This window comes from Mus musculus, chromosome 19, assembly GCF_000001635.26.
Source record: "Mus musculus strain C57BL/6J chromosome 19, GRCm38.p6 C57BL/6J".
Lineage (NCBI taxonomy): Eukaryota > Metazoa > Chordata > Mammalia > Rodentia > Muridae > Mus > Mus musculus.
This window is the reverse complement of record NC_000085.6, coordinates 8,978,961-9,122,746: the sequence shown is the minus strand read 5'-3', so window position 1 is coordinate 9,122,746 and position 143,786 is coordinate 8,978,961. Positions and strand designations below refer to the sequence as shown.

Below are 143,786 nucleotides of genomic sequence, written 5' to 3'. Positions count from 1 at the left end.
ACTGTCCAACCACATTTTGATGTAAGGGGTTTAGCAAGGGAGTTTCCATCAATCAGGATAGGAGTAGGTTCCGGAGCCTGGGAACATGAACTTAGTTTGACTCTGCCAAGCAAGATGGAGAAGTTGTCCCTGAGATGTCTGGATTCAGACAACTATTTCCTCATAATAGAAGATGTTCAGATATGGGGAAGTCCCCAGCTTCCCCAGGGCCTGGGACCTTGAATTTAGTTTTTCCCTCTGTTAAGTAGAGTCTGAAAATGAAATGGTAATACTTAGAATACTTTTTTTCTGTTTGTTCCAAATGTGGCTGTATTTGCCTATGTTTTCACTCTCTGGAGCTGGGTCTCCCATCCTGGTTGTGCAGGATTCCTCTTGTTGCTGCCTCTCTGCTTCATTGCCTCTCTTAGCCTTTCTACTGAGTTCCGTCCTCTGGCAGCAGATTCTGTTTTCCTCCATCTGTACTAAGCCTCAATGTTTGTACCCATGTTTGTGTCCCTACAAAATTCTAATGCTGAACCCAGGATTCCCCACTGTGCCAGTGTCTGGAGATGGAGCCACTAAGGAAACTGTTCACATTGGGTGAGGGCATGGCACAAAGGTCTGCTCTAATTGGATTGGTATTCTTACAAAAAGAATCAAAGGGACTAAAGAGATTGCTCAATAAGTAGAGCACTGGCTCTCTTCCAGAGGACCTGAGTTTGAGTCTTAGCACCCACATGGCCCTTCACAACTGTCTACAGACACTCCAGATTCAGGGGGTCTCGCAACCTCTTCTGTCTTTCAAGGCCACCAGGCACATAATCGGTACACAGACATACATGCAGAAAAACACCCACACACATGAAATAATTTTTTTTAAAGCTGGGGATGGCTCCTCTAATACAGTGCTCAATTGTGAGAACCTAAATTTGGATCCCTAGAACCTACACTAATCCACAATAGACCATATCTGTAATATCAGAACTCCTATAATACAATGGGAGGTGGAGACAGGAGAATCAGCAGATGCTCATAGGCCAAAGAGCCTGGTGTGCACAGTGGTAAACACTTGACTTGTCTAAAACAAGATGGAAGGTGAGAACAGACACCCAAAGTGGTCCCCTGGCCTCCACAGCTGTACACAATGCCAGCACTCATAAGAACACACACACACACACACACACACACACACACACAGCCGGGGTTGGTGGCGCACGCCTTTAATCCCAACACTGGGGAGGCAGAGGCAGGTGGATTTCTGAGTTCAAGGCCAGCCTGGTCTACAAAGTGAGTTCCAGGACAGCCAGGGCTATAGAGAAACCCTATCTCAAAAAACCAAAAAAAAAAAAAAAAAAAAAAGAACACACACAAAGTCATTAATTGACTAGAGTTTCCCTTACCCATGTGACACAAGGAGAGACCACTAGAATGCATGGTGAAATGGTAACTCCATACCTACAAGCCAAACTCAGAAAAATGTCAACCTTTTAGGCACTTCAACTTTGAGCTTTTCAGTCTACAGATTGAGAAACAACTTTTTGTTGCGTAAACAACCCAGTCTGGGTTGTCTTGTTGTAGCAGCCCAAACAGACTAGTATGGTCTAGACTTCATAAGCATATATGAACGGTATTTTGTTAGACATAGAATTCTGATTTGATAGTTCTTTTCTTTCAGCCCTTGGAAAATGCTGTACCTCTTTCTGGCCTCCATGGTTTCTGCTGAGAAATCCTTTGTCATTATAATTGGTTTTCCCCCATAGGTAAGGTGTCATTTCTTTCTTGCTACTTTCAAGACTGTTTTTCCAGTGCTTGGGATTGAACCCTTGCAAAGCACTCTACTATCCCTGGCCCCTCAAGACGTTTTTATATTGATTATGAAGTCTTACTGTGAATTTCTTTGTATTTACTAGTATTAGGAGTTTGCTCAGCCTCTTGAATATGTAGATTTAGACCGGTTGTCAAATGTGGACAATTTTCAGCCATCGTTTCCTTAAATGCTTTTTAGCCCTAGGCTTTCCCTCCCTCCCTCCCTCTAGGGCTCCAGTAGATTAGGTGTTAGATCTTTTGTTAGGTGTCAGTGGTTCTGTAGGCCATCCTCACCTAGCTTATCCCTGTCTACTTTGTACCACTTGTTCAGTTTGGACAATATCTTTATTCTTTCTCTTAACTGTTCTTTCTTATTAATTCATACCAATTGCAGATTAAGGAAGTTTTCTATGTCATTTGCTTATGAAACAATACTACTGATTTTTGTATATTGATTTAATCTCTTTGGTTGCTGTGAAAAGAAGCAAAGATGAGGTTACTTTTATAACAAATTTATTTTTATTATATATGAGAGAGTCCTGGGTGACTGTGTATGTGTATGCTTGCATGCATGAATGCATATGTGTGTGTGTGTGTGAGAGAGAGACAGAGACAGAGACAGAGACAGAGAGAGAGGAGAATGATACACATGTACCATGGCATGTGAGTACAAGTCAGAGGACAGTTTTCAGGGTCAGTTCTTCCACTGTGGGTTCTAGAAATAGGAATGGACCTTGGCACCTGTGGCTTACATGGGAAATGGTTTCACCAATGAGTCATCCTGCCTTGCCCTGGATTGCTTTTAAACTGAAATTTTGGGTTGTTTGTTTTTTAAGCTTTTATTAGCAGATGGTAATTAAGCATAATAACATGTTGCATTTTGACATTTTCATGCCTGTTTATATATTTTAATCATTTACTCCCATTACCTTCTCTCTTCCCTCTCCAACTTCCCCCAATCCTCCTCCTTCCCACCCCCTGCCCCTGCCTCCTGCCCTCTGTTTTTATATCCTTTTGTCTTCATACTTTGTTCTCTTTGTGGGGACAAACTCTCACTGTGCAGCTCAAGCTGGTCTGGAACTCATTGTGCAACCCAGGTTGGCTTCTAGCGTGTAGTCCTCCTGTGTCAGCCTCATAGGCGCCAAGGTTACATGAGGTTACACATATCTGCCAACACATCAGCCCATAGTGTATCCAATATAATGTAGAGACTAGGCCATTCAATGGTATGACTCAGTAGGAGTATTGAGAGCAAGCATCCTTGTTGGTTGCTAGCGACAGAGATGCACTAGGGCTCTCACCATAAAGTATGTTATTGCCTGTAGGATTTTATAAATGACCTTTATTGGATTAAGAAAAATCTATTCATATAAGACATTCATATGCATGAAGGTGGAGCACTCTGATCCACCTATTAGGCCCACCTCTTAAAGGTTCCCCTACAATAATGTTACAGTCCTGGGGACCTGTAGGAGAAACCATATACAAACCAATAGGTACCAAGTCAGATGTGTTTGTTCGATGTTCCTCTACAGTAGAACAGAAGGCGTGTTGAAAGAGGTAAGTTGGTAGAAAATCTGGAGTCTTTTATAAATTTTTCACTCTTGCTTTTCAACTTCTTCTTGGACTAGGTTATGGGTCTGTCCTGAATGTAAACGGTGATATTGAGATGGATGCTAGTATCATGGATGGGAAGGACCTGTCTGCAGGTGCAGTGTCTGCCGTGCGCTGTATCGCAAATCCCGTTAAACTTGCACGGCTTGTTATGGAAAAGGTACGTGTGCCGGAAGCAGTGCTTCCTGAGAAACTGCCACTGCTAGACTTCTGAGTGAACAGGCCAGACTGTGAACAGTGCTGGAGATCGCTGTTCTAAACACAAACGTAATGCCACTGGAGTCAACCATGGCTTTGGTCCTGTTAAGACTAGCTGGGTGACACATGCTGACTTTGTTATCTCCTGGCCTTCTTAGACAGGCTGGGGACACAGCTCAGTGACAGATCACCTACCTAGGGCTCACCAAGTCTCTGAGGTTGACCACCAACACGGAGAAAAAAAAGGGGGAGGATCCAGTTCAATTTTCACTTTGGGGCCCTTCCTTTTAACACTAGAAATATAATAGCTATTTCCACTCCATAGAACAGGTATATATGTATTTTTTAAGTAAAAAGAAATGCAAATATATATTATATACGTGTGTGTGTGTGTGTGTGTGTGTGTGTGTGTGTGTGTTAAAAAAAAATGCAACCTTTTCTGTCCCTTCCTACCCTGGCTTAGACACCTCATTGCTTTCTGACTGGCCATGGTGCAGAGAAATTTGCAGAAGACATGGGGATTCCACAGGTCCCTGTAGAAAAACTGATAACTGAGAGAACCAAGAAGCACCTGGAGAAAGAGAAGCTTGAGAAGGGAGCACAGAATGCTGACTGCCCTAAGTAAGTTCCAGACGACACCCAGACTTTTGCAGTTAGAACAGCTGGACAGCTTGGCAGTGTCCCCTCACCTGTATTCCCTAAGGAACTGAAACTCTGTGGGAGGAGGGCAACTCTTCTTAACCTTAACTTTGCCCTGACTTAGACCTCCTATATGGATAAGAGGTCAGTCTGACAGGGCTCCTCTCTGGCACAATTCAGCAGAATATTGCTAGACAGGCTTGGAGGCGCACACACACACACATGATTTCAGCCATGAGGAGGCAGAGAGAGAGAGAGAGGGAGGAGAGAGAGAGAGAGCAGGTTTCAAGACAGCCTGAACTGTAGAGTGAGACCCTAGCTCAAAAACATAATAATAATTCAGTAGGGTACAGGAGCTCACAATGGCATAGAATTCAGTCTTGTAATACTACTGAGTCCCTAATTTACCAGACACCAATGTTCAAATAACCTAGGTAGAGTATATATATATATATATATATATATATTCAGATAAATATACATACATACACACACATATGCATTATATACATATATTTATGTATATACACACACACATACGTGTGTGTGTGTGTGTGTGTGTGTGTGTGTGTGTGTGTGTGTGTTTCCCTTTCCTAGAGAATCAGTTTTGCTGGGTCTGAGGAAAAGAGGCCAGGCAGGTATAATACGAAAGTCTCTGAGATAATAATCTGATGCCTTTCCAGATTATGAGATTGGAGATAGTAACACACTATTATTCTTCTACTTGCTCTGAAATAGGATTTTGCTATATACCCAGGCTAAGCCTGGAATTTGCCTGGAATTTTCCTCCTCCTCAGTTTCCCAGATCCTAGGACTTAAGGCTTTTATTTCTGTAGACTGCAGTCAGGGAGTGAGGCTGCTGGATCAGCGCCTTGTGCTTATTTTTAAAGCTGGTTCCTATTGCTTTCTAAAGTTGTGTATGAGCTGGGGGTTCAGTGGTAGAGTGCATGCTTAGTGCGTGCATAAAGCCCTGGGCCCGATGCCCAGCACTAAACAAAAGACGCCTCTAATCATACAGCGGCACCAGCCAGTACTGCTCTTAGGTGTAAATAAGTGGCTTTCCCTGGATCCTGCAACTTAGAGAGGTCAGGAAAGTTAATTATAGAATGCATGGGTCACCTTTGGCACTCAGAATTGGCTCAGCATGACTGATAACCCTGGCCTCTGTTCCTCTCACTAACACTGTGCAGTCTCCAGAAAGAAAAGGCTTTTTTGCCTCTCTCAGCCCAAAGACTGGCTGTGCACCTGACACCATCAGAAATGAATACTTTTGGGTAATGTGGAAAGATACAAACAGCAGGACTTAGGTAAGGGGGGGCGGGGGTTACATAAAAAGTAACTTTTAGAATACTTAGACCATGAAGCACTTACATCATGTTCCCTTGAAGTGGCAACAGTCCACTTCTTTGCCTCCACCTTATAAAAGTAGCCAGTGAATTAGGGCCATCTCTGAAAGGGTTAAATTTGCCCATGTGTCCATCTCAATAAGAAGCACTTAAGCTGTTTAATTTTTTCTGGTAGCTACAACAAACGTAAAAGAAACATTTAAAATGAGTAAATTTTTGTGATAGGGTCTCACTGTGTAGCCTTAACTAGCTTGGAACTCATTCTGTATACCAAGCCAACCTCAGACTCAGAGATCCACCTGCCTCTGCCTCTGCCTCTGCCTCTGCCTCTGCCTCTCCCTCCTGACAGCTGGGAAGGATGTATTCTTTAAGGTAGAAATGTAAAGAGCCATGTAGAAATCTGCCTGCTAGTGACATGTAAAGTAAGAAACATTGTTTTCTTGAGTCCAGAATCTTAACATATAATATGGTACATAAGGGACAGTGTTGCTTAGGGGCTGTTTCTCATCTTCATTACCTTCCCTTTTCTGCTTATTTTTGACAGAAACTCAGGAACTGTGGGTGCTGTTGCCTTGGACTGCAGAGGAAACTTGGCTTACGCAACCTCTACTGGGGGGATTGTCAATAAAATGGTTGGCCGAGTTGGAGACTCGCCTTGCATAGGTAGGACTAAGAGGTAGATCATGCTCCTCCCTTGCCCTTCATGTCATCAGATTCACACCCTTTCCTGTGTCACTTCCTCTGCCCTCGTGGTGACAGCTTCTAGGAGTGGCATTTGGGTTGGAAGAGGGTTGTTGGGGACCACTGCTCTGAGGTATTGACTTCTAATAGGCACATCAGTTTCCCATGGATTACATTTTGGGGACATCTTGGGAGAGGAAGTGAAAGAGAGGATGCTAAAGTTGTCCCAGGCTGCTGCAGCCATACCTGTCTTCTCTGTAGCCTCAGCTTCAGGGTCCTCAGACTCACTTGCAGAGCCTAAATATAAATACATAGTGCCTCTCCCCAGACATGGCTCACATTAACAATGTAAAAACAAACAACTGAAAACTTGGGCTAGAGTGATGACTTGGGGGAAATATTTGCTGTGCACATATATGGCCCTGAGTTCGGATCCCCAGCACCCATGTAAACGCCTCGTGCAGCACTGGGCATCTGTAACCCAACCCTGGGAGAGGCAGAAATGAGTGGACCATCATAGCTTGCTAGCCAGCTAGTGTAGCTAAACAAGCCAACTCCAGGCTCAGTGAAAGACCATCTCTCCAAAAACTAAAGATGCTGGAAATATATCTTTCCTCTCCACATGCACCCTGCACACACACACACACACACACACACACACACACACACACACACAGAGAGACACACAGAGGGAGGTGGAGCTGAGAATATTTACAGGTACTACATATGAGTAACACACTCCTACAGACTGATATGGCCCTCATATCAACATCAAGCACAAAGCAAGAAGCAGCATGCAGTAGGAGTGCATCTTTTGCTCTGTAGATTTGCACTTTCTTGTAGGACTTCCCACAGACCCCTTCAGCTGAATGACATTTCAAGAAAAGCTAACTTGTCCATCTGCCCAAAGGAAAAGCTTATACTTTTAGCAGAAAACTTGACTTTTTATATATGTTGTGCTACTCTTAGTGATAATTTACACTCTTGGCAACTCTTTGTACCCTGTACAGTAATGGTCTTGAAGAAAATTCTTGGAGCCTCTTTAAAAATCAGAGACCTGCCTGTTGAGGTGGTGTGGCACTCGGAGGCAGAGGTCTGACTCTTATGAAACACTCACCTTTTTTCTCCTTAGCAAAATCCCTGCCAAAATATGGCTGCTCAGTAGTACAGCCTACACCCAGCTGGGATCTGACCAGGCCCCAGAGCCAGGTGGGGTCAGAGCCTAGGAATTAGGTTCAGGCTTTGTGAGTTCTCATGGTACAGTATTGAGAAGAGAAAAAAAATCTATGGCCTGAATTCCCAGAAGCCCCTACATTGATTGTGGGTACCAAATGTGCTTATCTTGACCTTTCTGATAAGCATTCCCCAGGAAAGGTCACCTGTCCTAGTGCGTTCCATAGGTGACACTAGGTACACAGTAACATCTCCTCTGCAGTGCAGTTACCACCCTGAAAAATGGGGGTGCCCACCCCAGGAAGCATGGGTCACCCAGGCCTTTCATTACTCTAACGGAACTGCAAAGAAAATGAAGTCCTGGCTGCTTCCAAATAGTAGGGCCTTATTGATGCTAGTTCACCACAGAGCAACAGCTTGAAGGGTAAAGCCACCTTCTATTTAAGACTTTGTAATCCTTACCTAGCCTCAATTCTCCCAAAATCAGAACAATGGAGTTACCTGCTTTCAAACAGCCTGCGAAACAATAACACTCAGCTGAGAGCTGCCCTTCTAAGACCTTCCCCCAATACCCAGCATTGTTAAATAAGGCAAATGTCAATATGATGCTTCTACACCAATTAGAACAGGGTAAAGGTGAAGCCTGCCAGGCTGTGGGACTCAGACTGGTGGCTCTGTGTGAACAGATCAGGAATGATGGAGAGATGACTGTAGGATTGCTTAGTCTAAGACTACAGGAGAAATATCAAAGTCACTTTGGCACCAGATCCTGTTATATGGATATATATGTTATATGGATAGACCAGAACTTCAACAGATAGAATTGCTTTTAAGTCACCATGGTGTTCATAGAGGTTTGTTTACAGGTATGCTTTTGTACACTTGTGCATCACCAGATCATGAATATGGCTCTGATCTGTCCAGACCTCTAAGATATAATATTGTGAAACATAAGCCTTGTGTTTCACTTTTTGACTGTTGTTGCTCAGTTATAACCAATCACCTTTTTTGAGCAGGAGCTGGAGGTTACGCAGATAATAACCTTGGAGCCGTTTCAACCACAGGACATGGGGAAAGTATCCTGAAGGTGAATCTGGCCAGACTTGCCCTCTTCCATGTAGAGCAAGGTATGTAGGCTATGAAACAAGTGCATAGCTAGTGAAGACAAGTAGATAGATGGTATTTGACCGCTGCCAGGGTAGGGTATGGAAACGCACTTGTCACAGACACTGCCCCAAGGTTGTTCACATTCCTAACACCTGGTAGGTTCTGGACTCAACCTTTAAAATGCTGTTCTGGAATACTGTTCTCTGAGCTCAGGAAATGTCTCTGTATGTAAGAGTACTTGCTGAACAATCATGAGTTCAAACCCCAAGGACATATTAAAAAGTATAGCTGTGCGGGTGCCTATAGCTACCTCAGCACTGTGGAGGTAGAGACAGGAGGATCACCTGGATTTGCTGGGTGACAGTATGTGGGGAAGGGGTGGGAGGAGCAGCAAGTTCCAGGTTCAGTGAGAAACCCTGTCTCGAGGGCTGAAAGCAGAACAGGATGGGGTGGGGCATGTGGTGTCCTGGCTTTATGCATGTGTGTGAGCATACACATGAGCACATACCCAATTCCTGTCTGCTGTTCTCTTTCACATCATAGAAGACAAAGCCATAGAGACCATGGTCAATCCTTGACCATGGATGTAAGAGGGAAGATGCCTCTGTCCCAGTAAGGAGCTGAAGCATGCAAATTGTATTGCTTTGCTGGTCAGTGTGAACAGATACCTGTCAAGAAGCCCCTTAAGGAGGTTAGTTTGGTCCACAGTGTGAGGGAGTATGGTCCTTCATGATGGAGAAGGCACAGTGGCGGGCAGCTTCATGGCAGGGGAATGCACAGGAGTTACTTGCTCATATCTCAGTGGACCAGGAAACAGACAGTACAGGGGGCAGGGCTGGTCCCTACCCACTTCCCCAGAAGCCCTGTTTCTCCAGTGAAGCCCATTCATATCTCACAGTGTCCCAAAGCAGTGGCATAGCTGGGTCCAGGTATCCAAACATGGGAGCCTCTGAAAATTATCAGGGCTGTTTTTCAATCTCTCCTTTTCTTCTCAGGAAAGACCGTAGAGGAGGCTGCTCAGTTGGCATTGGATTACATGAAGTCAAAACTCAAAGGTCTAGGTGGCCTCATCTTGGTCAACAAAACAGGAGACTGGGTGGCAAAGTGGACCTCTGCCTCCATGCCCTGGGCAGCGGTGAAGAATGGCAAGCTGCAGGCCGGCATTGACCTCTGTGAGACCAGGACAAGGGACCTACCTTGCTAGCCTGGACGTGAAGCTGAGCTACCTGGTGTGAAGACCTAACTTAATCAATTAGATGTAGACATGGAAAACTTACGCAGTCTGTCCCTCCTTTTGTTGCCTTGATCAGTAAATCAATGAATGCTTGGTTGAGGGTCGGGTTCTGAAGCGATGAGAGATGCCTGCCTGTATTAAGACCAGGGAAAATGGAAGCCTTGAGGAGCCTACATCTCCATCATGTAAGGCTAGAAAGGAGGTGTTAGATTTTGACCCACGGAACTGCCTCTGAGCTATAGAAGTGCCATTTGGATTGGGAGAATGGCACTTTGCAGAGGCTAGGCTAGGGGAGTGTGGGAAGAAGGACTGAAAAAAAAAAGTGTAAGAAAGACCCAGGTCCAGGTGAAGCTCAAAATGTTACAGAGTTCATTCTTAGTCACAGGAACACTGGACAAGATGTTCAAGAAGGTTCTCTTTGTCTGTGAGGGGGGAGTGGATCTTTATCCAAAAAGCTCAAACTTCTCCAACACATATCTGGGCACTTGAAGAGTCTCCCTTGCTGCCCGAGCTGTAGACTATTGGAGTTTCTTAATGTCTGGGATTTTTCTTGGCTCCCAAAAGCCAGCCCCACCTGAACCAGCCCCAGTTGTCCTCATTGGGGCTTGATAGGGCACATGACATTTCCAGCCTCTCCAACAGCGGGGGTGGCAGATGGCTGGAGAGATGACACCGTGAGTCACTAAGGAGTAGCTGCCAGCGCTTTAGGACAGTCCCAAGCGCAGTGAATCAAATGTTCAGGGTGGTGAGCATGACGCAGAAAGCAGTCTCCTCGGTGGAGAGCACTCTGTGCACCTGTCAGCACTCAGGAAATGGCATGTCTGCCGTGATGTGTCTGCTCAGCTTCTTAGTCTAGCAGGGATCCCCTTCTCTCTGGGAAGAAACTGATTACCTTTAACGTGCCACTAATAAAATTTATTTTTTGAAAGAAAAGAGTGTGGTTAGGTGTCACTTTGACCAAGACCAGAACAGATACAAGCTCCCTTCTTGGTCCTTTAGCGCAGGCAGATATAATAGTTGAGAGGACCTTTTGCAGAAATGTAAGTGTGGCAGTATATCCTGCCTCGTGGAGTTTAGTAGGGAGTGTTTTAGAGCATTGAACTTTCTCTGAGTGTGTTAAGGCATTTCCAAGTCTCAGCCAGACTCATGGCTGTCTCCCAACACGTTGCTCAAGTTCATAGTGTGTCCTGACCCCAGACCCTCTTGTGAGCCTGTATCTGCCCTGCATTAAAGAGAGTGCTGAGGAGTCTGAGAACTGAGCTTGAAGCTGCCTCTCCTCACTTCCCAGAGGATCCTGGGAACATTAGCTTTGGAGAATTTCTCATCTATGAAAACCCTCTAGAACTCTGAAGATTAAATGAAAGTGAAGAAAAACTTAGGGTATCATAAGGATCCTCTGGACAAATTCAAAAATGATAACCAGTCCCCAGTGTGAGAACAATTATGCATTTAGAAACTTGAAAGCCTCGTATGCCGCAGCTGCTGATTCTCGGAAAGCATATTGTTAAGAGGTGTGTTTGTTTGTTTGTTTGCTTGCTTGCTTGCTTGCTTGCTTGCTTGCTTGCTTGCTAGCGCTGCCCCAGTAAGATGCTTCAGGCTGGGTGACTTAATTTTCAGAAATATGTTCTCTCAGTTCTAGACACTGGAAATCCAACATCAACAAATGGGGGTTTTGCTTGTTTCTGGTTCTTTGACTGGTTTGTTGGTTGGTTGGTTGGTTGGTTGGTTGGTTGGTTGGTTGGTTGGTGGGGGCTTTGGAGAATATTGTTGCTTTGTTAGGGTTTTTGTTTTTTGTTTTGTTTTGTTTGTAATGGAATCTTTCTGTATAGCACAATCTGACCTTTAACTTCTCAATCCTTCAGCCTCAGCCTCCTAAGTGCTGAGATTGTAGGCCTATAGACATGCACCATCCTGCCTGGTGAGAGGTTTTTAGAACACAAAGAGCCCTCCTCTTGTACTCACATGAATTTGGATTTCCCCAGCCCCACGGCATCCTTATTTTAAGTTCATTCCTCCTTTGGTGATCCTGTCCCCAAATGTAGTCATATTCTGAGTTACTGAGGAAGAGGCTTGAGATCTGCCCTGTGAACCAGAGAAGGTAAGAGTAGACGAAGCAGCAGCCATGGTAGGGCTGAAGAGAGAAGAGACCCTTTGGAGAAAATAACAGTCCCTAGATATTCGGAGGGAAAGGGGATGGGAGCAGAGAAGCAAGTGGAAGGTCTTATCTTGAAGTTGTCCATTTTACCATGCACAAGAGAGGTAGCCCTGGTTAGCAGACCTGTAGGTACTCTGCTCTGACTTCTTGGACTGAGCAGCGTGGTCCTGGGGTACCTGATGGTCCACCCCTTTGTAAAATCCCAGTGTGTGTTTTCTAGTGAAATCCATAAGTATTTCACTAGAAATGGAAGACCACCATTGAGACCACAAATAGTTCTCGTTATTATCTCATGTGTTACTAACTAGCAAATAACTGTCCAAGAAAAAATGACCACCAGTTGTATGAGCACCTCTACACCACAAGAGGGCAGCAAACTACAATATATAGGCAGCTTATAGGCACCCAAGAGGAGTCTGGCCTATACAGCATCTGAAACTGACAGGGTTCCTCATCACAACCCTCCTTTCCACCCAACACTACAATTTATTTTAAAGCAGAGCTGTACAATACCCAGGCCTGCTACTGGTCATCAGGGTTCAAGGGTCAAACTGTCCTGGCCCCTGCCTTTAGTCATATCTTTCAGCTACAAAGACAGGTAAATTGCCATTTGGTCACTACAAGCCAAAATGGTAGGATAATTAGAACCAAAAGACGAGAACCTAGGCAACTGTACAACAAGAGACATGGAAGCCAGCCCTCTCCCAGGTAAGAGAGGGCCTCTACCTTGTAGCTGCTGCTCAGAAAATGGTTTAATTTGTGTTTTCAAATAAGCTCTCTGCACTTGGGAGGCAGAGGCAGGTGAATTTCTGGGTTCAAGGCCAGCCTGGTCTACAGAGTGAGTTCCAGGACAGCCAGGACTGCACAGAGAAACCCTGTCTCGGGAAAACAAAAAACAAAACAAAACAAAACAAAAAATAAATAAATAAATAAATAAATAAACTCTCTGACTTGCTCCTTGTCACAGCGGGGAAAGTGGGGTATGCATCCCTGTCATCAGAGATGGAGGGTGAGGGAGGCTGGATGGGGTTACCCCTCCCAGACCTCCCGTCTGTCAACATTGCACAAAATCCTCACAGTGTTTAGATTCTGTAGCTATTCTGGGGCAACAGGGAGCTACCCCCACAAACCACAGGTGTCCTGCTCCCTGAGAGGAGTGAGGGCCAGCAGAAATCAGAGGCAACCCAGGTCAGGAATGGAGCAGGGAGGATGTTTGGGCCATCAACAGGACTGGGACAGGTGGGTGTGGTTTATGGGTGTCATTTGTGTGACTCCTTCCACAGCTTAAATGCCACATTCAGACATCCAGGGAGAGTTGAGCCATAGTGAGTTCTGTGTCCCAAGGAGTCAGAAATGTGAAAAGAAAACTCAGGCATCCAGACCTTTGGCAGGGGTGGGAGTGTGGAGCTAAAGAGAGTCCCTCGGGGCATGTTAAATGTGTTTATGTCAACTTCCCCATTCACAAGTCCTGTGGCCCCCAGCCAGATGTCATCCAGATCTAGGGGCAGCCCAAAAGCATTCTGGGTCAGAGGTTGGGAAAACCAACATATCCTAATAACTTTATCCTTCAAATTCTGCTTTTCATCAACCCAATATTAAAATGAAATTGGGTTTTCAGAACCAAAGCTCCTGACTTCTGTACAGAGTCTAGAAAGTAACATGATTAGATTGATAAATAAAACAAGTGTGGATGAGAACTTAACATCATCTCAGATTTAACATCTACTATGCTCTTACCGGCACTTTGTAGATTCTATACAGAACTCAGGAACTTGGGTTCTGAGGTTATAATTTGGTGCCAAGAAGAAAAGAGGTTGGAGGCAGGTACAATGACACACAGCTATATTCCCAGCACTTGGTAAAGCAGGAGGCTCTGGAGTTTCAGGGGTGACCTCAGCCATATAAGGAGTTTGAGGCCAGCCTGGGCTATATGAGACCCTGTCAAATAAAAACAATAGTTTGAGTCTTCTCATCCTAGAAGGCTCAATAGTCACCACTTAGTACCTAGGGCAGGTCCCCAATGCTTTTTTTTTATGCAGGGTGATCTGTCTGCCTGCATATCTACATGCCAGAAGAGGGCATCGGCTCCCTTTATAGATGGTCATAGGCCACCACTATCTGGTTGCTGAGAATTGAACTCAGGACCTCTGGAAGGATTTTTAATTATTTTTCTTTTAATATAAGGAGTGCTCTGTCTGCATGTATACCTACATGCCAGAAGGGGACAGGTCCTGGATTCTCAAAGGTCAGCAGTCTTTCATTAAGTATTTTTAAGAGAAAAATGACCTGCAACAAAGTAGCTGCTTGAAAAATGGCTCAGAGGGGAAAAGCTTGATGTTCAAGCAAGAAGTCCTGAGTTCTTATCTCTCCGGCACCTGTGTAAAAAAAATCCATGGGTTGTGTTACAGACATGTAATGCCAAACCTGGGAAGCAGAAACAAAAAAGGTCCCAAGGGCCTCTGGCAACCAGTCTAGCCAAAATGTCAATCTCTGTGTTCAATGAGAGACCCTGCCTCAAAAATCAAGATGGAAAGTAATAGGGAAGGGTCCTCAGCATCGACCTACACACTTATCCTACAGTTCTCCCAAAATGAGACCAGACATGCTAAAGTGTGTGTGTGTGTGTGTGTGTGTGTGTGTGTAACTTTTTAAAACTTGTATGTGTTTGAATGGTTTGCAAGTGTGTATGTATTCACATCACATGTGCCTGCTGCCCACATGAGTCAGAAAAGAATTTTAGTTACACCATTTTGGAGGGGCCCTGGAAACTGAACCCAGATTTTCTGCAAGAGAAGCCTGTGCTCTTAACCACTGAGCCATCTTTCCAGCCCCATGAAACTCTCTTAGTCAATATTCTCTACCTTTCCATGTCAGTAAACTGTCATATAATATTCTGTCCTCATTCAACTATGCCCATCTTTCCTTACAATGGGGCTATCTATTTTCACCACCTTTCTTTTCTAGGGTGACAGACGTGTATAGAATCCTGTGCCCGTGGTGTGATACTTTCTCCACTGGTCAGGTTCCTCAGATGGTTGGGAGAGATTCGTGACTGAAGACCACAGCCCAGGGATACTTGCTGGCTGTGTGCCAAGTAGACTATTGCCAATAGACATGCCAGCTCCTGAGCATTTCTGGACCGTGACCTAAACCTGAGCAACACTGGGCCATGACATGGGCCCTAGGCAGAAGACTGGACAGGGAACTATGGGCTGTGCCAAAGCACAGGCCCCACCCAGAGTTTGGCTAGGGTGAGAAGAGCAGGTGAGACTAGGTTCACCCTGTGCTGCTCACAGGAAAGGGCTTGCCCACCCCCTTCCTGCCCAGGTCACTTCCCCTCCTACAAAGGGTCTGTTTGTTGTTCTTCCTAACTCCTCTTACCTCCAACCTTTCCCAGGGCCCCCCTCTTCCCAACACAATAGCCAGGCCACCCCAGTGTATCAAAGTCAAAGGGCATTTTCAGAAGTGTTTACAAACCAGTGCAGCTGTACACCTCTCACTGCAAACCCAAGAGTATTTACCTTGGGCTAAGGATCTGTGGTTCTGCTGACCTTCCAGTACAGCCTAGCACTCCCTGCCCCATGCAGATCCCCAGGGACTGGAACTTCTGAACCCCCGGCCTTCCAGTCAGAAACCAAGTATTTAATCTTAAAAGCAAGAAAGAAGAGGGCCAAGTTTTCCTTCCTCCGGGCTTGTCCAGGCCCCTCCTCTGCACCCACTGAGTGAGGTGTGGGCCCCACATACCTTTGGGCTGACTTCATCCTGATCCAGCCTGTCTGTCCTGAGCCTCCCCAGTCCTGGCCATTTCATCTTTATCTCTAACATAGATCATGCAGATATCACACCACAGATGCCTCATGACTAAAACGTGTGCTACTTTCCCAAGCCCTTTCCCACCCTGTCCCTGTGGTAGTACAAATTCCAACATATTTGCTGTCTGCTCTCAACATATTTGTTGTTCTACCCAGAAAGGGTCGGGACCTTGGGTGGGGCACTGTCACTTGGGTAAAGCCACCTCTTCCTGCCCCCATCTCTGCCTCCAGGTTCCCAACAGAGTTGGAACTTGAAAATGTGCTGCAGAAACTGGCTGCTTGGCCTGTGGGGGCAGTTCCTCTGCTTTCAAACTTGCAGAGGAATAGACCCATGTCCTGACCAACTTTTCAGTGGACCCCTGGCAAGGGCTTCACTGTGTTTGACAAAAGTGATGTCAGCCCTGGTTCCTATCTATAACCACCATGGCTATTGCTCTACCACCTCCCCACATGGCCAGCCCCAGCCCCAGCCCCAGCCTCCACAGGGACGTCCATGCCAGGGAAGGGGCCAGTGCAAAACAACCCAGCCGCTCTAACACTCAGCAGACATCCTGCGCCTCACCAGGGCAATTCTCAGAACACTGTGCAGTCAGCCTCAGGAGAGCTGCCTAGCTCAGAGGCCTGGCACACACGGGACCAGACCTTCAGACCCTTTAGTGCTGTTAGGGCTCTGAGGCTGCACCACACACAAGCCAGCTTCTGAGTCCACCTCTGTTTCAAGGCTTCCTGGGAGTCACATGGGAGGCAGCTGTGTCCAAGCCTCAGAGAAGCAGCCTGAGGAATGAGGAAACCCCACCTTCTTTCTTGGAATCTGTGCTTCTCAGCCGGTCTGTCACTAGACCTCCCAGGATCCTCACTCTGAAAGACCGAAGACTGGTAGTACCCTCTCCAGTGCTGTAATGGCCAATTACTTACTGCATGGGAAATCCCTAGATACCACGCAGCATGTGTTAGTCATTATTATATATTATCATCCCAAACCACACCAACCAGACCACCCTTTGTTTTCCAATCCCCTTCCATGCTTCAAGGTTATCAGCCTGCATCTTTACCATGGGCCGCTGGCTGTGTAGTGTGGTCCAGAACTCAGAAGGCTGAGGCAGGGAGGCTCAGGCCATCCTCAAGTACAGAGTAAGAATCGCGTCTATATAGACAAACAAATAACTAAATAAGCCACTGCTCTGTGGCCTCAGAAGTTAACATGGACTATTTTGACCCTTCCCTTAAGCTGGCAGGGACTCTGCTGTTCCCTGCATGGGTGTCCACACAAAGGAGAATATCGGATTCATATTCTATGGTTTAGGGAACATTTTCACTTCTGGTTCTACAATATGGAGTAGACAGGGCATTAACCATCACTCTTTAGTTCTAAATGAGCCCTACCAGGCAGAGCACAGTTGAAGTCAGGGATAGAGACCTAGCATCTAACACACAGGATAACTGCACAGTGGAGACTTGCACCCCAGCTCTGCCTGATTCTAATCCCCATTTGTTTAAATTTTTTCCCCTCAGCAACAAGCTTGGTCACAATCACTTAAGTGTATCCTCCTTCAAAAAAGAAGTTCAGATGTCAGAAGAATTAGAGACAGTCACACAATGAAAAGCAGATGTCCTGCCCCTTGTCCCTGGAGCAGCTCCCAGGAAAGGGAGGAAAACTGGCTGATGGGTGGCCCCTGCAGCCACCCCACCCATGAGCTCAGCTCCTGGCACGTAGTTCTTCTTCATGAAGAAGTGGGCCTCCTGGGCCCAGAAGAGACAGACACACGAAGAGCTGGGGCCAGACCACAAGGCTGCTCACTCTGGGGGTCAGAATAAGGAGTGTCCAAGGCCGGCCAGCCATATTTTCACTAACTCTATCCTTAACTACCCTGGAAGGCAGATGCTATGCCTGTTTTTCACATGAGAAGTCTTTCTTTGGTTCTTTTCTGAGGTAGGGCCTCACTGGGTAGCCCTGGCTTACATGGAACTCACTATTATGTAGACCAGGGTGGCCTCCAATTCACAATGGTCTCTCTGCCCCGTCCCTGCCCCTGCCTCGGCTGCTACCTCCCAAGGGCTAGGATTACAGGTACACACCACCACACCCAGCTATGTGGCTTTCCAAACTAACAATCAGGAATACAAGAATATGAACATGGCCTGTCGGACTCCACAGTCGGGCCAACCTACAAATGTGATCTCCACTTTGTGACTTTTACCTCTGGTACTCTGGTCAAACCAGAATGAAGCTGTTTTCAGAGCAGAAGCTACACATTCCTTGCTGTAGCTGAGTGTCCAACTCACAGGGGCAGGATTCCCTTACTCATCCGGGTCTTTAGGGACCCAACCACTATAAAGGCTCTAAGATAGAATTACCAGAAAGGCCAGGGCCTTGGGGAGGAAGACAGAGCAAGCAAGGCTCATTAGGATGGTAGTTGGGTAGCAAGAAGGTAAAGGCAAAATAGGGAGCAGGCACAAGACATGACTGAGGGCCCTGTTTCAGGGCCCCAGGTAAGCAAGACCCCTCTGGAGGGCTGTTTCTGTAACTGACATGACCACCTCCATGACAGGGAAGGCCTGGGGTTTTTAGTTCAGAGCAACCCAAGCAAGGGAGGCAGAGGCTGAACCCAAGCCTATGTCTCCTGGTGGTGTGTAGGATCTAAGTTCCTAAACTCCAGGAGAGGCACTGCTCTCATTTAACAAACCACAGCCACAGCCACCAAGCAGGAACAGTGCAATCGAACTCCACCCAAGCCAACCCTCCCTCCATCTGGTGCCCAGAGCACAGCACAAGTTTCTAAAAGACTCGGGGAGCTGAGCAGCACAAGTGCCTGGCTTTGCCTTCACACCCAGAACCACCCTAATGTCCCCAGGAGCCACTGTGGTTTCTCTTGTGTGTCCTGCCCACCGAACTGTAAACCCTCATCCTTTTACCCATGATGCTGCTCTCTACCCAACAGTACACGTTGACCCAACAGACTTTGTCTAACAACTTGAGTCTCCTTCCTGGAAATCACTCCATTATCATTAGCATCTGACCCCAGCAGCAATACCAAACTTGATACTTGTCTCCATCTTAACAATCATACAGTGAATAAAGGAACAGTAGAGAGATGGAGATGCAGCTCTGTTAGTAGAGTGCTGGCTTAGCGTGGGTGGATGAGGCCCTGGGTACAATCTCTATCACCAAATAACCCAGAGCTAGTAATGCACATCTATAATACCAGCAATTTGAGAGGTGGGGACAGAAAAGTCAGCATTCAACGTCATCCTCAAGTTCAAGGCTTGGGATACCTGAGGCTATGTGGAGGTGGGAAGGGTATGCCCTGCAAGATGGCTGAAGACAAGGATGGTGCTTTCTGTGCCAGCATGGTAAGCTGGGATAGATCTCTGGAACCCCTAAATAATGTGGAAGGAGAGAATAGACTCCACAAAATTGTCCTCCAACTTTCACATGCAGGGGGTGGGGGAAGAGAAGAGAGGGAGGCAGGCAGGGAGGGAGGAAAGAAGGAAGGAAGAGCAGCAGAGACCTCTTCCAGCTCAGCCATTTCTTCCTTCTTGGCAAAGTCTGTCCTAGCCCCACGAGACCCAGCTCAAAGGCACGCGAAGACTTTCACATCAACTCGGAAGTCACAATTTCATCCTCTGAGAAATTCTTTTCTTTCTTTTTTTTTATTCTATTTATTTACTTACCTATTTATTTTGAGACAGGGTCTCTCTACACAGCCCTGGTTGTCCTGGAATTCACTACACAGACCAGCTCGCCTTGAACTCACAGAGGTCGTCCTACCTCTGCCTTCAGAGTACTTGGATTAAAAGCTTGTGCCATCCGGCCCAGCACACGCTGAGCAATTTTAAAGAAAGTACTCATGATCCATCTATCTCCCACACTACCATGAGATCCTTGAGGTAGCACCACGCTGCTGGGCCCAACAGTCCCCATCACAGAAAGCTTTGGACTCCCTGTTCCTTAATGGAGTCTGACAGTCCTCTAAAATAAGGACCCTGACACTGAGAATCCATAGTAGAAGGAGAAAACTGACTCAGTTGTCCTCTGAACTCCACATCATGGCACATCCAGAGTAAATAATAATACTAATTTAATTTTAAGATGTCTACCTGTTCAGTACAGACACAGATTCTCCTTTTGAACGGCTTTCTCCTCTGAGAACTGGAGGAGAATCGAACTGGCACTGGGCAGACAGTGAGGGGAAGAGCCTCAGAGTTACCCTACTCAAGACTACAGAACTTTTCACACAAAGCCAGACCTTTGAAGGAAAAGAAGAAAAAGAGGGTTTAATTACCTCTGCCAGGAGTGAACTGTAAAAGGCCTTCTTCAGCAGCTTGGACTATAGAAGAGGTGATCACACAAGAGGTTAAGGTGACATTTTGCAGTAACTGCTTTCTGTTTCCCAAAGTTCTAGCACTCCCTTCCAGAACAAATTCTTCTCCTTCAAAATTCTGTGAAACCAAGCTCTGCTGGCAAAGAAAGACAAAGAAATAAAGTATGACTTCTCAGCTGCATGTGGTGGCTTGCACCTGTAATCTAAAGATCAGAGTATTGGGGCAGGACGAGTTCCACCTTAAGGCTAGCATGGGCTACATAGTGAATTCCAGCCAGCCTGAGCTATAGAGTGAGACACTGCCTCAAAGACGGGAGGACAACAGAGATGGCTATGCTGGCTGGTTTTATGTCAACTTGAGACAAGCTAGCTTCATCAGAGAGGAAGGGTCCTCAGTTTAAGAAAATGCCTCCATGAGACCAGACTACAAACAAGCCTGTAGGGCATTTTCTTAATTAGTGATTGATGTGGGAGGGCCCAGCCATTGTGGATGGTGCCATCCCTGGGCTGATGGTCCTGGGTTCTATAAGAAAGCAGGCTGAGCAAGCCATGGGGAGCAAGCCAATAAGTAGCACTACTTCATGGCCTCTGCGTCAGCTCCTGCCTCCAGGTTCCTGCCCTGTTTGAGTTCCTGTCCTGACTTCTTTCAGTGATGAACAGTGATATGGAAGCACGAGCCAAATAAACCCTTTCCTCCCAAGTTGCTTTGGTCATGATGTTTCATTACAGCAATAGTAACCTGAATTAAGACGGTAGCTCAGTGTCTGAGGGCGCCTGCCATCAAGCCAAACAATCTGAGTTCTACTTCCAGGACCTATTTGATGGAGGGAGAAAACAGAATCCCACAAGTTATCTTCTGATTTCCATTGTGTGCCCTGGCACACAGATATGCACAAACACACACACACAGCACTTAAGTGCCATTTTAAAACAAATTTATTAATTAAATAAAACATAAAACAAAACATGTTTGTTTGTATGGAAGGAGTTTGGCTCCTTCCATTACCACATCCAGAAAGAGGACCACAAAGGCAATTACTTGGGATAGGGACAGGGCCAGCATTCAACTCAATTCCAGTCAGCAACAGCTACTGAGCACCTACTGTGGGGAGCTCTGGAAGCCTCAGGATGAGGACAATTGACAGGCAGGACCTCTACTCACCCCAGGCCAGGCAGACAACAGGGACCTGGTGCTGCAAGGGGAGGAAGCAAGACTGCCAGTAGCTAGAATCAACAATGAGGCACAGACTATGGGTTGGGGGCCAGCCTCCTGCACTGAAATCCCAGTTGCCCTACTTGGTGAGTATAAGGCTTTGAGCGGCTTTCTGTGTGCTGATCTCTCATCTTTGAGACACGACCTCAATAATTCTTACAGCACTGTTGTAAGGATTAACTAGGATTTAGCCCATTTAGCTCAATGCCTGGCAGAAGGTAGGTGTTAGTTATTGCTATTGATATGGTGACTAATGACACCCTAAGAGAAAGGGAGGGAACCCTGTAGAAGTTGCCTTTGGCTGAGTCTTGAAGATAGAAAGGATTCCAGCAGGTGGTGACAGATGGAAAATGGGTGTGCACAGAGGTGTAGAAGCAAGCCAGCTGAGATGGAGAAACTCCTGGCCTTGGGAGTGGCACTGGGAACAATCACCAGACTGCAAACACTGAGGGTTTCACATATGCCAGACGCTGCCCATAGTGCTGGACACATCCCCCAGCCCCCACTAATGCTCACAGGCTCCTGGAAATGAGGCTGAGGGAAAAGCCTCCCAGGCCTCTTCATTCAGTCATTCAATAAATGCTGAGTAAGCATCTGCTGTGTCCGGGCCCTTAGAGCAAGAAGGGGAACTAGAGCGCAGGCCTGGGTACACATACAAAGAAGTCCACTTCACTCAGCGATGAAGCCGCATCCTTAGGAACCGGGGGAGTGACTCGGGATGCCCAGGAGAAGATGTCTACATGGGCGGTGGGGGTGGAGGGTGGATGGATGACTTCGATGGCCAGAAAGGAAGAAATAATCCTGAGGATGCTGTGCTGAGGGAAGGCAAGAGAAAGGACAAGCGCTCCTCACAGGAAGGCACACAGTCCTGTGGAGCTTTGAGTCAAATCCTAAGTGTTGCAGGAAGCCGAGGGGTTTCGGAATGACTAAGGTCGTGCCACTCTGTTCTGGCCCCATTTTGTGTCTGTTTAGACAGTTCTCAGGCCTCTACCCGACTCCCTCCAACAGTCGCATCTGCCTTGGCAACACATTCGCAATTTCTGTGGCCTTGACTGTGGTCCAGATGTATTAACCAAAATAATTGGCAGGTTGTGTCTAAAATAACTACTATGCTCTGCCAGGGATGAACGTTTCAAGGTTACTCTGACCCTCTTCTCACTTTGATGTATCTTTATGGGTTTTGCCATTAAAAACTCTGTATCCCTGAGCTTGGGGAACCAAGAGACTTTTCCGAGGCTCAAGCCTGCTCTTGGTCTGACCATCGATAAAAAGGATTTAAAACTCCTAATTAGTCAGCATGGTTGTCAGTAACTGTCTCGTGTGGATCAGTACAGTTTTACGCAGAGGTGGCATACATAAGCTGGTATACGCGGTCTGAAACAGCCATGCTGGATCTGGGAAGGAAGCTCAGCTGGTGGAGTGACTGCCTGCTATCTTAGTTACTTTCCCATTGCTGTGCCAAAACACCAGGACCAAAAGCCACCAAAGAAAGAATTTTACCTTGTGCCAGACTCCAGCATGGTGGAGAGGCATAGCAGCAGTGACAGGCACAGAGACAGGTGCCGGAAGCTGAGCGCTCACCTCTTCAAATGTCAGCACACAACGGAGAGTAAACAGGAATTAGGATGAGGTAAGTCTCTCAGAGCCCACTAGCATGGCACACATCCTCCAAAAGGGCTGTACCACTCAAACACTTCCCCCTGGGGACCAACGCAGAGACCCATGGAGGTCAGACCTTATCAAATCACCATACCAAACATAGAGCAGGCCCCGAGACAGTACCACATACACTAGGTGTGGTACTGTATACCTAGTACCCCAGCACTTGGAAGGTAGAGGCAGAAGGGATTGAAGATCATCCTAGTAAGTCTAAGGCCAGCTGGAGCTACGTAAGACCGCCCCCCCCCCACTCAAAAAAAATCACTCCAGTTACTGTAGAGAAAGCAGGATCCAAGGCAACACTAGCACTGGATTTGAACCCCATCCTGAACTAAAGCCCCAAGAAGGCAGACCCTGTACGTCCCATCACCTCCAGACCAGGTCTAGATCTGGCACTGGCCTGTCCTGAGCAGCTGTGACACAAGCTGCTGACAAATTGTCTCTTGCCTGGCTAGGGCAGCTCTCTCTGTTTCCAGCCTCTGTGACTGAAGAATGCTTGCTCCCCTGTTATCATTTTTCCTGGCACTCTGGGTCCACCCAGAGAAAGACCCATCAGTAACTCAGGGAAAGTAAATTACAGCCAGTTCTGGTTGTTTTTCTGAGTTTTTACAAGGCTCTGAAATTCCATTAAGCTCAGAACATAAGTGCCTTGAACTATGTTTGCTCATATGACATTGAGTGCATTTAGGGGGAGGGGGAGGGAGGGAAGGAGGGGGGAGGGGGGAGGGAGGGAGGGAGGGAGGGAGGGAGGGAGGGAGAAACAGAGAGACCCTCAGCCCCACAGAAAGAATCCTGACTGAGTAGCCAGGCCTGCTTCTTCCCCTAATTCAGGATGCATCTTCTGACAGATGTGTTCTCCAGAATCCACAGAGTAGGGTAAATGTTCCCCATAGCCTTCCAGACCAAAGACTCTGTGAAGAGTTCTTAGGAGCTCAGACTTGAGGTAAATCAGAAGCAGCTATTAAGAATTGCCAGACCTAGCCAGGCATGGTGGCGCACGCCTTTAATCCCAGCACTCGGGAGGCAGAGGCAGGTGGATTTCTGAGTTTGAGGCCAGCCTGGTCTTTAGAGTGAGTTCCAGGACAGCCAGGGCTTCACAGAGAAACCCTGTCTCGAAACAAAAAACAACAACAAAAAACAAACAAACAAACAAAAAACCAAAAAACAAAGCAAAAAAATTGCCAGACCTTTAATCCCTTGGGAGGCAGAGGCAGGGGGATCTCTGTGAGGTCAAGACCAGCCAGCCTGTTTTATATAGTGAGGTTTCAAGCCAGCTAAGACTGCATAGAGAGACACTGTCTCAAGAAGGGCTGGGGAGGAGGTTCTGAGCAGAGGAACAGTCTAGAAGCATTAATCCATCTGTATTTCCCTTTTACTTTCCTTTCTTTTCTTAGCTCTCCCCTGATTCAGGCAGCCGAGGGGGCCCCAGGGAAGGATCGTGAAAGAACAAGGCAGTGAAAGGAGAAAGGTTTTCCTGGCTTTTACAGTTCAGATGCAGGTTCTCGGGGGCATAGAAACACCTCCAGGTGCCAGCTGTGTGTAAGAGGCAGGCCTCAGGGCACCACCTCATGCCAACTGATTCTCTCGATGGAGGGCAGGGCAGGGAGTGAAAAGTGAGTGTTGCTAGGTGCTGGTGGTCCCCACTGACACCCACAAGTACAGGCAGAAAAGGGAATTTAAGACAATGCAGAGAAGGGGTTCACTGGAAGTGAGAGTAAAGAAAAAAAAGAGGACAGCTGACTGCAATTATGACCAAAATATGAACGTGTATTGCTGCCCCCGGCAGCTCACTCCTTTCATCTTAATACTCAGGAGGCAGAGGCAGGTGGATCTCTACAAATTTGAGGTCAGCCTGGTCTACATAGAGAGTTCCAGACCAGCACATTAGATCCTAACTCAAAAAAAATTAAAATTAATTTTAAAAGTTAAAAAAATAAAAATGCATGCACATGTATTTTTAAATTTTTAACTGTTTATTTACTTACTTACTTACTTGGGTGAGAACATATGTCATGTGTACCTGCACACACATGAATGCCACAGCACACCTATGGAGACCAGGGGACTGGGGATCTGGTCTCTCCTTCCACCGTTCAGTTCCCAGGGATTGAACTCAGGCCATCGGACCTGACAGCAAGCGCCTTTGCCATCTTGGCACCTCGCCAGCTTCTCAAGCTGTTGTTGTGCTCACCAGGCGGCAGCGGGCCTCAACGGTGTACGGAGCAAAACGCCTCGGCTGAAGTACAGAAAGCAGTGCATTTGTTGTTGTCGTTGGGTTTAATAAATATTTTTTAAATAAGCGTCTTTTACATGGAAACTATTTCTAAGAATTCTCAATCATGTCGAGCAGTGGTGGCACACACCTTTAATCCCAGCACTTGGGAGGCAGAGGCAGGCGGATTTCTGAGTTCGAGGCCAGCCTGGTCTACAAAGTGAGTTCCAGGACAGCCAGGGCTACACAGAGAAACCCTGTCTCGAAGAAGAAAAAATTCTCAATCATGTAGATGATCCCTAAAATGTTCACTTTTATTGTTTACCCACCTGCTTAGCTGACAAGTGTTAATTGTGTATGTTTATAGGGGTACATTCTCTCATGATGATATATACACACATAGAAGAAAGATTAAACTGAACCAATTAGCCTGTCTGTAATCTCATTGTATTGCCCAACAGATTCGAATCAATAAGGGCATGAAAGTCTGATGTCCTGGAAGCTTGCTTTGGTCTACTTCTTGTGTGCAGTTTTCACTGGTTGCTGCCTCTCCACACATTCAGTCAGACTCTGGAAAGGTAGCCAAAGCATAGTAACTATGAAGACTGAAACAAGAGACGCTTTAAAGATGTTTTCAGTCAAGGATGGCAGATCACATCTGTAATCACATCTCTCAGGAGACTGAGGCAGGAGATTTATGAATTTGATGCTACACAGAGCAACTTGCCTTTGGCGGCTTCTATATAGGACAGGGAAAGACACCATGAAGTGAAATCTCAACAATATGGCTTCCTAAAACAAGACCTGAGCAATGGCGACACCAGTTGGCATGCCAATGTGAATAGGGAAAATCTCAAAGGGTCCCACCCCAGATGAAGAGCTGCAGGCAGTTAATGACTACAGAAAGAAAGAATTCGTCTCCCCCAGGGATGAGGCCCCTGACTGGTCAAGGCTAACCTAGTGGTCAGACTTAAAAATGTATACAAACATGCAGCACTAAGTGAACTCAGCAGGTTGTATGTATACATTTATTTGTTTATATATGTATATGTAAAATAAAAGGAAGCCATGAAGAGGGGGGTAGTAGGACATGGAAGGGGCTTAAGGAAGAGATTGGAGAAAGGAAATTATATAACTACAGTCCACCAACATGAAACTAAAAATAATAAATTTAATTTAATTTTAAAAATCTTTTTAAATCCTCCTCTCTTCCCATCTTTCCTCCCCTCCAGCCTCTATGAGGGTGCTCATCCACCCACCCACCCACCTACCCACTCCCACCTCGCCATATTAGCATCCCTCTACACTGGATCATCAAGCCTCCACAAAACCAAGAGCCTCCCTTCCCATTGATGCCAGATGAGGCCATCCTCTGCTACATATGCAGCTGGAACCATGAGTCCCTCCATGTGTGCTCTTTGGTTGATGGTTTAGTGCCTAGGAGCTCTGCAGGGGTTGATTGGTTGATATTGTTGTTCTTCCTCTGGGGTTGCAAACCCCTTCAGCTCCTTCAGTCCTTCCCCTAACTCCTCTATTGGAGTCCCTGTGCTCAGTCCAATGGTTGGCTGCAAGCATCCACATCTGTATTGGTCCAGCTGTGGCACAGCCTCTCAAAGGACAGCTATACCAGGTTCCTGTCAGCAAACACTTCTTGGCATCCACAATAGTGTCTGGGTTTGGTATCTGCATATGGGATGGATCCCCAGGTGGGGCAGTCTCTGAATGGCCTTTCCTTCAGTCTCTGCTCCACTCTTACTTTTAAGTGAGCAAGGTTGAATATTTTCATCTGTTAAGTTAATGTTGTAGGTCACCTGGGAGATAATTTATTGAATTTTTGTATCTTCAGAGCTAAGATATATTCTTTTTTGATTGTTATTTGATTTAGAATAAATCAGGAGCTGGGGATGTGGCTCAGTTAGTAGAGTACTTGCCTAATAAACATAAAACTATGAATTTAACCCTTCAACAACACATAAATTAGGAGTACTAGGGGAAGCTCAAGGTCACCATTGGCTACCTAATAAGTTCAAAGACAGCCAAGGTACATGAGATTCTATCTCAAAAGTGAAAATTAAATTAAGTCTAAAACAGTACAATTTAATAATTAGCAAAAAACCAAAAGTGACTTTTGCAGTATTTTTGATTTCGAGCAACTTTGTTTATTGATTTGCTAGCTGTTTATGTAATACTTAGTATATCTGACTAAAACCAAAAAAAACCAAAGGTCAATTAGATAAATATGCAGGCCATTGAATAAACAGTTGAGATTTCATGCATATTCGTGTGAGTTCTGACTTTTGTTTGTTTTCATTGGCATGGTTGATAGACACTTAGTTCCTGGGCCCCGACACCACATAGGAGCAGCCAGACTGCCGAGCACCCAGGCTAGACAAAGAGCTGTGAGGACTGCAGAAAGTAACCTTATTCCTGAGTTACACACTCAGGAGCGGTCTGCTTAGCCCATGACCAATGTCAAGGGATGTTCTGGTGTGGGGTAACATCAAACACCAGATGCAACATAAAGAAAGCTAAGCACCACCCCAGGACTCACCCCCCCCAAGATGATTATGATCAAATTTATATCCCCCTACCTATGGAAAACTTCAGAATGAAATAATCTTTTGGGGCTGGTGACATGGCTCAGAATTTAAAGGCACTTACCTCCAGGCCTGAGAACCTGAGTTTAATCCCCAGAACCCATATGGTGACACCCATAAGTTGTTCTCTGACCTCCACACAAATGCCATGGTCAGTGCATGTGTGCACACACACACACACACTAAAATTTTTAAACTTTAATTATATTTATTTTAGTTAGCAGTATAATAAGCTGGCTATAAGTTTTCTATAATGTGTTATATATTGTGTGATATACAATGCCTGTATGCCATATATATGTTATATGTAATATATATAAACATAAGAGCATAACTATATTAGTTAGAAAATATAAAATATAGGTGATAGATAATAGATTGGATTGGATTAGATTAGATTAGATTAGATTAGATTAGATAGAAAAAGGAAAGTGCTACTTCATATAATAAGCCCCTCTTTGGGAACCCTGAATCACCCTGTACATGATGATGTACTAAAATTGATTGACAAGATAAGATGTCTGGGTAGGAAAGCATCAGTCTGTTGGCTAGGGGAGCAGCTTTAGAGCCTCACCAGATGCCTCTGGATGAGACAACTGGTCCTCAGACTCTTGTCACTTAAAGAATCCATGATCCCCACCCTACTACCCCTTTTCCATAGCTAGAACCCTGCTAGGCCACTCCACCAATCAACAACAGAACTTGGTGATGATCTACCTCTGCCACCCCGTCAGCTTGTCTTCCATGTGGTGGTCAGCTAAGAGCAGAGCTAGGTAACCCACAGCCCCTGGGGATAGGGGAACCTCGGCAGTAACTAGCCAAATACATGAGTGGCTCCACACTCGGAGCAGGGAAGGTGGCAGAGGGTGTACAGGCACAGAGGGCAGAACCCAAGTGACTCACTGCAGAAGAAAGAACCTGCAGAGTAAGCAACGGTGAGTGGGCGAGCGAGTGAGCGAGCGAGCATCCTGGGAAAGGCCAGCAAGTGAATTGAGTTGTTCTGTTAACCTCCAAATCCCCACAGCAAGCCTGTAGAAGGGAAAGGAACCGGTTTCCTCCCTGCAGAACAGAGACTCTCAGCAGCTTCACCATCCACACCCTCAAAGGGAGCTTAGTCCCAAGTGAAAAACCTGCTGGTTCTTCTGGAACACCCTTGCAAGGCACATCCCCAGCTCTCACTCTCTGGCCCACCTTTCCACCCCCAAACTTCATTCAGTTCAGTCACATCTTCATGGAGACAGTGCCTGCCTAGCTGGGGAGTCAAGAAAGCACACAGATTTGTTATATACCAAAGCCTACCTCCACCATCCCCAAAGCCCTTGGGCTCTAGAAACAGAGACAGCCGAGTCGTTTCATGCCTGAGTATAGTTGGCAGCTGGAGGGTAGTATTTAACCACAACATGCCACTGTGTGGCCTTGAAGGGCACATATGTGCTGAGTTGATGCTTGTGGGCTGAGTGACAAACTAAAAAAATGGCCAAGACCTTCTGAAGGTCAGAACAGACACCTCAGTCTGTGACGAGATCTTCCCTTTTCTTCCCAGGTTTCCAGCCTTGACCATCCTCTCCAACACACCTTTTGTGGTTGGAATAGATGGAGTTCCAAGCTTGAGAGAGCCAACACCAGTAAGGGCCTATCTTAACCCAGGCATGTCCCCTACAGAAAGATTCAGCGGGACAAAAGGTAAACATGGTGTGGCTTGTTAGGGCAGAAAAACTAGAAAGTATTGTCCATCAACAAGGTACTGGAAAATTAAATCACAGCAGAGCCGTATAGCCTGACACTCTGCAGCGTGAAAGAAGATCAAATGCATTTATAAGCAGCAAGATTTCAGTGGGCCAAATGCTTGTTGTGTATTCAATAGTGAAGAACTGAGTTCAGTTCCTTAGCCAGGCAGCATTAAAGCCAGGCAGCATTAAAGCCAGGCATAGCAGCACACAATGGGAACCCAAGCATTGGGCAGGAGGCGACAAGGTGATTCACAACTCATGATTCAGCAACTCTAGACAAAATGATGAGTTCCAGGTTCAGCGAGAGACCCTGTCTCAAAAATAAAGTGTAGCCTGGTTTGATACCACACACCTTTAATCTGAGCACTAAGTAGATGGAGTTCTGTGACTTCAAGTACAGCCTAGTCTACATAGTGAGTTTCGTGCCAGAATTACATAGAGACCCTGTCTCAAAAACCAAGATGGAGAGAGACAGTAGAAAACAGTAGATGTCAATCTCTGGGCTCTACACACGCACACGCACACGCACACGCACACGCACACACACACACACACACACACACATGTGATAGCACAAGACATAACATTAAATGGGGGAGTCCAAGTCCAGCCTCAGTTATGTAGCAAGTTCCAGGCCAACTTGGGTTGCCTGAGACCCTGTCTTTAAAAAAAAAAAAAAAAAAAAAAAAAACAGATGAGCAGCAGTCAGGTAAGCAAAAGGTTCAGCAAACAAGGATAACTTGCTGTATACGCCTGGCAACCTGAGTTCATTTAAACATCCCTGGAACCATGTAAAGACAGAGGGGGAGTACCAACTCCACAAAGACGTCTCCTGATCTCTACATATAGGCCATGTAGTGGATGCACATACAATAAAGATAAGTAAAAAGTCAGAAAAAATTAAACAAGCAAAAAAGAAATGCACAGTCCTCACAGTAAGGTAAGTTGGCCATAAACTTTTTGAAGGAGATTGCATTGGGTTGGCTCTCATCCTAGGTAGAGACTGTGCACTTTAACATTTTAAACTTGAAACTGCACCACATCTTCATGCAACTGTGTCATAGCTGTACTGAGCTAAGGCTAACTAACTACTTGAATTCTGTTATCTAGATAAGCATTCACCAATTATAGTTTAGAGATCCCCTTTCAGCATTTTAGAGTCAGTAGGCTAGATACATGACTGTGGTGGTTTGAATAGTAATGACCCCCATATATTCCTGTGTTTGAATTTTGACCCATAGGGAGTGGCACTTTTAGGACTGTGGCCTTGTTGGAGGAAGTGTGAGGGTAATTTGAAAGGTCTGGAGCTCAAGTCAGTTCTCTTCCTGCTGCCTGCTGATCTGGGTGTAGACTCCCTGCTACTTCTACAGTGCCATGTCTGTCTGCACGAGCCACCATGCTTTCATCCATGACAGTAATGGACTAAACCTCTGAAGCCAGCCCCAGTTAAATGTTTTCCTTTATAAGAGTTACCATGGGCTGGGCAGTCGGTTGGCCAGTAGTGGCATACACCTTTAATCCCAGCACTGAGAAGGCAGAGGCAGGCTGATCTCTGTGAGTTCAAGGCCAGCCCAGTCTTCAAAGTGAGATCCAGGACAGCTATGGCTATTACACAGAGAAGCCCTGCCTCTAAAAAGCTAAAAAGAAGGGAAAAAAAAAGTTGCCATGGTCATAGTGTCTCTTCACAGCAATAAAACACTAAAGACAATGACCATTATTGTGGGTCCTCAAAACAAAACTAAGTGGGGAGGGTGCTGGAGAGAGAGACGAGTCAGTGGTGAAGAACACTGGACACTCTTCCTGAGGACCCAGGTCCGGTTCCTTGCACCCAACATGGCAGCTTACAACTGACTGTAACTCCAGTTTTAGAGGATCCCAGGCAAGCACACGGGACAAACATTATGTAAAAGCAGAGCACCCACACACATAAATTTTTTTTAAAAATTTAAATTATAAAAAGAAAAGTTGGAAGGATCTAGGCATCATCCCTGCTAAGCAAAACAACCAAGTGCTGAGAAGGCGCCAGGCCCTTCCTAGGAGGGCTCTAGGTCAATGCCGGAGTCAGCCTTGGGTTCCTAGGAGGGCTCTAGGTCAATGCAGGAGTCAGCCTTGGGGCAGAAGAAAGTGAACCAAACTCATGACGGACAATCTTCTGTTTGGCAGCTATTTCTTGAGAGCATGCTCAGAGCTGGCCACTGGGGGAGGACACAGAGACTGGCCTCTACAGTTTGCCTCACAGTTGACCTTGTGAGCTGGCCCCAACCTGTCGTCTGACCAGTCCTTCTGTGGCCCAGCAAGATCACTAGGCTCAGAATGACCCACCCAGAGCCTCCAACCTGCTTTCTGGGCCGTGCTGGGACTTGTTTACCAGCTTCTGCCTTTTGGGATAGGCTAAGCACTGAAGCCAGGGGATAAACATCTGGTCTTAGGCAATAGCTCCTGGGTGTACCTGGTGGAGGCCACTAGAGGCTTCACCCCTCCCTCCTGTCATTGCCACTAGATTCATGAGAGAACAAGGAAAGGGCTCACTAGGAGACAATGAACATGGCCCAACAACCTGGCACCCACATGCATAATCACGTTATTCACACACACACAGGCACACACACGCACACACACGCACACACACACTGTGTGGTGTTGGGGAGGGTCCTGCTGACCTAAGGACTTAGGAATCTAAATACCAGGTGAAATGTCCAGGCAGTCAATTCCCCTCAGGCTGTGAGTGAGACTCTTCCTGACCTTGTCTGAAACCAAGCCTGAAGTTATTTATATCACTTCAGAAGACTCCTAGCCCAGACCTCAAAGTCTCCATCAACCTAGGAATCAGGACTCTTCAAAACCAGTCACAGCAGATTGCAGGGAGTAAGGAGGGTCATGGGACTAGTACGTGATGTGCCAATTCAATACTCGTGACACCATAGTGCTAGCAATCAAGTGGCTTCCTTTTCCCACTTGGAGTCTGTCTTTACTATATACCTGCCCCAGTGCAGCCAGAGAGAGCAGTCCATAGCCCCCCCGCAGGTGCTAAGCAAGCTTAGGGGTCTATCCTGGACGTCAAAGTGTAGGGTGGGGGGGTGCTTTAGGGAAGACTGCTTAGGGAAGAATTCAAGGCACATCTAGCTTTTTTTTTTTTTTTTTTTTTTTTTTTTTTATGGATGCTTGAAAGCCAAATTCAGTACCTCATACTTATCCAATAGGCACGGTATACCCACTGAGCCACATCCCCAGATTCATTCATTCATTCATTCATTCATTCATTCATTCATTTAGGTTTGGCTTGGTTTGGTTTTAGTTTTGTTTGTTTGTTTGTTTTGTTTTGTTTTAAAGACAGGGTTTCTCTCTGTAGCCCTGGCTATCCTAAAACTTTCTTCCTTCCTTCCTTCCTTCCTTCCTTCCTTCCTTCCTTCCTTCCTTCCTCCCTCCCTCCCTCCCTTCCTTCCTTCCTTTCTTTAAGTTTGGTTTTTTGGTTGTTTTTTTTTTTTCAAGATAGGGTTTCTCTATGTAGCCCTGGCTGTCCTGAAACTTTCTTCCATCTTTCCTTCCTTCCTTCCTTCCTTCCTTCCTTCCTTCCTTCCTTTAAGTTTGGTTTGGGGTTTTGGTGGTTTTTTTTTCATGGCAGGGTTTCTCTGTGTAGACCTGGCTGCCCTGGAACTCATTCTATAGCCAGGTTGGCCTTGAACTCAGAAATCTGCCTGCCTCTGCCTCCTGAGTGCTAGAATTAAAGGCGTGTGCCACCACAGCTGGCACTACATTCATTTTAAAGGCTCTTGTCTTTAAAATGACACTCATACTATTCTGTACACAGCCACTGGGCTGTATCACTAAGTGGCCATGACACAGGTCCAGGAAGGTTTCACTATTTAAAAGTTGGTTTGGAATTTGGAAATGGGAAAATATGTAAGGACAATCTCACTCTAGGACTCAAAGACAGAGATAAAATGTTCCTTACAAACCTATTCTGGGGGAACAACAGCATCAGAACTCTTTCTATATCAGCCTCTGCACTAGGGTCAGGCCAGAGACACAGAAATGAGCTAAGCCTACAATGAGAACGGAGGAACCATGGGAATGTGCATCCTTAGGGCCCAGGGCCACTAGGAAAAGGCAACCCAAATGCCAGGACTTTAAATCCCCTTCCTGTTGTGTCATTAGATGCAAACAGCCCTGGAAAGGATGTGACCATAAGCAAGGCAAGGTTCTGTAGCGGGGGCAGATCCTGAAGTTACTAGAAGCTGAACGTTCTAGGCTGACCATGCTTCTCACAGTCACTAGATAGGATGCTCATGAAATGAACTCTTGAAATGCCTCTCCAGGTCTTCCCCAATTTCCAGTCCCACCAGCACCATAGTAGGGACTGGGCATCTATTGTCTGGGTGGATGGATGAACATTTGAGACAACCTGGAAGTTTGAATAGGATTTGTGGAAATGGAGAAGGTGTTGGTCCTAAGACACAAGAGCACTGAAGAAGTAAGAGTTAACACTAAACATGGCCAAGAGAAGCAAGGAGACTAAGGTAAGGCCTGGGAATGGCTAACACTTGAGAACTGTCAACATCGTGAAAGAATAAGAAAGAATGACCAAGGAAAGAAAACAGGAAAGAGCTAAGCGTGGGAGAGTCCTGGAGAGAATGGAGCAAGAAGGGGGAGGTTATAGGGTAAAGGCCAGGGAGAGGTCAGGTCAGATGAAGACTGATGGTGCTTTCAATTGGCAGGACTCAAGGGCTGCTCTGCGTAGGAACAGGCCAAGCCTGCCTGATCTAGGCCCTGGGTCTCTGATGTGTACTATGGAGAAGTCTTTCTATGTTCACGTCTACTGTATGTAGGATCGAGCCTGTCTAACAATGCCCAAGAATCGAGTGACCTTGTGGCTTGAAGTCTAGCCACGTTCGTTGGAGGGAGGCAATAGAAGGAGTCTAGTGACATCTCAGAGTCCTGTGTCTTTGTCCTTCCCTGTGATTCCTGAAGGGTCTCCGGCCTCTGGTTCTCCAGGGTTGGCAAGTCTACAGTTGCTTCCTGGAACCTGGAGTGCTCAGTGCTTGACTTCCAAGAGAGGACACAGTTGTCTTCTACAGTTCCACGACCTCTGACTTGGGTCCTCCACTGCCTGAATACTCCACAAGTGGCCTATTGTGTGAGTGAGCTCAGTTTCAATGGGAACAGAAACTGGGTTTATGAAAAGAGATTATTTGCTTATTCCACGGAGAAGATGACCAAGTAAATAATGCAATCTCCTAAGTGGAGCGCAATCACTGCCCTCTACCTCTTGTGGGCTGCAAGGAACATATAAAAAGCCACACACCCACACATACCCACACATTACAACATCACCCCACATCTACAGACACCAAAGCCTCCAACCTCTACCATGAAGATCGCCATCACAATCACTGTGGTCATGCTGTCCATCTGCTGCAGCTCAGGTGAGTGCCCAGGGTCTCTTTCCCAAGGTCAGGAGGAAGTGGCCAGTCCCTCTGTGGCTGCCTGGAAGGCCTGAATATGCTGACTCTCAGAAGCATTGCGTCTGATAATCGACGTTATTTTGTGATCTTGTGGAAAGCCTTGAACTTCTGCACTCCAGAGACTAGGGAAGCCTTGTGGGGACGCTGGAGAGAGCCCATCTAGACCAGCACATCTGTCCAAAACTGGACTAGGAATAAGGAGCCCTTTGAAGCCTGGACTAGGACTGGATTAAGATGCTAAGAGATTTTGATACAGTCACCAGGTTGAGGGGTGGTGGATTCCCACCCAACTCTGACATTTAGTCTGGCAGAAGAAGTACAGAGACTCATGTCCTCAAACCCAAGGCAGGGTCTCTTGTTTTGGTAGGAGAGAAATATTCCAGAAAAAGATCTTCCCTTTGGAAAACTGCCAACTTTGGGTGTAGTTTTCTAAACATTCTGTCCTCTGGAAAAAGAATTAAAGGTCTCTGGATAGTTGTTGCTATCACTGTGCAGAAAGGAATGGGAAATGAGAGAGAGGGAGGGAAGGATGGGTGGACAGAGAGAGGGAGGGAAGGATGGATGGACAGAGAGAGGGAGGGAAGGATGGATGGACAGAGAGAGGGAAGGAAAGATGGATGGACAGAGAGAGGGAGGGGAGGATAGATGGACAGAGAGAGGGAGGGAAGGATGGATGGACAGAGAGAGGGAGGGAAGGATAGATGGACAGAGAAAGGAAGGGGAGGATGGATGGACAGAGAGAGGGAGGGAAGGATGGATGGACAGAGAGAGGGAGGGAAGGAGGCATAGAGGGAGGATGGCTCAATCTATCACCGTCCGGGCATCTTGTGCTTTGAGAACAGAGTTGGGAAAACAATTCTCTCATTAGCTTCTCCCACTCCCTCCTGATAGTGCTGTATTATTTTTCTAAAAACAAACCCTAAATAATGTACTTGAAAAGGTTCATAATACCTGTGAATACAGGTTTTATAAACCAAGGAGACTGAGCCCCCAACCAAGAGGCAGTGGAAGCAGCTGTTTAATCAAGCATTTTTTTTTAATTTGTTCTCAGGGGGAAAGATATCATTTTGAATTAAAATGTTTATTAATTAGATAGCAATACTGTGCATAGAGGAGCTCAGCAAAACAGAGCTAAAACATGTGAAGTGGTGGACTGGTAAGATATTTGCATATCGGTGTGCTCTTGGATTTAAAAACTGTGATAGTAAAACTCGTTAATGCCACTTACAATGTGGTAGTCACTGTCCTCAGCCATTTTACATACTATCCCTTTCATTTTCGAAACAATCCAACGAAGTAGTGATATTGTTCCCATTTTGAAGTTTAGGAAACTGCCGGGTGATATTATAGAAAGGGTTCAAGTTGGAGTGACCATACTTTTGGCTTTGAGGCAGGGTCTCATTCTGGTCTGAACTCATAACTATCCTGCCTCAGCCTCCCCGGTGCTGTGAGGTATATAACAGGTGTGAGCTATCATACCCAGCTAGAGTGGCCATTAGCTGGAGTGGCCATTTGGAGTAGGAATAGGGTCTAGAGTCAGAGCAGTGAATCCAAAATTGCAAACAATGCAGAGAATTCCAAGGCAGAACATTTGAGACAAGGTGAGAAGTGGAGGCAAACAGTAGGAAATCATGTTCCCAAGCAGACAGTACAATCCAAAGAGCACAGTGGTTGCAGGGAACATGGTGATGAGGTGGGAGGCTTGCCTGCAAACTGACTGTGCCATCAGACTAGATCCCTTGTGTGTCTTCATCTTCCAGGCCAGGTTTGGGGATCATGCTGGGCTTGGGTAAGGACTGTGTCACATGTTCCTAGTAACGTGGCACAAACCACTACTGGCCATGGGTGAGGGACATTCTGGTAGAAAGCAAGACTCCCAGAGGCCTCCTTCTTGTCCCTATACTGCATAAAGCAGCCAGACTGACAGCTTCAGTTACACACTCTGCTAGAATGATGGCAGAAACAATGGCCAACCCAAGCCAAGAATCCAAAGGCAGCTCAGGAAAGCCACAAAAGCTGTGACCTAGAAAGTCCTCCCAGGGCCCCTTGGTATTGCAAACTTTATATGCCCCAGTACAGGGGAATGCCAGGGCCAAGAAGCGGGAGTGGGTGGGTAGGGGAACAGAGCAGACGGAGAGTATAGGGAACTTTCAGGATAGCATTTGAAATGCAAATAAAGAAAATATCTAATAAAAATAATTAATTAACTAATTAAAATAAATTTAAAAAAAAAAAGAAGAAAGAAAGTTCTCCCAGGGTGCCAGATTTTCAGCTGCTTGGAGCCTCCCCTTAACCCCCAGAGCTTACACTCTTCTCTACCACCCAAAGACTGCTCCTCTTGCTGACCAGACTGGCTGGTCCAGCAGGATGCTGGCTGACCAGCTTTTAGAAAAGAAGCTGCATCCTTCTGCTTTTTCTTGCCTGCACTCCAGCTTCTTCGGACATCTGCCCAGGATTTCTTCAAGTCCTTGAGGCCCTCCTCATGGAATCAGAGTCTGGTTATGTGGCATCCCTGAAGCCTTTCAACCCTGGCTCAGACCTGCAAAATGCGGGCACCCAGCTGAAGAGACTGGTGGATACCCTCCCACAAGAGACCAGGATAAACATCATGAAGCTCACGGTATGCAACATCTGTCACTCACATTGATTCTAAGTGATTTCCCAAGCACAGTGTCATACCATTTTGGGGGTTACAAAGGCAAATGAATATCTTGGCCATGTACCCTGCCTTTTTATTTGTTTCTTTTGGGTTTTTGTTTTTATTGTTTGGTGGTGGTGGTGGTATGTATGAGTGTTAGATGGGGATTCTGTGAGCTAGTCTCACTGTCCCCAAACTCCTGGGGTCAAGTGTTCTCCCCACCTCAGCCTCCTGAGTGGCTGGTACTACAAGCTTGAACCGTGCACACCCAACTCCACTGATTTTTTTTTCCATAATAATTTTGATATTTTATCTACTTTGTGTGAGTGTGTGTGTGTGTGTGTGTGTGTGTGTGTGTGTGTGAGACACATGTGGAGGTCAGAGGACAATCTTTAAGGAGTTGGATCTTTCCTTCCACCATGTGGGTCCTGTGGATCAAATTTAGGTAGTCTTTGAGAAAACCATCCAAGGCCTTCTTTTTCTTTTCTTTTCTTTTCTTTCTTTCTTTCTTTCTCTCTTTCTTTCTTTCTTTCTTTCTTTCTCTCTCTCTCTCTCTCTCTCTCTCTCTCTCTCTCTCTCTCTCTTCCTCTCTTTCTTTCTTTCTCTCTTTTATTAGATATTTTCTTTATTTACATTTCAAATGTTATCCTCTTTTCTAGTTTCCCCTCCAAAAATCCCCTATCCACTCCCCCCTGCTCCCCAACCCACCCACTCCCATTCCTGGTCCTGGCATTCCCCTATACTAGGGCATAGAGCCTTCACAGGACCAATGGCCTCTCCTCCCATTGACAACGGACTAGGCCATCCTCTGCTACAAATATAGCTAGAGCCACAAGTTCCACCATGTGTTTTCTTTGATTGGTGGTATAGTTCCAAGGAGCTCTGAGGGTACTGGTTTGTTCATATTGATGTTCCTTCTATGGGTCTTCAGTCCCCTTCAGCTCCCTGGGTATTTCTTTGGCTCCTTCACTGGGGACCTTGTGCTCTGTCCAATGGATGACTGTGAGCATCCACTTCTGTATTTGCCGAGCACTGGCAGAGCCTTGCAGGAGACAGCTATATCAGGCTCCTGTCAGCAGGCTCTTGTTGATATCTGCCTAGTGTCTGGGTTTGGCGGTTGTTTATGGGGTGGATCCCCAAGTGGGGCAGTCTCTGGATGGTCATTCCTTCAGGCTCTGCTCCTAACTTTGTCTTTGTAACTCCATCCATGAGTATTTTGTTCCCCATCCAAGGCCTTCTAACCCTCAATTCCTCTCAGAATTTACTGTGGCTTTTGTCTGATAAGTCTCTGCACCACTACTGCATCTACTTCTGAGGTTCACTCACTATTGGGGGTGTGGGGTGTTTCTTTATTCTAGGAGAAAATCCTAACAAGTCCTCTGTGTAAGCAAGATTTAAGATTCTGAAGCTCACTGGATTTCAGAGATATTCTACTGCTAAAGCCTTGTCACTGCCCTGTGTCTCCTCGGCTCCTCGGCTTCCCCACACCAACCCCTCCTTCCTCTTTGCAATAAACTGCGAGCATCTCACCTGCCTGTGTGCAATGGTCTTTTTCTGTACCTGCTGGAGCCAGAGCATTGGAGCTGGAGTGAGTGAAGGGAACCAGAAGTAAGGGAGGACAGCTGAGTCCTGCCCTGGTGCCACACAAGATCCCACAAGTCCTCCTTCCTCTACACTTCAGTTATTTGCCATCAGTAGACTGCAATGCCCTACCTAGTAATAGAATGTTAAGTCCCACCATCTATTCAACAGCCCTAGCCTAGCTTGTCTAAAAGACCTGTAATACCATCCCTCCCTCCCCATGTCTGGTCCTAAATGTTACTGGATTCTAACTCCATCCTCTGGGCTACACTATTCCAGCCAGGAGCCTGATAGGCATCCCTTAGCCCTTCTTTGTCCAATCAACCGAGACCTCTGGGGTCATTCACTCCTTCAATATCTCCTGGCCACACCATCATCCCTGGCTGCTGCAATCCCAGAGGCCCCTTTACAGGCTGCCAGCTGACTAACTGCTAAGCAATTCAATGACCATGCATCCACCACAGGGAGTTTGATCCCATGTAAAATCTTAGCAGTGTTCCCACACTCCAGTCTTAAAAGCATACGGACCATAAATGTTCAAGCTCAACACAAGACCCATGACAGCCCTTGTCTCCCCCTTCTCAATCCAGACATCCCCTCTCTTCGACCTTTAGTTCCTAAAAGTCAAGCCCCACCTTGGGACCTTTTTGTACTGGCCACACACAATATCCGCTGCCCAAAAAGATGTTGATTGGTTTAGAATTTGTCCTAACATCAGCGAGCCTCCACTGGAGCCGGGCCACACCATCCCAAAAGGTTGAAAAAAGAGTAGAGTTGGAGGCGTGTGCAGAAGAGCTGTATGTAGAAATAGAAAGGGAAGAGGCAGAGGGCACCGGAACAAGGAAGCTATGGAAGAGAACGCCAGCCAGCCAGGCAGCCAGTTCAGCGCCTAGAAGCAGCTACATGGGCGGTTACGGGCCACGCCTGCTCCTGCGTCGTGGCCACCAGGGGGCAGTGTAGTCCATGCTACCGCCCCCTGCGAGTTTGAGGACTAGACCCCGCACCAACCCTTTGACTTTTGGGCGGGGCAGATGGTGAGAGTCATTCTCTAGCATCGATTTTAAATCGTTTTATCTGGCCTCTAAAGCTTTATTTGGGCAGAGTTTGTTTGCTTGTTTGTTTGTTTATTTGTTTGTTTTTGTCAAAATTCTGAGGAAAAACCCACCGAAAGGCACACAAGTAGTCTAGCACGGCACACAAGTAGCACGGCTGAAGCCTTCCAGTGACCGGCCAGTCCTATTGGAATTAGGAGTAATTCCACTCCCACAAGACCTCAAAGGCCATCCTGACATATCTAGACTCTGAGATGGCCCTGAAGACAGAGAGGACCAAGAATTGGTCCACCTGCCTGGTTTTAAAGTCCCATAGCAGAAACTGCAACCTTACAAGCTTTGGCTTGGCAGACATTAGCATATCTCTTTTATTTCTCACACAACCCAGAGCGGAGGCCCAGCTCCTGCCCTACTGATGGTAGAACCTCCCACACAGGACTCTTCAGGGTCAGTAAACTAGGGATAATGATGAGAAAAGTCCACCATAAACACTCATTTGTGTACACAGCACTAAAGCCACCACACCCACTCCTTCATTGTCTGCCAGAGGAGGGGCTGGGATTGTAAAAATTCCAGGGCAGGTCAGGGGGACCAGTGATTCCAAAAGAGACTATTTGTGGCAGGCTGGGCCCTGGTGGCGGCCCACTCCTTCACTCCCAAGGCCCTAGATTCTTCTGCATCCAGGTCATTCTGTCTAAGGTGCATATGTGGCCTCCCTCGAACTACCCACCTAGGTGAGCATTATTTAAATGGACAAGGTCCAAGGTCATAAAAAGTTGCGAATTTTAACGACTTATTCACTGCTAAGAAAGTATTTACCTTGCACAAACACAATGCCGATGACTGGGAATAAAAGGAAATACAATTATATTGCAGTGAATCTCTGCCTTAGAGATATCTGCTTTGGCAATGTGCAAGAATGTGTATTAGCCCAGAGAAAGGTACATACCTTAGGTTCTTCAAATGCAGAGAGTACTAGGAAACGTAGCTATCAGGAAACTGTTCGCTGTGCAAACATGAAGCCCCATGAGCACCCATGAGAGCTGCTGGGCACGAGGTGAATCTACGCATGCGCGTGCGCGAGTGCATGGCCAAATGCAAAAATGAACTGACTACAACCATAGAAAAGGTGAATTATCTGTGCAGTGTAAATGAAATTGGAGAAAAATAGGAAGTGGCCATTGGGATTTTGGTTTTTTTTCCCTGACCTGCTAAGTTAATATCTTGATCCTGCTAGTAGGCCAAGGTCCTGCCCAGGCCAGCATAGTTGGATGTTGTTGATGATGTTGTTTTAAGGAACCACTTGCTAAAAGTGGTGTTTACATTTCAAAAATAAAGAAAGGCTGAGTGTAGTGATGCCTGCCTTTAACACTCAAAGGCAGACAGTCTGAGTTCTAGGTCAGCTAAAACTACAGAATGAGACCATCTCAGGAGAGAGAGAGACAGAGAATCTATACTTCTATTTCTATAATCAGCCATCCTCACTATGAATATGCCAAACTAAAACATAGGAGGCAAATACACACTTCCTGAATTTGAAAAGTATTAAGCTCAAACTATGAAGATGATATTTTAAATGTTTCTGAGTCAAAAAATAAAAATAAAAAAGATTAAAAGCAGCATCTAGTGATACACACCTGTAATCCCAGCACTTGAGAGGCAAAGGCAGACGGATCACTACAAACTCAAGACCAGCTTTGTCTAAAAATTCAATAGCCAAGCATAGTGGTACACACCTCTAACCCTGGCATCTGGGAGGCAAAGGCAGACGGATGGCTGTGAATTCGAGGCCAACTTGGGTATGTAGCAAGTTCCAGGCCAGCCCAGAACTATTTAGTGAACTATGCTTCTGCCTCAAAAAAGGAAGGAAGGGAGAGATGGAGGAAGGAAGGAAGGAAGGAAGGAAGGAAGGGAGGGAGGGAGGGAGGGAGGGAGGAAGGAAGGAAGGAAGGAAGGAAGGAAGGAAGGAAGGAAGGAAGGAAGGAAGGAAGGGGAAGGGGAAAGGGAAAGGGAGAGAAGGAGAGGGAGAGAGGGAGAGAGGGAGAGAGGGAGAGGGAGAAAGAAAAAAGGCAAGGAAGGGAAAGAAAAGAAATTTAGCACTCTTAATTTTAACATTCATAACTCTGAGGAACCTGGGGAAGAGAAAGGTCATATTTCTTGGTGGCTTTGTGAAGAAAACTATGAATCTGGGTGAGGAAGAAAAAATTAAAACTATGCTACCCGCATCGTCTGCAACCACAGGAATTTTAGCCTGGAACGTCTCTACAGAGGGACTGCCTGCCATTTGCAGGCTCAGGAGCTTAGCCTGTTAGAACCTGGATCCATTGATTATCAGGAAAGCTGCTGTTTGTCACGTGAGACAGGGCGAATCTGGCAGAAAAATCTGTGACTCACAAGGCAGGAAGGGGAAAGCCAAAGCCAGTCCTCCTCAGCCTTATCAAGATGAAGGGGATAAGATGCTCTCCCGTTTGCAGCTGACACCAGGCCTGCTGTGTGTGAATACCAAGGCAGCTGTGGGTAGTAATTCACCTCTGCGTGATCAGTTGCTCCAAAGAGCTTCAAGCAGATGATGATAAAAAGAAGCCTTGACTGATGATGAGAGGGCCAGGCAAACAATGTACTCTGAAACCTGTAATTAGGGGACGGTCCTCCCAAGGGCTTACTGAATAGATCAACAGGCTTATGAGAATGTGAGACTAGAGTCATCGGTAGCTAGATTCAACTAAGCAAGCACAGTAGCCAGCTTCAGAATCGATAAACTGGAGCTAGAGACTTTGGATTCATTTCCCTGGCCAGGAAACAGGTGCCCAGCCCAGCACACAAGCCTTGCTAAGACTTTTACGGAGTACCTGAAGCTCTGTGCCGGTAGCATGCAAGCACCCTGTAGACTACAAAGCATCATCGCACTGCGGCACTTCCCGGGGTGGGGGAGTCCTTCTAGAGGAGTCCTATCAGGAAAGCAGATACTCTGTCAACAGTAGGACAGAAATGTGGTCAGGGGCACCCTGAAAGAAATAGGGGTGAGGAGTAGATAGGTCTTAGGGGAGGAGAAAGAACTGTGGGGTGCTGAATTCTCCTGGCCTTCTAACCTTAGGTTTCCATTTCAGTCTCTGAGTCCAGTTTAACCCTGAATTCAGTCCACTGCCTGCACTAAGCCTTCAGCATGTTGCCTGGATTATTGCAAGTGACCTGTGAATTTGTTTCCTACAGTTGTCTAACTTATTACCACAAAGTTAATGGCTTTACACACACACACAGAGATCTTACTGGCTTTAGATCAAGATGTGAACTGCTAGACTTGGTGGCCCAGCACTTGAGAGACTGAGGCAGAAAGGTTTCTATGATTTTGAGGCCTGCCTCAGAAAGGAAAGAAAAAGAAAAAGGAAAAGAAAAAGAAAAAGAAAAAGAAAAAGGAATGGCCTGGCTCAGTGGGTAAAGTGCTTGCTGTACCAGCATGTGAACCCAAGTTCAGGGCCCCAGCACTCACACAAGAATGAATGAATGAATGAATGAATGAATGAATGATGTGGCAGCAGGCCTGTGATCCCAGTGCTGGGAGGTGGATTAAGGGGATCCTTAGAGTCCTTCCCTGCTCCCAGTCTCCTGTGAGAGGAGCGGGGCTCTCATGAACAACCCTGTTTCCTGCTCTGCTTCAGATCCTGCTGCCCCACCTGCCTTTGGCTTGGGGTCCCGACACCCCTTACTGTCCCAAGTTAAGCTAGGTAAGTTGCGATGAAACTTACATATTAATATCTGAAGCCAGAACAAAACTCATCCTATTCACACCTCCATCCCTTTGCATAAGCAGCTCCTGATCCACTGCCCTTCCCAGAATTCCCAGGTGAACCCGTTTCCATCTTTCCCTGCCCACGAAGTATTCAAGACACACCAACACCTCATGGTGAACGCACCTACAGGTCCCATTCAATGTATTCAAGACACACCAACACCTCATGGTGAACTCACCTACAGGTCCCATTCAATGTATTCAAGACACACCAACACCTCATGGTGAACGCACCTACAGGTCCCATTCAATGTATTCAAGACACACCAACACCTCATGGTGAACGCACCTACAGGTCCCATTCAATGAGGCATCCTAAATTTTGATTTGCTAACTTGGATCATCTTAAGATCCCTTCAAGTATCGGCACTTAAGGGGCCCTGGATGCCGCTTGATGGTAAAGCACTCTTCTAGCCTGCATAAAGCCCCTGTGCACCCTTGTGATTCCAGCACTTGGGAGGTGGAGACAGGAGGAGGGGAAGCCCAAGGTCATCTTCTCTTACATTGTAAATACCAGGCGGCCTGAGATATAGAAGACCCTGAAATTTAAAACAAACAAACAACAACAAAAACAGAGGCAGGCACACAAAAGGAAAGCCCAGCCCACATACGAGTCTACAGCACAAAACCTCTGAGCCTCCAAGGTGGTGGTTCTTCACCTTCCTAATACAGTGGTCCTTAATACAGACCCTTATGCTGTGGTGACTGCCCCACCCCCAGCCATAAAACTGTTTCCATTGCTACTTCATAACCATAATTTACTACTGTTATGAATCATAATGTAAATATCTGATATGCAGGCTATCTAATGTGACCTCCAAGGGGGTTGTAACCCATAGGTTGAGAACTACCACTAAAGCTGTACCAATGTGAAAATTAAGATAACAATTCCATTACAGGGCTTGAGACTCTTTTTATTCCATCTCTCTGATTTTAGACAAGACCACATCAATAACCAAGTAGCCCCAAAGAGAATACTGGAGCCCCCCTCCCCAAAATGACCCAACATGTAAACCAGTATGCTTAGGAATTCAGACGCAGCGCAGACAGCTAGGTATAAGCAAAATTCCAGAGAGCTTGGCATGCATCAAGCCCTGTGGGCCCACCTTCCTCTTTCTAATGAAGATGAAATCAGGTCACGGAGCCAGGTTCTTCCTAAACTACAAATCGTTCTGAAATGTATTCATTACATGCCTGGTAAGTTTTGAGCCTTGATTATTTTTTTCTTTGTGGATGTATGTTAAATATTAACCAGATATTTTTTTTAAAGATCCTTGAATGCCTGCCATCAGTGTACAGAATTTCAGACTGTACTCCAGGGCACCACCAGTGTCAGGATGGGTTGGTCTAGAGCAACATAATGACTGATGGCTGAAGTTCTATTCTACCTGCTTCAGATTAGTCAGGAGAAAGAGAAGGGAGTGAGGGAGAGAGAGAGAGAGAGAGAGAGAGAGAGAGAGAGAGAGAGAGAGAGAGAGAGAGAGAGAGAAAAGAGGAAACAAAAAAAAGAGAGAGACATGTGGAAATTCTGCCTGGCTCCTCAGTCATGTGGACAAGCTGTCATGTGCTGCCTCTGAAAACTGAAGAAAATGTGACAAGAACGTTGTATGGTGATGACCAACCCTCCCAGGAATGTGAGCAAGCCAAGGAAGGAAACAGAACAGACCCCTATTGAGCCAAAAGGGTGTGGTGGTACATACCTATAATCCCGGCACTCCCTAAACTGAGGCAGGAGGATTGTAAATTTGAAGCCAGCTTGAGTTTCATTATTTTGAGACCATCTCAAAATACAAATAAGTACGCAAAACCCATCATGGTGATCACAGAACAAACAATGCATGACAAAAGTTTATTGGGTAGGTAAGAAGAGAGTCGCCTATACCCACAGCTGCCAAAGCCCACCCTAGATACGAAAATAAGCCCACATCCCATCCCTTGCAAGCAAAGAAAGGGCCCGTCAAACTTCTGCCACAGCCTCTATCCAGAAGCGGCTGTAGCTACAACTGTGTTTGCTCCAAAAAGCCACCTCAAAGAAGGCATCCCTTTAACTGCAGGTGTTTGTTTCCTTTGGCATGGCAAGATGTGATTTCCCATTTTTAGAACAATGCTCCAAAGAACAATCACAAAAACAACCTCCAGTGGGGGCAGTTTTCTTCCTGGCCACTGCTACAGCCCTGTAAAACAACAACAGAGATATTTTATTATATTATTATTATTCCAAACACTATTCGCATCTTTCCATCCTGTTCAGTCTACGTGAGCTGGAAAAGGCCTCCTCACCACCCCAGCCCAGCAGAACCTTGAAACAGTAGAAACCTGCGCCTAGTAGAAAGCATTGGAAATTCCTATTGTTCGTCATGTTTGGGTTTGGACGTACCTCCTTGTGTGGTTTCCATTCAGTAAAGACTGAATGGAAGCTGTAAGAAGTCAGTATGTGTCCTTTGGGTGCCCTGTACAAGCCCAAGACCAGAAGAGAACAATGTGTTCTAGAGAACATCCAAATAGCAGATGAAGGTGAGGAGCCAGGAAGAGAGCAGCCACCTCTAGCCTTAGCCATTAAGAAATCACATTCAGGGCTGGAGAGCCAGCTCAGAAGCTAAACCTGCTTCTTGCTCTTTCAGAGGATCTGAACTGGGCTCCTAGCATCCAAGTCAGGCCATTCACAACTGCCTGTCACTCCAGGTTAGGGAGCTCCAACACCTTCTTCTGGCCTGTACAGGCACTCACACCCACTGGACACTGAACCCAGGGCATTGCACACACTACTCATGCACTCTACCATTGAGCTACCTCCCCATCCCTTTGTAGATAAGGTCTCATTCACTAAGTTGCCTGGGCTAGCCTCCAATTTCAAGCCTCGTCTCTCAGGCCTCCTGAGTAGCTGGAGTTACAGGCACAATATAGTTCTTATTTCTCTTCATCTTCTTTTATCTGACTCTAGCAATAACAACTGGATTGTCATTTTAGTGAAAAGCAAGAGAAAGCGTGACTGCCTCATGATAGAGCTCATAGGGAAGTGATTGCCTGAGTCACTGGACCACCCAGTGTGTTATCCTCATACTGTCATGTGACATTAACAGCCACCCCTTCAAAATTCCAGAGGAAGGGTCCCTCACAGGGTGTGGCTCTTTCATAGTGAATCAGGAGATTGGGGGAGGGTGTGCCATCAATCTCTTTGTGTGGTCAGATTTCTGTTACTATAATGAAATAACAGGATGATTCTTTTATAAGGAGAAACACTTATCTGAAACCATGTGTTTTGGAGAAGATAATCCAAGATCTGACACACCCCATTCCATTGGGCCTTTGATGAAGCCAGGTGGCTGTTATAGAACTTGGGATTCATAGCCTGTCTGTGTCAGGTACAGCCACCGATCCCCAATAAGCCAATTGAAAGAGTCAAATTAAAAGTGGAAAGCAGAGAATGGCGATCATTCCATGTGGCCACACTGGGAAGGACAGAGAGATCCAGCCACCTCTGCTTCCAACCCTATCTTCAGAGTCTAAAAGTGAGATCAAAGTTTAGATAGAGGGCCAAAGACAAGCACAGCTAAGCAGTTCCTGTCAAGTTGTGAGCCCGCCCACCAAGAACCCATCTTTATTTGGGTTTTAGTCTCTTCCTGACAAGCTGTTAGGACTGAGTGAAATCTCTTTCTGGAAGACAAGCTCCGGCTCTGGCTGGTGGAACCTTTTCCTCTGCCCATCTAGAGAATTCCAGGAAATTCCCATTTCTTTGGAGCCCACTATTTCAGTAGTTTGAGAGTTAGATTGAGTGATACCTTAGAACAGCTTCATTTCTGCCAGGCCAGTTACAACTACAGGAGAATGAAGCAGAACAGTTCACCCCGTGGCCAGGAAGCAGAGAAAGAGGTAGTAGCTGAGGTCCCCCGATCTTTTCAAAGGGCACACCCCTAATAACCTCCCAATGGCACCCTGGGGAACAAGCCTTAAACACGTAAACCTTGTCTCAGGGAGCATTCAGCATCCAAACTGTAGCACTTCTCAGCGCTGGTTTATACTGAGGTCAGCAGCTTAAAATCTATTCACCCAAGCTGTAAGCACATTGCCGACACATCCATCCTGTGCCAGCAGCTCCTAGTCTCTCCCTTTTAAACACTGGCCACACATCCATCTTCTTCCTCTTTCATTCTTGTTCTTTCACTGCCATTTATCCACTACCTATAGAGCATTTACACACCCGTCTTTCAAGTCCTTCCACCTCCTCTGTCTCTCCTTCTCTAAACAGTGTCTTTCAACCTCAATGCCACTGAGTTCCTGGGCTGGATCACTCTCTGTTGGGCTAGATCACTCTGTTTTGAGCTAGAGCTATAGATAGAACGTACATACATTCTCCCTCCTCTTCTGTCAATCAAAAGGCCTGCGGGGAAAGTGAGGAAGTGTCTAGGAAGCAGGATCATCACTTTTTCAAACGTAAAGGGGCCTGAGATACGATCTAATACAACCCCCTCATTTTGCAGATGAGGAGACATCCTGGGAGGGGGAGGAAGAGGATGTGTCAGGGCCAAAAATGTGGGTGAACAACAGCCAGGCTAAACAGGAAGACGAAATTCCAGGCCTTGCAGCAGGATTTCCAGGCCCTTGCGGGAGGGGGGGGGGCAGGGATTGCTTTCCACAGCTTCTCTCTCTCTCCAAAACTTTCTCCCATTCCAGAAACCAGAGCGAGCAAGATCTGACAAGCCCCCAGCCCAAGAGTGCCAATGTCCATGCCTGCATCTCGGTGCCTGAGCTTCTTTTAGTGGACAAAGATGACCGCCGATCGCATCCAGAATATCTCATGATGACTCATACTGTGGTCACATCTCAGTGCAACCCTGTAATCATGACTAAAAGGATAGCCATGCCCTCTGACCACACCTGTCCCCACTGAAGACAATAGAGAACAAGAGATCCGGGAGGCAGCCTGGAATCAATGCCTGCACTGGCCTTTTCTCCACTAAGGGTTACAAGCCTGCCAGGGAAGCACGATACCACCTGAGTTACAGCTCCAGCTAAAAATCACTTTTAATTAAACTTAAAGGTTTTAAAAGTTAATCAGGAAAGTTGGGCATGGCAGGGCATACTGGTAACCATAGTACTTGGGAGGCCAAAGCAGGATGGTCACAGGTTCTGTACCAGCCTGGGATGCGTACTAAACAAATGGGCTGGCAAGATGGCCCAGCAGGTAAGGGCACTTGCCACCAAGCTTGACAACCTGTCATTGATCTTCAGAACTGACAAATGTAGGAGAGAAGTGAGTCCCAAAAGTTTTCCTCTAACTTCCACATGAGGGCAGTGACACATGAACACACACATACATGTATACATGAACAAATAAACAGAATAAATAATAAATAAATAAATAAATAAATAAATAAATAAATAAATAAATCTTCAATATAAACACCAGATAATATGAAACAAATGGTAAGAATATCACACTTCAGTGATATACATGTCAAAAATCCTGCTCACCTTCCCACGTCTATTATTATTATTATTATTTTCCCCCTTCCCTTCTCCATCTTGCTCCAGCCTCTCCCTCCCACCCCCTGCTCGCTCTGGCCCTGCTCACTCTAGCCCATAAGTTTTGTTTGTTTGTTTGTTTCTCATTATGGATGGTTGTGAGCCACCATGTGATTGCTGGGATTTGAACTCATGACCTCTGGAAGAGTTGTCAGTGCTCTTAACCGCTGAGCCATCTCACCAGCCCTCTTTTACTATTTTATCTAATTTTTTGAGACATGGCCTTGTGCTAGGGAAATGGCTCAGCCATTAAAGTCTAGGCTCACAACCAAAAATATAAGAGACATGGTCTTACTGGGTAGCCTCAAGTATCCTTAGAATTCACTATATAACACTATCTAACATTGAATTCATGAATGAGCCTTCTGCTTAAGCCTCCTGTATAACATAAGCTATACATCTAAATATTGTCACATTGTCATATCTTTTACTTTAAAAAAATGTGTGTGTGTGTGTGTGTGTAAGCTAGAAGAATACACTGGCCAGGCAGTGGTGGCGCACACCTTTAATCCCAGCACTTGGGAGGCAGAGGCAGGCAGATTTCTGAGTTCAAGGCCAGCCTGGTCTACAGAATGAGTTCCCAGACAGCCAGGGCTATACAGAGAAACCCCATCTCAAAAAAACAAAGCAAAAACAAAACAAAACAAAAAAAGAGTACACTGGATCCCCTGGAGCTAGAGTTCCAAGTAGTTGTGATTCATCTCATGTGGATGCTGAGACTCAGGGTCCCCTGGAAGAGCAGCCAGAATTCTTAACCACTGAGAAATCTGTCCAGGTCCCCTCCTCTGAATGTTGTTGTATCTTAAAAATGACTATCCTGTGCCCCACCGTGGCCTACATCACTCCTCACTCTGTCTTCCTGATCACCATCCTTACACGGTCTTTCTTGACAGACTCCCACAGACTGCAGACAGCATCACACACCCTCCAGCCCCTCTTGTTATTATACACATGACCCTATCATTTTTTGCAACCAATCTATTATCTGGTGATGAAAAGTGAACCCAGAAAGGCTGATAAATGTTCTAAACTCTACAACTAAAAGGCTAAGTGCAAAGAGAACAAGGAAAAAGGAAACTCCACCCCATTCCTTGGACACAGCCCTGGGCCTTCTGCCCCTAACTGGCCTTAAAGACCCTGGCTGTAGAAATGACAGACCCAGCCTAGGACCCTTCCAGGTCTGGTCCTTGAGCTGAAGCCGCCGGGCAATCTATGCCTGTTCTCAGGAGCCACCACTGCCCTGCCTCCAGAGCCATGGTGGCATAGAGTGTCCCTTAGTTTCCGGGCCAAGTCCTGCAGGGAGTCCAGTAACTCTGCAATCTCCTCCAGACACCGGGAGTCATCATAGGAACCCTGGTGGTTTAGGGAAAGTTTAAAATAACATTTATACATGAGAGGGAGTGGGGGCTAGTTCCATCAGCTATTCTCCACCTCAGTTGTCCCCAGTGACTCTCAACGGATGTCAGAGGCCATCTGTACAGCAAGCACTCTCCATTGTATGCTTTCGGGTGCCTGGCCCTCCCTTTGTCTGGGTAGGTGCCAGGAAAGCCAAGCCTAGCTGTTCAGGGCATTGTTCTGCCTCAGAAGAGGATCTTGAAAGCAGAAGGAAATTAGAAACAACCACACAATGAATACCAGATTCTCCTTTCTCCCTGCTCTGGTTGCCAAGAGGCTGAGCATGGCTAGCTGTCAGCACACCCCGCCTAGCACTTTTTGCCTTCCAGGATGTCTGCACAGCAAGAAGGGCTGGCCCCAATCACCTCAAGGGTTCTCATTTATCTCCACTGCCTCCCTTTCCTTTCTCCAGCTAGATGCTGACTCTCTGAGGGCAGAAACGCATCTAGTACTTCTTCTCCATTAATTAGAAAGTTCCCGTTACTCCGTGTTTGGTGACTATTTCCATGTGGACAGATGTGATGATACAAGAGCAATGGTCTAGGCACATTCCTAAACATTCCACTTCAGGGGCCCCTGCCATCGCGCCTGATACTGATAGTGATAGGCCTTTGCAGTATGAACATGCTGCTAAACTGCCTTCTAACTAAATACTTACATTTTTACCCATAGATTAGTGCTGCCCTCAACCCTGGCCAGAGAAGCTTCTCTCTACAGTGGGCAGCAGCCAAGGCAAAGACGCATAACAGTCAAAGAGCTGAGACTAAGTGAGTACTGAGTGTTCAGCCCTAAATAGGTCATCTCTGCTAACCCCTCCCCACAAGGCTCAGGGAACATATTGGAAGGGGGACGAAAGAACGTAAGAACTTGAAGTTGGAGAGAAGTGCTGTAAGTCACTGGCATCTAGATGGGACATGGCCGCTGCACCCGTGGACTCACTGCAGCTATAGCTGCCTGTGCAGGAACTGCACAAGATCAGTTCGCATTCCAACCAGCAGCACTAACTGCACTCTATAGGCCACAAAAAGAGAGAGAGGCAAAGCGGGAAAGGGGTACGTCTTGACCCCTGGGGGATTGATAGGGGGCAGTTGGAATGGATGCAAGCAAGATACATTGTTTACATGAAGGAATTCTTCCAAGAATAAGTGAAAGGTATTCTATTAAAAATAATAAGAACAAATAAACTCCCATGTCAGAGACCACAAAGCAGAGAGAGTCCGGGTGGACCAAGCCAGAGTCAGACACTATTGACTTGAGCAGTCTGTTGAGTCCTAACAAACCTGTTCAACATCAACCTGTCCCAGCAGCCCCACATGCATACACAGAGCCCTCCTTCGTTCCAAGCCCTACCCCAGGTGCCAGATGAAGAGGGTGGCCTAGAAGGAAGTGTCCCTTCTGAACTCACACCTACACAGCACAGAGAAACCACTGTGAGGACACAGGAGCTCACATTTCTCAGAGCAGTCTGCATGTTCCTTCTTGCTGAGAACTTTTTCTTCTAAAATGCCTTTTTTCCCTCCTGGATGGGCCGTTATTCATTTTAACATAATGTTATGTCTTTAGCCTCCTACGTAAGTAGACACTAGTTTTAAATGTTGCAGGCTATCAAGCACGTATATCTAGCCAAACTTCTGTTTGCTTTTTTGTCATATCCATAGAAACCATGTGAATAAACAGAGGAGGACGATTTGGCTCCTAGTCCTACTAGCTGGCCTCATGCCATCATTCCCCCCAAACAGAGGAGGACGGATGCCAGAAGGAAGGAACCAGTAGTAATGGTGACAAAAAAAAAAACCCTATCTTATGCTGGGGCACACTGAAAGGTCAGGCTCCCCTGGGGGTGGGGGGTGGGGCGATATATGGTGAGGAGCCAGTGCATTTTGACTGTAGTGGAGAGGAAGGAGACAAACTGCCACTACCTGGCGCTGTATAGATGAGGTCCCAGGCTTGGAGGATGTCAACAAGGCCCAGCTTATAAGCATTAGACCGGGATCCCAACTGAGTTGTTTGGCCAACTCAGGGACACACACACAAAAGCCATCTGCCCACCTAACTCTTCAGGGCTTAGGAGTTTTACACTAAGTGACCTGAACTCTCTGGATTCCATCTCATGGCAGTCACACCCATGGCTGTCTATGTGGCCACTCCATCCATCAACAAGAAAACTCAAGGATGGATCCATGCTTGGACGTCTCAGTGTATAGCCACACAGATGGGATATTTTTGAAGAATCTGTCTTGTCAGAATGTTAAAGATAAAGAAAAAGCCAAGGATAAAAATACAATCTCAAAACATCAGCGTCAGCCCATTTTCCCACAAAAGAAAAACGCATCTGCAGGCAGTTGGGCGTCTTCATGTCCTGTCCTAGTGTTGTAAAATGCATCTGCCTTTTCTCAGAAAAGTGCCCCATCTCAGTGACAATCATCTGATTGTCCCTGTGGATCCTTCAAAGCATGGAGATCTACTATCCTACCTTGGTTCAAAACTTTTACCCTCAGGCTGAGGAGATAGCTTAGTGGAGGTAAAGTGCTTGCCATGCAAATGAGAATAGCTAAATTCAGTCCCCAGGACCCGTGCAATCCCAGCACCAGCAAGGCAGAAACATGCAGGTCACTAGGGCTCAGCAGCCAGCCAGCCTAAACTAGTCTGTGAGCCCCAGGCCAGTGAGAGACCCTGTCTCAAACAAACAAACAAACAAACAAACAAAAAACAACAACATGGTGGACAGTACCTGAGGAACAGCACCCAAGGTTGAGTTCAGACCTCTACATGCACACACACATGCAATTGCCCCTGTACACATATGTGTGCACACACAAACGTGCGCATGCACTCACACAATCCACCACAACAAAAACCTTTAACTTCTCTCTCCTGATGCCTCTTCTCTCAAAATCAGCCTCAAATGAAGAAGACCTCCCATGTCCACCTCCTGTACTGTCCCTCCACAGTGACTGTCCCACTGTCCTCTTAGGTTCAGCAGCCAACTTCCTGATAGTCTACCTTCTCCTCCCGAGTGTCAGTAAGTCCTAAGCCCTTACATCAGTAGGAAAGCCCAGCAACTCTATAAAAGCTGTCATCTCAAGAGCTAAAGGGCTGTTAAGCATCAAATGCAGAGGCTGCTCCTCAGCATCCACCCCACCTGATCTCCCTGTATCCGTCAGCCCTGTGTGTGTATGGAAAACAGTGTTCAGTGCTTAGCCCCAAGCCATTGCTTCTCCTTGGGTAGCAGAATCCTTTTGGGTTACAAATGGAAAAGTGATTCTTTGATTTCAGTGGGTTAGACAGTCCCTGATTGAAGCTCAGGTACGAAGCCTTTCTTACCTGCAGGAAAAGATTAGCTAGCTCTAGGAATAACATGTCTACCACCAATGTTCCACCAATAAAAAGGACTAAAGAGACATGTCTGTTCTGGGCTGCCAGGTTACCCTCTTCTAGAGTTCACATTGCAGTGGGGAGACACTATAAAAAAGACAATAAATAAAAATCTTCATATTGTGTGACCAGGCATGTAGCTCCATTAGGGCAATGCTTGCCTGGCATGTCCAAAGTCTTTGGTTCGATCACCAGCAACACGTAAATCAGCCATAGTGGCTCACATCCATAATAGTAGCATAGGAGGTGGAGGCAAAAAGATCAGAAGTTCAGGATCATCATCAGCTACAAATCAAGTATATTCCAGGCCAGCCTGGGGTAGGTGAGACCGAACGTGAGGTCAGGACACAGGCTGAATGAAAAGAAACAGTTGGTTAAGACCGTGTAAAATGCATCTGCCTTTTCTCAGAAAAGTGCCCCATCTCAGTGACAATCATCTGATTGTCCCTGTGGATCCTTCAAAGCATGGAGATCTACTATCCTACCTTGGTTCAAAACTTTTACCCTCAGGCTGAGGAGATAGCTTAGTGGAGGTAAAGTGCTTGCCATGCAAATGAGAATAGCTAAATTCAGTCCCCAGGACCCGTGCAATCCCAGCACCAGCAAGGCAGAAACATGCAGGTCACTAGGGCTCAGCAGCCAGCCATGTAAATGGGGTTGTGGAACCTGCTTGGGTGGTAAGTAGTGATCTAGCAGGGAAGACTTAACTGGGATTTAAAGATTGGAAAGACGTGGGCCAAGCAAAGCCAAGAAAGAGCATCCTGACAGACAGTGAGAACCCTGGTAGAGCATGGGAGGAAAGACTAGCTACATCTAGGGGAGTACAAGGGTGCCAAGATAAAGAAAATGACTTACATAGGGGCTATTGAGGAAGCTGAGATCTGAGATAGAACTTTAGACAGCACAGAAAGTGAGTAGTCATGCCGAAAGTGCCAGGCAGCTGGAAGTCAAGGTGGAGAGGCAGATTTGTAGCCCTGGAGACCCCTGTGGTTGAAATGCAGAACCTGCATGAGAGGCAGAGAAACTGTGAAGAGAAGCGGAGGTGGCTGCACAGAAGCCCCATGTGGGGATTTCCAAAGTAGTAATGGTGTTGCCCTCAGGGGGCAGGAGGAGCGGGTGGGGAGATGAGGAGCACGGAGGAGCGGGTGGGGAGGTGGGAGCACCCACAGTTCATCACGGTTTTGTTTCTGCCTGGACCACAGTGGCGCTCACAGGAGGAGAAGCAGCTTCCAGAGAGGGGAAGGGAATCATTCTGGATTCCGGTTTTGACTTCTATTGTATAAATGCTGAATTTGCCTGCCAAGAAAAGAGGGTAGCAGCACACACCTGTAACTCCAGCACTCAGGAGACTAAGGCAAAAGGACTGCTGAGAGACCCAGGCCCACCTGAGCTACAAGCTGAGATTTGTTTCCAAACAAAACAAAATTCAGGCAAAAAAAACTCAGACATATAAGACCAAAACAAAAAAAAAAAATTTTTTAAGAATTTTAATTTAAAAACAGGGAAGCTAATTAACTAGAAATGACCAGCCTAGAAGTGAGATTAGACATCACACAGGTGGATATGTTCCTCTGAACAAAGGCAGAAAAGAAAACAAAGGGATGTGTTTGAGTTTTTAGGGGAGAGAAAGCTTTTTCTTCACTTCTCCTTGTGGTGTTAAATTGTCACAGCCTATCAACTCTAAATCCAAAACATTCCTAAAATCTATCTCTCTCTACTTCCATCTGTAACCCTCCCAGTGCTCATGAGTTCTCCACTAATGAATTTGAGTCAGTTGCTGCCTCTGCTCCCTTCAGCTCATCTTCCACTATGGCGTTTGTGAGATGAACACATACCCACATACCCAAATACACACACACATACCCACATACCCAAACACATACATACACGCATACACACTAAGCTGCAGCAGAAACACAGAGCGGAAAGAAAGGGATGAACTCAGAGAAACCACTGTGGAACAACACAGATTTTCCCAGGCCTGAGCTAGAGAAGCACCAGCTGCTGGGAGAGCCAGGTGTCTAGACTGGTTACCAAGGCAACCAAAGAGTGCACTAGCAGATGCAGAGAGCACACCCTCTTCTTCACCCTACAGTGACAGGAACGGCTTTATGAGCCCAGTTTACTGGTTCCAACCCATGCGATTTTACTGGTACCACCCAGCACCTGGCATACCAGGGGACACTCTAAAGTGGGAAACAGCCACAAAAGTCACAATGACTAACCCTTACTGCGTTGTTATAGTGTTCCAGGCACTGTGCCAAGTGTTTTACATGAATAAAATATCTATGAAGTTAAGATCAGACATGAAGACACCAAGGTTTAGGGAGATTGAGGAACGGTTAACAGCATTAACTTCCTGTTTGGACAGCTGGCTTGTCTCCGCCCTTCTGCTGAGTGAATGGGCTCTGTGGACTCTCCTAGCTCAGCTCTAAGGTAGGATTAAATAAGATGAGTCATGTTGAAGCATTTTAGCTAATGCCTAGCACAAAAATCATGGTTTCTATTGATCACTATAATTGCTGTTATGATTGATGGTTAGGATGTCGATCAAAACAAAAGCAAACTCATGTCTCTTTCTTACATGAAAACCACCAGTGGCTTCCTGCTCCTCACAGGAAGGTCTCACTATACCCTGCCTGCTGTAAAACACTCCAGCTGTGCTATGCCACACAGAACTTGCTAGACATGCTCTGCATGCTACTGCTGCCTCCCTGCCTAGAACATCCTCACTTTCCCAAAAGGAAGAAAGGTAGGCTGTCCAGCCTAGGGGCTGAGAAGATAAAGTGACTGCCATACAAGTATAAAGAACAGCCAGGCGTGGTGGCGCATGCCTTTAATCCCAGCATTTGGGAGGCAGAGGCAGGTGGATTTCGGATTTCTGAGTTCGAGGCCAGCCTGGTCTACAAAGTGAGTTCCAGGACAGCCAGGGCTATACAGAGAAACCCTGTCTCGAAACAAAACAAAACAAAACAAACAAACAAACAAACAAGTATAAGAAGCTAAGTCTAAAACCCCAGCACTCACATAAAAGCTGGTGGCATTGCTCATAACCCCAGCCCTTTGGTCTTACTGGCAGGCTTTACTGACCACCCCGCTCCAGAGTCTACAGAGTGAGTCCCAGGACAGCCAGAGCTACACAAAGAAACCCTGCCTCAAGAAACCAAACCAAACCAAACAAAAGTCATTGTGGATGATCAAGGAAGACACCAGACATTGACCTCTGGCCTCCTCATGAATATGGACACACACATAAATTCACAGTAAAGGCTGGGGAAGAAACTCCAAGAAAAGCAAATGTCTTAGAACCACTTTTTAGTGGAGTTTTAGTTGTATCAAGGACAGGTCTGGGTCTCATCTCTTTTCTACCAAAACTTCAGGTCAATCCTTGGAACAAGAATGCAGTTTAAAGGAAGCTAAGAGCATAAGGTATTTATGGCATAAGCCTAAGGCAAGATATGGGGTCAGAGGGAGGCTGTTCTAGCCTCGTTCCCTCCCAGAAACTTCCTCATTCCCAGACACTTATCTTCTGTTGTTTCACACCTTTTCCAGTCAGCCAAGTGATGGGACTATTGCTGGTAATTGCTTAGAATCATTTATTGGAATTAGTAGTAGTAGTAGTAGTAGTAGTAATAGTAGCAAAACCAGTAACAAAAAAGGAAAAGAAACCTAATCTCAAGGATAGGTGGCCTCTGATGGATAATTAGCCACATATTCCCATGAAACATGCTCAATGTGTCACAGGCCCAACCCAAAGAGAACAATAGTATAGTTAAGAATTTCTGAGCGCTTCCTTCATCCAGGACACTTTCCCTTTGTAATCTCATGTCACCTTTATGTGACATTATGATTCTCATGGCTCTGTTGCCCTGCTTTCAGCATGAGGGAGGCTGAGGCTAAGTTCAGACACCTAGCCAGGGAGAAAAGCTGGAACTGGGTAGCCTGAACCCTAGAGCTCCACCTACTACGCTGCGCAATTGATTTATTCCATTGTTCTGTCTGCAGAAGGGGCTCTGTTATGATCGACATATAGAAAGATGGGGGCATTTGTACTATTAATGAAGTTTTCTTTTTATTTATTCTTTGGGGGTGGAGGACACATAGTCAGAAGACAACTGTGTGGAGCCAGTTCTCTACACCTTTAGCTGACTTCCAGGGATTGAACTTAGGTCATCAGGCTTGCTCAGCAAGCACCTTTACCCACAAAGCTCTTTTAATTAGTATCCTTGTGTGTGTGTGTGTCTGTGTGTGTGTGTGTGTCTGTGTGTGTAATGACTGATGGTCCTGGTTCAGCTTCCCTGATGACTATTTGACCACAGTGGCGCCATCCTCACTCTACGGGGAAATATTACATTCAGAATCACTCGAAGCCTGGAGGTGGAGTGAGCAGTAATGACAGCAAGAATAAGAACTAGCCATAGCTGGGCATGATGGGGCACACCTGTCATCCCAGCATGAGCAGCTAAGGCAGGAACTTCAAGGCCAGCCAGTGCCAAATACTGAGTACTAGGCTGGCAAAAGCTACATAATAAGACCCCTGATTCAAATAAAAACAACAAAAAATTTACTCATTATTATCAAGCACATGAGAACTCAGGAAAAGAACTCAAGGAAAAGAAACTTAAAACCCACCCCAGGGGCAGGTAGTGGAGGTTTACTCCTTTAATCCCAGTATTCAGGAGGCAGAGGCAGATGGATCTCTGAGTTCGAGGGGCCAGCCTGGTCTACAAACAAAAATAAACAAATAAACCAGGAGACTCAGAGTCAACAGCAAGACCAACACTTGAACCCAGACAGAATCACTGCCTTCCTAGAAGCCTGTGTATGTCTACTATGAGAAATTCTGACCTACTTCTGGGGCTGCCAAGGAGCCCAAAGAGGTGGGAGAGGTGTACATGCCCATCTCTAGTCAGGAGGTCAAGACAGAAGAGCTATGAGTTTGAGGCCAGTCAGAGCAAGACCTGCACCTCCCACTCCTCCTACCCACCCACCCCCCAAAAAAAACTGAAAAGAGTTCCAGCTTCAGCTTCAAATTCAGCTCCCTCAGAATAGTCATGAACAAAAAGATGGTCAACAACCAAACAATTGCCACGTTTGATGGCACAAATGTTTAACCCCAGTACTCGGGGCAGAAACATCTAGATAGATCTCTGTAAATTGAAGACCTACAGGGCTACAAAGTGAGACCCTGTCTCAAAACAAACAATTAACCAGGAGTAGTGGCTCATACCCATAATGCTGGCTGTCGGGAGGCTATAGCAGGGATCAGTCTGAGTTTGAGAACTGGGCCTAGGTTACATAGTAAGACCCAGAGAGACAGACAGACAGAAGAAGAGGGGAAGGAAACAGAAGAGGGAGACCCAAACATAGTGCTGCAATCTCCAGCACTTGGAAGGAGTTCAAGGGCAGCCTCAACCACATATCGGGTTTTAAGCCAGCAAATATTACATGAAACCCTATCTAAGAAACACACACACATACTGAAGAGAAAGAGGAAGAAGAGGAGGGACTGAGGGAAGGAGGGGAAGGAGGAAGAAGAGAGGAAGGAGGGGGAGAGAGTAGAAGAGGAAGAAGACTTGACCAGGAAAAAGGCCTCAAGAGAAACCAGATCTGCTGATACTTGGACCTTGAACTTCCAGATTCCATACCTGTATGAAAAATACATTTCTGTGAATTTCCCACCCATCTGTGGTACTTCATTATGGTAGCCCTAGCCCACCAGCACCACTAACACCGCTAGCCCCTGCTGCTCTCTGTCACTGGTGATAACAACTCTGAGCTACCCTCCAGTTTCTTCACTGAATCTCCTAACCCAGAGGCCATTATTATCCCCATTTTAAAGTTGGGAAAACTGCTAAGTAGTGGTGGTGGTGGTGGTGGTGGTGGTGGTGGTGGTGGTGGTGGTGATGGTGGTGACACACACCTTTAATCCCAGCTCTCAGGAGGCAGAGGCAGGTGGATCCTTGAGTTGGGGGTCAGCCTGGTCTACAAAATGGGTCCCAGGACAGCCAGGGCTATTCAAAGAAACCTGTCTCAAAAAGTCAAAATATAAATCATAAATAAATGCAATTAGGAAGAGTGGGGCTCAGAGAGTTTAGTTACTTCCCCCCAAGGTTATTCATCAGATAAATAACAGGGACAACATCTCAATCCAGAGCCTGTCCTCCTGGCCATTGTGCTGAACTGGGACACTCATGGCACTAGTCTGTAGAAAGTCACACTTGGGGCTGCGGAGATGGCTCTGAGGTTAAGAGCACTGGCTGTTCTTTGAGAGGACCCAGATTCAATTTCCAGTATTCAATGGCAGTTCACACTGTCTCTAATCTGACACCCTCACACAGACATGCACGCAATACACATGAAATAAAAATAAAGAAATTTCAAGAAAAATAGTCACACTGTACCCAAGCTCTCATGCTAGCTGGATGTAACTCTTAGTTGAATCACCTCTTGGAACAGTGAGGGCATGTCATGCCAAGAGCCCAGAAACCTCATGTCTTGCACCACACTGCCATTCCTACAGAATAGTCTTATACTAGCTCCGGATCAGGATAAAGTATTGTAAATGTGATAAACTCTGGGAGGAGGGAGAGAGCGCTGGTGCACATGGTTCATGGAACCATCAAAGCATCCGCTCTTTGAGAAGCACCTCTGCTCTTTGTAACAGGAATGCGGGTGTGGAGCCCTTTGCCATCAGCTCACTGGTCACCAAAGAGCTCCTCCATCTCCCAGTGTCCTTGAGGAAGGCAGTCAATTGGCTCAGTAAGCAAAGGGCTTTGTCCACAAGCAGCAGAACTGACAGCTGCCTACCAAGTGTAAGAATGTGGCCTCTGCCTCCCCACATACCAGAGATCAGAGCTACAACAGGCCCTAGAGATGGCCTCTCCTGATCCCTTCACCAAAGGGACCGGAGGGCATGGTAAACAGCCATCAGTTCTGCAACAAGGTAGCCTGGCAGAAAGCTGGAGTGGACACTCACTTCTTGCCATTGGCACACCCTCTTATGGGCCCCCAGCCAGAAAACACCAAGTCATCCTTTGTACTCAACAAAGCCAAGCTTTGTCAGCACCCAGTTACTCTGGAGCGTGGGAGCCGAGAAAAACTTGACTGGTACTCATGATGTTCTTTGCCCAGTCCTCATGCCTAATATGTAAGTCATCTTACGCTATTCCCTTTCTAGCCCCTTGCAGTAGCGTTACTCAATGTGTGGTGCCTAACCTTCTGCACAAGGCTCTCCCCAGGTTCCACTTGATCAGACTCACTAGGGTACATTTATGAAACACTGTGGGTGATTCTGAGGCCTGTGTCCTGCTGGATCCTTTATTTACCTGTCTGAGGAAGTCAGACATACCCTGATGTCTGAGAAAGGAAGACAGCTTGTCCTGTACCACTTGGCTTGCAGTACTAAAACCCTGGACAATCCAGGATAAAACAAGATGGCTGCCGAGCCCGGTGGCGCACACCTTTAATCCCAGCACTTGGGAGGCAGAGGCAAGCGGATTTCTGAGTTTGAGGCCAGCCTGGTCTACAAAGTGAGTTCCAGGACAACCAGGGCTATACAGAGAAACCCTGTCTCGAAAAACAAAAACAAAAACAAAAACAAAACAAAAAAAAACAAGATGGCTGGTGTATGAGTTACTTGCTCAGTTGCTGTGACAAAAATGTGGCAACAGCCACCTATGGAAAGAAAACTTTATTCAGGCTCACAGTTTGAGGGTACAGCCCATCATGGTGGAAGCCATGGCAACAGGAGCTTGAGACAGCTGGTCCACATTGGATCCACAGTCAGAGCAAGAGTGAATGCTGGTGCTCCACATTTGTATGCAGTCAGGGACCTTATCCTACGGATGATGCTCCTCACTCTCAATGCAGGTCTTCCTACTTCAGCTAAACTAATTGCAGTAATCCCTTACAGATGTGTTTAGAGGAGGCTTGTCACTTCAGTGATTCTAGATCCTGTCAAGATGACAATCCATATCACAGACATATGCAGCTAGTCACTCCAGCACATCTAAAATTCCCCACACAAGGGTCAGGAGAAGGGGCACCAGCAGGTGAGAACTCTTCTCCACAGCCCTCACAGAGTTGGAATGTACCACAAATATACTCAGAATTTACGTGGGTGTGGCTGAAGTCTGGGATTTCACAACATTTCAGATGAAAAAAAAAAAATGAAAACAGACCACAAGGAACTGAGTCAGGAGCTCTGGAAATGGGTCCAACTTCCGCTGCCTGCCCTCTGCCCAAAACTACGGTCACCACCCTTCACAAGAACAGCAAATACCTGCCTCCAGCTGGCTGCTCCTTGGAGAGAAGGGAGTTGTGAGAGCCATCGTTGCTTTCTCTCCCCTCCAAAGAACATAGCTGCTTCATTGTCCTCCATCAGCAGGGACAAATCCAGCAAGCAAATGAATGCACTCTAAAGTCAAGCCATAGTCCATCAGGGGCTGGGATTAAAGATGTGGACCACCACTGCCTGGCCTCGCCTAAGAGTTTTAGAACTAATTCTTCAAAAGCATTTTGAGTTTTCTACAACTGAAACTTTTTATTTCTGAAAGTAACTTTTGAAAAAGAAAACAAAAGAGGCCATGAATTTGAGTCTGAACAAGATGAGAGGGACATGGGAGGGACTGGGAGGAAGAACGGGAAGGGGAGCAAATGGTGTAATCAATATTTTAATTTTAAAAATTAAAAAAAAGAAATGCAGGTCACCTTCAAGTTATAAGCCATGACAAAATGGGAGCAATCATCCAACAATTGACGTATCTATAGTTGGCTCAGTAAAGGCCCGGCTGTGCAGAGGCCTCCAGGGAATGAATGAGTCACTTTATAAGGCAGGATAACTGAAGGTGAAGGCTTTACATGAAGGCCATTTCAACTTTTAAGTACACTCGTTCTGAAACGGCCTCTTGTTCCTGCCTTCTGAAGCAGACCACAAGTCAGACAGACACACGGAAGCATAAGCTTCCGATCCTGGTGCCAGGAGGCTGAAGCAGTGGGATTGACGTGAGTGTGAGGCCAGTCTGAGCTACCCTGTCTCAAACAGCAACAACAACAACAACAACAATAATATAAACAAGACAGAGCATATTCGATGTGAGCTTGGGCTGAAGACCAGGAGAGGCCCATTAACTCAGATTATTTCAAGGCCCTGAGGTTGATCCCAGGCCCCCACAAGAAAAAAATACAATAAAGCAGAAGGCATGAGACGGTAAGTCAGCAACCTCTGAAGGCAACACACTAGACCTGGGAACCCTGCTCCCGTCCCATCTGTCCCACCCCAGGCTCTCATCTCATCCCATCTCCAACAGCCACAGTTACTCAGCACTCAGCTGCCACACCCACGGGCCAGCAGTTTCCTTCATCCATATTACAGAACTAGAAACTTCTGGGAGTAATCCCTGAACCACACTGCAGGTGCTCCACTCATCCTCGCAGTCAGCACTCTTTTGACCTGGGACAATTGTTGTGCATGCTTGTGAAGTCCCTGCACCCTGATAAGTGGCCAGCACAAGTCACTGCGGCCACTTTTGTTTTTTGTTTTTTGTTTTTTTACTTTTTAATGATTCCTTGTGAATTTCACATTATGCAGCCCAATCCCACTCTTCCCCCCCATCCCTCCATATCTGTCCTCATCCCTTCCAACTACCCCAAGAGAAAACAAGAAATTAAAAAAAAAAAAATTCACTGTGGAAGCTGCAGTGTGTCACACACAGTGTGTCACACAGTGTGTCACACAGGAGTAGGCTTTTGCCCACACAGCTTTATTTGCAAATGTGCATTGCAATGAGTCATTGGTCTGGTCTGAGACCTCTGGCTTCTGCTACACTACCAATACTGGATCTCCTCTCGGATATCCTGCTGTTGCCCTGTGTCATGGAGATCCTGCAGCTTTGGATCTGCAGGACCAGGCCCTCTGAGTGGCCAGCAGTTCATAGATGGGGTAGATGGTGGAGTGGGCCAACTCAAAGCCCTGGATCTGGGCCTGGGTGGTAGCTGGGTTGGTCAGCCCATCAGCTCTCCCTCAGTCTCCAGCACTGTCCTGGTGAGGTGTGGGGTGTGGCCACATTTTTAAAAGACAAAACTAAGCTTTACAGTTACAGAGCTTCACAGCCACTTGATCAGTTAGTGGCAGGTGTATAATATGAACCCTTTTGGCTCCAAAACCGCATTCTTTGCAAATTCTAGAGGCACCCACTCTGCTTAAAGATCCATTATGCAAAATCCACCAAGAGGGTCTGGGAAGACAGTTTCATGGGTAAGGGGCTTGGTCCAAATGTGAGGACCAAAATATGAAACCCCAGAGCCCACACAGAGCCTGGTACAGTGGGACACCTTTGTTGACTTTTTTCAGCCTTTTTAAAGGGGTGTTTTGCCTGCACCATATTATGTCTGTGTACCATGTGTATTCATACAGACCCCACAGAGGCCAGAAGAGGATATTAGGTCCCCAGGAACTGAAGTTACAGCTGGTTATTAGCCATCATGTGGGTGGTAGGAACAGAAGCTGGGTCCCTGCAAGAGCAGCCAGTACTCTTTATCTCTGAGCCATCTCTCCAGCCCAGTAGTGTGGTTTTGCAATCCTAGTGCTTTTCCAGGGAAATGGAGTGTGGAGACAGGAGAGAATCCAGGGAGTTCTCAGCCTAGCTAGCCTGCTGTGCATAGTAGGGGTAGAGTTGGGGTGTGGGGGGAGACTGTCTCAAACAAGGTAGAAAATAAGGAACAACACCAGAATTTGACCTCTGAACTCCACACATATACTGTGTCACACACAGTCTCTCGCTCTCTCTCTCTCTCTCTCTCTCTCTCTCTCTCTCTCTCTCTCTCTCACACACACACACACACACACACACACACACACACACACACACACACACGATGATGATGAAGTTGTTATTTATTCTCTAGAGGCTTGCCTCTGCAGGTTCCTTCCCAGTTCTACACAATGTGTTGCCAATAATGTATCTGTTTCAACTATAATTTAACAGCTGTACTTTCCAATGAGTCTATTATAATAGGCTCACTACATCTCTGTACACACCCCATGCTCAGGCTGACTAGTATCCCTTTAAACTCCTGACTACCTGTCTCAAACCGCCACCTAGCACTACCTTTGTCAGCAAATTCCCTTTCTCCTTTTGCATACCGATGAACCCACACCCATCTGTTCCCACAGCCTGCCTCCCTCCAGATCTCTGCTTTCAGATTACAATCTCACAGATTAAGCCACCAAGAAAATAGAAGCCAAGATGAAAGGCTATCTCATCTTCCTTCTATCCAGCCTCCACCTGTCTGCCTTCATCCATCTGGGTACTCTCCCAGCAGGCCCATTCTTTGATGTAAGGAATGACCAACCGCCCTGCTTTGCTGGGGCTAAGGGTGTTCCTGAGATCTGGAATTCTTCATCTTAAAACTAGACTTTCTTTTGTTTGTTTGTTTGTTTTGTTTTGTTTTTTTGACACAGGGTTTCTCTGTATAGCCCTCGCTGTCCTGGCTGTCCTGGAACTCACTCTGTAGGCCAGGCTGGCCTTGAACGAACTCAGAGATCCGCCTGCCTCTGCTTCCCAAGTGCTGAGATTAAAGGCGTGCACCACCACTGCCCAGCAAAACTAGACTTTTAATGCTATAGCTGGGCAGGTAACTAATTAGCTTTGCTTTCCATACAAGGGGAGGTGCACCCTCCTGTGTACAAAAGACTTCCTACCCCATCCCTTGTCTCTTTACCAGTACTAGGGACAAGGATCCTATCATCCTGACTTCTGCCTCTTCTATCTTTCTGTCTCTGCTGAATCATCACTCGAGCAGGCCACAAGTTTTAATATTTGCCATCTTAGGGAAATATATATGTATCCTGGGACTGCAGAGATGGCTCAGTCATTAACATCACTTGCTGCTCTTCCAGAGGACCAGAGTTCAGGTTCTAACACCCACATCAGGGACTCAGAGAAGCCCTGACTCTTCCTCTTATGCCCTCCACTGGTACCCACACATAGACACAAAGATCCACACATACACACATGAATAAAAGTAAAAGCAAATAAATAAATTAAATATTTCCCTAGCCTCAGCTTTCTCTTCTTCTACTAGCTCATTTTTTAGCTATCCTCAGCAGATTTACCTGTCCTCAATGAATCTCTGCTTCTCCTCAAACCTCCATTCTCTTCTCCCCAAGAAAACCTTCATCACCACTGGGGCCAAACACAATGTATGTATTTGAGCTACAGGTTTCAGAGAAGTCAGCCCATGGTCACTTAGCTCCATCATTGGGCCAGACCATGTGGTAGAGGACAGAAGTAGAGGGAAGGAAATACAGGAAGAGACCAGAGAAAGATAAGGAAGACACAAACAGACAGATGACACTTATACTCTAAGACACCTTATATTCTCAATGTCTCAGAATCCACACTTACACACATGAATATATTCTACCACAGACTCCAAACATGTATCTTGAAGTGGTTGAGTCTACCAACACTGAGGAAATGACACTAGAAGCCATGATTGGCTTGGAAAGGACAGACGAACAGTTGCCAACACCCCCTGCTACAAGTCCTCTGCGGTACTTCTCCTCAGAAGGTGTTCAGTGACTCAAGTTTACCATTTTGCTTCTTTGAACTTCAGTTTAGTTCCGAAAACACTTCCTGCAGACTTATCTCCCATCGGGCTCCTTTAACACTTGAGAGGTCTCAGAGACAAGGACTTATAGATGAGTCTCAAAGACATGGTTCCTGTCTCTAAGAAGCATGGGAGACAATTATATTAGTTGTGTTAATTATATCAAGATTAATTAAATTCGTGTAATCATGCTACAGAAAGTGCTACAGTTGAGGGTGTGTGTGTGTGTGTGTATGTGTGTGCCTGTGTGTGTGTGTCTTGTGTGTGTGTGTGTCTGTATGTGTGTCTGTGTGTGTTTTCACATGTGGGAGTCAGTTCTGTCTTTCAACCATGTGAATTCCAAGTGTTAAACTCTGATCATCAGACTTAGCACCATTACCCACTGAAACCATCTTGCCAGCCCAAGCAACAGCAATTGCATCACTGTAGATGGAACAATTCTTTCTGATGTCTTGCAAGAGTCTTGCACTGTAGGGTACTTAGCAGCAATCCTGCCACCACGTACTAGATGGCAGTAGAAGTCCCCTTGTGAAAGGGGGAAACCCTCCTGTGAACCGCATGTTGGGGAATGAGGAGACAGCAGAGAAAGACATCATGTCTGCAGTAGCAGACAGACACTGAATCTGGAAAACCCTATAATAGCCCCATCTGAGGCTCCTCTAAGCTCCTCCTCTGGAGAAGGGAAACATTAGTAAAATCTAGATCTATCTCCATATCCACAAGGCCTCATAAAATTAAGAAAGCACCTTCCATCTAACTTCTTAGCAAAGAGAAAATTGTCATTTTTAACCGACAGAATCAATATCATTTTTACTATTAACTATGTAACTTCCATTTGCCTGAACCACTTTAGTCTAAGACTGAGGCTGAGATCATTTTAACCATGATTTCCATGATGCTGGCTCTGACCCCTGACAGCTGCAGTAGGATCCTAGCCTCCCACAGCCCACTTCTCATACACACATTTACATGGATGTGAGTCCACATACATGTGTATGCATACAAACATGCATTTGTAAACCTCTGTGTATATATGAGTGTTTTGTATGTGTATACATACACAAGCATATGTGTGTACCTATATAAACACAAGTGCATGTGTGCATGTATGCATACATACTGTTACACGTACACAGGCATGCATCCACACATACACCCATAATTCCACCATTCAGGAGGTCAAAGTACAAAGATCACATTTTTGAAGATAGACAGGGCTCACATAGTGGGGCCCTGTCTCAAAAAATAAAAACAAAAATCAAGTGCCAGGAGCTCACTCACCCACACTGAACCTCTCCCACATTTTTTGGTTTTGTTTTTGTCTTTTCATTCTTATTCTTATTTTGAGACAAGGTCTCATATAGACTAGGCTAATCTGAAGTTCACCATGTACCCAAAGATGACTTCAAATTCTTTTTATTCTTTTTTTTCTTTTCTTTTCTTTTTTTTTTTTTTTAGTTCTATGCATGGTTTATTTAGCTTAACATCGTGCTATCAAGTTCCAGTTTTTTCCTACAAGTGTCACAATTTCATTTTTTTCATTATGGCTACATAAAACTGCATTTCTTTTATCCACTAATATGTTAATTAGCAGCTAGTCTCCTTCCATCTTCTGGCTATTGTGGATAGCTCAGCAGTGAACAGCGATGTGCCTGTAGATATTGGGATATATTGACTAAGAGTCTTTTGAATAAATGCCAGGGAGTAGTGCAGCTGGGTCATTTGGTGGTTTTATTTTTAGGTTGTTCGTTGATTTAGAATATTGTGCTATCTCCACAATAGCTGCACAACTTTGCATCCCCCAATTGCAGTAAACAGAGTTTTCCCTTTCTTCACACCCCCACTTGTCATTTGTTTGCTTCATGACAGCCACTCTGACTGGTACGTGATGAGATCTAAAAGGGATTTTAACTTAAATTTCTCTGATAGTTAAAGATTTGACTTCAAATTCTTGATCCTTCTGCCTCTAACCCCCAAATTCTGGTATTACAGATCCATGCCTCCTTGTCTATGTCTGTCTGTTTATTAGAGCCTATAACTCCAGGCTAGCCTGGCTCTCATGCAAGGCCCGTTTCAACCTCTCAGATGCTGGGATTATAGATGTGAGTCCATGCCATCTGTGTGTGGATGCGATGTGGCTAGCTGCCTCAATAGCCTGCCACCATGACTTCTCTATCACTGTGCCTAGAACTGTGAACCAAAATAAGCTCTTCCTTCCTTGTATCCTTTGCAAGGAATTTGCCACAGCAGCGAGGAGAGTGAGGATACAGCCCTATTCAAATACTTCCCCTGCAGGCTTTCACTTCACATTCTGACCCGACTCACCTAGGCCAGCTTCCCACACTGTCCTCCTACTGCCCCGTAAGGCCCCTGTTCTCCAGGCACCTCCACTTTGGTTGCCCTCCCTGGGTACCACAAACCCCATCCTCCTCTAGGATCTCCATTACCCCATCTTGTGAGCTACCATTCATATCTCTCCACTTTGAACTCCACCACCCTCTAAATAATAACAGATCAACCTCGCTGCTTCTAAGTAATAACTACCAGCCACCAGCCGCCTCTCCTCCCCCACCCTGTCAAGGGCCTCTCTGTGGCTGTTGGCCTGCCTCCTGCCTGCTCTGACTCATACCAGCCCTCAAGAACCGCATGAATTCAGCCCTCCCTTGATGCCTATGCCAGGACCACACTTCCTCTCCCGCTCTTCCCACCCGCTACCATAATTTCTCAAAGAATGATCCAGACCCTGGCATGAGGATGACCAGAAGCCCTTGTTTAAAATACTCGGACAGTGAAATAAACCAGACACAAAGGCAAACTCTGAATTTACCTTCTGAGGTTACTCAAATAGTTAGCTATGTAGGGACAGAATGGTGGTTGCAGGGGCTCAGGCAGGGGGGCTGGGAAGGTGGTGTTCAACAGGGATGTTCAAGGGGTCTGAGTTTTAGCAGGAAAAGGGGGAAAGGTTCTAAAGATGGATAGCAGTACAGAATGTGAGCTTATTTAAACTAGAGCACTGCACACTTAATGGTTAAAACATGTGGTGTGTGTGTGTGTGTGTGTGTGTGTGTGTGTGTGTGTGTGTGTGTATGTGTGTGTGTAACTTACCTGATAGAGTGCTTACTTAGCATGCATGAGGCCCTGGCTTTGATTCCCCAGTGCCAAACAGCCATGATGGCACATGCTTATAACCTCAATAGTCCATAGGAAGTAGAAGTGAACAGGAGATTCTGACGTTCAAGGTCATACTGGCTACCTAGCAAGCTGAGACCAGCCGGGGACTACAAGAGACCATGTCTCGAAAATCGGTACTAAAACTGGAAATTTTTGTTAAGTACATTCTACTTCAATTCTTTAAAGCTATGAGGAAATCAGAGCCTTGGGAGTTGGGGTACAACACCATATTTTTCACAAGCCCCCTGGTAGTTTTTATGCATCATATGTGTAAGAACCACTTATTCGCCAGGCAGTGGTGGCACACGCCTTTAATCCCAGCACTTGGGAGGCAGTGGCAGGCGGATTTCTGAGTTCAAGACCAGCCTGGTCTACAGAGTGACTTCCAGGACAGCCAGGGCTACACAGAGAAACCCTGTCTTGGGGAAAGGAAAAAAAAAAAAAAAGCAGCTAAAAAAAAAAGAAGAACCACTTTATTGCTTGTGTCATTTTCTGAACAGAACCTGTAATTCCCAGACTTAGTCACACAGTGAGGTCTAGCACAACCTGGAATAGATGAGACCCTGATTACAAAAATAAATGAAGTGTTTAATGTCAGCCAGTTACTAAATCCCCCAGACTTTACTCTCCTGATCTGTAAGATGGACACAACACTGCCTTCTCCGGGATCTTCTTTTTTTTTTTTTGGTTTTTCGAGACAGGGTTTCTCTGTATAGCCCTGGCTGTCCTGGAACTCACTCTGTAGACCAGGCTGGCCTTGAACTCAGAAATTCGCCTGCCACTGCCTCCCAAGTGCTGGGATTAAAGGTGTGCGCCACCACGCCTGTTGTCTCTGGGCTCTTCTGAGGGTTGCATCAGATACAGAACATGACTGCTAGGGTCCTCAGAAAAAGTGATCTGAAAAGCCAGGGGTGGAGGAAGATGACTTTACTCCCAGTACTCAGGAGGCAGAGGTAGGCAGATCTCTATGAGTTTGTGTCCAGCCTTGTCTACACAGAGTTCCAGGCCAGTCAGGGCTACATAGAGAGGCCTGTCTCAAGAGAAGACAAAAGTGAGTTTGAGGGGCTGAAATGGCTCAACAAAAGAAAGTGCTGATGATCTAAGTCTGATTTCTAGAACCTAAGGTAAAGGGAACTGACTCCTACACGTTCCCCTTGTACCTCTACCTGCATGCTGTGCCATGCCTGCACCCTTACTAACAGATGCCACATGCTCTGTACACATACACATATGTATTCTTCACACACACAAACACACACACACCAGTAAGTAAGTAAGAAAGTAAGTAAGTAAGTAAGTTAGTAAGTAAGTATTGCTTTTTGAGACATGGTTTCTCTGTGTAGGCCTGGCTGTTCTAGAACTCATTCCATAGGTCCTTAAACTGACCTTAAACTCAGAGAGTTTCCCCAAGATGGGAGTACTGGGATTAAAGGTGTGTGTTATCACCATCCAGCTGAATAATTAATAATTTTTTAAAAAGATGCCTCTTTTGAAAAAAAAAAAAGTGAGCTTGTCATTTGGTCAGCCCATGAACACTTACTGAATACTTGTCAGAGCTCTGGGGATTGAAGTCAGAGCAGACAGAAACTGTCCCAATATGCCCGGTGCTCATAGACAGCAGGCTGTCCTTTCTCCTGTTCCTGCCAGATAGAACACCTGGCCACAGGTAAGGAAGGTCCTCATCTTAGAGGCTGAGGTTACAGTCTGGTAAAGGGTGTGAGGGGACCCTGTCAAACATAATACAGAAAAGCTGTGTGAGCCTGGTAAAGAGAGTCTCTGAAAACTTAAAATTGAGGCGCGCCCTATCAAACCCAGGGTCAGGACTTATCTGAGCCAACAATGGCTGTACTGAGACCTGAATAGCTTCTAGGTATTCCCGACCCAAGATTAACAACAACAACAACAACAACAACAAAAAGCCCAGAGACTTTGATATATTTGAGGAAGAAAACAAAAAGGCCAAGGTTGGTGCATGATGGGAAATGTACACCAGGAAACCTGTTGTTTTGCTGGTGGGAGGTGTGTGTTCTGAATCCATGAGGCCTTCATTAGTCAGCAGCCATGCAAGAAGCCATCTTATACTCAGTTGCCCCTTCTCGAAGGAATTCCTCCCCAGAGACACTGTTATCTTAAAAGAAGAGCGTCTGTGGTCTCCTTATCTCCTCATCCATCCTTCTCTCCCTGTGTGACTTCTTGTCAGCTGAGCCTGGAGGCCTGCAAGGGTAGGCTGAGCCCCTGTGTTCTGCTCACAGTAAGAGCAGACCCTCTCCTGCTAGCTACCAGTGCTCAACCCAGATCCACCCCCAACAAGACCCAGGACATGTGCTAATCGGTTCTCTCTCTCACCCACATACTTCAGGGAACACGGAAAACGGCATCTTGGGCTAGAGCGTTCCTTAGTGGTAAAATGCTGGCCTAATACGGTCAAGGCCTTAAACTTAAGTTCCACATCTAAGAGAGAGAGAGTCTAAAGTAGGGAAGGGAAAAGGAGGAAGAAAAGGAAGAGAGAGGGAAAGTAAAACAAAAAAAGATTTAAAAAAGGAAAATGGCTTTTTAATTTAATTTTTGTTTTCTTTTGTTATTGTTGTTTTGTTTTGTTTGTTTTTTTGTTTTTAGTTTTTTTGTTTGTTTGTTTTTTGAGACAGGGTTTCTCTGTGTAGCCCTGGCTGTCCTGGAACTCACTCTGTAGACCAGGCTGGCCTCGAACTCAGAAATCCACCTGTCTCTGCCTCCCAAGTGCTAGGAATAAAAGCATGCACCACCACTGCCCGGCTTAGTTTAATATTTATGTATTTGTTTGTCTGTCTGTTTATGTGTATGAGTTGTGTGTGTGTACCACATGCTTGAACTGCCTGTGGAGGTCAAAAGAGGGTGTTAGGTCCCAGAACTGGAGTTGCAAACAGTTGTTAAGACCCATGTGGGTACTGAGACCTGAACCCCAGTTCTCGGTAGGAGCAAACACTCCTAGCTGCTGGGCTAACTCTGCAGCCCCAAAACTGAGTCATATAAATTAATTTTTGTACTTTCTTTTTTGAAGCACTGGGGATTGAATTCAAGTCCTCATGCATGCTAGGCATGAACACCCCTAGTCTTTCTTCAACTGGTAAACTGCTTGCTGGGTGTGGTTGTTTGAATAAGAATGGCCCCCATAGGTTTATAGATTTGAATGCTGTGTCATCAGGGAGTGGAACTACTTGAGAAGGATTAGGAGGTGCAGCCTTGTTAAAGGAAGTGTGTCACAGAGGGCTGGACTTTAAGGTTCCAAAAGCCCCAAGCCAGGCCCAGAGTCTCTCTTTTCCTGCCTCCTACAGATGTGAATATAGAACTGCTCCAGTACCATGTTTGCCTGTGTGCAGCCATGCTCCCCATCATGCTGATAATGAACTAAACCTCTGAAACTGCAAGCAAGTCCCAGCTAAGTGCTTTCTTTCATAAGAGTGGCCTTGGTCATGGTGTCTCTTCACAGCAAACAGTGTCTGAGACACTGAGCAAGCATGGGGACCTTGGCAATGGCCTACTTTCCTAATCCCAGAGCTGGAAGGCATGAACAGCTGAACCACCAGCTCCAGGCCAATTAGAAACGATCTCTCAAAACAAAGTAGATGGCCCCGAAGGAACCACACCCAAGGTTGACTGTAGCCTCCAGCCACATGCACGTGCCCAGCCACATGCATGTGTGCGTGTGTACACACACAAAAATAAGTAATTTTCATGTCCTTCACACCAAAACTAATATTTTTAATTTGTTTTTTTCTTCTTTTAATTTTCTCAAATTGACTTCAACAATTGGCAATGCTTAGAAAAGGGGCACATATTTCACTGAGCATGGTGGCACACATCTTTAACCACTAAGCCATTTCTGCAGGCCCAGCGCACATCTTTAATCCTAGTACTCAAAAGGCAGAGGTAGGTGGATCTGTGAGGTTGAGGCCAGCCTGATCTACAAAGCTTGTTAGAGGATAGCCAAGGCTACACAGAGAAACCCTATCTCAAACAAAAACAAAAACAAACAATGCCCCCTCCCAAAAAAATTTTTTTAAAAAAAGGCATATATTGCTACAAAAACCACAGTAAGGCTGGGCTTCTTGGCTTGTGTCTGTAATCCCAGCACTCAGGAGACTGAGGCAGGACAATCTGGAGTTCAAGGACAGCCTGAATTATGTAATAGGACTTTGTCACCAAAAAATAAAATAAAATAAAATAGAAAGACAAAAAAAATCACATTAAAATCATTCCTCCTGGGACTCTTGGCCCACAGATATCTCTCTCACGTTGACACAATTAAAGATCACAGAATGCCTACTTCAACACTCACTGGAGCAAGATCATTGCACAATATTTAAGGGCTTTATTTTTTTTCTCTTTCTCAAGAGTTCCACAACTTGTATAGTTTGGGGTCTACAAGTGGTGAATGTGCTAAGAAATTCCCTAAACATTTTGTCTGGACAACATTTTCGTCTCTGGTACAAGGAAGGTTGGAAGGTTGCCAGGCTGCTTAGAACTCTTTTATTAAGCTATTTCTCTAAGAGCCTGTCACCATGCAGATGGGAACTGCCTGGACAGGGAGCAGGCCTCTATTCTGTGACCTAGTGCCTTCCACTGCCTCCTTCCACTGTGTGTGAATCCCCACTGGGGATAAGGAACAAAATCAAAACTGCCTTTCCAAATCAGACTGGACAATTGGGTGATGGGTTCTTGGGTGCAACCCTGCCCTTTGCCTCCTGTGCTACAAAGTTATTCTCGGAAACAGTCCAAAGTGGCTTTGGGGAATATGGGTATCTCAACCTCCTTTGGACTTCAGAGAAGAGCTTGGCTGGTTCCAAGGAGCTGGAATGTAGGGAGAGGCAGATAAGGAGCCAGGTGCTCCTTGTGGCTTGATTGTGTCAGGTTTGTAGGAGGGCCCTCCCTCCTCCAGCCTCCCACCATTGACAGTCCTGAGCAGGAGAGCAGCAGGCAAGTCAAGGAAACCCAGACCCCACTCCCCGCCAAGGAGGCCAGTGCTGCCTGGGCTTGCTGGGGAAAGCAGGCTTAGCCCAGCACCGGCAGTCCTGGGACGGGCATCTGCCAATCTTACCTCTCCTGCCGTCAAAGCCCGTCTGTGGGTGATGGCTTCAAGGTGCAAGAAAATGTAACTTGAAGCCTAGATTAAATCACTGGTCTTGACAGAGTTCATTCCACATACATCAGCACAGAGGCTTGTCAGGCAAATTTGGGATTAGCAAAGAAGGGTTCTCTCCAAATGGGCCTGAACTCTGAAGCCCTGACCTTTGTCCTCAAATAGGGCTTTTTTTTTTTTTTTTTTCCTGAGCTCTGCTATGCAAGGAATTCTGTTGCAATGTAAAAAACAAAAATTCTTCCTGGAGCTGTTGCTTTGTGGCCCAACCAGGTCAGAACACATAGTGTGGAGAAAGAAAGGCTCCTTGCCTGGCCTTGTACGCAGCCCCCTGAGAGAAACACCAGTGACTGAAGACCTCCACCTTCCCCGAAGCCTTTTAGATGTCTTCCATGCCGGAGGAGACTCGAACTACACAGGAAACTAGCAGCTGGCGCTAAACTAAATGGAAGAAAGGTGACTGAGCTTCTCCTGTCCTTCCTTCGGCAACAGCCCGAGCGCTGCCTTCCTACCCTCACACTTCCTACCCTGTGACCTACACTGCAGCCCCAAACCTACAGGGATTCACTTTCAAGACCCTTCAAAGACCATATCCTACCTCATCAAACCAACCCTCTGCCTACATGTTAAAGCTTTTTTTTTTTTTTAATTGAGAGAAGGAGAGATTTTTCTCTCTTTCCACTTTTCCACACCTTTGCCTTTAGGTATCCAACTCAGGTTGTCAGGCCTGTGTGTCAAGTGCTTTCACCCACAGAGACATCTTGCTAATCCTGGTTTGGTTTTTCTTCTTGAAATAGAGTTCCACAGTATAGTCCAAGATGGTCTGGCACTCACTGTACAATTGTCAACTTGACACAAGCTAGCATCATCAGCGAGGCTTCCTTGGATTGGATTGGGATGTTAGCAAGCCTGTAAAGCAGTTCTTTTAAAAAAAAAAAAAAAGATTTGTTTATTTATTATATCTAAGTACACTGTAGCTGTCTTTAGACACACCAAAAGAGGGCATCAGATCTCATTACAGATGGTTGTGAGTCACCATGTGGTTGCTGGGATTTGAACTCAGGAAGAGCAGTTAGTGCTCTTTTCCACTGAACCATCTCTCTAGCCCGTAAAGCCATTCTTAATTAGAGATTGATGGGACAGGGCTTAGTCCATTGTGGTTGGAGCCATCACTGGGCTGGTGATCCTAAGGTCTATTAGAAAGCAGGCTGAGCACACCATGGGGAGCAAGCCAGTAAGCAGCACCTCTCCATCAGCTTCTGCCTCCAGGTTCCTTCCTTGTTTGAGTTCCTGTCCTGACTTCCTTCAATGATAAACCCTTTCCTCCATGAGCATTTTTGGACATAGTGTTTCATCACAGCATAAGACAATAACCCAGTGCTGGTCATGCTGGTGCACGCCTTTAATCCCAGCACTCGGGAGGCAGAGGCAGGCGGATTTCTGAGTTCGAGGCCAGCCTGGTCTACAAAGTGAGTTCCAGGACAGCCAGAGCTATAAAGAGAAACCCTGTCTCAAAAAAACAAACAAACAAACAAAAAAGACAATAACCCAAACTAACAAACTCACAGCAATCCTTCTGCCTCAATCCTTTAAGTGCTGGGATTACAGATGTGAGTTACCACACTGAGTAAGATTGGTTTTTTTCAAGGTTGAGTCTCTCTACATAGCCCTAGCTGTCCTGGAACTCACTATACAGACGAGTGCAGTCTTGAACCAACAGCAGTCCTCCTGCTTCAGCCTTTCAAGTGCTAGGATTACAGAGTGCATCACCATGCCCAAAAGCAAGATCTTTCGTGCTATGTCCTTACTCTCCTGCCTCACCCATCTTCCCCACCACTCACCAGCTCATGTGCTTTTCAAGGTGAGGTCACTTTTTCATTCCTTATCGAGTCTGCCTTTATCTCTGGGCCATCATGCAGATTGTCCCCAATCCCTGTGAACAGAAAATATTCCTCATTCTGAATGTGTGGAATATGCAGAATCGTCCTGTTCCTTCCTGGTTACATTTAACCCCTAAGAGACTTAGAGGAAAGATAGGGACAAACTATCCAGAACATGAAGATATACTATGTCCTAAGACTCATCCTCCTGTGTAGTTGAACACCTCAAAGACATTTAGAAATACCATGATTTCCACACCAAGAAACACTGCCTGGCTGGGCAATGGTGGTCCATGCCTTTGATCCAAGCACTCGGGAGGCAGAGGCAGGTAGATCTCTGAGTTTGAGGCCAGCCTGGTCTGCTGAGTGAGTTCCAGGACAGCCAGGAATGCAGGAACACACAGAGAAACAATGAGAAGAGGAGGAGGAGGAGGAGAAGGAGGAAGAGGAAGAAGAGGAAAAAGAGCAGGAGATGGCCTATCAGAGCTGGACTAACATCTGCTCCTTCTAAAACTGATCTGCACCCAAATACAGGAGGCCCCCCAAAGCCCAGAACCACAGGGCCACTAGTTGACAAGAGCAACAGAGTGAGAGGCCATCAGAACTTCTGATTTGCCAAAAGAATGCTTTAGGCTCATGAATCCATCCATTCACAGCTCAGGACCACCCAAGAGTCAGGGGTGATCAACCTCATCAGGCCGCTGTTACTGGTTCAAATCAAGAGGGAACGGGTAACCAAGACAACTAAGTAATCAGCCAGCCCTGAATTTCTGTCCCCATCAGAGAGATCTACATGGTATGTTCGAAACAACATCAGGTCAAGGAAAAACAGCTCAGAAAGATGGGATTTAAAACCTGCTGCCAGGGCTCACGATCATTTCTAACTATAGTTTCAAGGGATCCAACTTCCTTTCAGGTCTCCAGTAGGTACCTGAATGCTTGCGTGCAGGCAAAACATTAGTACACATAAAAATTTTTAAATAAATAAAACAAGAAAGAAAGGAAAGGAAAGGAGAGAGAGAGAGAGGGCAAGGGAGAGGGAGAGGGAGAGGCACTTGGTGGGTGGGGTTCACTAAGTGTTTCTTCCCTAGTTTGTGGGCTCCACCCTTAGCATCAAAGGAGGGAGAGTGGGAGGAGAAGGAAGCTGCAGTGTAGCTATATATAGCATGGTAAACTCATCACTAGACCCCATCTGGCTGGTTGGTGACGAAGCCAGGGATGAATGGAGAGAGGTATTCAACTCCTCTGTGTTCAGGTCCCAGCTCTGACACTTAAGGGCAAGTCGCACCACCACGTGGAGCCTCCAATAGTTTAGCCATTACCTAAGGCTGACAACACCTCCTGCATTCATTTTTGATGAACGGACTTTCCATAGCTAGCACCTGAAACGGAGGAAGCACTCAGATCATCTCCCCACCCCCAAGGTCGACTGGATGGCCGCTAAATGACAGGCACTGTTCTCATAGGGCCAGAAGCACAGTTTTCAACAACAGCCAAAGTCTCTTTATGGAGTTTACTCTCAAAGGAAACAGAGAGAATGGTGTAATCAAAATGAAATAAAAGCCATGTTTTCTCAAATACACCTAAAAGAAAAATGTGAAGGAAAAAATAATCTAGCAAGTAAATGGGATTTGAAGTGTGGTTCTTAGGTTGCCTCCCCAGAAAGCCATCAGCCGAAAGAGCCTTGAGTACAGACTTCAGGGTATGCAGAGTGTGGTCTTTCCTAATACTCACTGGCAGTGCTCCGGGTTTGGCAGTAACAGAATATTTTCTCAGTGTCCAAATGGGTTTTTAAGATGTTATTACCTTTATTTATTTGTGTACAGGATTAGTACATACATATCATGCATGTATGCAGAGGTCAGAGGACAACTTGCAGGAGTCCATTTTCTCTTTCCACCATGTAGGTCCTGGGGATTGAACTCAGGTCATCAAACTTAGCAGCAAGCACCTCTACCCACTGACCCATCTCACTAGCCACCTCCACTCCTTTTTTGAAGCAAGATCTCACTCACTGTGTATCCCTGGCTGCCCTGAAACTTGATATTTAAACCAGACTGGTCTCTTACTCTTACTCCACCTGCCTCTGCCTCCCGATTAAAGGTGCACTGTACAACATGGGCTGGCATACACCACACACACTTTTCACACACTTTTTTTTTTTAAAAATATTTTGTTTTTCTGTGAAGCTCTTGCTGTCCTGGAACTCACTCTGTAGCCCGGGCTGGCCTTGAACTCAGAAATCTGACTACCTGTGCCTCCCAAGTGCTAAGATTAAAGGCATCTGCCACCACTGCCAAGCTCATTCACCACTTTTTAGACAGTGTCTCACATTGTAGTTTAGGCTGGTCTGGAATTCATTATTCACCCTCCACTGGTCTCAAATGAACTCACAATGAACTACTGCTTCAGCATCCAATATAGCTTACCAAATGGAACAACACATAGAAGAGAATATCAAGAGTCTCCATTTTGTTGTTTATAGATTAAGAAAGCTACAACAGGAAATATAAAAAGTAAAAACATCATAAAGGTTACATTCTAGTGAAGGGGACAGAAGCTAACAAATGTAGGTATTAACACTGACTAGATGGAGAATATGGAATTAGTAAAAGCCAGAGGTGGTAGTCATTGAGGTGGCTCATGCCTGAATTCCCAGAACTCCAGAGGCTGAGGCAGGAGAACTGAAGTGAGTTCAAGGTCAGCCTGTACTACATATGGAGAGTCACAGTGAGAAAGGAAGGAAAGGGATGGAGAGAAGGTGGGGGCTTGAAAAGAAGGATCAAAGGTATGTTAGAGGTCTCTCTGGTGAGGTGACATTTACCAAGAGAAGAATTTCCCAAGCAGAAGGGCATTCCAGGCATAGTTCATAGCAAGGAATTTGATTGTCAAATCAAAGAACAGCAAAGGATCAGGAATGGAGAGCAGGAGCCAGATGCTGTAGAAGTAGAAGTCTTAAATCATTGCTAGCCCTTGAGCTGTGTTTCACAGTGAGATGGAGAGTCACAGAAAGGTATAAGTGGTAAATGACATAATTTTTTTTGAGATATTTAGAATAAGTTGGCCTAATTGACTAATGTTTTGAAAAAGTCAATCTTGTTGCTATGATATAAAAAGGACCAGAGGGTCCAAGACACAGAAGCAACTGTCATAGTGTGGGTGAGAGTTAGGAGCTCAAATCAGGACCGTTGTGGGTAGTCACAGAAAAGTGACTGTATTATAGAGGTGGAAAGACAGAATGGGGGAAATTGCTAATGGCATATCAAATGTAAAAGATGGGCTCAGCACCTGTTCATCTGGACAAGATGACATTTATGAAGACAAAACTCTGTGAGCCACCGCAGTAGAGGGTAGGGAGGTAGGAGAACTTTCCCAGCAAGTGTTCACACATCTCCTGATGTATAACGTTCACCTGATACAAGCTAAGGGCCATATCAAGAAGTTCCATTACTGGATATATACTGAAAAGAAGTGGGTGCAGGGCCAAGATGACTCAGCTAATAAAGAAGGTTGCAGCTGAGCCTGACAATCTGAACTCCATCCTCCAGATCTTCACAGTGAAAGGTGAGAACCAACTCCCAAAAGTTGTCCTCCAATGTCCACTGACACATTGTGGCACATGCAAAAAAAAAAAAATGTTTAAGACAGTAACTCAGATTATGTAGTCCTGGGTAGCCTGGAACTTGCTATGTTGATCAGGCTGTCCTCTTACTCACATAAATCTACGTGCTCCTGCCTCCTAAGTACTGAGATTGGAGGTATGCACAACCGTGATCATGCCCATCAGTAAATGTAATTTTTGAACGAAAGAGATATTTGCTCATCAGTGCTCATAGCAGAACTATTCACAAAAGGTAGAAAGGCATCCTAAATATCCATCAACAGATAAGCAGGTAAATGTGGCATATACGAGAAATAAACTACTATTAATATAGAACAGAGATCATATTCTGACATGTGCTGTAACATTCAGAACACTACTACAAGTAAGCCAGACCCCAAAAAACAGATGTTTTAGAGTCCACTGATATGAGGTACTTGGAATCATGGGATTCACAGAGTCACACCAAGGAAGGTGGTTTCCAGGAGCTGGGTAATGGGAATAGGGAGTTGGTGTTTAATGACTATAGAGTTTGAGCTGAGGGAGATGGCAAGAGTTCTGGAGGTAGCATATGGTAAGGATCCCACAAGCACAGGCAGGTACTTAATATCACTGAAGTGAATATCCCAAAAGGGTAAAGCCAGGGGCTGGAGAGATGGCTCAGAGGTTAAGAGCACTAGCTGCTCTTCCAGAGCACCCAAGTCCAATTTTCAGAACCCAAAAGGCAGCTCACAGCTGTGTGTAACTCTTCTGGCCTCCAAGGACACCAGGCATGTATCTAGTACATGTAGAAGCAGGTGCACACATAAGCACAGTTCTCTCTCTCCCCCCCTCTGTCTCACTTCCTCTTTCTTCTCTCTCAAATAAAATAAATAGACTTAAAGGAGAAGGAGGAGGAGAAGAAGAAAAAGAAAAACAGTTAAAGCAGACCTAGTATCATAGACCTACAATTGGTCTGCACTTCTACCTACCTGGGAGGTTAAGGCAGAAGGATTCAAAGCTGGGCTACAGAATGAGTTCATATAAGTTGAAGCTTATCTCAAAGTAAAAAGTTAAAAACAGGACTTGGGAGAAGGGTGGTAAAGTGGTTGCCCAGCATGCATAGAGCCTTGAAGTCAATGCCCACGATGAATAAACCAGGTGTGACAACCAACTCATACTGTAATCCCAGCATTCATAAGGTGGAAGCAGAGGATCGGGAGTTCAAGGCCATCCTTGCAAATTCAGCAAGTTTGAGGCCAGCCTCAAGGTCATCCTCTGCTACATACTGAGATCAACTCAGCCTGGATTCCAAGAGAACTTTTGAAAAAAAAAAAAAAGAAAGAAAAAGAAGCCGGGCGTGGTGGCACACGCCTTTAATCCCAGCACTTGGGAGGCAAAGGCAGGTGGATTTCTGAGTTCGAGGCCAGCCTGGTCTACAGAGTGAGTTCCAGGACAGCCAGAGCTACACAGAGAAACCCTGTCTCGAAAAAACCAAAAAAAAAAAAAAGAAAAAGAAAAAGAAAAAGAAAGGTAAGAAGAAAAAGAATAAAGAAAGGAACCAGGTAGTGGTGGTATGTGCCTTTAATCACCAGGACTTGGGATGCAGAGGTAAGTGGATCTCTGTGAGTTTGAGGCCAGCCTGGTATACAGAGTGAGTTCCAGGACAGCCAAGAACACACACAGAGAAACCCTGTCTCAAAAAACAAAACAAAAAAACAAACAAAAAAAAGAGAGAGAAGAAAGAGTAGGAAGAAAAAGAAAAAAAGATGAGAGATATATAGCTCAATAGTAGGACTCTTGCCTAGAAATTTCAAAGCCCTGGGTTAAATTGCTCTTAGTAGAAAATAAAAAGGTTAAAATGGTATTTTAAAAGGTTATTTTAAAGCTTTTACCAAGTTCACGTGTGAGCATGACTCAGGCACTTAAATATAAAATGAACTGGGTGTGGTAGCACATGCCTGTCTGTAATCCTAGTACTGGGGGAGGGGGGGAGGCAGGAGGATCACAAGCGCCAAGCCAACATGAGCTACTCAGGAAGACCCCCACCTCCGTCTAAAAATAAACAAACAGAAAGAAAAAGCAAACAAATTATAGCCTGCACATGTTACAGCGCTGAAACGGCCTAGAGCCCGGCAGCTTCAGGGCTGCTCCGCTGCCCTTGAAACAGGGCGACGAGGTCTGCAGGAACATGGCTGCCTCAGCTGTAATTTGAGTTTCCACACTCCAACATCTCACCTTCAAAATGACCATTAGCCTTGAAGCCACAGACTGACCAGGCTCCCAGGTAGCTCCACCTGAATGGACTGACTTGCTGCTATTTTACTAAAATGACTGACCACTGCTGACCAACAGCAAGCTCTGTTGTACTCAAACTGGTTTTTTAGATCTCAGAGAAATGCCAAAACCTTCTTGTGATCTGCAGGCAAATGGCAGAGCCAGGTAAGCCCGGTGCCTGGAATCAGACAATCTGGTTGTCTGTCAAGTGATGTTTGACAGCACTGGGATTCTTATCATAAATCACCATGCCCAGCACAACTTAGTTTCTAGGTTGCATGTGCACAAGACCCTACATTCTAAGGAAGCATTCACAGTCAAGGGAGAGAGACATTCCTGTACTTTAGTCCAAGGCACGTGGGACTGGTGAGATAGGCCAGAGGGTAAAGGTGATTGCCTCTAATATCTGACTTAGGACCTGACTTTGATCCCTGAGACCTACGTGGTAGGAAGAGAGAACCATCTCACGCTTGTTCAGTATTTGAGTTATTTGGGAAAGAGATTTGATCCTAACCCCCTTTAAATTTCAAGACATTTAAACAATAATAAAACAAATTGAAAAAAGAAACAAGCACCTTGTTGGGATGGCAAATACACAAGAAACCAAACGGTTTCCCACGAGCAATAGAGCACTGTCTACCACGAAAGCCCAGTAGCCAGCCTGCAGCTCTTGCCATCTTCTGCCCATTTTGTTTGCTGAGCATTCTTTGCCCCACCCCACCCCCAGCCCCCTGCCTCATGTAGTCTAGTGGAAGTCCAGCAGTGTGGGAGCTAGTGTTAATATGCCCAGGAATCCTGGGAAACAGGGTCTTTGAGACTCAAGTGGGCCTGAATGGAGGGAGAGATCATCAAAAACTCAATCAGAGGATAGACTGGTAGGAAAGCCTAAAATCCTAACTACTGAAGAGGTTGAGGCAGGAGGATTAAAAGTTCCAGGTCAGCCAGAACAACTTAATTAGACTCTGACTCAAAAGAAAAATAAATAAATAAAAAGAGGGTTGGGGTTGCAAATCAGTAGCAGAGGGCTTATTCATGTCTCCAAGACCCTACATTCAACCCCCAGTCCTGCTAATAATAATAATAATAAATAATAATAATAATAATAATAATAATAATAATAATAATAATAATAATAATAATAATAAACAGTAAGGCAGGGCATTGGAAGGATCATGAAGACCAGATCTGTGGCCTGGCATCATGGCTCGGGGACCTGCAAAGACTCCAGCACAGGTGGAATGAAGGATGCCCTGTGGGAACAAAGGGCACAGAGATAGAAACTGGATCACAAACCATCTTGTATGCTAAGAACATGAACTTTACCCTACAAGTCACCAGCCACTGGAGACCTTAAAGAAATAAAGTAATACCATTTGGTCGAGCATGTGTGTTTGTTTTAAACCAACGCTCTGTGAGCCTACTACTCTAGCAGTGAAGAAAAATAAGACAGGAAGGCAGGAGGTGACTGCAGTCAGCAAAGAAAACCTCAGCCACCAGAGATGTCAAGGATGTGGGCGACCTGTGTGGTTACCAGAAATTAGCACAGAAATCAGGAGGGTGGGGGTCAGAGCAGGAAGAGATGGAGTCCAGTGCTGGGCACCTCAGAAGTGCTTGGAGGAGTATGGGCTTGGGATTCAGCAGGCCCCCCAAGGTTACCCAGATAATGAGGGAGGGAAAGAACCTGAAGATAAATCCACAAATCTGTGGAGGAATTATTACATTTGTGAGCTTATGGGGAAAGAGAGGCTACCGTGGAACCTGTCCTCAGTATGTGATATGGCCACTTCGGTTTATGTTTTGGTTGTTGTTTTGTTTTGTTTTTGAACAGATTCTATTTAACCTTGGTTGGCCCAGAACTCATCCTGTAGATCAGACTGGCCTTCGACTCAGAGTCTACCTGCCTCTGCCCCCAAATCCTGGGATTAAATGTGTGTTGCACCTTGCTCAGACCCCACTGTGTTATTCACAGAAGAGACCCTCACAAGAGAAGGTCTATCAGCATATTCCCCTCACAGCAATAGATGAAAACCACTCTCTCTGCTCGTATGAGATGGAAGGGTAACTAAGACATAGTGACCCCAATCTGTAGACCCAGCACTTGGGAAAATAAGGCAGGAAGATTTCAAGTTACTGTGAGTCTAGGGGTGGTCTAAAGTACAGAGGAAGACCTTGAATCAAAAATAACAAAAACAAAAACATGGGGGCTGGAGAGATGGCTCAGTTAAAAGAATTTGCAGCTCCTGCTGAGGACAGAACTACCTATCATGCCAGCTCCAGGGCACTTACGCCTCTCGCCTATGACCTCCACCAGCACTTGTGCTCAAATGTACATACTCATACAGACATCAGACACACACACACACATAATTAAAAATAATAAAAATATTTTTTAAAAGAGGTAGGAGAGAAGGTTTTGAATTTCTGGGTCCAGCAGGCCAGGGATTCCATATCCACAGCGCAGGAAGTCAGCACACCTGCCGGTGCTTTCCTGAGCCTTATCTCTGCATACACTCCTTCTCTAATGAAGGCTGTCATGTTTTCAGTCCCCACCACTTCACTCACCTGCATCTGGGGTGGAGTCTGATGCTGCCCCAGCTTTGTTGATAGCTTCCTTGGGTTTATTCTGGTCATTGCAGTCCAGGGATGAAGGTTGTACCGTGTTCTAATGATAAGGATAAAGATGATTATAGAGTGACTCAACCCCATCTTGTGGATTAACATTTCTCAAATGTATACTGTGGGTATGCACAAAAACACCAGAGAAGCCACCTTTCCCAAATTACCTGCAAACCTCCCAGCCCCTTCGTACCCTACACTGGAAGTTCTGGCTATAGAGAAGACAGCAGAGCCATCCTTCTGTGAAAGTCACATAAATTTCATCAGTAACTAGATCCAGTCCTCAAAGGCTTCGCAGGAACAAATGAGAGAGAAAAAAGAACTATGTTCAACACTATGAACATCCTGTAAGGAAAGAGGAGTTTTTATTGGACCAACAAACTGGTCAGTTATTGTCCACAGGACACCTTTTCTCTCCGTCCAGCACTAAGTTAAATGTCATAGAGCAGAACATACAACCAGTAGGCTGTACTCCACAAGGAGTTCCTGAAGACTTATGAGGTAGACCTCCAATCAAGGGTCATCTCCATTCTGGATGGAAGAATCCTGTCGGAAAGGAGAAACAGCATTGCCTTGGGATTTCCTGGCCATAGCCAGAGTCTACCAGACAGCAACATGGAAACCAGCTCATGGAGAACTTAGTTAGTGGCAGCAGCTTCTACAGGCTACTCTTTCCCTAGCATTCTAGCAAATTATTTTAGAGATGTATTTAGTTGTGTCTGGTCTGTGTAAGCGTGTGCACACTCAAGGAGGCCTGGAGATGGTGTTGGATGGACCATGGACCTCTCCATCTCTCTCTCTGCCTTCTACTTGGGAGGCAGGGTCTCTTCCTGAACCTGCATTTTCTCAGCTCTCCTGGAAACCACATGAAGTGTAGTTTGGATTATTCTGTTGCCCTTCCATTGTTTTTGTTTATACCAATTAGAAAAGAAAGAGAAAAAAAAAAAAAACAAAACTGCTGGGATTACAGGCCATTTGTAGGGATACCTGGTTTGTTACGTAAGATTGGAGCTCTGCTCCTCATGATTGGAGAGCAAGCACTTTTGACCACTGAGGCATCTCTCCAGTTCTTTATCCTAGGAAATTTCTCATGTGGGCCCGGTAGTGCACTCAAGTCATCTCAGCACTGAGGCTGCCTCCGTAGAGGCAGGAAGATCAGGAGTTCAAGGCCATTCTTGGCTACACGTTCAGTTTTAGGCCAGCTTAGGCTATATTAAACCATGTCTCAAGAAAAAAAAGTAGGGGCTGGAGATTGAACACTTGCTCTTCCTGTTTGCAGCACATACGTAGTGCTTTACAACACCCATAACTTCAGTTCTGGAGGATCCAGCCCTTTTCTGACTTCCTTGGGCACCGGTCACGCATATGGTGCAAATACATATGTGTAGGCGCTACACAAAAACAAAAAAATAGAAAGAAATAAATCTTGTTTTAAGGGTGGGTGGGTATGGGGGACTTTTTGGTATAGCATTGGAAATGTAAATGAGCTAAATACCTAATTAAAAAAAAATTTTTTAAAATCTTGTTTTAAAATGACACAAAACTTCTAAGGCTCTAAAAAGCTGCACACAGGGCGGGGCAGCAGTGGCACAGGTCTTTAATCCCAGCCCTCAGGAGGGAGAGGCAGGAGGACCTCTGAGTTTGAGGCCAGCCTGGTCTACAGAGTGACCAGGACAGCCAGGGCTACACAGAGAAACCCTGTCTCAGAATAAAACAATCAAACAACTGCACATAGGTTAGTCCCATCCCTGATTCTTCATTATCATGCATTTCCAAAATTTCAGATAGATTAGTCAGAAATTATACAGTTCTCAAAAAACAATCACAGCTTTCCCAGAAAGAGTTTGGTTGAGTAAGTGTTTCATAGCTATTTCTTTTCTTTCAATTCGTTGCTTTCAGTTATAAAATGAACCTCAGAATAAGTCCAAATAACCACAGAAGAAAGGAATGCTTTTTCTTGTCGGCAACAATGATCAAATAATAAGGGCAAACACATTAGCACTGAGCATGTGCCAAACAAGGCCACATAGTTTTCATTCACACGTTAACTCCTTACAGCTTTGTGATCATAAGGCAGCTCACAACCATCTGTAATTCCAGACCAGGGGATCCAACAGCCTCTTCTGACCTCCTCCAGCTCTTGCATGCATGTGGTGCATATACATACCCTTAGCCACATACACGTAAAATAAGTAACTTTGTAAATGTTCAGAGAGGTAGAGAGACTGCTCAGTGGTTGCTGTGCAAGCATTAGGAACCGATTTCAGACCCCTAGAAACCCACATAAATGGCAGGTAGGCATGGCAGCCTGTCTGTGACTCCAGTCTCAGAACGCAGTGACAGGGAATCTACAAGCAAGCTGACTGACTAGACTAACCATGTCAGCAAGCACTGGGCTCGCTGGAGAGACCCTGACTTAAGGAATAAAGTAGAAGGACAATCAAAACCAATCAGGCCTACACAGGCCACACATGTGTTTGCACACACACACACACACACACACACACATGGAAAAAGGAAAAAAAATACTGAATGGATTTCCAGTCAGGGGTGTGGTAGCATGTGATTGCAATCTTGGCACTCAGGAGGTGGAGGCAGGAAGCTTAGGAGTTTAAAACTAGCTTTAGCTACATAAGGTCTTGCCTCAAAAAGAAAAAATAATAATAATGTGGAGTTTCCTTTTGGGGGGAGTTTATGACGCCATTACTTTGGGGTAGGGGGAAATGTCTAGAAGAGTTAGCTGGGGAGATAAAGCATGCCTGAAGGCAAGATCATGCAAAAGTAGGTTCTGGTCATCTCTTGGTAGCCACAAAAATAGGAAGAGATGGGAGGGGCTTAAGGTTTTAAACACACACAAGTAGCATCAGGCTGGCTTCTCACTAATGGGTCTCCAGGTCTGCGCCAAGCAGTTGTACAAGCTGAAGAATCTTCAGCCCTTTCCTCTTTTGCCACTCCCCAGCCTTTGAGAGGGACTGAACGTGGGTGGCAAACCTCTAGTCTGGTTTAGGGACACCTCACGAGAATGCCCTTCCTGCAGGACACCACCTACAATGAGGATGACCAAGGGGGCAAGAGGACAAAGAATAGATATCAGAGGCAAGGTGAGTGGGGCAAGTCAAGAAGAGGAGTCCATACAAATGCTAAGCATCTCCCTCCATATGCCATCCTGTCCCAGACCAAGGCCCACCCAGTCCTGGCAGTGCAGAGAATCCATGTGGCAAAACCTGCTGGTCTCCAGGCCCTTGCTTCTGGCCATCCTATCTCTCGTCAACTTCAAACTTTACCTCCTATCTAAACAAACAGAACTGGACTGGGATAGGCAAAGGGCTGCACAGGGGCCTGATAGGAAAAAGTGGAACTGAGTTTGTGGCTTACCCAAAAGATTAAAGCTGGTTTAATTGAACCTGTTTCATTTACAGAGAGAAGATTAAGGGAATCATGTATCCCAGACCACTACAGTCAGGGAGAGATGGCAAAGACAACCACAGAAACAAAAGATAAATGACTCAGTGCTGGTGAAATTGCAGCTATCCTTGACAAGCCGGTAGAGGAGATATTTCTGGCTAGGCAGCCTATCCTGAGGCCCTCAAATTGCACTTCACAGGACTTGATTGCCCCACCCAAGCCTGGCCTAGCCAGCTTCCTTGAGTGTGGGTTCACACGGGTACTGAAAGGCTGGGGTAATCTGATTGGCCTGGAGATTTCGTGGTTGCTAGGGAAAGACAGTTTCATTAATTATCTGAATCAGGTTTAAACCTGTTCCTCTCATTCCTACGTGCCCGTCCTTATGTAGCCCTGAGGTGAGACACTGCCAATCTGATTGCTCCCATGATTTGCAAAACCCAGGTGGGTTTTAAACTGCTAAACCTAGTTGACCATAAGGCCAATCAAATTAAAGAATTATTACCTTAAAGCCATTTTGTTTCCCCTTAGAGGCAAAAGAATCAAGTGGTGAGATTCCTGACTTCCCATTCATTACCCTAGTGAATAATCTCTTTATCTGTTTTAGCCAGCAGAAGCTTGTTCTCTGTGGAAGAGGAACCCACAGAAGAAATCCGATGAGGCTAACGGAGCTGGCGAGGATCAGGGATTGCTAACCCCGTACAAATCCACTAACCAGTCATTTCTTAAAGACCCCGTCTCTTGTATCCCTGGTTGGCACTGAATTCTCTGTGTAGCTGAGGATGGCTTGAATTACTGAGTCTCCTGCCTCTACCCCTCAGGTGCTAAGATTACAGGCCTGTATGTGCCAGCATGCCCAATTTAGATAGCACAGTGCTAGCAATCAGACCCAGCATATTGTGCATGGTATGCAATCACTCTACCAATGGAGCTATATCCCAGCACTCAAAATTGCTTTCTAGAAGGACTTTGTCTCAACCTGAGAAACATAAAACATATGCTCCCTCCAGACACCACAGATATTTTTCTGCATTCACATGCCAGTATGTCACAGCCAAATGCCTCCTAGCAAAAGGCACAGGGCTTTGTCTCATTCTGCAGTGGTCTGCACTGGCAACCTCGCTTCTGTCATGTGTCTGGCAGGCTCAAACAGAACGGGAGGGCAGGCATGGGGGATTGGGACAATCAGAGGAACACATGACTCTCCACATTCCGGCTGATTTCTAGGGAGTCAAAAAACTCAGGTGGGGGCGGGGGAGGAAAGGAGGAAGGGAAGAAGGGCAAACAAAGGTGTTTTAATATTTTAGTAAAACAAAACTGTTGGGAAGATGGCTCAGTGGGCAGCAGTGCCCGCTGCACCAGCATGAGGACTGAATTGGACTCCCCAGCACTTGTGTAAAAAGCTGGGTATTAACCCTCACCTGTAACCCTGCACTGTCAGGAGCAGAGACAGGATAGCTAGGGCTTTACTGGCCTCCAGTCCAGCTCCAGGTTCAGTGAGAGGCTCTGTCTCAACGGTATACAGCAAAGAGTAATAGAGCAGGAATCCAGATATCCTCTTCTGGTCTCCATACATGCCACACCTCACCAATATATGTCTGTATACATGTCACATTCATAAACTTCACACACACACACCACATACACATGCACACACACATGCATATACACACATGTGGAAAAAGAAATATACTATAATATACATTTGGAGTCCTACTCAGAATTACATCTCATTGAAAACTGCATGTGTATACATTTGCATGTTGAAACAAGGTCTTGCTATGCAGAATAGGATGACCTTAAGTTCATGATCTTCCTACCTTGATCTACCAAGTAGTGGACTTATAAGCCTTTGCTCCCATGCCCAGCTATCATTTATTTAGGGAGTGGAGAAATAGCTCAATGGTTAGGAATACTTAATGTTCTTTCACAGAATCTGAATTTGGTTTCCAGCACCCACATCAAGAAACTCACAAGTACTGTAATTTCATTTCCATGAAATCAATCCAATGCCCTCTTCTGGACTACAAAGGCATCCCAGTGCAAGTGAGCAAGCATTTGTGCGTGTGCACATGCACACACATACAACACAAACACACAAACACACAGACACACACACACACACTTTATTTTGGAGGGTGTCTTAGTTAGGATTTCTGTTGCTGCAGTGAAACACCATGACCAAAACGCAAGCTGGGGAGGAAAGGGTTTATTTGGTTTTTACTTACACATCATTGTTCATCATTGAAGGAAGTCAGGGCAGGTTCTTAAACAAGGCAGGAACCTGGAGACAGGAGCAGATTCAAGGCCATGGAGTGCCTTGCTTACTGGCTTTCTCTCATGGCTTGCTCAGCTTACTTTCTTATAGAACCCAGGGCCACCAGCCCAGGGATGGTATCCCCTACAATGGTCTGGGCCCTCCTCCAATTGATTACTAATTAAGAAAATGCCTGGAGCTGGATCTCATGAAGGCATTTCCTTAACTGAGGCTCCTTCCTCTCTGATTATGTCTCTACCTATTATTTGTGTCAAGCTGACACACAAAACCAGCCTGTACAGATGGGTTGTTATGTTTTAAATAGTTATTTAGTTTAATGTATATGGGTATTTTATCTGTATGTATGTCTGCATGCCTAGTGCCCTCAGAGGCCAAAAGAGGGCATCAGATCGCCTGGCATTACAGATGGCTGTGAGCCACCATGTGGGTTCTGGAAACTGAACCTGGGTCCTCTCTATCTCTCCAGCCCCTATCGTATTTGGAGACAAGGTTGCTTCATTGCTCAGGCTGGTCTTAAACCCTTGAGCTCAAGTAATCCTCCTGTCAGCCTTCCTAGTAGCTGGTGCTACAGATCCACACCACCATTCTAGCTTTTTTGGGCAGGGGGAGGGAGTTGAGTTAAGGTCTCACTGTGTGGCTCTAGCTATCCTAGAATGCATGATGTATACAAGGCTGACCTCAAACTCAGAATCCGCCTGCCTCTACTTCAATAGTGCTGGAACTAAAGGCATGCACCACCACGGCCTCTCTCTCTCTCTCTCTCTCTCTCTCTCTCTCTCTCTCTCTCTCTCTCTTCTCTCTCTCTCTCTCCCTCTCTCTCCCTCTTCTCTCTCTCTTCTCTCTCTCTTCTCTCTCTCTTCTCTCTCTCTGCAATATATAAGTATACAATATATATTTAATGAAAATGAAAACAACTGAAGGGCAACATAATAATCACAGCCACACTTCACTGACTGAGCCATGACTAACATGCCAGGTGCCTGCCTCTTGTTTGGAACCTTACTGACGGAATACTCTTCCACTCCCCCCACAGCAGCTACCAGTAGCCCACCATTCTCAGAGTTTAGGTCTTCACTTTCTGTGTCTCCAAGCTCTGCCTGACCTCCTGTCTACCCATATGTCATTCTGGAAGCTGGAATGGTGCAGACCTGGGGAATGCCACCAACAGTCTGCAGACCATCCCTGACCACAGCTGAATTCACACCCTAACAGCTCAAGGGAAGCGGCTGGCCTGCAGAAACCTCAACAATAGCTCAGAGAAGAAGAATAAAAATAAGAATAAAAACAGCCCTGGGTTTGTTGTTCATCTTCTGTTTATTTATGTTTGCTCTCACCCTGAATTTTGGAAAATGCACTGAGACTACCCAGCAAAAGACAGAAGGAAAACAGGTGTCCCTATTGCTGATGGGAACTGTATGCAGTGATAAGACAGGGCCATTGTGACCTACAGAATTTCTGCCAAGTGCTGGGTGCCACATGCCAGGTGCCTGGCATTATGCCTGAAATAAAATAATAAATAAGAATACAGCATCCCTCCCTCACAGGGTTGACAGTCTAATTCCGGAGAGAGACTGACAAGCAGTCTCTCACTGATAACTAAATGTAAGTAGCATTGAGACCAGAAAACTAAAGTAATGAGAGCATAGAATAGTTGGGAAAGAGAGAGGATTCCAGGCAGGCTTCCAGGAGGAAATGCCCCTTAGGCTAAAACCCAAGGGTGAGAAAAGAGAAGGCTGCATCAAAGCCAGAGGGCTGCTGAGAGTGACTGGCAAGGCCAATCATGACCTCGCAGAAACTGACAACCATTGCAGTAAACAGTAGAGAGGAGCCTGGGGGTCAAGGGTTCCCCAGGTCTTGATGAGGTATGGGCAAGCTGAGGTACCTCCACGAGGCTTCCCTCTCTGCGTAAACCAACAGTCAGGCCGTCCCACCACAGCATTCTCATCCAAATTTTTTGTTTTGGTTTTTGAGACGGGGTATCACTATGTGGCGCTGGCTGTCCTGGAACTCGCTGTGTAGCTCTGATTGCCCGCAGACTCTCAGAGATCCACCTGCCTCTGCTTCCTGATTAATCAGCTGGAATCAAAGGTATGTGCCACCCTACCCCACAAAGATTGTTTTTAAATGGGTATGTGTATCTGTGAGTATATGCCACATGAGTTCAGATACCCAAGGAGGCCAGAAGAGAAAGTCAGATCCCCTGGAGCTGGAGTAGCAAATGAATGTCAGCTACCCAATGTAGGTGCTGCGAATCAAACTTTGGTCCTCCCAAAGATCCGGAGTCACTCTTAGCCACTAAGTTCTCTCTCCAGCCACCCTACCTCTACTGGCTAGTTTGTGTCAACTTGACACAGGCTGGAGTTATCACAGAGAAAGGAGCTTCAGTTGGGGAAATGCCTCCATGAGATCCAACTGTAAGGCATTTTCTCAATTAGTGATCAAGGGGGAAAGGCCCCTTGTGGGTGGGACCATCTCTGGGCTGGTAGTCTTGGGTTCTATAAGAGAGCAGGCTGAGCAAGCCAGGGGAAACAAGCCAGTAAGGAATATCCCTCCATGGCCTCTGCATCAGCTCCTGCTTCCTGACCTGCTTGAGTCCCAGTCCTGACTTCCTTGGTGATGAACAGCAGTATGGAAGTGTAAGCCAGATAAACCCTTTCCTCGCCAACTTGCCTCTTGGTCATGATGTTTGTGCAGGAATAGAAACCCTAAGACACCACCCCATCCAACTTATAAATCTTTCTAGTGAATATTAAATCAGTGCTAGAAAATACACTCCAAGTTCAATCCGCTGTCAGGGCACAGTGGATAAAAGACAAGCCACGACCCCATGTTGTTCCCTGTACTCATTCCTGTGACCAGCAAACCCTATCAAAGGTTTTCCATGGTTATGTAACAAGAACCTGACAAGTGACACACAGGATCCAACCGTTTCCTCTCTGGAAACAAGGAAAGGGAGTGTTTGCAGAACATGTAGTACAGGGCTTTGTACCTGGGAGACTGGCAAGGCCTGGAATGGCCATCCAGGGGCAAGAGTCTGGCTAATCCAAAGCACTTATTTCCTTCTGATAATCTGTAATCTGTAATTTCCCACTTTTAAGGGTAGTAATTACTCCAAACAAAGAGCAGTAACCAAAAACAGTGGTTAAAGGGAGTGGCTTTTTTTTTTTCCTCTAAAAGAGATCTGCAGCTCAGTTAAAGAAAAAATAAAAACCTTAGTTCAAAGCTTGTCTATTAGATTCAATAGGAAAATAGTTTGAAGGAAAATATGGTGTGCAAACAGGAAAAAAAAAGTGGAAGCCTACCCACACCAGGCCCCCACCCCCTACAGTGAATTTGCCCTACCTGACCCACCTTACTCCTACAGCTAAATTCCTAGAATTTATTTTCTAGGAATTTAGACAATTCAGATTGGCTGCCTCCACTCTCTCACCTGACATCCCTATCTGCCTGAAGGGCCCACTTGAAATTCAAGTGGCGAGCCAGACTCGCAGGCTTGCAAATAGAAAATGCACTGTCATTCTTCTCCCTGGCTTTTCACATTCCAGTCCTCCCCACGGCCTGGCTGCCTGAGCAAGGGGACAGAGCACCGGCTGCCTGGCAGCTGTGTATCCTGGAAGAGACGGCACACACAGGAAAAAACACACAGAGCAGGCTATACTGCATGGCTGAAAAAAAAAATCAAAGCCTTCCACTTTGGGTGGACAGGAGTAGTGAGCTTTAAGCTGAAGCTCCTTCCTCGGGGAGGGTACCAAGTGCCCCACACTGCAGTCCCATGTGACTACAGCTCAGTAAGGGCTGCCAGATTCCAGGAGATGGATGGATGGATGGACCTTAAATAGTCACCAGGAGGGTGACTTCTTGTGTAGCCCAGGCTGTCCTGGAATAAAGCCGTCAATGGGAGGATGACCTTGAACTTTAGATTCTCCTGGGTCCACCTCCTCCATTCTCCTGGGTCCACCTCCTGAGTTCTGTTTAGATTCTCCTGGGTCCACCTCCTGAGTTCTGGGGTTTCAGTTGTGTGCCACCACACCAGGCTTATGATATGGCAAGTCCAGGACTTGCTACATTCCCAGCCCACACACACAAGTCCTGTTTTTATTATTACTTGTGTGTACTTGTATCTGTGTGCATGTTTATGCATGTGCACGTGTGTGTATGTGTGTACAAGACTATGCCCATGCATGTGAAGGCCAGAGGCCAAAGTCACCTGTCTTTCTCTATCATTGTCCACCTGTTCTTTTACTTGATCTGGCTCACCAATGGGCTAGACTGTCAGGCCAGAGAGCTCTGGGAGCTCTCTATCCCCACCCCATCTCCCAGTGATAGGGTTACAGACCAGAATACCATGCCCACCTTTCGCCTCAATTCTGGACACCAGAACTCAAGTCCTCACGTACGAGAGCAAGAGCTTAAGTACCAAACCATGTCCCCAGCCCTCTTTTAAATACCAGCATTCAAAAGTGCAAACCTAAGATGCCGTCATATACAAAGTCATCTTTTAGGCAAAGTCTGTATAAAGCAGAGAGTTGGGGCTGATGCCGCATTTTAGAAATGAAGGTCCCACCGGGTAAGGGGTAGGCCCCAGAGGCAACATGTGACCCACGTACAGCAGCTTCCAGCTGGTCTCTGCTGGTCTTTTTTCTGTGATTGCCCAGTATCATATGCCCAGTCTTGTTTGGCCATCAGCCTGGCTCATTACTTCACACCAGCCTGGTCTAAATAGATAAAAATCTGCCTAGGAACTGTGGCAGAACTTGGATTAGTTCCAGGATTGGCTGGTTGGCTGAAAGTGGCTACAATTACTCCCAGAGACTGGGATCCCTTGTTTCCTGGACACTAACAGCTGAATTGGTGAATTGGGGTAGGGGGCGGGGGTGTCAGATCATTTGATTTGGGGTCAGAGCAAAAATTTTGCCTTGATGTTACAGTACTCTGTTTTCTTAGGGTACATTTATTTGGGGCACCCAGAAAGGCAGGGCTCAAACCCTATGAACAGCCACCCTTTGGGGCTGTCTGCGTAGTAACGAATAAAGACAACGTTTTGCACTTACTAGACCATTGAGTCACACCCCAGCCCTTCTTCCTCTTTTTCCTAGTCTTCCTCGTCCACACCCTTTACATTTCTCAGGCTCATCCAATCATCCTGGCCCTGACTAATCCACTTTGCCCAGGCTTCTTCTTGGATTTTGACTTGTTTCCTTCTAGGCTCTAATCTGTGATTAAAGAGCTCTAGGTGTCCTGAGTTCTTACCCTGGGCTTGGGTGGGCTGAACTGCCCCATCCCACTTGGGGAGTGTGGAAATCTCTGATCATACTATAGGCTGTTGGATGATTCTCAAACCGGAGTCGAGCAGGCATGGCAGGTGCAGAGATAGACGGGGAAACACTTGGAAGCAGCCCTTCCCTTCTCCCAATCCCTGTGTGGAAGTACCTCTCATTTTCAGGCCCTCCCCTAGACACAAGGTTCAACCTCCTAGGGCCCCAGATTGAGCAGAACAGTGTTTGCAGACCATCAACCTGTCCACTCTCCAAGGGACCAGTGGGCGGGACTAACTATAATACATTAACTTCAGTTGTTTCTCTCATTTATTAGTATCATGGAAGAGTGAAGACTGGATAGGGCAAAGGACTGGGAATAGTATGAGGTAGGAAGTCCAAGAAAGAGACTGACAGCTGCCCATGCTCATTGCTCTTGAGCCCACTGCCTCCCCTTGGAGGGGAAAAATTGGGCGCATTCACCAGGCTTTGCCTTCCAAAGCTGATCCTGAAACCTGTATTCCTCTGGGACCTCAGTGTCCACCCTTCCTGCCCTAGTCCCACCCTGCTGTCCCACACTTCACTACCAGCTTTTACTCCTGCTGTTTCCCTGCTTGGAAAACCCCCCTCAGCTCCTCTCCAAGCCTTAAAACACAGTTTACTAACCCACCCTTCCTGGTAGCAGAAAGAACAAACTGCTGATAAAGACATGAGGTTTCTCAGAACAGATTGCAGTGAGAATGTTGACGCTGTTGGACTATGTGCCCCTGCACACAGCACTAACCCTGTCTGAACTTGCCTATTAAATGCAAATTAGGGCCCACCTTGTGGCGTTGTGTGTGACTTATAGAACACTTAACCTAGAGTTAGCAAGCAGTTCATGGAAATAATTCATACATACAATTTTTACTATACATTGAGCACACTGTACTATTCACGATGCAGAAGTTGGAGTTTATTAGGAAGAAGGTATGCATGTTGATTTACATTATTCTCATAATGCTGTAAGAAGAATTCCATACCATCTCCTTCTTTTCATCTTACAGAAAAGGAAATTCCATATCTGTCTCCTGACCTGAGTCCTAAGGAACGAACCCCGGACCTGAACACGCCACGCAAAAAACTCTACCAACTAAGTTTTATCTCCAGCCTTATGTCACAGATTTTGATGAGTTACCAAGGGTCCCAAAAGTCCCCAAAAAGAACCTTTTTTTTTTTTTTAATGGTTTCTCATTGGGGAACGAGGCAGAATACAAAGGAGACAACAGAGAAAGACATCATGTCTGCAGTAGCAGACAGACACTGAATCTGGAAAACCCAATAATAGCCCCATCTGGGGCTCCTCTAAGCTGCTCCTCTGGAGAAGGGAAACATTAGTAAAATCTAGATCTATCTCCATATCCACAAGGCCTCATAAAATTAAGAAAGCATCTTCCATCTAACTTCTTTTTTGTTTGTTTGTTTGTTTGTTTAGTTTAGTTTTTGTTGTTGTTTTGTTTTGTTTTTTTAAGACAGGGTGTAGCCCTGGCTATCCTGGAACTCACTTTGTAGACCAGGCTGGCCTCGAACTCAGAAATCTGCCTGCCTCTGCCCCACAAGTGCTGGGATTAAAGGTGTGCACCACCACAGCCCGGCTTAATGGTTTTTCAAGTCAGGATTTTTCTGTGTAGCCCTGGTCAACCTGAAACTCAATCTATAGACCAGGCTGGCCTCTAACTCAAAGATTCACCTGCCTATGTCTCCTGAGTGCTAGGATTAAAGGTGTGCACCATCACCACCCAGCATTTGATAGCTATTTTTAAATAACTTAAAAATAGTTTTTAAAAAATAGCTATTTTTTAAATTATTTAATGTGTATGATTATGTTGCAATATTATATGTATGCATAGCACACGTGTCCCTGGTGCCCTAAGAGGCCAAGATGTATATCAGATGAGAAACTAGAGTTTTGGGTCATTGTGAGCCAACTTGTGGGAACTGAGCTGAGATCTTCCAGAAGAATATTAACCTCTGAGTCCCAAGATTTCGTTTTTTAATGTATGTGTATGAGTGTGAAACTTCATGTGCATATGTGCGCCATATGCATACATGAGGCCCTGGAGGTCAGAAGAGGGTGTCAGATCCCCAGGAACTGGAACTGCAGCTGGTTGTAGGTGGCCATGTGGGTGCTGGAACTGAATCCAGGACCTCTACAAGAGCAATAAGTGTTCTTAACTACTGAGCCATCTCTCCATCCCCAGTTATTAGTTGTTTGTTTGTTTGTTTGTTTGTTTGTTTGTTTTTTGAGACAGGTTCTCACTATGCAACCTTGGCTAGCTGGACACTCAACTATATAGACCAGGCTGACCTAGCATTCACAGAGAATCCACCTGCTTCTGCCTCCCCAGTGCTGAGATTAAAGGCATGTGTCGCCATGCTTGGCTCTAGTTTTTATTATTATTCCCTTAATACTTTCTGAGACAAGAAAATGTCTAAGATCTACAGATTTCAAGAGATTTTTTATGCCCCCCCCCGCCCCCCGAAACTCCCCCTTCCTTCAGGAAACTATCAAGGGGGAGGAAAAACAATTTAGTTTCTAAAATCTGAAAGCTTTGATTTCCCTAGGCAGGATCATCCCTTCTAGGCTCTGAGTAGAGCCTCACCTCTCTGGACTGTGAGATGGAGTGGGTAGTGCCTACTTTCCTGGGTGGAGCTGAGAACACAGTGTGAAATGTCCTGAAGATAAAGCACTTGTGCACTAAAAGTCTGTCCAAAAATTTAAAAAAAAAAAAAAAAAAAAAAAAAAAGAAGGGTTCTTCATCTGTAACCCTTTCCAACCTCAACCGTCCTACCGGGAAGTCTTTCTGTGCTGGCCAGACCTCAAACTTGTTGTGGAAAAAAACAGAGGCATTTATGGGGAAACGAAACCGCCCTCCTGGGCAGAATGTTCCCCCACACATTTGCTGTGGCACAAGGCTGCTACTCTGCAGGGAGCATTCAGCCTCAGGAGGCCCCTGAAGCTGCCTGACGCCACAGGGTGATCCAGAGGCTGGTAAACAGCTCCTGGTATTCCCAGCTCTGTGGCAAGCATTCATGCACAGAATTCTTTGTCCTCGTGAGCAAAGACAGAAAGCTGCTGTGTGCTGCAAAGCCCTAGGCCAGAGCCCCACTTTCAAAATCCCCAACCAGAGATCACGCCAAGGCCAAGCATGCCACCAGCCTCCAGAGTGCACTTGCGAAATAAACTTGCCCAAACTTGGACTTCTCGCTTGAAAACTTAGATTTACTTGTTAATTCTGAAGGGAAAACATGGCAAGATTACAAGGAAGAAGTCTGGCAAGCTCCTACTTAATTGGCACTAGTACACTCACATGCCTTCAGAAGGATGAGCTAAAAGGCACCTAACATTTACTTCTATGAGTGTCCTACCCGCAAAGGTGCCACCTGATGTGATCATAAGGAACAGCATCAGACACATCACACAAAGGGATATTGCTACAAAACAACTGGCTCCATACCCTTCAAAAGGATCAATGCCAGGCCAGCAAGAGGGGAGCAAGTAAAAGTACTTGCTGCCAAGCCTAAGGACATGAGTTCGATCCTCAAGACCAAAGATCCCATGTTCCAAGGTTTGTCCTCTGTCTTCCACACTTGAGCCATGTCTCCCACACTCAGACACACAGTCACTCACTCATACTCATACACTCATACACACATTAAATATTTTTTAAAAGGAAAAGATATTGCAGCTGCTGGGGTCGTTGTATGCACTTGTAGTCATAGCTTTGGAAGGCTAAGGCAAAAGCATTGTGAGTTTGAGGTCAGCCTGAACTACAGAAGGACCTTCTGGCCAACCTGAGTTACATAGTGAGACCTTCTAGGTTGAAGAAATAGTGGCTCACACCTGTAATCCCAGAATTGGAGAGCCTGAGGCAAGAGGATCAGCATTAGTGTGAGCCAATCATACACAGGGAGTTTCAGGGCAACCTAGGTAACAAGTATAAGACTCTGTGCTAGAGACAGCATTAAAAACAAAGCAAAATAATAGATTGAAATCATGGAGAAGAGAACACAATTCCAAGGGGGACTCAGAAGCCTAGCTGGGACAAAAGGTCAGCTCTGTTAAGGAAACTACAGGGATAAGCAAGAAACTTAAGAATGGATGATATGAATGATAGATCGAAGTAAGACTTACTAAATGTAGGGGGCTGGTGAGATGGCTCAGTGGGTAAGAGCACCCGACTGCTCTTCCAAAGGTCCAGAGTTCAAATCCCAGCAACCACATGGTGGCTCACAACCATCCGTAACGAGATCTGACGCCCTCTTCTGGTGTGTCTGAAAACAGCTACAGTGTACTTACATATAATAAATAAATAAAATCTTAAAAAAAAAAAAAAAGACTTACTAAATGTAATCATTATATTAGAGTTGCATAAGAAAGTGTCCGCACACAGTGAAGCACTTATGGGTTAAAGTGCTGTGACATCTGTAGTGAGCTCTTGACCAATTCAACAAAAATTAAGTGATTATAATATCTATATGGAGAGAGATTAAAGTAAGGGAGGAAAGTGTTAAGAATTGGAGAACACCCCTAAAGATGGTACACACCTTTGTTCCCAGCACTCAGGAAGCAGGCAGATCTGAGTTTGAGGCCAGCCTGGTCTACAGAGTGAGCTCCAGGACAGCCAGGGCTACACAGAGAAACCCTGTCCTCCAAAGAGGAAGAGGAGGAGGAGGGTTTGGAGTGGAGGAGGGAGGGGGAGGAGAACACAAGTGCCATGTATATGTGCATCAACATATTATTCTTGCAATTTCTCTGAAGATTTTAATTTAAAGTGTGCATAGTTTAAAAAGAATGAGAAAAGACAGAAGTGGTGTGCACACCTTTAATCCCAGAACCCAGGAGGCAGAAGCAGGTGGTTCTTTGAGAGTTTGAGGTCAGCCTGGTCTATATAATGAGTTTCAGGCTAGTCAAGGACACAAAGTGAGATCTGGGGATGGGGTAGGGGTGGAGGTAAGGGAAAGAGAGAAGATAAAAGGAAGGAAGGATGAAGGAAAGGACCAACACCTTTAGTTGCATGCTTAGCTGAGCCCTCTGGTTGTATTTCCTAACTTCACAGCTCAGATGGTACCCTGAAGTAGGATGTGTGCATTAGCCATGTGTGAGTCCCGGTGGAGGCTGTCCATTTTGGTCTGGGAAGCTGGAGACTCAGCTACACTTCAACACTGACATGCCTCAGAACATTTCAGACAATGTCACACAGGAAAAATAATTACTCAGTGTTACAATCACACCTTGCTTTTCACCCAAAATGGTCCATCCACACCACTCTTCAGTCTGCTTCCAAGGGCATCATGGACTATTGGGTCTGGGAAGGACCTTAGAGACTCCAAATGCTCCATCCACATTACCAGGAAGTAAATAGAGGTTCACAGTGGACCCTAATGGACCCAACACGGGAGATTAACTCAGTGACTCCCAGGCCAGTACTCTTTTGCAGGCCCCAGGAACTCTGCAGTGTCTTTGTCCCTTCTGGCTCTCTGCAAAATTGAGAGAAAACTTTGTTTCCCTGAGGAAATTATCTTCCCTCTGTATGTGTCTTGCATGCATCTGTCTGTCTGGATGGCTGGCTGGCGGTCTATCTGTAGGTCAGAAAACAAACTGCAGGAGTCAGTTATCTCCTTCCGCCATTTGGATTTTGGAGATTAAACTCAGGTCATCAGACTTCGCAGCAATCACTTTTTCCTACTGAGCCATTTCATGAGTCCAAATGATCATTTTTTAATGTATATTTAACTCTGTAGGCAACTACAACAGAGAAAGAACAAAAATATTGCTTCTGGAGATTTAGCACATTGGGTAGTGTCTGCCTAGCATACCAGAGGTTCTTACTGGGTTCAATCCCCAACACTTACTAAAGCAGAGAGGTAGCATACAGAATCCCAGCAGAGGAAGGAGAAGGACGATCGAGGTTATCCTCCAGCCCCTACTGCCTCCTTCCATGCTGCTCCTCCTGCTGAGAGGGCCCCTGCAGGATGGAGACCTTCTGTTCTATAGTCACTGCCTCCAGCCTGAGCCTGATGGAAGAACACCTGAAAGGTTCCTTGAGGTTTAATGGCCAGTTACTGCCCACCCATTCTATTCAAGACTCCCAACTCTCCCAGCCAAGTTATTACCTGAAGGTCTTGGGAGTCTCATCATCTCCACTAAATGTGTCATTTCGCCCAACCCCACACCCTTTTTCAGGATTCAAAGCATTCCAGATTTCAGTATCCATTACAGTCATTTGGTCTGACACCGGGCCTTAGCATCTAGCCATGGTGCTCAATAAGTATTTACTGAATGAGTGAACACTTCAATCTAACTAGCTACACCTCTCCTTCCTCAAGCTAAACATAAATGAGTTGATGTACAATTGGACAGCTTGGACACTTCTGTCTAGGATATCTTCCCAATATCCTAGCAGTCAACTTCCCAACAGTGTACATGGTACTGGATGTGATGACTTACACGTGTGACCCCATCACTTAGGAAGATTGTCTCAAATTCAAGGCCAGCTCAGACTACACTGGGAGTTGCAGGACAGCCTTGAACACTTGGTTACAGTGTGTCTCAAAATACAAAATATCTGTCTCAAAAATACAAAAAAAAAAAAAGAAAAAAGAGGATCCTTCTGCTTCCGCCCCTATGTGCTGGGATTGCAGCTGTGAACCACCACACTGGGTCTTACGAGTGTCTGGGAATTTAGTCCAGGCTCTCATGCATACCAGCCAAGCACTCTATGAACTGAATTACATTCTCAGCCCCACCCCCAACCCCCACTCCATTTTAAAGTCTTGCTCACGCTAAGGTAAATGTTCTGTGGTGAATTATGACCACTGTTCACTCTCAATTGCTCAGTCATGATGCTGCCAGTCTCCTATCATAATCAAGAAGCAAAGACTTCCTTCTGGTACCTGTGCAGAGGTAATGCCTTAAAGTCACTAACAAAAGTAGCAATAGCATCAGGTGGATCAAGTCTGACCCATGAGGGCTGTGTGTGCAGCCTCCCTTGGCTTCATCCCTTCAACAAAGAATACAAGAGCACGATACATCAGGGTTAATAAAGAGCTTTATTTGGCTTGTACATTCATGACTTTCATACATTCTCAATTAATTTGCCATTAAAGTGCCAGACATTTCCTTAATCATGATGACATTTGTTAAAAGAAATCGGAACTTTTCTCAGGACATAGCAGTCATGAATGAACACTTTTCTTATCAAACCCAGAATGTAAGCCCCTCACGTTGACCTGGTGGGTTGGACAATTTGCAAACAGATTCAAATCCCCTCTCACCTCGAGCACCAAACTAGGCTGGGACTAACACACCTGGGGATTAAAAAGTCATGCTACAGAGATTGAGAAACAACCACCCACTGGCTGCCACCTCTTCAGGTCTATGCCAGGGCTTCACGGGTCCAACCTTCAGAGCAATTAAGACCTTGCTCCCTCTGCCACCTTTTATCCCACCCTCCCTTACTCACAAAAGCCCCCAAAGTCATTACAATGAAAAAAGAGTGGGTTTCCATTACCCAGGTACTGAAGATGTTCAGTAAAAATAAGGAAGATAAACACAAAAGCTTGCTTAGTAAACACGAGCTCTCAGCGTTCAATGCAAAAAAAAAAAGAAAGAAAGAAAAAGGAAAAAGAAAAGAAAACAGAAACCAAAAAAAAAAAAAAAAACTGAAATCTTAAGGCAATACTGTTGACTTTGCACGTGGGCCAGATGAACTTAGAACTCTTTACCTAGCTGCAGAGTCCCAGGAGCCTACAGGCACTTGGTTTGTCGGCACTTGCCACTGGCAGGGGCAAGATCTTTGCATTATTGCTTAGGCTATTGGGGTGTTTCTCTTTGGAGTTTATATACAAACACACCCAAGGCTGATGTTTTATATATATATATATGTACATGCATGAAGGCCCACTACTCTTTCTTTGTGGAAACTGACAGTTCTACCTCAGGAAGCTGGATACCAACCTTGGTCCCACTGTCGTTGCTAGAGGAGGAAGACAGTCGGGACTTCTTCGAGGCCAAGGACACGCCACTCCCCTGTAACTTGCCTGCCTCATCATCACTCCCAGTAACCTCATAATGACCTTTGCTCTTTGATCCCAAGCCACCAAAGGTACCAAACTTCAGCTTTCCATGCTTGCCTTTAGCGTCTCCACCTGCAAACTCCAAAGTCCCAGTTGGGGTGGAAGGCGCTGAGAACTCCCTCTCATCACTGAAGGAGTTGGAGCGGTGTCGTGGCTTCTTACTTTTAAATAGGGAGAATTTGCCTTTGGGTGAAGATGCTTCCGCTTCCACTTCTCCTTCCAGGGAGCCCAAGCTGGCCTTTGAGCTCTTCAGGTCCCCTTTGGACCCAGAAATGGATGCTTCAGGTGAGCCAGTGACACCACCTTTTCCTTTAGATTTAGAAAAGATATGCTTGGGCATTTTGATTTTGGATTTTTTCAGTTTTACTTCAGACTCTTCCCACTTGCCTTCTCCAGCACCAGCCTGCACATTGGCCTCCACTTTAGGGAAGTTGACATCCACTCCTACTTCTCTACCGATGAGCTCGCGGCCAGAGAAGGTAAACTTAGGGATCTTCATCTTGGGGAATGTTACTTTTCCAGATTCACTTTCCAAGTGACCTTGAGGCCCAGACACACTCAGCCCGGGACCCTGGAGTCCGGTCTGGCCCCCTTTCACGTCTCCTTCTATCTTTGGTCCTGAGAAATGAAGGTTCCCAGCAAGTTTAGATGTATCCAAGTTTAGAGAAGAGGAGACTTGGGGTCCCTTCCACTCAACTCCAGAGCCTTTGACACTCATATGCCCTTCACCCAGGTTGATATCTGGGACACTGACACCCCCTGAAACATCTACACCTCCTTTGACTTTGGGGCCCTTCAAGCTGACACCAAAATCTGACTCAGGAGATGCCACATTAAAGGAAGGCCCCTTGACACCGATATCAGGAACAGCTCCATGGAGACCTAGTCCTGAACCTTTCAGATCTCCTTTAATTTCGGGACCAGAAATCTGCCCTGATGAGAGTTTCACATCACACCCAGAAGCCTTAATTCCAGGCATTTGGAGGTTTCCTTCTGGGCCTTGAATGCTGATGCCTGGAAGAGCTCCCCCAATCGCTGGGCCTTTCAATTCACCCGCAGCCCCGAGGCTCCCCTTCACTTTTGGTCCTTCCAAGTTAAAGTCCATGCTTGGTGCTGAGATCTGAGGCCCTTTCAGATTCACATCCATCCCTGATCCCTTTAGTTCTCCACAAACTTGTGGCCCCTTGATGTTAATGTCCAAGTCGGATCCCGGAGTGGAGATGCCAAACTGAGGCAGTTTCATGTGGGGAAGTTTGACAGCACCTTCTGAAGCCTCCAAGCTAACATCAGGAGTAGCCACAGACACTTTAGGACATTTGATGTCTCCAGACACAGCCAGATCTCCCTGTAGACTTGGTCCCTTCAGTGTTACATCTGGTGCCCCAACACTGAGTGCTGTTGTGGCATCAATCCCTGACATTTTCACACCATCTGCTCCTATATGTACTTTTCCACCAACACCTTTGAGGTCAAGACCTGGGGCGTGCAGCTTCATGCTGGGACTGGAGGCACCCAGGTCTCCCTTCAAACTTGGTCCTTTCAAGTTCATGTCAAGATCAGGCCCAGACACTTTTGGCATAGAGAGGTCCACCGAAGGCAAGTCTACTCCTGGGCCTTTTAGAGACAGATGAGGCCCTTCAAGCTTCATATCTGATGTGCTCAACCCTCCTTCAAGAGAGGGCATCTGAGCGCCGATCTCAGTGCTCCCACCTTCCATTTTCACACCTGGGGCACTGATCTTGGGCAAGGAAAACTTAGGGAACTTGATTTTCCCTTCTGGACCTTGTAGATCTATGTTAGGTCCTTCCAGTCCCACACTGGGAACATCACCTTTTATCTTTGGTCCTTTCAAATTAACATTCACATCGGGTATGGAGACTTGAGGAGCAGAAACACTAAAAGAGGGTGCTTTGATTTTAGCTTCAGGGCCTTCGATGTTGATGTCAGGTGTGTCCAAGTTTGCCTGCACCTTGGGACCTTTCAAGTTGCCCTCTATCTTTGGCCCTGAGGCTTCCACGCCTGGCACCTTGAACTTGGGAGCCTTCATATGAATATCAGGAGCTTCCACATTAATCCCTGGTGAAGAAATATCCACATCTGGTACCTTGATTTCACCCTCCAGCTTGGGGCTAGGTAGGGGAGCCTCTGCTTTAAATTTAGGTGACTTAATGTCAAATTCTACATCTGGAAAGTACATTTTTCCAAACATAGTTTTCTTGACTTTGGGAGATTTTACTTCAGCTTTGAGTGCAGCATCAGGCCCTGCAACACTAACATCTACATCAGGAGCTTTGAGACTGGTATCAATCTCACCTCCAGGAATATTCAAATCAAATCCCTGTTTTTTGGCTTTAACTTTAGGACCACTCATGTGAATTTTAGGCATTTTAAACTTGCTTTTCTTGCTCTTGCCACCAATGTTTATTTCAGGAGAATCAACATTCAGCTCTGCTTCAGGGACAGTCACATCAACTGTGGGTGTCTTGATGTCAGCTTTGGGGCTTTTTGCACCAAATCCAAACTTGGGTTTCTTAAATTTCGGAACTTTAACATCCGGCCCCTCAATATTAATATCAGGGCTTTCCATGTGGACATCTAAGCTTGGAGTTTCTAAATCAACTTTAGGCCCCTTGAGGTCTACCTCACCACCTCCTAACTTAGGCGCAGAAATTCCAACTTTCGGTGTCTTAAGGTGCACATTAGCATCAGGCCCAGTTATTTTAGGAACAGATACCTCCAGCGATGGCATCTTCAAGTTAGGCCCACTAAGTTTAGCATCAGGGCCTTCAAAATCCAGACCTGGACCTTTCATATCTATTTCAGGTCCTTTGAGAGTACCTTCAATCTTAGGGACAGACCCATCAAAGGCTCCTTTTACTTTGGGTCCTTTTAACTCCAGATCAACATCAGGCATAGAGATCTTGGGAGCCTTGATGTTAATCTCAGGCATCCTGAATTTGGGACCTTTTACTTTCATATCTGGACCCTCAACATTAACATCTGGAACATCAATGTCCACCTTGGGTCCTGAAACATCAAGGTCAGCCTTGGGCAGATTTACATCCACTTCTGGGCCCTCTCCTTTGAAGCCAGGCATGCTGAACTTGGGCATTTTCACCTTGGGCATCTTCAGGTGCCAGTCTGGGCCATGAACATCCACATCTGGAACATCAATGTCCACTTTGGGGCCTTTGATGTCAACTTCAGGAACTTTAATCTCACCTTCCACTTTAGGCAGAGACACATCCACATCACCCTTCACTTTGGGGCCTTTCAGGTTTAAGTCAATATCAGGCATGGAGATCTTGGGAGCCTTGATGTTCATCTCAGGCATCTTGAACTTGGGGCCCTTCAGTTTTGCATCTGGCCCTTCAATGTTCACATCAGGAACATCAATGTCCACCTTGGGTCCTGAGACATCAATGTTAGCCTTAGGCAGGCTCACATCCACTTCTGGGCCCTCTCCTTTGAAGCCAGGCATGCTGAACTTGGGCATTTTCACCTTGGGCATCTTCAGGTGCCAGTCTGGGCCATGAACATCCACATCTGGGGCACTGATGTCCACTTTGGGACCTTTGATATCAACTTCAGGACCTTTGAGGTCTCCTTCCACTTTTGGTAGAGAAACATCTACATCACCCTTCACCTTTGGCCCTTTCAGGTTCAGGTCAACTTCTGGCATTGAAATCTTGGGTGCCTTGAGGTGTAGATCAGGCATTTTAAATTTAGGGCCCTTCAGTTTCCCTTCTGGACCATGAATGTCAATATCAGGAGTGTCAATGTCCAGTTTAGGGCCTTTGATATCCACTTTGGGACCTTTCAAGTCCCCTTCTGGTTTAGGAATAGAAATGTCCAAATCTCCTTTTATCTTAGGCCCTTTCACATTCAAATCAATGTCACTCATTGAGATTTGTGGAGTTTTGAATTGGACATCTGGCACCTTAAATTTGGGGCCTTTGAGTTTTCCTTCAGGACCCTCAATGTCTATTTCTGGCCCTTTAAGATCACCTTCAACATTAGGGAGTGCAAGGTCCACATCTCCCTTAACTTTAGGTCCTTTTAGATTTAAATCAAAGTCAGGCATGGAGATCTTGGGAGCTTTGATATGCATGTCTGGCATTTTAAATTTGGGTCCTTTTAATTTTCCTTCTGGAACTTCAATATTGACATCAGGAGTGTCAATATCCACAGTGGGGCACTTTATATCAATACCAGGACCCTTTAATTCACCTTCCATTTTAGGCAAGGAAGCATCCACATCACCCTTCACTTTGGGACCTTTCAGATGCAAATCAAAGTCAGGCATAGAGATCTTGGGAGCTTTTATGTTCATCTCAGGCATCTTGAACTTGGGACCCTTCAGCTTTGCATCTGGTCCTTCAATGTTCACATCAGGAACATCAATGTCCACTTTAGGCCCTGAGACATCAATGTCAGCCTTGGGCAGATTTACATCCACTTCTGGGCCCTCTGCTTTGAAGCCAGGCATGCTGAACTTAGGCATTTTCATCTTGGGCATCTTCAGGTGCCAATCTGGGCCATGAACATCCATATCTGGGGCACTGATGTCCACTTTGGGACCTTTGATATCAACTTCAGGGCCTTTGAGGTCTCCTTCCACTTTAGGTAAAGAAACATCTACATCACCCTTCAACTTTGGTCCTTTCAGGTTCAGGTCAATTTCTGGCATTGAAATCTTGGGTGCCTTAAGGTGGAGATCAGGCATTTTAAACTTAGGGCCCTTCAGTTTCCCTTCTGGTCCTTCAATATTAACATTAGGGCCTTCAATGTCCACCTTGGGTCCTGAGACATCAAGGTCAGCCTTGGGCAGATTTACATCCACTTCTGGACCTTCTCCTTTGAAGCCAGGCATGCTGAACTTAGGCATTTTCACCTTAGGCATCTTCAAGTGCCAGTCAGGACCATGTACATCAACATCGGGGGCACTGATGTCCATTTTGGGACCTTTGATGTCAACCTCTGGGCCTTTGAGATCACCTTCCACTTTGGGCAGGGAAACATCTACATCACCCTTCACTTTGGGACCCTTAAGATGTAAATCTGGCATGGAGATCTTTGGAGCCTTGATGTTCATCTCAGGCATCTTGAACTTAGGACCCTTCAGCTTTGCATCTGGACCTTCAATATTCACATCAGGAACATCAATGTCCACCTTGGGTCCTGAGACATCAAGGTCAGCCTTGGGCAGGTTCACATCTACTTCAGGGCCTTCTCCCTTGAAGCCAGGCATGCTGAACTTGGGCATTTTCACCTTGGGCATCTTCAAGTGCCAGTCTGGGCCATGAACATCCACATCTGGAACATCAATGTCCACTTTGGGGCCTTTGATGTCAACTTCAGGGACTTTAATCTCACCTTCCACTTTGGGCAGAGACATATCCACATCACCCTTCACTTTGGGGCCTTTCAGGTTTAAGTCAATGTCAGGCATGGAGATCTTGGGGGCCTTGATGTTCATCTCAGGCATCTTGAACTTGGGACCCTTCAGTTTTGCATCTGGTCCTTCAATATTCACATCAGGAACATCAATGTCCACCTTGGGTCCTGAGACATCAAGGTCAACCTTGGGCAGGTTCACATCCACTTCTGGGCCCTCTGCTTTGAAGCCAGGCATGCTGAACTTGGGCATTTTCATTTTGGGCATCTTCAGGTGCCAGTCTGGGCCCTGCACGTCCATATCTGGAGCATTGATGTCCATTTTGGGACCTTTGATGTCAACATCTGGGCCTTTGAGGTCACCTTCCACTTTGGGCAGGGAAACATCTACATCACCCTTCACTTTGGGACCCTTAAGATGTAAATCTGGCATGGAGATCTTTGGAGCCTTGATGTTCATCTCAGGCATCTTGAACTTGGGGCCCTTCAGCTTTGCATCTGGACCTTCAATATTCACATCAGGAACATCAATGTCCACCTTGGGTCCTGAGACATCAAGGTCAGCCTTGGGCAGATTTACATCCACTTCTGGGCCTTCTCCTTTGAAGCCAGGCATGCTGAACTTGGGCATTTTTATTTTGGGCATCTTCAGGTGCCAGTCTGGGCCATGGACATCCACATCTGGAACATCAATGTCCACTTTGGGGTCTTTGATGTCAACTTCAGGAACTTTAATCTCACCTTCCACTTTGGGCAGAGACACATCCACATCACCCTTCACTTTGGGGCCTTTCAGGTTTAAGTCAATGTCAGGCATGGAGATCTTGGGGGCCTTGATGTTCATCTCAGGCATCTTGAACTTGGGGCCTTTCAGTTTTGCATCTGGCCCTTCAATATTCACATCTGGAACATCAATGTCCACCTTGGGTCCTGAGACATCAAGGTCAGCCTTAGGCAGGCTCACATCTACTTCAGGGCCTTCTCCCTTGAAGCCAGGCATGCTGAACTTGGGCATTTTTATTTTGGGCATCTTCAGGTGCCAGTCTGGGCCATGAACATCCACATCTGGAACATCAATGTCCACTTTGGGGCCTTTGATGTCAACTTCAGGAACTTTAATCTCACCTTCCACTTTGGGCAGAGACACATCCACATCACCCTTCACTTTGGGGCCTTTCAGGTTTAAGTCAATATCAGGCATGGAGATCTTTGGAGCCTTGATGTTCATCTCAGGCATCTTGAACTTGGGGCCCTTCAGTTTTGCATCTGGCCCTTCAATGTTCACATCTGGAACATCAATGTCCACCTTGGGTCCTGAGACATCAATGTTAGCCTTAGGCAGGCTCACATCCACTTCTGGGCCCTCTCCTTTGAAGCCAGGCATGCTGAACTTGGGCATTTTCACCTTGGGCATCTTCAGGTGCCAGTCTGGGCCATGAACATCCACATCTGGAACATCAATGTCCACTTTGGGGCCTTTGATGTCAACTTCAGGAACTTTAATCTCACCTTCCACTTTGGGTAGAGACACATCCACATCACCCTTCACTTTGGGACCTTTCAGGTTTAAGTCAATATCAGGCATGGAGATCTTAGGGGCTTTGATGTTCATCTCAGGCATCTTAAATTTGGGGCCTTTTAAGCTTCCCTCTGGACATTCTACATTGAGTTCTGGGCCCTCAATATTCATACTGGGACCTTCTATATTAATGTCTCCTTTTGGTAAATCCACAGCCACATCAGGCCCTTCTGCTTTTATGCCAGACACACCAAACTTGGGCATTTTCATTTTGGGCATTTTTAGATTCCATTCTGGTCCATGAACATCCACATCTGGTGCATTAAGTTGAACATCTGGTGCTTTAATGTCCACTTTGGGTCCTTTGAAGTCTCCTTCTAAATTTGGGCCTGCTGCATCTAGGTCTCCTTTGACTTTAGGACCCTTCAAGTTTAGCTCCACATCGGGCATGGAGACTTTGGGAGATGAAATGCTCAGAAAGGGCATTTTAAACTTGGATCCTTTCACTTTACCTTGGACTTCAACTTCTGGAGCATTAATATCAACTTTTGGAGCTGTTATATCAACATCTGGCTTTTTAAGTTTGACATCCACTTCAGGTGTTTGAACTTTGGACCCAGAAAAATTAAATTTAGGAAGCTTAAAACGAGATTTCTTTGCTTTCCCATCAATATTGACCTTGGGAGCAGAAATGTCCACTTCTGGGCCCTTCAAATCCACCCTGGGAACTTTAATGTCACCCTCCAGTTTGGGTCCAGAGATATCAACATCTCCCTTGACCTTTGAGCCCTTTAAATTCAAGTCAATTTCTGGCATAGAGATCTTGGGCATGCTTACATGCATGTCAGGCATTTTCAGTTTGGGACCCTTTAATTTTCCTTCAGGACCATGAACATCAATATCTGGAGCATTTACATCTAATTTTGGGCTCTTTATGTCAAGAGAAGGGCCTTTCAAATCACCCTCTATATTTGGAATGGAAACATCCACATCTCCTTTCACATTGGGGCCTTTAAGATTAAGATTCAAATCTGGCATGGAGATCTTAGGAGCCTTTATGTTCACCTCTGGCATCTTAAACTTGGGACCCTTCAGTTTTGCATCTGGCCCTTCAATATTCACATCAGGAACATCAATGTCCACCTTGGGTCCTGAGACATCAAGGTCAGCCTTGGGCAGGTTCACATCTACTTCAGGGCCTTCTCCCTTGAAGCCAGGCATGCTGAACTTGGGCATTTTCACCTTGGGCATCTTCAGGTGCCAGTCTGGGCCATGAACATCCACATCTGGAACATCAATGTCCACTTTGGGGCCTTTGATGTCAACTTCAGGAACTTTAATCTCACCTTCCACTTTGGGCAGAGACATATCCACATCACCCTTCACTTTGGGGCCTTTCAGGTTTAAGTCAATGTCAGGCATGGAGATCTTGGGGGCCTTGATGTTCATCTCAGGCATCTTGAACTTGGGGCCTTTCAGTTTTGCATCTGGCCCTTCAATGTTCACATCTGGAACATCAATGTCCACCTTGGGTCCTGAGACATCAAGGTCAGCCTTGGGCAGGTTCACATCTACTTCTGGACCCTCTGCTTTGAAGCCAGGCATGCTGAACTTGGGCATTTTCATTTTGGGCATCTTCAGGTGCCAGTCTGGGCCCTGCACGTCCATATCTGGAGCATTGATGTCCATTTTGGGACCTTTGATGTCAACATCTGGGCCTTTGAGGTCACCTTCCACTTTGGGCAGGGAAACATCTACATCACCCTTCACTTTGGGACCCTTAAGATGTAAATCTGGCATGGAGATCTTTGGAGCCTTGATGTTCATCTCAGGCATCTTGAACTTGGGGCCCTTCAGCTTTGCATCTGGACCTTCAATATTCACATCTGGAACATCAATGTCCACCTTGGGTCCTGAGACATCAAGGTCAGCATTGGGCAGGCTCACATCTACTTCAGGGCCTTCTCCCTTGAAGCCAGGCATGCTGAACTTGGGCATTTTTATTTTGGGCATCTTCAGGTGCCAGTCTGGGCCATGGACATCCACATCTGGAACATCAATGTCCACTTTGGGGCCTTTGATGTCAACTTCAGGAACTTTAATCTCACCTTCCACTTTGGGCAGAGACACATCCACATCACCCTTCACTTTGGGGCCTTTCAGGTTTAAGTCAATGTCAGGCATGGAGATCTTGGGGGCCTTGATGTTCATCTCAGGCATCTTGAACTTGGGGCCCTTCAGTTTTGCATCTGGCCCTTCAATGTTCACATCAGGAACATCAATGTCCACCTTGGGTCCTGAGACATCAATGTCAGCCTTGGGCAAGTTCACATCCACTTCTGGGCCCTCTGCTTTGAAGCCAGGCATGCTGAACTTGGGCATTTTCATTTTGGGCATCTTCAGGTGCCAGTCTGGGCCCTGCACGTCCACATCTGGAGCATTGATATCCACTTTGGGACCTTTGATGTCAACCTCTGGGCCTTTGATGTCACCTTCTACTTTGGGCAGAGAAATATCTACATCACCCTTCACTTTAGGACCCTTAAGATGCAAATCAAAGTCAGGCATGGAGATCTTGGGAGCCTTGATGTTCATCTCAGGCATTTTGAACTTCGGGCCTTTCAATTTGCCCTCTGGTCCTTCAATCTCAATGTCTGGCCTGCTCATGTCCACATTTGGCCCTTTGAGGTCTCCTTCCAATTTGGGAACATCTACATCCACCTCCCCCTTTATCTTTGGACTCTTTAAGTGAAGATCAATGTCTGGCATGGAGATTTTGGGAGTTTTGAAGTGCATGTCTGGCATCTTGAACTTGGGGCTTTTCCATTTACCTTCTGGGCCTTCAACAGCAACTTCTGGTATGTTGGCATCCAATTTGGGGCCCTTGAGATCCAGTTCTGGACCCTTTAATTCTCCTTCAATCTTAGGGACTGAAACGTCAATATCTCCTTTGATTTTAGGACCCTTTAAGTTGAAATCAACATCAGGCATGGAGATCTTGGGGGCCTTGAAGTGCATGTCAGGCATCTTAAATTTGGGGCCCTTCAGCTTCCCTTCTGGCCCTTCAATATTCACATCTGGAACATCAATGTCCACCTTGGGTCCTGAGACATCAATGTCAGCCTTGGGCAAGTTCACATCCACTTCTGGGCCCTCTGCTTTGAAGCCAGGCATGCTGAACTTGGGCATTTTCATCTTGGGCATCTTCAGGTGCCAGTCTGGGCCACGCACATCCACATCTGGGGCATTGATGTCCACTTTAGGGCCTTTGATATCCACATCTGGCACTTTCATCTCACCTTCTATCTTGGGCACTGTCACATCCATGTCCCCCTTGACTTTGGGGCCTTTCAGATGCAAGTCCACATCAGGCATGGAGATCTTAGGAGCCTTGAAGTGCATGTCAGGCATCTTGAACTTGGGGCCTTTCAACTTTGCATCAGGACATTCCAGATCAACATCAGGTACTTCCACATCCACACTTGGGCCTTTTAATTCTCCCTCTAATTTTGGCACTGTCACATCCACGTCACCCTTGACTTTGGGGCCTTTCAGATGCAAGTCCACATCAGGCATGGAGATCTTAGGAGCCTTGAAGTGCATGTCAGGCATCTTGAACTTGGGGCCTTTCAACTTTGCATCAGGACATTCCAGATCAACATCAGGTACTTCCACATCCACACTTGGGCCTTTTAATTCTCCCTCTAATTTTGGCACTGTCACATCCATGTCCCCCTTGACTTTGGGGCCTTTCAGATGCAAGTCCACATCAGGCATGGAGATCTTAGGAGCCTTGAAGTGCATGTCAGGCATCTTGAACTTGGGGCCTTTCAACTTTGCATCAGGACATTCCAGATCAACATCAGGTACTTCCACATCCACACTTGGGCCTTTTAATTCTCCCTCTAATTTTGGCACTGTCACATCCATGTCCCCCTTGACTTTGGGGCCTTTCAGATGCAAGTCCACATCAGGCATGGAGATCTTAGGAGCCTTGAAGTGCATGTCAGGCATCTTGAACTTGGGGCCTTTCAACTTTGCATCAGGACATTCCAGATCAACATCAGGTACTTTCACATCCACATTGGTCCCTTTGATGTCAACTTGAGGGCCTCTGAGATCAGCTTCCATTTCTGGCACAGAAGCATCTATCTCTCCTTTCAGTTTGGGCCCCTTAAAATTCAAGTCCACATCGGGCATAGAGATCTTGGCGGCCTTGATATTCAACTTAGGCATCTTAAATTTGGAGCCTTTCAGTTTTCCTTCTGGACCCTCAATATCTAAGTCAGGAACATCAATGTCCACTTTGGGTCCTGAGACATCAATGTCAGCCTTGGGCAGGTTCACATCCACTTCAGGGCCCTCTGCTTTGAAACCAGGCATGCTGAACTTAGGCATTTTCACCTTGGGCATCTTCAGGTGCCAGTCTGGGCCACGCACATCTACATCTGGGGCATTGATGTCCACTTTGGGGCCTTTGATGTCCACATCTGGAACTTTCATTTCACCTTCTATCTTGGGCATTGTCACATCCATATCCCCCTTGACTTTGGGGCCTTTCAGATGTAAATCTACATCAGGCATGGAGATCTTAGGAGTCTTGAAGTGCATGTCAGGCATCTTAAACTTGGGACCCTTCAGCTTCCCTTCTGGACATTCAATATCAATATCACCAACATCCACATCAACTTCAGGACCCTTCAATTCTCCCTCTACTTTTGGAAGAGAAACATCTACACCACTTTTCAGTTTAGGTCCTTTCAAATTAAGCCCAACATCAGGCATAGAGATTTTGTGTGTCTGTATATTCATGCTTGGCATCTTGAACTTGGGACCCTTTAGTTTCCCTTCTGGCCCTTCAATATTCACATCTGGAACATCAATGTCCACCTTGGGTCCTGAGACATCAATATTGGCCTTTTGAAGATTCACATCTACTTCTGCACCCTCTCCTTTGAAGCCAGGCATGCTGAACTTAGGCATTTTGACCTTGGGCATCTTCAGGTGCCAGTCTGGGCCATGAACTTCCACATCTGGTGCCTCTACTTTAGGACCTTTGATGTCAACAGCAGGAGCTTTTATTTCTCCTCCCACTTTTGGAACTGAGACATCACAATCTGCTTTTACCTTAGGGCCTTTCAAATTCAAGCTAACATCTGGCATGGATATCTTCTGAGGCTTTATGTTCATTTCTGGCATCTTAAATTTTGGACCTTTTAGTTTTGTATCTGGACCTTCAATATTTACATCTGGAACATCGATGTCTACCTTGGGTCCTGAAACATCAATGTTGGCCTTGGGGATGTCTACTTCTGGACCTTCTCCTTTGAAGCCAGGCATGCTGAACTTGGGCATTTTCACCTTGGGCATCTTAAGGTGCCAGTCTGGGCCATGAACCTCAACATCTGGAGCATCAATGCCAACTTTGGGTCCTTTAATGTCCACATCTGGCACTTTTACTCCACCTTCTACCTCAGGCAATGATGCATCCACATCTGCTTTTCCTTTGGGCCCCTTAATATTCAAGTCCACATCAGGCATGGAGATCTTGGGGGCCTTGAAGTGCATGTCAGGCATCTTAAACTTGGGGCCCTTCAGCTTCCCTTCTGGTCCCTCGATGCTCACATCTGGGGCCTCAATATCAACTTTGGGCCCTGAGACATCAATGTCAGCCTTGGGCAGATTCACATCCACTTCTGGGCCCTCTGCTTTGAAGCCAGGCATGCTGAACTTGGGCATTTTCATCTTGGGCATCTTCAGGTGCCAGTCTGGGCCCTGCACGTCCATATCTGGAGCATTGATGTCCATTTTGGGACCTTTGATGTCAATGTCTGGGCCTTTGAGGTCACCTTCCACTTTGGGCAGGGAAACATCTACATCACCCTTCACTTTGGGACCCTTAAGATGTAAATCTGGCATGGAGATCTTTGGAGCCTTGATGTTCATCTCAGGCATCTTGAACTTGGGGCCCTTCAGCTTTGCATCTGGACCTTCAATATTCACATCAGGAACATCAATGTCCACCTTGGGTCCTGAGACATCAAGGTCAGCCTTGGGCAGGCTCACTTCTGGGCCCTCTGCTTTGAAGCCAGGCATGCTGAACTTAGGCATTTTCATCTTGGGCATCTTCAGGTGCCAGTCTGGGCCTTGTACATCCACATCTGGGGCACTGATGTCCACTTTAGGGCCTTTGATATCCACATCTGGCACTTTCATTTCACCTTCTATCTTGGGCACTGTCACATCCATGTCCCCCTTGACTTTGGGGCCCTTCATGTTTAAGTCCACATCAGGCATGGAGATCTTGGGTGCCTTGAAGTGCATGTCAGGCATCTTAAACTTGGGGCCCTTCAGCTTTCCTTCTGGTCCCTCAAGGCTCACATCTGAGGTTTCAATGTCAAGTTTAGGTCCTGAGACATCAATAGTAGCCTTAGGCAAGCTCACATCCACATCTGGACCCTCACCTTTGAGAGTAGGCATACTGAACTTGGGCATTTTCATCTTTGGCATCTTCAGGCTCCATTCTGGGCCTTGCACATCCACTTCTGGTGCTTTAATATCTACATTTGGACCTTTAATGTCCACATCTGGAGCTTTCATCTCTCCCTCTATTTTTGGTGCAGACATGTCTAGATTTCCTTTCATTTTGGGTCCTTTGAGATCCAGATCCACATCTGGTAGAGACACCTTTGGAGCCTTGAAGTGCATCTCAGGCATCTTAAATTTGGGGCCTTTCAACTTCCCTTCTGGTCCCTCAAGGTTCAGATCTGGAGCACTAATATCTAGCTTTGGTACAGAAATGTCCACATCAGCCTTGGGCATGTTCACATCCAACTCTGGGCCTTCACCTTTGAGACTAGGCATGCTGAATTTGGGCATTTTAATCTTTGGCATTTTCAAGTTCCAGTCGGGACCATGAACATCAACATCTGGAACACTGACATCTACTTTGGGGCCTTTCAAGTCTCCTTCCAGCTTTGGCATTGTGACATCATATTCTCCTTTAACTTTGGGGCCTTTCATATGCAAATCCACATCAGGCATGGATATCTTTGGGGCCTTGATGTTCATCTCAGGCATCTTCAGCTTAGGACCCTTCAGCTTTCCTTCAGGTCCTTCAATGTTCACATCTGGAACTTTGACATCCACATTGGGTCCTGAGACATCAATGTCAGACTTTGGGAGATTCACCTCCATTTCTGGGCTCTCTGCCTTGAAGCCTGGCATGCCAAACTTGGGCATTTTTATCTTGGGCATCTTCATATGCAATTCAGGACCTTGAACATCCACATTTGGAACATCAATGTCCAGTTTAGCACTTTTAAGTTCAACATCAGGAACTTTAATCTCACCTTCTGCCCTTGGCACTGTGACATCATATTCTCCCTTTACATTGGGGCCTTTTAAGTGTAAGTCCACATCTGGCATGGAGATCTTTGGAGCTCTGATATTCATTTCAGGCATTTTAAACTTATGCCCTTTCAACTTCCCTTCTGATCCTTCAATGCTTACATCTGGAGCACTGACTTCCACCTTAGTCCCAGAAATGTCAAGGTCAGCCTTGGGCAGGTTCACATCCACTTCTGGGCCCTCTGCTTTGAACCCTGGCACACTGAATTTGGGCATTTTCATCTTGGGAATCTTCAGGTCTGGGCCATGAACATCCACTTGTGGGGTGTCAATGTCCACTTTGGAGCCTTTCAGTTCCCCCTCAAGCTTTGGTGGTGTTACTTCATACTCTCCCTTCACCTTTGGCCCTTTGATATGCAGATCCACATCAGGCATAGAAATCTTTGGAGTCTTGACACTTACTTCAGGAAGATTAATGTCAGGGCCTTTAAGTTTGCCACCCAGACCCTCCATGTTGACGTTTGGAGCTTCTACATTGACCTTAGGCCCCGAAATACTAATATCTCCTTCGGGCAGAGTAACATTTACATCTAGGCCTTCTCCTTTGACTCCTGGGACACTGAACTTGGGCATCTTCAAATTCCATTCTGGACCATGGACTTCTACATCTGGAGCACTGATGTCCATTTTGGGGCCTTTGACATCAACTTCAAGACCTTTGGCTTTTCCTTCTACATTGGGGAGAATGACATCTACACCCCCTTTCCCTTTAGGTGCAGCTACATTTAAGTCTACATCTGCCATAGAAATCCTACAGGCCCCTATTTTTCCAGAAGGGCTGCTGATCTTGGGACCTGTCAAGGTCCCCTCTAAGTTTGGTGTCTCTATGTCCACTCTGGAGCCTTTAACTGCCATCTGAGGGCCTTTAACATCACCTTTCACCTCAGGAGCAGATGTCTTCATATTTCCTTTCAGTTTACAGGACCCCAGGCTCAGATCCACATCCTGCATGGAGATTTTAGGTTTCTGGATGATCATTTCAGGAGTCTTGACTTTAGCACCCTTCATCTTCCCTTCGAGCCCACCAGTAGCAATCTCAGGCAGACTTACATCCCCAGAGACCCCAGGAAGGGTCACTTCACCTGTGGGCAGTGCCACATCAAGGCCAATCCCCTCTCCCTTTGAACCTGATGCAGAGAACTTAGGGACTTTCATCTTGGGCATATTCAGTTTGCCCCCTAGCCCATGAACATCAACATCAGGGGTTCCGATTTCCACACTAGGACCAGTGATGCTGCCCTCGATTTTGGAAGCACAGGCATCCATTCCTATGTTCCCTTGCAGCTTGGTACCTTTCAGGCCTAAGTCACCTTCAAGTGATGGCCCAGTGATCTGGGGACCCTTCAGTTTCCCCTCAAGCCCCTCAATATTGACAGAGGAGGGATTTACTTCCAGGTGAGGAGCCTGGATGTTTCCCCCAATAGCCAAGCCTGGCTTGTCACCCTTGTGTCCCACAGAGGATTCAGGTGCAGAAACACTCAGCCCTACCTCTGGAATCTGGCCATCCAGACCTGCGGAGACACCAAATTTTGGCACCTTCATGGTAGGAATTTTAATTTTCCCAATATCACCACTCTGGAGGGATGGGGCCTGTACCTCTACTGAGCCAGCCCCAAGAGAAGACGAAACGTCTACTCCTGGAACTCGGATCCCTCCTTTGCCACCCAAGTCCAAGCCTTTTGCTTTGACATTGACATCTAGGCTTCCCACCTTTGCCCCAGGCACAGTGACCTGGAATTTTGAGTGGCCAGCACCTTCAAGCTCTGGTCCTGAAGCAGAAATGGCACCTGCCCGGATATCCACAGCAGAGCCTGTGGTTGGAGAGGCTGGCCCGGATCCCGATGGCAGTCGGATCACCGTTTTCCCTGGCTGGGTTTCCACATCTGTGTTGGAGATTTCAGTCACTTCATGCCTTGGTATCTTGATCATGAACTCAGGGCTGGTGATGTCAATGTCCTTCACTCCTTCCCGACCGGTCACATCCACAGTGTAGGCTGTAACCCTTCTAGTCACTGTGATGGTGCGGCTCTGGGTCTCCCCAAGGTCCCCTTCTACTCCATCCTCCGACCTCAGGCGTGGCTTGATCTTCGTGGTGTAGATGCGCTGGTAGTCCTCATCATCCCCGCTCTGCAGAAAGACATGCCCGGCAGAGGTTGCAGCAAAGCCTGCCTGAATCAGCAAATGCCCGGCTGCAGTCCAGCCAACAACAGGGTTGCCTGGTTCCCAAAGGTGCTCAGACCATAACAGAGGTCTAGAGAGCCTCCTGGGGCAGAACACAGGGCACTGAAGAAAGGGGTTGACAGTCAAATCATAAGAGGAAAATAGAAACTATTTGGAAGAAAATTCTTGTAAGCAAAAATCTTGGCTGCCCAGGAAGAGGCTCTACCACCCAGTGATAGTTCAAAGAAACCTGTTCCAGAGACCCATCCCAATCAGGCCCTTCATCTTTCAATTCTCAGCTCACTAGCTTGATTGTTTAAGGTGTCACCCAGGAGCCTTTGCACACTGGAAAGCATTTGTGACAGCTGATGGCTTGACTGTGATTGGGTAATACTTTCACTTTGAGGGCACATGCTTTATTCAGTAAGCAAGCCATTAGGAGTAAAGAAGCGCTTCCCACAAGCATTGTGCTGTTCATCTTCTCACTCATGGAATGTAGGGAGGCAGGTTGAACACCAGTGAGGTCATTTCAGAGTAAAGCAGCCAACCTTCCTCTTGGCACCTAAGCCCCCACTGCTTGAGTTGTTTCCCTCACCATGGCATAGTCTTAAGAGACTGAAGGAACACTATACTTGTAGGAATGGAACCAGCCACATGCCACATATAAACAGAAAGAAACCAGCAGAGAGAAGTCACAAGAGAATGCAGAAGAAGAGATAAGAAGGAAGGCTCAGGAAGTAGGCCAAGAAGCCATCAGGATCGTGGGGGAGTTCTGAACAAAGGTGGGTCACCAGGTACTCACCAGAACCACTTCAGAGCTACGGGAACTGAAGACTTCATGGGTCCAGGTCTGTCCAGGCTCAGGGGAACGGTCCCCTTTACGGTGCAACTTCAAGCCAACAGTGTGATGCCCCATGGTATTCAGCAACTGGGTCACCTCACCAGACTGCAGGTTGTCAAAGTAGATGGTGGCACCCACAATCTGGTCCCCTAAGTAAGGGAGTACAACAATCAGGTAAAGACCCACAGGTCTCAAGAAAGCACCACATAACAGCCACTAAAACTGACTTTCCTTTAGCTTCACGAACACCACACAGACATAGTATTGCCCATTCAAGCACAGAGGAGGAAACTAGCTGGAAAGGCCAACTATTTTACACATAGCTGCAGAATTGGTGAGAAGCGCAGAATCAGATCTGAAGATACAGTCGGTATCCAAGACTCCACAGGACTACCTCCCCTGAGATTCACAAGCAAGACACAGAGTAGCAAGGGACAGGGCTTGGGTACTGACCTTCCTTATGTTGTTAGACCCAGGCCTTCCACAGTCATTTGGTCATTTCTGCCTGTCCCCCTGCCTCCTGCCCCCCCCCCCCGCAGGGCCCAGTCATTATCCTGAGGAGACTCACCCTCCTTGACCACCCCAGTGCGGGCCGCAGGGGAGTTCTGCATCACCTCCTGAACAAAGACTCCATCATCCCTCTGGGCAATGGTCAGCCCGTGGGAACCACTGCCCTGCCAGTTGGGCAGCAGCAGCTCCCGGGTTGTCTCTTCCTCCTTCTCCATCTGGGATGAGATGAAAGAACAGAGCTCTAGTCATGGGGACATGGAGAGTAGTATGGTATATGAGAGAACCAGATATCTTTGGTGCTGTGCACATCCAGGGAATAGAGCCCAAGCTGCTCCCTCAGCCCTGGCTCACCTGGGGATTCCTTGGGGGAGGGTGGTCTCTTCCATGTCTTTCCACTGTGGAAGCTCTCACAATACACAATAAAGACAGAAAGGGGGAAACCTGCCCTTCGATCCACCCATGGCACAGGTCCAAATGGTACACCAAGTGTCCAGCATGCCCGATCCTATCCTCCATTCCTCTGCACCATTCCACTTACTAACCTTTGCAGGACTCTGCTCAGGAGCAAACGCCTTGCCAGGAGCCCGCCCCTCCTTCTTCTCTTTCTGTATCGGTCTCTCTCTCTCTTTCTTTGCGAATCTTGGTCACACAACCTAGGAAAAATTTCACCATGATATTCACCCCCATCCTCTCAAAACTCAGTGAGCTACCACCCAAATGACAGATGAATACTGAACCCCAGGGCAGGCCAAAACTCTGGTCCCCACTACACTTAGTAACTACATGACTCTGAAGCCCATTGCTACAGAAAATGAGGTTAAAGGAAAGTGGAATAGGTTTCTAACATCTGCGTCCTCCCAGCTATCGGACTCCTGCCAAGGACACTTAACCTCTCTGAACCTATGTTTCTTTGTCTGTGAACATGGAAATAGTAAGAGTTCCATGCAGACTGATGAAATATAAGACAGCAGCAGCTCCACGAAGGCTCCACAAAACGCTCATGTTCATCAGTCTCTAGAATAACTGGTCCTACAGTCACAAGCAGAGGCTGAGACTCTGAAAAGCCCATTTGCCTGGAGTGCACATAAAGAGGGTGATGACACATATATTTCTACGGGTCTTTCCGCTATGCCAACTTCAGTCTATACCTCTTCACTCATGTGAGACTGTTCTCTAAGCATGGATGGTGGCATCCACCCCAGTGACAGTGACTCAGCTTACTATCTGTAGCCAGGCCCCCAGGACCAAAAGGACCCCTTACCCGCTGGAAGTTCCATAGCCATGCTCCTGGTAGTGGCCTAGACAAAGACAATCCCATCCCCACTAGGTTCCCAAAGCCAAAAGCCTTGCTTGGGCCCCTAGTTAGTCAAGGCAATATGGATGCCCACAGTGGACCCTAAGATAGACACTATAGGTGAAGGTGTTCCTCCTTGCCATAGGATGAGCTATCGGCTGCAGAGGTGCCCTGGGAAAGCACCCAGCAGAATGGTGAATATGGCAATGAGCTACAGCCACCCACACAAAATACCACTGGCAGTCGTCTAAAAGCATACCTGTGAAATTGTGTGAAGGACTCTATAAATTGTGGTGAGCCTCGCCCAAAGCCCCACCCTGAAACTGTTTACATCCAGAAATTAGTCAACCAATCATAAATACATGTATCCCGATCACCTCCTGCATGTCCGAGTCTATACTAGATGCTGCAAAGGAAATCAGCCCAGCCCAGCACTTAATTGTACACTGCATGAGGTCGTTACCTCCCAACACTCATGCATCCTCTAGACCTTTATTAAACGCACTCCCTATGCCAGATATGGAAATTTAAAACACTTGAGTCCCATCTCCATACAAATGATAAACAAGGGACTCTGGGTGTGGCTAACTGGGCTCCACAATGTTCCAGAAGTCTTAAGAGGCATCTCGGGGAATGAAATATAAATGAGGCTTCCAAGGTGCTGGAGCGAACCTCCAGGATGGAACAGTAGCCTTTAGAAACCCATGGCACTCAGCAGGTCCAGTCTCAGGCAGAAACCAACAAAAGATAAACACACACAAACCAAAACCAAAACAAACAAACAAACAAACATCCAACAACCTAGATCACCACACCTGTTCTCAAACTTGACAAACTCATAAACACAGTGTTTATCATGGGCCTACTTAACAACACAGGTGCTGGCTAGAGAGTAAGAGAAAACAAGAGAGAAGCCTGCTGGTGCAGGTTTGAGCTAGGGAAACACCCCCTCCCTTCCCAGCAGGCAAAAGAGGCTACTTTAAGAGTAAAGCCACACTGACTCTTTGCAACTTGAAACTGGCACTGGCTTGTCTGCCCTACCCTGGACCAACACTGAGAAGCCAGACTAGAAGTCAGAATCCCAGCAGAAACAGGAAAGTAAAAGTCTCAAGCTCAAACACCTAAGAACTGAAGCCACCCACCCTTCAAGTTTCCTAGTCCCCGCCTTCCTCCTTGTGCAGGGCCCCTTGCTCTGCCAAACATCCTGGTGCTGAGCCAGCAGAGGAGAAAGAGAGCCAGCTCACTCTCACCCACATGGTGGCCCCACCCTGCCTCCTTCCACAGTGAGTCACTGCAGTCTGCAGCAACAGCTCCAGACATGCATAGGGTCACGCCTAGAGCCTAGTCAATGCAATACCTCCTAGGCCAGGCACCCAAGTACACTTCCCACAGTTTTCCTTCTCCCGATTGAGCCCTGGAACAAGGGTCCTTAGATGCCGAAAGCACTGAGGACCAACCTGGACTTGCTGTATGTGTCACTCAGTAGGTTAATGAGCGAAGTTGAAAGAGGTTGAAAAGCTCTCAACCACAGCAAAAAGGAACCACCGGACTCATGCCACAGGTTGGCCCTACCCAAGTGGGTCTGCCAAGCACCTGTCTACTGTGCCACTGGCCAAGAAGGACTCCCTTCTCAACATGCATGGTCCTGAAAGCCATGGTGACGCATACGAGAGATGGGAGGCCATGGTGGCAACAAACTTTGTTTTCTGCATCTGGGCAGCAGCTCTTGGTCTGTCCTCCACTAATGGAGCCTGTAGCCAGCCCAGATGTTCCTCCCTCTCCTCCCATAAAGGTTAAGTCGGGCCTCCAGGTAAATCAAAAAGATCTTTGAAGGTTGGGAGAATTCTTCACAATTCAGTCACTCATCACAAGCCTTTGGGGCTTGAAAAGAGTCAAATGTGAGCTGCTACCATGGTAGCCACATGTAGCTGTTTAAATTTAAATGGATTAGCCTAGCATGGTAGTACACACCTATAATCTCATCACTCAAGAGGGAAAGCCAGGAGATCAAGAGTTTAAGGGTGGCCTGAACTACAGCACAAGTTCAGTGCCAGCCTGGGCTACATGAGCGCCTGTCTCCAAAAGCCAAAACTAAAATCATTTTAGGCAAGTAATTAAATTACCATGGTTACACACACACACTACATGGGGAAAAGAAGATGAGAAATAACTCAGTGGTAAAGAATGCTTGCTGCTCTTCCCCAGAACCTGAGTTCAGCGCCCAGCAGCCAAGTCAGTTGACTCACAACCACCTACAACTCCAGCTCCAGGGAATCCCACGCCCTCTAGCTTCCATGTATCCCTCTACATATGTGGCGCACACTCACAGGCTTACACGTATATACATAAATTACCATGTAAACTCATTTTAACTGTGTGTGTTTGTATATATGTGCATATGTGTACGTGACTGCAAGTTCCCCTGAGGCCAGGAATGTTGAGTTCCCTTGGCGCTGGAATTAGAGGTGGTTGTTAGAGGCTCAACATGGGTCCCAAACTTGGGTCCTCTAAAAGAATAGTACTCACTCTTAACCACCAAGCCATCTCTCTAGCCCTGTGGGGTCTTTTGTTTTGGTCTTTAGCTTTTTGAGACAGGGACTCATATTGTCCAAGCTGACCTCAGCTTTGTAGCTGAGAACTTCTTGATCCTCATGCCTCCAACCTTCCCAGTTCTGAGGTTACAAAGGTATTCTGCTATGCCTGGCTCAAAGTTAAAAATGTAATACCATTACAGTCACATTACAGGTGCCTAACAGTCACTGCCATATTTAGACAGCAAGGGTATGCAAAATCTCCCCTCCAGTAGCATCCTAGAGGACAGCATGGCCGCTGCTCACATACAGGGAAAGGAAGATACACAGAGGCTAGAATAGGAAGGGTTAGACCTAGAGAATTCAGGTCTGCTAGCTCCAGTCCTATGACCCAATAGAGATGAACATGTTATCCTTTGTGATGAGAAGAGGCAGGATTGCCGTGGAGAACCCCTAAGGCAGAGGGTTGCTTGGGGAACACAGGACTGAGGTAGTGAGAATGCTCTAAGTAAAAAACCAGAAAGGACTCAGAGATAGAGCATGATTCTGCCCAAATGTCATAACAGAATGCCCCTTCTGTAATTCAAAATCACAAAATATATATATATATATATATGCAGCAAAAACATATGTGCCTGCTACAACAGGGGCTGTAGTGAGCGGATCCAGAGGACTTCCAAAAGCAGACGACAGTCCTGGCAACAGACAGTCCTGGCAACAGACAGTCCCGGCAACAGGGGCCTCCAGAAGACCATTCTCTCCCCTCTGTCCTCCGAGAACTGGGCCGTTCTCTCTTCCCCACAGGTGAGAGCTCAGGGCAATTGCTGCTGCAGCGACAGACAACCACTGTATGTGTCAAGATGACAGGATCTCTCATTCTCTCCTCTCTCTCTCTCTATCTCTCTCTCTCTTCTCTGTCTGCTAAGCCAAGCCCTAGAACCTCAATGGCTGAATAGGCCTGTACCAGAAGGACACAAGGAGTGGATCTGCATAATACTCAGGGAAGAAAAAAGTCCTCCGCCTACGTCAGGGAGGGCCTTAGTAACTGAACCTTCCATCCTCCTGCACCCACATGCTCTAACTAACCTGCCATACACACGAGGCCAGGGACACGGAGTTTCCATCCCAAGAACATAATGACTCATAGCTAGGATTAGAGATCTCCACCAGAGGGAAAGCTCTGACACTCCTAACCAGGTGAGGGGTTGGATAGTCAGAGAGACACACCCGGAAGGACGATAGATATGCTGTCATAAACACTCCCCAAAGGGAAAGAGAGAGCTGAACACTGACCTGCCATCAGTAGTTAAGCGAAGGAGTTCTAAGATCTCTCAGACACTGAGCCAACAATCAAGCAGCGTTCACTAGCCAGTACCAGGTCCCTGACACATATACAGCAGAGGACTGCCTGGTCTGGCCTCAGTGAGAGAAGATGCACTTAACCCTCAAGAGACTTAAGGCCCCAGGGAGTGGGGAGGCCTGACAGGGTGGGGAGTGGGGAAGGGTGGAGGACATCCTCTTGAAGACTGGAGAGGAGGAATGGGATGAGGAACTGTTAGAGGACGAGGACGGGCCTGGAGGAGGATAACAACTGGATTGTAAAAAAAGATTAAAGATAATTAAAAAAAATTCTCACCAAGAAAAAAAGAAGAGAGAGAGAAGGAATTCTGCAGAACCGTGCCTGCCAGGACTGTGCCACTGTTATCCCTTTCTTAGGGTCTCATCTCGTGTACAAGCACTCCCACAGGGGTGAATTAACATCATTATTTTAGGACTATGGAGACTAGCCCCAATCTAACAGTCTTCATCCAAGCAAAGAGATCAAGACGCAAATATACATATAGGATGAGACACATGGGAAACCACAGAGAAACACCCATAAGGCAAACAAACACCCAGAAGCAAGTCCTGTGCTGGAGCAGGAGAGAATGAGCCAGAGGGAAGCACCCACCAGAAGAGGGCAAGAAGCCTTGCTCCTGCATTCCACCAGCCTCATGACGACCCTACCTAGGCAGAGTTGTAGGTACCCCGGGCCCAGCATTTAAGGAACCTTTATTCTGGGTCTCTTTGAGACTGTGTCTCCAAGAGGCAGGAATCCTAAGATTTTCAAACGCTTGAACTCTCCAGAGCCTAACTCTGGATCTCTCTTGGGCCAACGTGGAAGACAAGAGATGCTTTTCTCTCTAGCACTCAACCTGAGTGGGATCAACAGAACCCACATGGTAGAAGAGAACTGATGCCTGCAAGTTGTCCTAAAAACATTTATACATGTGCCAAAGCATGAGGATGCACACACATGCGTACACACATGCACACACACACAGACACACACACAAAGCATTTATAACAAAACAAGAAAAACAACAAACATTTAGCAGAGACAGACATAATGGTGCACACTTAAAATCCTAGTACTTAAGAGGCTGAGCCAGGAGGATCACTGCAAGTTCCAGGCCCTCCTAGGCTATATAGTGAGTTCAAGGATAGCCTTGACTACATGAGATCCTGTCAGAAACAATCAAAAAAACGTTATAGGAGTAAACCTCATGTCTCATGTCACCTAGAATCCTCAGGAGGCTAAGACAAGAATATCTAAACTTTTAGGCAAATGAGGCTACTTAAGTAGAGGATGGGACAGGGAACTTTCCACTTATGGGAGGGAAAGATCAAAGAGAATTAATTAAACCAACAAGACCCAGATGACCTGGATATTGGAGGGATATTCAGAGAAAGACATAAGGGGGAAACACACACACACACACACACACACTACACACGTGCAGAAGCTCACAGAGACCCTTGTCAATTCCATCTCCCACCTTTCCCAGCGTAGGCAGTCCTCTTGGTAAGCTTTATGGCTCACAGCGGGTATCTGCCACCTGTCCACCTGGTACTCAGATCCCAGGGTGTGCACCTTCCACTGTGTCTGTCCTTCGAGCGTCAGCCATGCCACCACAACTACCAGAAGGACGTTTCACCAGCCTCCTTTAGCATCCCCCTCCCCAGCATGCTGGGTTTTGCTCATTGACTTCTAGGACAGCCATAATCAGGACCATAACTGCTTCTTGGTTTCCAACTCCTTCTCTCGACTCGGGCCACACACGTTTCCCCACAACTCTTTAGAACAAGTGGCAAGCCCTAAAGCTCTAAATTCTCACTTCCAGCAGGAAGGGAGAGTCCCTCTCCCTCCCCTAGCTAAGGGGCCCTCCACCTCTCCTAGTGACAGAGACTGAAGACAGCATTGTATTACCCAGTGGAAACTTCCCCATCAGGGCACAACACCAAGGAAAAATTGGCCTTAGACAGAACTTCTGAGATTAAAACACCAACTCTAAGGGCAGTGTCCTATGGTTGGGGAACCTGAGGGAGAAGTTTGTTGTTGCCTTGTGGGGTAGATTACAGTTTAGACTATACCCTGTGCCCCACCCAGCTCCCTAGTAAGTGCTGCATGTTCGCCCCCCAGTGGTCAAGCCATGTAGCAAAAAGACTCAGAGCCAGGTCTTCAAATGATGGCTGCAATGCTCCCTCCCACTCCCAGCCTAGCCAGGACACGTAGCCAGGATCAGCTCCAGGCACTTCCCCTTCCCCCAGAACCTCCGCTCCAGGCCCCAGGGACCAGGCAGGATGCCGCTCCCTGACAGGCCGTATGCAATGCTTTGCCCAGCTCAACCTCCATGTGTGGGGACTATACTCCCAAGACTGCCCTATCCTCCTTGAGGGCCTCTAGGTCATGGCCTGGACCTGTGCAGGACAAAGGAGCTCACTTGAGTCCATAAGTGCAGTCTCCATACACTGACATGGAACTTGTACCCCAGAGTAGTCAATCAGTCACTGCCTCTGCCCTCCAAGTCCCGGGAGGATAACAGAGGTGACATATCCAGGTTTACCACAGTGTGAGGACCCCATGAACAGGACATCCTCTCACAGGCAATAACACCAACTTCACTGAAAGTGAACAATGACTCCTGTAATGCAAACAGTGACGGGCCCAAGACCAATTATTTGAGCTTTAGCACCAACGGAAACTGGGGCTAGGAAAGAGAAAGGGGGAGCTTCGTCAAAGTACACAGACATTTCCGCAGAAACATTGCCACAACAACCCCCGTTCGGACACTTTTTGGACACACTCAGACATGGACGATACTATGATCAAGAAGGCTTTGGAAGCCGGCCAGATGATCCAATGGTCAACTCAAGGAATTGCAAGTTCCTGGGAGCCCTGGCTGAAGCCTGAAGGGGCCCAGGTGTATTGCACATTCTAAATTGGCAGCCACCTCCCTTCCTCTAACCCAAGTGAATATAAGCACGTGGTCAGCCCAGCCCCAAGGAGAGAAACTTGGGGGTGTCCAGGCAAAGATCCCTTCAGAAGTCGGACTAGCTCTCCCAGTTTGCTTCTCTTGTCTGTCTCCAGGCAGTTCCCAAGTTCTGAAAAAGGTAGTGACCACACCCCAGTGCCCAACACATCCTCCACTCCCACAGCTTTACCCCAACCCCTCAAACCAGCTCCTCAGGCTCAGAGTGGTGTGCTCTGCCAGAACCCGACAGACAGTTCCAAGTGGAGCGTAAGGCCTGTAGGGCTCTGAACCTCTAAGCAGAGCCTCTCTAGGCCTGAAGTGAGCTCCCCGGTCTACTCTTTCTCTCTCTTGTCCTTTTCTGGACTTGGAGCTGTGGAGTGCTAGGCCAAGACCCTCAGGGTATCACTGCTGACTTCCAAACCATTAGCACTAAGTCTTGGATGACTCACGTGCCTGTCTCTCTGAATGTCCTGGTTCTCTTCACAATGTCCCTTTGCATAATCTCTTAGGGACAAGAGCTTTAGAAAGGAGTTCAGACATCTTCCAGATGTCATCCCTACGCCCCCCTCCAGTCCTTTACTAGATCAGCTCCCTTGTTCCCAGTTCCTTTCCCACACTCCCCTTGCCCCATAACTCAGCTCAGGCCGAGGAAGTGGCCCTTAAATGAGGGGTTCCCTTCTACTGCACAATCTGCACACTCTACAGACCAGATACAGGCCTGCCCTCCCCCACACCCCCATAGTTTTTCAAGAAAAGGAAGCTACTAGTTCATTCAGCTTGGGAAAAGGAAAAGAGACCCACCCTACCCCCAGAGACTTCCCTAATAGGGCAGGACCAAAACAGTTCTACTCACCTAAGCCATTCTCAGTGTGGGGAGAGGCCCTAAACATTGCCCACATTGCCCATAGCATCTTCCTGTGTGCCCTCCCCTCTCCCAGTCACCTATGAGGACAGTATCATTGATATGAGGACATGAATCATTGGATCTTGTGAATTCATCCCATCTAGTATACGTTAGGTACAGTAAGATGGTTCCTGCCATTGCTAAAGTTTAAGGGCAAACTGTTTCAAAACCATTTGTTGGGAGTCCTTTTTCTCCTGGGAATTCCAGGTCACTTTCCAAGGATCCCCCACCCCCATCCCCCCAACTACCTCCAGAAGCTTTTCTGCAAATCCCCTCCACAGAACAGGGACATTGAGACAAGTACCCCTGGACACGTGTGTCCTCAGAGACAGCCTAGGGCCACACCCTGCCAAACCAGGGTGCCAACCCAGACATCATGCGCACAATCTTCTGTGGTCACATTGTGCAGAAGTGACAATAGAGTGAGCAGGCAAGCACACACACACACACACACACACACACACACACACACACACACATACCAGGGACACTACGTTGTCAAGGCTCCACTCCATTTGACTTGTAGGATATCCCCGGGTCACCCCAAGAGTCTTCAGTGCTCATCGCCATGTACAGCTAGCCCTGATGTCAACCCAACGCCACCAAGGTTCTGCGTCCCCCAAATCTGCCTCGGCACTGAAAGGGGCTCCAGCCAGAGGAGGCCCAGGCTCCCGCACACTGCACATCCCCTCCCTGCATGGGAAAGCCTTACATAACACAGCTCTCTGCACACACCCTAAGCATGTTGCCTTTCCAACCCCACAGTAGGATCTTGCCCCCCGCCCTCTCCGCTGGCGCGCACTGCAAAAGTGAAGGGTTCCAAAGGAGAGCAGGGAAGTCCTTCACCTACGCCCTGCGCTCCGGCCCCCACCGCCTACACACGGCCTCTTTCCCCCTCCGCTTTGCCCCTCACCCCCACCCCCACCCCCGAATTCTGGTTTGAATTAGTCACCGGCTCCAACCACTACATTCCTCAGGCTGCTGGAATCCAGCCAGGCGCTGGGGCGGGGGCCATCCCGCCCGGACGAGTTTGGGAGTGGGGTGGGGTGGGGAGAAAGCACCGCCCCTAGAAGGAGCAAGGGAGGTTCTGGGGACTGTGTCGATTGCACAGCCCCCTCCCCGCCCACCCAGCGCAGGAATCTCCCTAATTATGTCCCCCACCCCCCCTCCCACTCCCACCCATCCCACAGGGAGGCACGCTGCAAACTTCCAGGCTCCGACGCCCTGGAGAAAGAAGGGAGTTTTCTGGATCTGGAAACACAGAGGGGCAAGACTAGGGCGGGGCAGTTGAAGGGGAGCTGTTAAAGTCGCCGCTAGGAGCCAGAAAGGGAGAGGCTGGTGGTACAGAGCAGGGTGGGGCCGAGGGGAATCCGGACGCGAAGTTCGAGATGGAGGTGTGGGGAGCCGCGAAAGACAGCAGAGGGGGCACGCGGTGCAGGGGCGCGGGAGGGGCGATGGGGCTCTTGGAAACTTCTCCAGTAAACATGGTATAGGAACCAAGTAGCGCTCTGAGCCGCCGCCCCAAAGAGATGGAATCGGTCAGGGACCACCAGATCAGGAACGCCCTGCACTGCAGTTGGAACGACAATACATCCGCGGGAAAAAACTAAAAGCGCAGCAAAGCACACTTCGAAGCGATTTTCTAACTTAGTTAAACTTGGCCCCAACTCCGGAGAAAGAGCTTTACTCCCGAAGCGTGACGCGTCGCCTGCCCCGGCGGCCGCAAGCGGCCAGGTTTGCTCCCAACAGTCGGAACCCTCGTAGTGACACTACCGCAAATGCACCTTGTCCGAGTCCCTCTCTCCCCTGGTCGCCCGAACCCTGGCCCCACACCTTACCGCCCAGCGCTCCGCTTCCCTACCTGCGGGCTCAGCCCCAGGACGCAGCCATAGCCGGCGAAGGGCCCGAGGTCGCAGTGCTGACTGCTGGCGACGGCGAGCCCCAGTCGGGGCGGGTCTGGCAGGGCGGACAGTGCAGTCCCCGCGGCAGAGCTGCTCCAAGTGGCCGGGCCCCCGTGCGCGGAGGCGGCTCTTGTAACTCGGGCGGGTCTGCCCGGAGCTGTGGGGAGAGGGCGGGGCCGGGCGGGGCCCGAATAGGGCAAGGACCCGAGAGCACGACTAACACTGAAGCCACCCTGGAATGGGCCGGTGAAGGGAGAAGGTTGAGGGGGCTCAGGGACGAGGAGGCGTCGCCTTTTCCCCTCCCCTATCCCATCTATTGCTCCTGTCCCGGCTCTGGATCTTCCCACCCCATTTTAAACAGTGTGTGTGTGTTCACCGGCAAGAAATTCCTGGAAGCACGCAGGGGCACAGATTCACAGTCGGAATCCAGAGTCAACCTAGTCTGCAGAAGAGCCAAGAAGCTCAGATGATTCAACCTCGACCTCCAGCCTCCACACAGACCTTTGAGCTTTCTCTCAAGCTCAGATACATTAATCCCAGGCCCCAGCCTCCTCTCCCAGTTCCCAGGCTTCTTGCAGCCTCGCCCCGTTCCTCGCCTTCAGGCTCTCTCCTCTTCTACAAAACACACTGACTCTAAGACTTAGATCCGACCCCTAGGAATGGAGTCACCTATGCACCACACCACGGTGCTGTTCTTCATTGCAGCGACACCAGTCAGGCCTGCAGCTGTTGGACGCACCATGGAACAACTCACTCTCTCCTGTAAACTCTGTCCCCCATGCCTTTTGGGTATTTTATTTGGGGGAGGGAGCACAGACTGTGTAGCCCGGCCATCACAGAACTGGCTAGAACTGACAGCCTTACAGATTCCCCTGCCTCTGCCACCCTGGGACTAAAGGCATGAACCACTATGCCCCAGTAAGCTTGAGGAACCCAAGATCCAGCACTTTCTTTGCATTCCCAGGCCTTCTGCGCCTCTCACAGCTCCTCCCCCATATTTCCATTTGCAAGTTGCTCCGCTCCCCAATTTACAGCCATTTCCCACAGCCACTTCTAACTCTATGTGGATTTTATTAAATGCTTAATGATGGGGTTGCAGAGATGTTCTGGCTGCATCCCCCCTCCGCACCTCCCTTTTTCTCCTTCCCTATTGAGTTCTACCCTCTCTGGCAGGTGGCTACCCAGCTGCCCACTCCAGTTTCCCTTCCTTCCCAAATGCCCCAAGAGGCCTCAAGCTGGAGAACTGAGACCTTGGCCTGAGGCAGGAGCACCTTCGCTCCAAGATCATGAGTGGGCTGGGGCTGAGACCAGCCCTGCCCTGTCCTCTGAAATGGCAAACATGTTTGCAGGCTAAAAATATCAGCCAAGTCTGCTGCCAGCCCTGGGGGCTGTGTCCAGGTCCAGTTACCACACAGGGTACAGGCGATGGGGGGAGGGAGACAACAGAAGGGAGTGACAGAGAACAGACACAGATGTAATGGACACACCAGGGTGGAGAGAAATGTAGGTAGAAATTCAGACAGGCATGGACATGTAAAGACAGGCAAAGCAGAGACTTGGCTACTAACATTCCTCTCTCTCTCTCTCTCTCTCTCTCTCTCTCTTTCTCTGCCCCTCCTCAAACCCACTAGACATCACAAACACACTGTCAATTGGCTTAACAGCCCCCCCCCTCCAAATCTACTCCCTTCCCAGCACACTCCCTACGGTGAACTCAGTAAGTTCCAGGCCACCCAGAGATACCAAGTGAGGATCAGGCCAAAACACATTTCAAAAAATAAAACTCAAGAGCCAGTCATGTTTTTTTTTTCCTTTTACTTAGTGTGCATGATCATGTGGAGGCCATGGGACTTGTGAGGGTCTCTTCTCTCTTTCCACTGGGATCAAAGAGGTCATGAGGTTTGGTGGCAACTACCTGAACAAGTCATCCCCTAGCCCACAGTCCTGATTTACTGAACCAGGGTCTTACAGTGTAACCCAGGCTGTTCTGGAATTCACGATATAGGTTTGGTTGTCCTCAAATGACAACAATTCTGCCTTAGCCTCTCAAATGCTGAGATTACAAGTCTTCACCATATCAAGACATTTTATTTCACGGGGCATGGTGGCGCACGCCTTTAATCTCAGAACTGGGGAGGCAGAGGCAGGCAGATTTCTGAGTTCAAGGCCAGCCTGGTCTACAGAGTGAGTTCCAGGACAGCCAGGACTATACAGAGAAACCATCTCGAAAAAAAAAAAAAAAAAAAGAGGACATTTTATTTTATTCATTTTAGATGGGTACTCATACACTTATTGAGCCAGAAATGGTGATACATACCTTTAATCTCAGCACTCAAGAGGCAATGATTGGCAAACTTTGAATTTGAGGCCAGCCTGGGCTACATAGTAAGACCCTGTCTACACATAAATAGCGTTTATTTCACCTCTTAAATATAGACCAAGAATAAAATGAAGTACTCTGCAATCCTACTAGCTAGGTAATCCCTGTTGACATTAAATCAATGCCTCCGTAATGGGTCAGGGCATTTGGTAGGTGTTTTGTATGAGTAATAGGAATTTCTCTTATGTGAAAAATGAACACTGTACAATTGAGCTTCATCCCGGTCCTTGAAATTTAAGCACTATAGAGAGGCAGAACCATAAAAAGCAAACTTCTGCCTAGTGTGGTTATCACTCTGAGGCTGTCTGACCGAGACACCTAGGAGTCAGGGTCATCTGTGACCTTGGCTACATAAGAGTTTAAAGTAAGCCTGGACTACATAATGCCTTGTCTCAAAAAAATGTAAATTTCTCCCTTTTTCTCTACCCACTCTCCCCCCAAAAGTCACCAGTTAATCAATTACCAACAGAGTAGGTGGCAGAGGCAAGAGGCTCTCTAAGTTTGAGGACAGCCTGGTCTACAGAGTGAGTCCGGGACAGCTGATGCTAACACAGAGAAACTTTGTGTGTGGGGTGTGGGAACTTTGTGCATGGGGTGGGGGATGGGGTCTTCATTTTATTTTTTGAAAGAACAAGTTTCCTGATGCATGTTCAAGTGGAAATTGATTTATTCCTAGGCTTTCAGGAAGGTGACTATGATGTGATGCAAGCCCAAAGACACAGGGTATCTGCAAGGTGCATTCCAGGCAGGAGTGTTAGAGGAAGGAGGCTGGCACAGGAGAGTAAGAAGGAAATGAAGAGATGCGGGCACCAGGCACCTCAACTTTGCCGCACTCTGCATCTCCAAGAGGGACAGCTTCCTGGGCTCTGAGCCAATTGTATCTGCCCCAGTGTTTGTTCTGGCCACCCTCTTGGTCAACAGGGAAGAAGGCAGGAGGACATGGCTGGCTTTTGGAGCTACAGAACAGGGATTTCTGTCCAGACGCTTCATTCAGGGTTAAGGATGTCAAGATTGCCTGGTCAGGGCATGGTCTGGGAACTGGCTCCTGTCCAAGTCTAGGCTAAGAGAACAGAGAAAGGATAACGTCCATCCTTAAAATCCTTGAAGATCATGATCGTGCAATTGGAACCAGACATGAAGTTTCCTAATCAGCCCAGAGGAAGGGGTTGTTTTCAAGTTTTCAGACAGGTGTGATGCTGGTTCCATGACTGCGAATCTAAGTGCTCAATGGAGTGAGGCAGGAGGATCACCAAGTTCCAGGCCAGCCTAGATTATATAGTTCTAAGCCAGCCTGTGCTACAAAGTGAGACCTTTGCTTCAGAGAATCACACATAACAATTTTTTCAGTGTTCTAAGTGGAAATTCTAGTCCATCCCCATCCCACGCCACCCCTCCTTATCTCACCCCTACCATGATGCCCACTGTATGTGATTCTGCAGCAGATTTTCACAGGTTAGCTCACTTAGTTCTCACATACCCTGAGAAGGAGGTCCTCGATAAGGAAACAGCCTCAGAGGGGTTGCTGATTTACCTTAAGTCACACAGCTGGCAAAGGAAAGATTCTCACTCACATCTACACTCCTTAAAGGGATTTCCCTCTGCATGTGCTCTAGGTGGGTGGGTGGGAGGCACTGGCAGGCATTCAGCAATCGCTCAAAACCAAGAGTTATTTATTGTAATGCTAGGGTTCAAAGCCAGGGTCTCATCCATGCTAGGCAAACACTCCACCACTAAGATAGATTCCCCAGCCCTCAGTGGCATGTTAATTTACTGAATGCTTTCTTAATATAACTGGATCCAAAAACCCTTGCTCCTTATACAAATGTCTTGCCTCTCTCGAGAGCCTTCTCTAGACTGTCAGCCCCTAGGGAACAATTCCTCTACTTACAGATCTTTGTTGCAGCTGCACAAACATTATTATCCATCCAACACTGGGCCCAAGGACTTGTCAGTAGGTAACAGGGAACTCAGCAGGATGGAATCCCTGCCCTTCAGGTACTTAGCCCAGAAGGAATGGCTCAGAACCCTTTACCTTGTCTTCTCAGTTCCTTGCCAGAAAATGTTCCTGTTCAGAAAATGCAAAGCTGTCTGTTTTCTGCTACCCCACACCCACTACCAGATGCAGGAGCAAGCGTCTCTCTCAAACGCACACACTTTAGAATGGCCTGGGTTCAGGTCAGCTGTAGGAGGGGCACTGCATCACCCTTCGGAGGTGCCCCACACCAGTCATCCCGATTCACAAAGCAAGCTACATGAGCTCCAGGACTCATCACTGGGATAACCCAGCTTCCAGGAATGACGCTCCTACCCTGGGGGGGATTCCCTGAAATGAAGGAGTCATGAGTATGTGTGTGATGAACCTTAGGCTCCTAGGTTGCCAAGCAACACGGTTATGTTTTGTTCCTATTATGCCTGTTTCCATAGTAACCACAAAGGGGAGCTCTGTGGATGGGCCGCCTGCCAGGGGATTCCCCTTCCCCTCCCTTCTTGCCACAGTCCCTTTTTCTGAAACCAGTACATTAAAGAAAAAAAAAAAAAAACCCAACAGCTTTTTAAGTGTGATCCTAGAAAGGAAGTCAAAGTGTGCTGTCTGCAATTTAGAAACATGCTCCTTCCCCTATTGAAGGTCCTTTTGGACAACACCCTTAAACACTGAAAAATGACTGGCAACCCTTCTGAGTTCCACACAGGGTTCTCCCAGTGCCCACTTCCACCCGCCAAGCCCCACCCAGCACTAGGAGACCCTGTTAAGCAGGCCCTTCTCCATTAACTCTAAGCTCTTCTATCCTATCCTCTTTCCCAGCCAACCAACATTTCCTAAGCAACTCTCAAACTCTGAACTCTTCCCTCTTAAGAAAAATACAAAACCAAAAACAAGATCACTTTTCCCAATGCAGTACAAATCCCAGCCTGTAACTAACCTCGGACTTCAAATAAGGACGTCCTGAATTGCTCTACTATAGGGAAACCCTCCATGGCACTGGGTCCTAATGAAATCTTTAGGACCAGCTTAGAGTTCAAGTTAAAGCTGGTTAGGAAACAAGAATGATGGCACTGTCTTGAAAGACAGAAGTCTTAGAAAGACTATCTGGAGAAAGGAAAAGAGCTAAGCAGAGGGAAGGTGGGTACCCACACCAGCAATGGAGAGACTTCAGTCATGGGTGTGCTGTTGGAGATCAGGAAAAAGAAACCGAGGCAGAGCATGATTGCTTAAGAGAGAAGAGGGGAGGTAAGGAAGAAGATAAGCACGCAGACTGGAAAAGCAGTGTTATAACAGAAGCAAAGAGAGGGGGCTAGAACAAATAGAATTAGTCCAGCCTGCTTTCCCTCCCCAAAGGGACAGGGAGGAGCAGGGACTCTGGGGAACACCAGTCCTGACTCTTCCTTGGAACCAGCTTTCTAACTTCCTCTGCCTTCCTGGGGGAAAGGAATGCCAGCCTGGGTTTCCCTCCCTCTTCTGTTCACACTTCCCCAAGCTCAGCTTAAGATCAGGCTGAGAAGGAAGGGCCTAGGCTGCCCAGAGCCTGAGTCACCACATAGTTGAGGTTCCTGTCACTCAGCCTTGCCTCTGCTACACCCTATGCCCTCTGCCCGCCCCAGGACTTAGATTGCTGTAGCTGACCCTGCCCTGGGACTGGCTTCACTTCTAGGCTTCTTAACACAGAGCTCGGGGGCTGCTAGAACCTTTAGAAGCTACCTACTCCCTGCCTCCAAAATTTGTGTTCTGTATCCACTGTAATTACCATCACCTTCTGAGAGGAGCATTCCCCTACTTAGGAGCAAAGGTGACTCAGTTTGTGGCTGCAAGAACGGAGACTTGGAAGTATGTGTGATAAGTCACTTCCCCTCTCCGGGCTCCAGTTCATTGGCATGTGAGATAAAGAATGACTTGGGATGGTCTTACTGACAGCCAGAGTGAGGTACATTCTGTAAGGCTGAGTCAAAGAAATGGATACTTACTATTTGAAGAGAGTAGGATAAAAACCGTGTGTTCACTAGCCCCTGTCCTAACAGGAGAGATTGAAAGGGAATGGGTGGGGCAGAGCCTGGCGGAGGCAGTAAAGGCAGCCACTGTAAAGGCAGCCAACACCCTAGGAACTGGGTGACTCAAGTCCCACATGGTAAAGGACTGGCTGGAAAGTGCATTATTGCTCTGCAGTTTGTGAGTCAGGAGAAATGAGGATCTCCTTGATGACTGGCTAGGGTCCTGCTACAACAAACACCCTCCTTACATCTACAAAGTTGTCAGTCCCACGTCACCACCACCCCCTTCCTATGATGGGAGCCTGCCTCCCTCTTCTTCAGCCCTCGAACCCAGTCCTCTTTAGCCTCCACCAGTTAGTTCCCTCATGCCCTGCCATGCTCCCAAATGCCATTAGCTCTGCCCATCCTCACTATCCACCCCCAAACCTGGCAGAACCAGCCAGATAATTGCAAAAGGGCTGAGCCAGCTAGAGGCTTTCGCATGACAGCTGCTGCTGCTGCTGGTGGTGGTGCAAGGAGATGGGACAGCTGGAAATAGAGGCACATTCCATAGAAGATCCTATTAGAAAACAGTCCCAACAGCCTGGCCACCCCAGCTCCTGGCCTGGGCAGTATCAGGGATGGGGATGTAGTTCAGCTGGCAGACTGCTTTCTTAGCATAAAAAAGCCCTGGGTTCAGCTAAGCAGAGGGAAGCCATTATATAAGCCAGGTTCAGGATCACACACCTGTAATCCTAACACTAAGGTGGGGAATAGAAGTACGTCATCACTCTCTGGTCATCACTCTCTGCTCTATAACGCATTGAAAAGCCCTCTTAAAAAACCAAACAAAACAAAAACAATTATTATCAACAGACTCCAAAGTCAGATACCAAAGTAAAACAATACTATGTACACAAGGTTTTCTTCCTCTTATGATTAAAGTGACTAGTGATACTCTACAGATGTCCCCCGGAGAAGGATCTCTACCCCAAGCCCTAGGCACTTGAGCACAGGACATCCCAGAACTCCACTGGAGTTAAGAGACAGCCTACTCTGGGATCCATGCCAGCCTGATTTAGTACACAGACAGGAGCAGGTGGTAGCTTGTCTTTCAGGGGCATCAATATTTCAGTGGCACAGCATTAGAGGAAGGGAGTAGGGTGGGTACCCATAACTACATTCACACACACAAAGGACCAGAACAAACTAGAATATTATACCTTTGGTCTCCCACTGTGAGAGCCTGGGCAAGCTATGACTTCCTAACAGAAGCCATCTGATATATAGAGGGACACTCTAAGGAGTGCTGGTTGTCATACAAACTATTAATTTCAGGGTGGGGCCAAGACACTTACACACACACACCCCTGCACCTTTCAAAGGGGGAAGTGGCACATTTGGGGCATGTGGGCAGCTGGTGGGCTGAGTCCAACCCAGGGAGAACAGCAGCTGTCTAGATATAACTCAAGGCGGGACATAAATGGAAGGAATAAAAAAAAAAGCAATCTAGGTCTATCTTGGATGAACTTTAAAGAATCCTAACTTTTTAGTAATTTATGCAGAATTGCCAACAAAGCTAAAATAAATAGCTGCTTATGACCAGAATCTACTGACTTATCTACAAACTAAACCAAGGCTCTGCATTCCCACTCATACTCCAGACTCAGTAAAGCTTCTGAGGAACTCCAACTCTAGGCCCTGACCCATTCTCTTGTTCTTTTCAGCCTCCATCTGAGCTCTGAGCTTCTGCCTGTTAAGTGGATACAATGGCCTTCCTTCCAGGACCTCAGCCTGACCATTCCCAACACCCCCTCCCCTTCTGCCCTTGACCCCTAATTTTGCCAGCTTGTTGTGGGTAGTGCTGCCAACTCTAGACAGTGGCTGGTGGCAGAGAAATCTCTCTGGCATCCAGAGACATTCAGAGGCTCATTCTTGTATTTGTGGCTGATGGTAGAGAGAGGACTAAGCTCTAACAAGATGCCTGCAGCCCAAGCTGAGATGGAGGAAGGCCAGGCTGGCAGTGTGGTGACTCAGGCACCCCCAGGGTAGGGCGGAACCGAACTAACCCCAGATGTGCTTCCCCTTTCTGCACAAAGCCAAGGCCTCCCCCCTGAACCTCCCTCGCCCTTTAGAAACTCCCATTAACTCTTTCTTAGGGACCCATCCCAAAAGCCTCTTCTCAGATTTCTAACCGGTGTGCACTAGCCCTTCATCTACAACCTGGCCACTTTTCACCCTGCACCAAACCAAACCGCAGGGTTAGAATCAAGCAGGATGTGCAGAGGAGTCACCCTTCCTGCAGGCTGAGAGGAGATGAAGGTGAGGGTCCCTGCCCACCTCCAGTCCAGAAGTTTGACCAACTGCTGCCCCAAGCACTGGCCCACCCCCAAAGAACTCTATCCTTTAATGGGCCTCTATCCTAGGCTGTCCTACCCCTTAAGTAGCACATGAGGTGGCCTTTTTGCCTCAACCTTCTGCTATTAGAAAAATGAAAAGGACACCAAAAAGTAGTGAAGACTGCACAAGCCAAGGGGGTGGGATGGGAAACAGAATTTAGGAGTCTGACAGGTTCAGTGAGGTCCTAGCAGCAAAGATATCGACACACCCCACACCAGCATCTAGTATGAGGTCAAACTGCACAGGAGACAAGTGTGGCTCTAACTCAAGATGAGCTGCCTGGGAACAGCACTGGAACAAGAGCCAACCCATCTTAGACTTACCTGGACTCCAAACTACAGCTCCCACTAACCAACAACTCTTTTACAAAAAAAAATCTAACAGCAGGTTCAAGGTTCCATATGCAGAGTAGTCCTATTCCTAGTCACTAAGACCCTTCTCCTATTCCTTGACTAAGAGATGGGATAAGAAAACACCAACAAGGCTGGAGAGGTGGCTCAGTGGTTAAAAGCACTGACTGCTGTTCCAGAGGTCCTGAGTTCAATTCCAAGCAACCACATGGTGGTTCACAACCATCTGTAATGAGATCTGATGCCCTCTCCTGGTGTGTCTGAAGACAGCTAAAATGTACTTACATATACATCTTTAAACAAACAAACAAAAAAAGATGTCTTTGCCAGGCAGTGGTGGCACATGCCTTTAATCCTAGCACTTGGGAGGCAGAGGAAAGCAGATTTCTGAGTTCAAGGCCAGCCCGGTCTGCAGAGTGAGCTCCTTGACAGCCAGGGCTTTACAGAGAAACCCTGTCTCCAACAAAAAAAAAAAAAAAAAAAAAAACAAAAACAAAAAAAACCACTTTGTAAAAATACTAGTTTCTAATTCATTTGCTTATTGACATAGTTCTCAAGTAGCCCAAGCTGGCCTCTACTTCTTGAAGGGTGAGTGCCACCTAGACATCTTTGTCTTTAGAGACAAGAGTTTTACTATGTAGCACCAACAGTTCTGGTAATACTCAAGATGGCTTTAAACTTGTAGCAATCTAGCCTCTGCCTTCTGGTTGCCAAGATTACAGCCATGTGCTACCACAACTGATTTATGTAATACAGACAAATGACAACAGGGCATAATGAATACTAGGCAAGACTCTACTAACTACAGTATAGACCCAGCCTAGTATCTGGTTTCTAACGTGAGCTGTTAACTTAGGTGAAACACCTAGATATGGTGGGTGGCACATTCCTATAACTCCAGCATTTGGAAAGCTGAGGTAGGAATGATCACACTAGCCTAGTCTAGCCTAGACTACAATGAGAGCCAGTCTGGGGCAGAAAAAAAAACAAAATTCTGAAAAGGTTATAAAACAAGTTCAAAGTTCAGAATTGGAGTGTAGCACGTAGGAGTTACTATTAGCCATTGCTCTCAAAATATTGGAAAATAATCACAACAACTTGGTATTGTAGATGTCAGGGTGATACCTACTGGACTCAGCAGCCAGTCTCCAGCTCAGATGTATTTATCTAGAGTTACTGTGAACTGTCCCCAAACTTCCTTGTTAGAAAGCATGGATACCAAGCACCCAAACCTATAATGATAACATTTGGGAGGCTGAAGCAGGGTCTTAAGTCTGTAGCCAGCCTGAACTATACAATAAGAATTATTTCAGAAACTAACTAGAGGCTAAAAGAT

At 46.6% G+C, this 143,786-nt stretch overlaps 3 protein-coding genes and 1 long non-coding RNA gene across 13 annotated transcripts in view; 2 read left to right on the top strand and 2 right to left on the bottom strand.

Annotated features, from left to right (window-relative positions):
- Positions 1-11,028, top strand: part of Asrgl1 (asparaginase like 1) — a 23,848-nt gene extending 12,820 nt beyond the window's left edge. Inside the window, exons 3-7 of the mRNA NM_025610.3 lie at positions 3,417-3,559; positions 4,061-4,218; positions 6,127-6,245; positions 8,453-8,563; positions 9,539-11,028. Of these exons, the coding sequence (NP_079886.2) occupies positions 3,417-3,559; positions 4,061-4,218; positions 6,127-6,245; positions 8,453-8,563; positions 9,539-9,747 (740 nt within the window). The 3' untranslated portion in view covers positions 9,748-11,028. The remainder of the gene's footprint in view (positions 1-3,416; positions 3,560-4,060; positions 4,219-6,126; positions 6,246-8,452; positions 8,564-9,538) is intronic.
- A 9,007-nt stretch (positions 11,029-20,035) lies between these two features.
- On the bottom strand, positions 20,036-22,981 carry Gm41805. Its single transcript, XR_877715.2, has 3 exons — positions 22,780-22,981; positions 20,806-20,880; positions 20,036-20,199 (listed from the first exon to the last, which is right to left on the bottom strand). It is a non-coding gene; the product is annotated as a predicted gene, 41805 (long non-coding RNA).
- An 11,809-nt stretch (positions 22,982-34,790) lies between these two features.
- Scgb1a1 (secretoglobin, family 1A, member 1 (uteroglobin)) lies at positions 34,791-39,105 on the top strand. The gene is made up of 3 exons (NM_011681.2): positions 34,791-34,900; positions 37,372-37,559; positions 38,936-39,105. The coding sequence occupies exons 1-3, from the start codon at positions 34,846-34,848 to the stop codon at positions 38,981-38,983; spliced, it is 291 nt and encodes a 96-aa protein (NP_035811.1). The 5' UTR covers positions 34,791-34,845; the 3' UTR covers positions 38,984-39,105.
- A 6,706-nt stretch (positions 39,106-45,811) lies between these two features.
- Ahnak (AHNAK nucleoprotein (desmoyokin)) lies at positions 45,812-133,463 on the bottom strand. 10 transcript variants are annotated; one of them, XR_877686.3, is made up of 9 exons: positions 133,318-133,405; positions 122,975-123,085; positions 122,491-122,647; positions 121,884-122,071; positions 85,489-85,588; positions 77,031-77,122; positions 75,882-76,111; positions 71,617-71,803; positions 45,812-46,171 (listed from the first exon to the last, which is right to left on the bottom strand). XR_877686.3 is itself a non-coding variant. In NM_001286518.1 (7 exons), exons 3-6 carry the CDS (start codon positions 122,645-122,647, stop codon positions 77,046-77,048), a joined length of 522 nt encoding a protein of 173 aa, NP_001273447.1. In that variant the 5' UTR covers positions 122,975-123,085; positions 133,318-133,463; the 3' UTR covers positions 45,821-46,171; positions 77,031-77,045. The 10 variants fall into 10 exon arrangements, 6 of the variants coding, with proteins under 6 accessions (NP_001273447.1, NP_001035048.1, XP_017173761.1 ...); XR_877685.3 differs by lacking the exon at positions 71,617-71,803 and adding an exon at positions 55,146-55,294; XR_877684.3 differs by lacking the exon at positions 71,617-71,803.
- Positions 133,464-143,786: the final 10,323 nt, after the last annotated feature.

Coding starts and splice junctions, on each gene's coding strand:
- Scgb1a1 (NM_011681.2), top strand. CDS start 34,846: ATGAAGATCGCCATCACAATCACTGTGGTCATGCTGTCCATCTGCTGC. Junction 34,901..37,371: donor GTCCATCTGCTGCAGCTCAG/GTGAGTGCCCAG, acceptor CCTGCACTCCAG/CTTCTTCGGACATCTGCCCA. Junction 37,560..38,935: donor TAAACATCATGAAGCTCACG/GTATGCAACATC, acceptor TCTTTATTCTAG/GAGAAAATCCTAACAAGTCC.
- Ahnak (NM_009643.2), bottom strand. CDS start 122,647: ATGGAGAAGGAGGAAGAGACAACCCGGGAGCTGCTGCTGCCCAACTGG. Junction 122,072..122,490: donor CACTGGGGTGGTCAAGGAGG/GTGAGTCTCCTC, acceptor TCCCTTACTTAG/GGGACCAGATTGTGGGTGCC. Junction 121,049..121,883: donor GTAGCTCTGAAGTGGTTCTG/GTGAGTACCTGG, acceptor GTCTTTCTGCAG/AGCGGGGATGATGAGGACTA.